The following is a 134,081-nucleotide window of genomic DNA, read 5'->3' as shown; positions in this document are numbered from 1 at the left end:
AATGCAGCCATAACCATGCGAGACTTTCCATAGAAGCATGGACTTATGTGGCTGTATCCTGCGCAGGAAATGCCATTCATGCGTATCCTCATAGTGTGTGATCTGAGGGACGCAGGAGAAGAGAAGGAGGAAGAAGAGGAGAACCAGAGAAATTCAGTTATGTATAGGGGTTATTTGTTGGGTTATTAGTATGGAAAGCTTACTTGTTATTTGAATATTTTATAAGTCACTTGAAACCTAAGCTCTGATTTTCTAGGAATTGGCCTTTGTAAGCTTTCTGATAGAGGTACTAAACCAAAGCCAGAATTTGTTCCACAGTAACAAGAAGCAACAAAAACTTTCAGTTTCACTTTTTGTAGATGTCTTCACTGTGTCCTGTGTGTGTGTTCAATTGAGCCTGGAATTCCCATGTGCTCCACATAGGATAAATACACAGGAGAGATTGTCCTTGGCCAGAAATATTCCCAATCTAGACAGATATGGCAGCTAAAAGGTGGATAAAGAACAGTTTTATTTTACCATAGGTGCACGTTGCTGAGAGGAAAAGGGATTCAGCCACAGATAGGAATTTTGCCTGCCTTGATAGGTTGTTCCTGCTCATGCTTCAGCCACAAGTCACGTTGCCCTTCCTGTTTGTGAAAGCAAACTTCTAATTATGATTTTCTTGACAGAATGAAGAAGTGAAAAGCAAAAAGATACCATTTCACCTAGGAATAGTAGTCCATTTCCATACCATGAGCAGTGACTATTCTTGTTCCAGCACAAGTCAGACCTCTTCATAACATACCTTATAACCTGTTAATTATAATTTCCTTCTCTAACGCTTGGATCACACTACTAAATATTTTTAAATATCTATATATGTGTTTTTTAAGCTGCTGGGTTTGGGTTACACCTTTTCCATATGCCCAACCCACACAATCCCATCAACGCTTTCACACACCAGTCAAACACTCTATATTTGTGTGAAACTCACTGAAGGAAAAAAATTCCTATTACTACTACTACTAATACAAATTCATTTCTCACAACTATTTGTGTTTTCCTGAGTGCCACTGAATGAATTCACTGCCATTGAATGTCTAACTTTTTTGTTGCATCGGTTTAGTGCAGGTTTTTTATTTATATTCATAATTACTCCAGCCCCACAACCACATACCCTATTATCTTTTAGTTGTTGCTGTTCCTTTTTACTTGACAAAGCTCTCTTTACAAAACTTAATCGCTTTTTGTATGAGCAATTTCCCCAGTACTTTTTATGTTCTGTTGTTAGTGTGAACGATGTTCTGAAAGTTGATACACATTACAACAGCAGGTGTTAAGACAGGCAAGGAGGGAACAAAAGCTCTCAGTGCATGAAAAAGTCTAATAATAGACAATTTGTTCACCTGGCACTGGCTGCATTAGCTTTTGAGATGAGCTCATTGTTATTTGGCAATGAGTTTTCTGCTGGTCACAGGGATGAAAATATGGAAAATCCAGGTTGTGGAAATAAAGGGTTGCTAATATTAGAACAGCATTAAATGGTGCATGATAGAACTGGAAAGGTTGCAGGTTGAGCTGGGGGATTGAAATAGTGAGACACTTCCGTAACTGGGAAAGTAATCAATAAAGACACTGTTGTGTATACACTTGCAATAAAATTACATGTGTAAACATTTTCAGTAACTGTACTTCTGGGCAAGCTGTTCAGAGCAGCTTTGCACTCAGAAGTGTAGTTCGTTTTTTTCTAGGCTCGATGAAAATGTGGCCATTAGTTAGGGAAGCTCACCATATAAAGCAACGTTAAGCAATCCAGTCAAAGCCAAACCACCAGTCCATAAAGACAACTTGCCGCAGGGCAGTGCTGAGGGCATTGGGATGCCCTGTTTGTGACCCACACACCAGGTACACAGGGTGCACTTCCAGATTAGCCAGTGTGAGAAAGAGCAAGTGATTCCTGGAAACATGTTGCATGCTCTCACTTGTAACCTTTGTGCCATGAGCATTTGGGAAGCTTTCTCCTTTAGAAGAGGAGCATGCCTGGTCTGGAAAAAGGGAGAGACGGAGGCTTCACTTGGCTGTGGTACCCATCCTTCCCCCAGAAGTTATAAGTGGAAGCAGTGCTTGAATTAAGATCACAAATAGTCAGTGTTTTAGAAATAAATTAAGGGGTCAGTATCTCACACTTTAAACAGTGAATACCTCGTAGAAGTTCACAAACATTTCACAGTCCATTCATATGCTGCTTGAGCAGTGTGCTGATGGCATTTATGCCAGCATGCAGCTCTGCTTGTGTCTAAAAGTTGGCCCATGGAAAAGCTGAAGCAAGAGAATTAATTTCTTCATATCAGTTGTTTTTGTCCTCCCCTTCATTTTTTTTTTTTTTTCCCCCTTTTAAAATGTCAGCTGGAATTTAGGATGTAAGTGTTTAGGTATCTGAAGGGAGGCCACAGCTCTGAGCACAGATCAGATTGCTTTTCCTTCCACAACTCCCTCTTTGCATTCCAGCCTGACATAGTTTTGTTGCAGTTACTTACTACATAGATAACAAAATGCTTTAGATGCTAATTAAAATAGATGATGTTTAACTGTTGGCCTATGCTATTTCTCTATGATGGAAGACAGCAGCAAACAGAATCATCTATTATCATTATCAGCAGTGTCTTTCTTTTCTTCTCCAGTCTTTCTCCAAGCAATACATACATCCAGGCACTGACTTGGTTCCCATAAACAGCCTTGTTTCCAGCAGAATTTCTTCCTCTGTCTTTCCACTTTCTTACCTTTCAATTCACCCCAAACCTACGTTAAAGCAATACATTGTAAGTTCCCTGGGGTGCTTATACTTGAAACTTTATATTGGAATTGTTTCAGGCCATAATACACGAAGCCTCATTCTCTGTATGCAGAAGTGCATTCCCATTAATCAAAGGAAGAGCTGAGTAAAGTGGTACAATCCACGTGCTCATTTTGCAAAATTAAAAGGCAGTATCGTTATTAAAAGGCAATTCGGCTAAATGTTTTCTGATGGAGGGAGAATTGGGACACACTACATTGTCCGGTGACTTTGCCAAAAATATGACACCAACAGGCACAATAAATGAATGTATAAATAGTAATTGTTCTGAAAGGAGTAGTCATAAATCAAAATGCGAGTTGCAGGACATTTCTTTCACGGTGATACTTGAAATGTGATCTACCTTGAATTAAAAGAAAATCAGATTTTCTCTTCTAATTGCACTGAAATGAGATAGATTCTGGAAACCCAATTTCCCTGAAGCAAAATCTTATGCAAAATATGAAGCTCTGCAATAAACATTAGACCAAATTTTGTAAAGAGAAGTTGGTTGCAGAGTGCAAACCAGCAATTTGTTGGAGCAGGAGGCTGTTAATCATACAGCACTTAGGGTTAGCAAAGTTCTGGCCTTGAATCAGTGATGCACTACAACAAATTGAATCACTCCAGTAGGAACAGATAAGGTGATCTGTGCAGTTCTGCAACAAATCTCAAAAGACCTTTTCCCTTGCAGAACAGCTTGTGTTATCATGAAATACAATCCCATTATTTGCTGTGACCATTTACCAGCAGAATTTGACCTTTTCTCATGATGTCTGTGTAGATATTCTTCCTAGGGTTCATCTACCCTGCCTTTGGGTGGAGAAAATACCTGCAGCCTACTTTGTCCCCTTTTAATCCCTGAACAGCTTCTCTGTTAATATGTTCAGCCTGGGCACCCATAGTAAAAATAGCTCACAATCTGAAGCCTGAAGTTTGTAGGGGATTGAGCACTGGGTCTTCCTAAGATTTGAGATCCTGTGAACTTGTCCCTACAGATGCAATCCTGCTCTGTTTCAGTTATTAGATCAGATAAAGGATTCATAGCACACTTTAAAGCCTGGGTGTACCTGTATTCCAGAAATCCTCTGGCCATTTCCCTCTTGTCTTCCAGAGTCTCTCTGTGACCAGTTTCTGCTATGCCTATAAGCAGTGGTGTGTAGGTTGGCATCACAGCTATAATTTGCTATAATTACATTTGAAAGTAGTCCCTTGATAAGATTTGGAAACAGGGACTGGCTCAATTATGTAGCTATGTGATCTAATTTAATTGCTTTTGTTTCACAGTCTCCCTCTTTCCCTGCTTGGTGTTTGTCACTCTTCCTTTTGCTCTGTTTTACATCATCTGTGCTTCCTGTTTGTGTAGCTTATGATACAAGGACGGCCTGGGCAAGAAGCATGGGGCCTTGAAACGCAGATGTTTGCTTGGAATATATCAGGTTTGGAAAGGCAGGGGAAGGAGTGGCTTGGCAGTCCTGGGGGTCAAGAGTGAAAAGGATGTAACTAGAACGTGTCATTGCATTGCAAGAAAAAATACAAAGGCTTTTGAGCAGGAACATTTGCCATCACCTGCTAGCCCACCTGGCTCTATTCAAGAAGTTTTGAATTTGTGGTATTCCTATAAATTTGTAGTGGTCAAAGGATGGTTTTTCACTGGGTACTTGAACACCAGCTCTGGGATGCAGGAAGCAGAAATGCTTGGATAGCCTTCCTATTCATACATTACTGATGCACTTTTTTGGTTTAATAACTCATATTCCTCCAACACAACCATTCCTCAGCAGCGGCTAAGAAACTAATCTGGTGTCCAGGCTGACCAATGCAAGACAGATTTCTGATGCTCGATAGCAGAAGTCAAAACTGTCGGTAATTTAGGAGTGAGACTAATGCATTTCTTCAGTATAGCCTGCAGGTCAGCCATTACCTGCTGATAAATAGGTAATAAATAATCACTAGCAGTGCCAGCTTCCTTCTGTTTTTTATCTCATGTAATATTCTGAGTCTATTTGTGTCACAGAAGAAATTACGTGGTCAGAAGGACAGACAACCTACAGCCAGATTTCCCTGCCAAATCCTGCCTCAGGCTGTCCCCAGCACTTGCAGTCTGCAGGTAACTGCTTCCACCAAGAGAATTTTCCTGGCCATCTTATCATGTCTCTTGTGTCATCAGTATTTGTGTGGCTGACTGGGTCCCCAGGCAGTGATCATTCTCCAGCTGAGAGCTTGGCTTTCCAGTAGCAGCTTGGTCACTTCCTGAGAGCAAGTGGCCAGACATGACTGCTTTCTTTCTCACTGCTTTCTCCTGTATTTCTCTGAGTTTATCCACCCTGCTAAATCTAAGAGGTGACTTCTAGATGATTGATGCAATGAATTTCATGCTGCATCTCCAGTAAGTGAAATATTTTCTCCCCATTTTTCACCTGGCTCCTGGGATCAGACTGATATGTTTTTATTACTAGAATATACATTAGAACCTAAACATTTTTCAAGCCAAATCTATTAATTTTCTATTATCTGCCTGGCTCTCCAAATAAATATATGGAAATCAGAGAAGACAGGCACATGACACGATCTGCTATGTAAATCCCTCTGTATATCCTAAACCATTTTCTAGCACATTGCTAACTGATTTATATCAGAACACACAATAGTTATTAATAAGTTACTGATATATTGATATAAAATTAATTCAGTAATGTTTCTCAGGTTAACAATATCTGACTCATGACTGAATCAGCCTCTTTATTTTTTGCAAAATATTTGGAAATATGATGTTATGGGCTCTTGCTAATGGTGCATGTAATGATCCAAATGCATTTCTCCTCCACCAGTGGTGGGTGGTACTATGGAAGTATCCATCTAAGGCCTACATGTGCAAACACACTTCTCTCCAGAGCCCACCAAAACATACATTTACCTAAAGTCTAACAATGATCTTATTTCATTTTGAAAATGCCAAAATACCACATTCTGTCTGTATTCTCTAATGCCTTTGTCTTTCCTCCTCGTTAAGTCAGTGGGTGACCATGTATCACCTTGCCTCACTTTGTTTTGCATGGAGCTTTCGGTTAACCAGGCTGGAACCAATAACTTTGGTATCACTTCCCCCTCCAGAAATCCAACTCTTATTGCACATCCACTTTTAAAAATGTGTTATTGATACTTCAGGGGGCTTCAGGAATCCGCTCTGTTGTGTCTACAGCCAAGGAAGGGAGGTTGCCTGTTGTCAGGATAAAGCTGCTTCTCATGGCCATCAGGTTGCGTGACTGCAGAGGTGCAGGCTCTTCCTGCTGCCCTCTGAGCCAAACCAGAAAATGGGGAATTTAAATGGGAGACTGGCTAGCATAAGACTTCAATTCAAGCACAGGGGATATTTTGGTGACAATTTAAAAAAGTGAAATAAAAATGCATGAATATTGGGTGGGCTCTCACATCTCCAACTTGGAGCCATTTCAAGCTTGCCAGCCCTCATGTCTTTCATTAGTCAAGGATATTTGCTTCGTTTTCCACCCATTTCTCTTCTTTTGTTGCCTTGAAGGAAACAGTGTATTACAGAGGGGCTGTTTTACCTACAGAAAGTATACAGCAGCTCATTTAACTCTGATGCTTCTCCTGACATTGTACCTGAAATTCATCTGTAATCCCACCTATTCTTCCTGCTCTGAGTTAACCCTGTATTAAGGGAATTACCTCTTATCTGTGACAGCATTGGTCACAGTGAAATTACACACAAATATGTCTGAAAGACACATGGTGAATTCTGCAGTAGTTTCTCCCAGGAGTTCAGCTTAACTTGCTGACCACAATTACCTGAAAATATTTGGAGCCTTTTATTCACTTAATTTAATTTAACCCCTTCCTAGTTGCATTCAAGGTTTTGATTTTACATTTCAGATGTAAAATCTGAGAAATATTCAGGTAAAGTTAAAATAACTTACAGAGGCTAAAGAGGTGGTAAACCTGGAAGAATTCTTGGTCTTTGAGGTGCATACTGGTCCCTCACCAAATGGAAACACTACCCACCAATTTGAGTGAGTTGCAACTGCCTGCATGGCAGGCAGAAAAGACCCTCACTGGAGAAGGAAGAGGGCTGCCAACAGCACATTTTGCCAGTGCCCACTGGCTATGGAGCCTGTCCCTAGCCCCAGTGGTGTGAAACAGCTCAAATATCTTTGACCCTTCCAGGCATGATGTAAAAAACCATCTGTACATAACAGCTTTGGAGGAGGCCTGATGGCATGGGATTTGAAGCTGGGTGGAATGGGGTATATTCTGCCACTTGATTTATTGGCTGGTCAGATTGATTTGCTTTTTCTGTGCAGGAAGATTATTATGTTGCCAGGTGTTTATTCCAATTGGACTGTGAATCTAGCTAATTGCCAGGGCACGTAGAACTTGTGAATAACCTTTTATGAGAGCAAACCAAAACTTAAATCTAAATATACAAAACCAAATGAGGATCATAGTAGACCAGCCTTCTTTTGCTATCAGTTGGATGTCGTAAAGCAGAACGCAAAAAGGGCACCAGGCAGCGGTCACAAGCCCTGTGCAGCCCAGTGGGTCCCAGGTTTTGTCATCAGCTCTTGCAGCAGATGGTCTGCATGGCCTTGTTCAGTATCTCCTCCTGCTCTCCCCAGGATGAGCCATGTGGGTTGGGACAAGAAGGCTGTGTATAGCTTGGGGTGAATGCCCTATATATCACAGAGCTGGGGACCTATCGGCTCAGCTGGTGCACATTGTGGCTTGACTAATACAGCTGCTTTTTCTTAAGTAACAGTTGTTATTCCTGCACGTGGTGTGCCTTTTTTCTCCCCACATTGCTGGTGCAGCCAGTAGATGTCTGCACTTGGGCACAGCACAGGGGTATGTCCTGCTGAGTCCCTTAGGACTTCATAGCTTTCCTTCAGCTTTTCAGTGATGATGCAATAAATTACTCAGCAATAGAATTTAATTACATGGCTGAATACATCATTTACAAGGCTTTTAGTGTCCCCTACTAAATTCTCCACTTCTTCATCTAATCTCTGTGGGCTTCTGTGACGTTTTCAGAGACCTGTACTGTTTTCATTCCTGGTAAATGCATCGATAAATCACAGCAGGAGAAAAAGCCCTGACATCTATCCAGAAGTTTTCACTGCAGCTCCCAGCCAGCACCATGTTCCACAGGTCAGCTGAGAGGCACTTTGCCATTGCTCTGTAATTACCATGGAACCTCTAATCCAGGCCACAAATTCCTCCCTGCCCATACTCCTTTTTATTTCAGAATGCGTATCTAATAGCAACCAAGGACTTTTCCTATTTTCTCACTTGGAATCTGTTTTGGGAGCTTGGAATTGCTATCTAACTCAATCAGTAACATCTGTGACTGCAGGGCAGCCTGAGTGGGAACGGTTAGGGGGTTAGACAGATTTCCTGCATTTTAAGGCTCTTTTCCTCTGAAGAGACTGCTTCAGGACAATCCAATTGCCTTTAATGCTGCTTCTTCCCTGCTTCATTTTAACCCCATCTTTTCTCCCCCTTTTTTCCTCCCACCTTATTCAAGTTGTTTGGGTTTCAGAAGTAAAAATGATTTTAAGGACGCATGCCAACATTTTGAAAAGTTTCGGTTTCAAACACACGAAAAGGAGAGTCTGAAGGGATTCCTAGAACTGTACTGCAGCTTGCAGGTATGGCTTTGATTTTCCTTTTGGCAGGCTTTCGCCATCCACTCTTTCATTGCCCTTCCAGGAAACACTGCTGGGTGCCTAAAGACCAACGCGCTTCTTACACTTGGCAAGAGAAGATAACAGTAATGCTACAGCTTGGGCTTTGAAAGATTAAAAGCAACATTTATTCCTTACAGTATTTTCAAACTTCTTCAAGTTAATTTAAAACCCATTTCAGAGAATGTTTAACTAGTAATGCTGATTTTTTTTAATTTTTTTTTTTTTTTAAATTCTGAATACACTGTACTTGTTATTTAAACCAAGTAAGAGGTAGATTGAAGTAAGTGCAATTCTTTAAAGTGCATTAAATGCTTTGAGCAATCCTTTCCCTGTGCTGAAAGAAACACCCCATGCTTCTGGGACTGGTCCCTTTATGATATCACTGTAAAAGCCCTGGCAAGAAAAGACCATGTTCTGAGAACAACTTTCAGTTCTTCAGAAACTTTTTGTACCCCTCCCTCTTTTTGGTGGTTGACCGACCTCACTGCTAGTCAGGTAGGAGCACAAGACCATCCCTTCCCTAGTTTGTGGGGTACTGATAAATTATTCATACTGCTAATGAGGATTGAGAATTTTCAGGCATTTTTAAAGGCTTGCATCACTTAGTCAACATTTCTCTCACACCTGCATGCTTCAGGCAGTCAGGTGTTTAAAATTACCGACACAGAGCTCTGCCCTTCTCCCCCTGAAAGTGCTTTGCTCAACAGTGGAGTCCTGTGGCTATTTTGTCTGTTTGTCTGCGTGAGGTTTTTTCTGTGCTAATTAGCGTGAGGGGAAAGGGGACTCTGAGAGGACTGTGTTAATTAGCAAAAGGGATCACATATCTCAGCTTATATTAATTTTGAAATGACAAGACACAGGTGCACATTTAGTGGCAGTGAACGCATGTTAGTATTTAAGGGCCTTTCTTTCCTTTTTTATTTTCTTTTTCTTTTCTTTTTTTTTTTTTTTTTTTTCCCTCTCCAATGGATGGATCTTCCTTTAGAGGGAGTTATCAGAAGAAACAATCTCAAAGTAAGGAAGCCCCTGCTGAAGCTAGGAACTACATGATATGAAAGGACTGATTATGTTTATATTATGTGGTCTCCTGTGAAAAAAATCAAGCCTCCCAGCTAGTAGAGAAAGGTCACTGGATCTGAGGAAACAACTGACTCAGTGTCTTAATTCTGAAGGAAATGAGCCCTTTGTAGATGAGAATGATTTTCTGGTCTAGTTTAGAGAAAGGCATAGAACTATGAAAACAAGTTTTTCATGTAGAGATGGAGAATAAAAAGGAGAATCAGAAGGACTGTGAATGGGAAGGTGAAGTGTCTTATATATATATAGTCTTATCTTTACCTTTAAATGTTCCACGGGTGACTAGAAGCACTGTATTAATCTCCCAGACTTGCCTCCAACTCACCTTTTGTGGAATTGAGTTTTCAGTGGCTTTGGCTGAATGCAAAGATAAGGGTTGGCATCACTGATGGCCCATTGTATCCTGGGGAGTGTCTTGGATGGTCTGGGCCTTTTCACTATACTTGGGCACTGTGTGTGCTGACAGGGGGTGGTCTCAAGTGTGCAAATCCTTACCATATATCACATAGCACAAAGAAAGGAGAGATAGGCAGGGTGAAGCAGGAATGGTTACACAACAGTGTGGGTTTCCACAGCAAAAATTTAAGGCAGTTGAATTTGGCTATAAACAGGAAACAGTGAAGTTAAATTTAGCTTGTTCCTTTACTTGGGAACATCATAAGGTTACCGTGGACATTTGTTTCTGTGGTCTTGTATAGGTACACAGGAATGCCTGTGTGCCAGTAGCCAAGCTGTTTTGGTGAAGTTCTGTGAGATGCCAAAAGGTGTAGGAATGAATTTAAATCCTCATATAAACTGCAATGGCATAATGAAGTACAAGCACTGTAAATCTTTACAGATACTGGTTACTTGAAACATATGCTTGTGAGCTTTGGTGTAAATGCCAGTCATTCAGTCATTCTTGGATAAGTTTTGCTCTGAAATAAGGCTAACTGACTAACTGGAGATAGCTTCATGCCCTAGCTGGAAGTGTAAAGCATGCTTAGTACTATGCTTACAATGAAAGTGACCACTTTGATAAAGCAGATCACTGGAGAAGCCGATCAGAAATGCAAATGCAACAGAAGATTGTTTTTAATGGCTTTTGGGGAGATATTAAGATTTATTCGCATAGAGACCTACTCAGCACGTTGCACAAATTCCTGTTAGCACACTAATAAGTCAATGTGCTACCAAATGTTTAGTCATTATAATTACAGCCACGTATTGTCCTTTTTACAAATAGGTCTGGCTTAATTGCACCATTTTTCAGCAGGATTTATGTGGTCCTGTTTAATCTAAAATTAGTACATGCACAAATGAAGTGCAAACTATTTTCCGTCACTGAACTGTGAAATATTCTCCAGAATAGAGATATACCAACGTGTTCTGAAAAAGACGCAATAAGCAGTCAGGCAAGTTTGTGATTTGTCTGCTCATACACAATTTGCCAGCGTTAAAAAAAAAATAAAGTACACTAAAACATACATTAACTGCCGGCTGTACAAAAACGTAAGTTATATGATCCAAATTGAGCAGTCCTTTTTGATCACCACCACTTAGACAGAGGATGGGGGAAATCATAAATCCACCTTGATGTTGTTAGCTTTCGGCATTTATTAAGTACAGTAAGAGATGGTGCGTTTAATATATCACATCCATCTATCACATATAAACGTAACACATTTCTAAGATGCTCTGTAGGCATTCTTTATTCCCCAAATTGCTCTCAGGGCCTAAAGATGTACTTAGGACATGGCAGACATATAAGTGGAAGCTGCTTGAACTTGGGACATGCGTAGCAATTGCAATACATGCGTAGTGATGTGATGTTTGGAGTATGTGTGACTTCCAAGAGTATTGACACTAAAATCTAAATGCATGGCTGAATCCTGCTTGGATCTAGAGGCCTGATGCTGTCTGAAATTACTGTTCAATTTGCATCTAACAGGAAAAAGTTTTTTTGTCTTCAGTAGAGCTTTGGTATTCCTGTGTAGAATAGAGACTGTATAACTACTGTGAGGAAATCTGATGGCTTCTAAGGCAAATCAGAAAGCCAACAAAAGTTCCCATATTACCTGAGTACTGTTATGATAGTGCTAAGGACTGCTCTGCCTCTAAACATGGGAGATTCTTCATGTTGTCTTCCTGTAGGTATTTGTAACTGTAGTGTAGATAAATGCAATTTTGTGCAGTATGAGTTCAATGTAGAAAGTAGGAGAATATCCCTAAGATTAAAAATATATGAGGATTGAATATAGCCAGTGGTTCAAATCTACTCTCCTGGATTTTATGGCTTGAAATTATCTCTTTGTATGCCTCAAAGGGCCAAAATTTTGGGACTTACTTGAAGTGGGGCACCCAGTGACCTGTGGCGTATGATCTTACCCATGAAACACATGCATTGTAGTGTGTATGAATGGGTTAATATGCTGACAAGCAGTAGCTTGCAGGTCACTGCCATTTCTCTCTGCTTCAGCATGTCACCACAGTAATTCACACTCTGAAACCTTAAGGCTATATCTGGTAACGTTCACTTCTTTGTGCTGCAAATAGAAGCTTCAGCAGAGCTGTCTCTTAAATAGCACCGGTCCTGAATGAGCACAGCAATCCTTGGGGATCAGAACCATCCTTGGGCAACCTCAGTGTGACTTACAGAGGTGTTTGTGAGGTGTATTATCCCAAAGCTGAAAGTACTGATACACCAGTGAGAGGCTCATCCTCTGCATCTCTTTGCCCCAAATGGTGCATGATGACAACAGAAGTGCTCCCAAATCAGGACCCAGGACTCCTCTGGTGCTTTGGGGTTGTGCTGAGGTTTGGACCAGGGTGTGGCATTGGTCCTGCCAGCCCTGACTGTCTCCCAGCCTCACTCTGCTCTTACCTAACATCTACTTCTCCTAAGAATTTTTGTAAATTAAAGCTGAATGCCCAGGATGAGGGTTTTGCTATCATCTGTAGGTGATATGCTGAATGCTAGAATGGTTTTTCTCATGAAAACTTTACCTACAGCACTTAATTGAAATCATTTAAGGACTGCTAGCTTTGTTTGATAAGAGCAAAACAAGGTGCAGGAGAAGGATGTGGGTGTCATAATCATACCTGGAGAAATCATATGCAGAAAATGATGTGACACTGAAATTTAAGGAACACTTTCCTAAGGAGTCACATTAGTTGTGGATGTGGTGCTGGTAGCCTGGGCTTCGGGTGAAGTCCTCTGTAGGTATAGAAATCCTCCATAGCACAGAAAATGTCAAGCACAGAGCTTGAGTTTTCTGAAATAATGGCACTCCTAAATGAATGTGAGGGAAGAAACATGTTTTGCTATCAATTACTCAAGTTACTTATTTAATAGGTTCTGTGATTTCGGTTCCTTCCACAACAAACTCGGCATTTCCAGTGCTATGTGTGTTTCTGAACAGCTTCAGGTAGGCAGCTTAGGACTGCCCTGATTTTCTTGTGGAGCATTGTTTCCTTTTAGCATGTTTTCCATATAGGGTGACCTATCTTAGCCTGCCTGCGTGCCAGGGGCTGATCTCCATCTGTTGGACACATGTAATGTGAGCTGCTGACCTGTGTTGCAGTAGCACCCTACAGCACCTGCAGAATGCTCTGCTGGCTGCTGTGTGGCATGGAGCAAGGAGAACTTGCAGCAGCCTGGAGGAAAATGGGTCGCTCTTGTAGGTACCTTAAGATACGAAGGAAAATTCCTCTTGAAAGCTGTGGAGCTAGAAGGAGTTATTTAAGCCTTTTTTAAGCAGAAGGGCTGTTCTTGCCTTAGTTCACAGAAGTTAATGCTGAAGACACCTGGACTCAAAAGATGGAAGCTCTGCTTGCTTTTCTTAAGTTGGATATTCAGATATTTCTGGTGCATCTTGAATATGTAGAAGCAGCAAAACTTGTCTCAAGGAATAAAGGCATCAGCACAGGAAGGGGACAGATGGTGCATGTTCCTGAAGCTGAACCACATCTCGATGTTCCCGAAGAAAGTGAATCCCATAAGGTAGACATGGTTTTAAATGAGCTGGTGACACTGACAGTTGAGAAAGTAAAGAATGCCTCAGGTGAGTGATTGTCCTGCAGGGTGTCGTACCCAGCCCTCCTTGGTCAAGATGGCCATGGGAAATCTCTCCCCAGGAGGGATGAGTTGCAGTGGGATGAAGAGGGGCTGGTGGTGGGGTTCTCTCAGCCTTCCAGCATTTCCACAGACTGTTTCATGGTTAAGTTACGTGCTGTTCATTTCACGTAAAGGACACTTTTAAAAGAAGAGCCTGAAGCTGTTTAGTGCTCACAGGATGCTCTCTGCTCTTTGCAGTCCTGAGGCCTTAAAACCCACTTCACTTGCCTGGGGGTGCTGAGGTGCTGTAAGACTGGCTTTCGTGAGCTGCTCCTCCAGCTGTGCAGTGTCTTGCGTTAAACTAATTTATTTTCTCCAAAGAGATTACTGGCATTTAAATAGTTATTAATTAAGAAGAATTTGTGATTTTCTCACCAGATTTTTTTTTACACGCTTGGAAATAGCTTTTATTCACTCAAGTTTCTGCTGAAAAAAAGACGTAGTAATTCACCTCAGCCCGTGGCCAGCAGTCTTTTGAAGCAAAAGTGCAAGGACTGGTGTAGATAAGTTACATGTGTTGCACAGGGAAGATGTTTTCCTGACTCACACTGATGGAGGATGACATTCTCTGAACTGTGAGAGTTCCTAAACCTTTCAGAAGATTTCTGCTTGTTTTTCAGGCTTTATTATGGTAAGTTGAGACTTTTTTTTTTTTTTTTCAATTTGTTCCTAGTGAGACTGATCTTGCAGTTGGAAAAAAAAACACAACAGATGAAATGATAATTAGAATTGTAAGCTTATCGCATTTCTGGAAATGCGCATCCATATTTTTCTTTCAAATTTCTGCACTGCAATAGATTTCTCTCTTCTTAATTCCAGAATGTATTTGCAGTGTTTCTTCATCTCTGATTACTGTAGGCTGTCTGCAACTACTTCAGGCTGAGGATGAGCCTGAAAAGAATACATATGTTCTCTTGGAATGTAAATTAATCCTTCTCCAAGTTAAATTGGTGATAACACTACTTATCTTCTCAGATACCAGTTAGTGTCACAAATAAACCCTGAGCTGTTGTGAAGGATCATCTGATTTCCTAGATCAATCCAAAAGATGCACTTCCAGACCTCGAACCTTAACCTCTGTTCCAAACATAGTTTGTGCTGAGATGAAGCAGAGACAAATACACAATAGAACCTAAATATTGCTGCCTAATAGGAACTTCTGAGGAATGTGTGCTATATCTTCTCATAGCAACCATAGGCCACATTTCAGATGTGGGGACTGAATGGATCCCATGCAATGGTTTCCATGGTTGCACAGGGCTTGGTGTATCCAGTAACATTAATATTCATGTCCTTAATAAAATAACTTGTACAAAGACAATTCTTCCCTGTTTATTATCTATCTTAGACGATTATTCTATAGATGTTTGAATGGATTTAAGACATAAAATTTACATTAAAATGTAAAAATTTTTTTAGTGTGGACTGAAGCCTTTCATACTTATGTAAGCAAAACTTCAGGTGCTTCTTCAGTCAGCCCTATATGATTTGGCTGATGAAATAATGATTCCTTTTCTTTACCAGCTTATTATTATCAATTATCATAACCTAAGTTAGATTGCCATTTTTTGTCTGGCAAAGACAAGTATGTTGATGATGGCTGACTGTTTTTGGAAGATGATGCGAGGCTGTAAGCTTATAGGTGGGACTGCAGTTGTGAACATGTCACTTACAATTTTAAGCCCAGTACAATGTGCTGGATCAATGAATGGTCCTTCGTAAGGGAATGCCCACTTATGTGTTTTAATAACAGGTTGATGATTTTTGCCTTTGTTGTCATCCAGAGTTCTCAGAAGCACTCCCTTGTTGGAGGCTGTCCATTACCTCATGTTTTATGTCCTGTAAAACCTCTCCTCTTTATTTTTGTAACCTCTGTGATAACAGCAGTCTTAAATTACACCTTAGCCAACAGTCACAGAGAAGTCCTCAGTAAGTGCTGGTGTGCTTGGATAGTTCCACTTGATCAGGACTTCCGTGTAAACTAAAATCACAAATGTTTGGGCTTTATGAAAGACTCCTTTTATAGTACTGGTAATTTGTGGATGCCCTCCTAGTTCTGAGATAACCCATGCCAAAATGAGGTGTAGGATCACAGGGAGTCATTGCTGTGGGGAAGAGGCGCTGTGCAATTGCTGATTTACTGGAGCAGTGCTCTGGCAGTTGTGTTTGACATTTCAAGTATCAGAGGGAATATCTAGCTGTACTTGAGCCTGGGGCTCATATATCCATCCCATAACCATAGACTGAAATATGCAGAGGTCTCAGAGAGCTCTTCAGAAATACAACAGGATGCTTTAAGAAACTGTCCACATTTGTGTGACTTCGATATCTATAATAGCTAGTAGCTACTGAGAAGTAATCAGTGCTGACTTCTGGCATCTGCTATATGGCTGAAAATCTGTGTGAGTGTGTGGAGCTCTGTAAACCTCCCACTGATTTATCTGAAGCATTTATTATCTGGCTCACAGATGTGTACCAAAGCACTGTTTACAGAGAAGCTCAACATGCAAGAAGTTGAATTTTTTAGCTTGTGTAAACTGTTGTTTTCCCCCCAAAGTCTACAAAGTTACCATTTGACGTACCCCAGCAGAGGATCTGGTCGCTAACAAACTTTCAATGTATTGTTCTTGGCTGCATCCATGAATATTTGAGTGTGCTGAAGCTGGGCTCTGAATGCATTCATTCATAAACCACTGTATAAATGATCAAACACAAGGCTTCTTGATCTCAGATGCAATAAATCCTCTGCTTTACTGGACTGGAGACTACCATAGGAATATTTCTTCCTCCCATACATATGAGCAAGCTGGATTCAAGTATTGCTCACTTTGGAAAAACACCCCTGAAAGCTCCTGAATTTCAGTCTTCATATGTAGTGGTGCTGGGCCAGGTACAGCCTGCCTACACGGGTCACATCTCCAGATACACTGCTTACTGCTTTGGGTAAAGTAGTGTCAGTGGAGAAGAAACATCTACCTGAATATCTTCAAAATGCAAGCAGAAGGAAAGGAGACTAATTTTAAAACCAGTATGTGCTCGGATAAACTTATTTTTGTATTTCAAACCTTTTGTTATAAAAACATTGCATAGATTATTAACAAAGGCTTATCACTGTTTGCATTTCTATCTGGGTTTGTTCTGCATTTTGCATAGTTCTTTACTGAGCAGTTGTAAAGCCTTAGAGCAAAGCTGATGTAAAATGGATTTTGAGTCACAAAACAAGTACATACTTCTCCTTGGACACATTAATTTTTTTGCCAGTGATCAAAGTAGTTATATTCACACAAGAACTGTTTGATGGCAATGTTTTCTAAAGGTGTTTATAACCTGGTGACATTGAAGAAACCTGCACAATGAAGACAAACAGCAAAAGTAAAGATCAGGACTTTTTCACCCTTTCTAGGATTCTTAAGTGTATGTTAATTCTTTCTGCGACAATGTATGATCCCATTTCATGGGTACAGCAATACTTAAATCTGAACTTAGTCAAAATGAACACTTAAAATATTATACAAGGGGGATTTGCTTAACTCACGTACATCACTGTGGATGTTTCCCATGTGGCATTGGCCAAAATTTTTCAAATAAAACCCATCTTCATCAAGTATTCCTGTGATGCATATCTCCCTTGCAAAGGGCAGACTAACAGTGACAGGTGGGAAATATAGTCTTGAGAGGCAATATTTCCTAGGAGCAACACTTCTATTCTAGGATAAAATATCTTAACTTCAAATTTCTTAACTCCTTTTAATTTCTTTCTCTGTGGAGTTGCTCATCACTTAATGCCAGCACTGGTGAGGTTTGGTAGACACCCTGTGCATATGCTTGAAGGTACAAGTCCACATGTTTTCAGGGACATGCTGCCAACTCCTACTTCTCCTTTCATTAGCAGGGTTATCTGCTGATTGTGGTGAGCAGAAGTTTCTTATCAGAGCAATCCATCAGAACTACTTTAGCAGTGATTGATAACTTATTCAAATGTGAATGAGCACAAGTATGGTGGCTTTTGAAGTTTTCAAGGGTTTATCATGCAGGCCATGCCTTCCTACACTTAAGTGGCATAACTATTTTTTACAAAAGCCCCAAATCTGGTGAATTATTGATTGGATTGTTCTGTGCATCTATGTCAACCTGTGTATCACCCTTCTTTGCATGGCTGCATAAAAGTTTAATGGACAGTCCTGCCTTTTTGAATAGGAATTTTGCCAGCAACAGCAACTAAGACAGGATTATAGACTGTCTGGGGCAGAGATCTGAAGATAATTGTTGTGTTTAACTGTTAATTCTGTAGTATTATCCCAGTAAGTTGTCGTTGCATCTAAGAATTTTTTGATGCCTATCCATACACGTTTGCACATGTGCACACACTTCCCTGTGGGAATCCACATGATACTGCTACGATGCATGCAAAAAGTTCGGTGTGTTTTCTTATTTGTAAACAGAAACCATTTTGATTTATGTCCTGATAAAGGGAGCTGTTCCAAACACATCACCAAGTTGTGTTTACGACTGTGTTTGTCTTACAAACTGCTCAGTACATCCTCATACACTTGCAGCTGCGGTTCAAGGTGCTGAACACAAGTTAACACTGCATGTTGCTAACCACCTGCTACAGGATACTTCACCCATTTGGAGAACTGTGCATAGAACACTACAACCTTCACTCAGCAGGATGTGTCTGATAGGAGAGCTGCTACCTGCCACCTGATGTGTCTCACCCTGGGAGACAGGACGATGAAGTAATGGAGCCTGGCTGTCTGCAGCCAGGCTGCTGTTCTACATCCAAAGCAAGCTTGCAGTCAGCAAGTGCTGCATTAATCTTTCTGGGAGTGTTTGTTTTGCTTGTTTTGTTAGGCTACATTTCAAGCAACTGATAATGTGTTCGTGAGCAGTTCTCCTGTTGCAGCCCATTTTTCAAAAGAAGTGTGAAGACCGATGCTCCAAAGGTTTGGTGGAACATGAGTGTGAAGGGTTATATATGATCATGCTTGAAATGTGTGAGCTGACAGTGCTTTCAAGTGCATGTTAATATGTCTGTGCAGGTACTTCTGGGATAGAGGAGTTATGGCTTTGTGTGAAGTCTGATGAGTGTTTTAAATAATACACCTTTGTCATGGTTCTTCTTTATGGATGCCAATTGTGCTAGTGCAGCTACCTCGCTGCGAGGGAGTTGTGTGCTTATTTACTTAGTAATAGTCAAGTCTTCTAACTACTCAAGGACTAACCTGAAGCCTTCTGAGGATCAAACGATAACTGCATTATTCTTTAAAGCTTTTTGAGCATTGAAATGCCTGAGATTTTGGGAGGTAAATGTCTGTGTATATGGCTTGACCCTACCTGAATTATCAGTGTCACTGCTCTGTCCAGTTCTGTTACTATTGTTGCAGTTCTATAGGTGCTTAAAGCCACATCCTCCAAAGGATCCTTGTGCATTTAGCTCCTACAGTCAGATAGGAATCCCCAAGAACTTTTGAGGATGTGGAGAATTCAGAGGTGATTCCAGATCCTCCCAGATGTGTTGAAAAGGAAAAATATATACAGGTTTCAGGACTCTTCTCTCTTTTCAAAAACCATGTGCTGATTTGAGGGGAAAAAAAAAAAGAAAAAAAAAGAAAAAAATAGCAACATTTCTTCAAGTCAAGAGAATTGTAACTCTGGAGTGAGGATACAAGGAGGTGTTACATCCCTGAGGTCTTTTAGGCTGTTTAAATACTCTGAAAGAATCTGTTATGTGGATGGGCTGTTGGTATTTATGACGCGGTGATCTCCCAGGATAACACAAATCCTTTCTTTTGTTTCTTTCTGGTTTTCAGCAACATTTCTACTCTGAAGTCAAATCATCCATTTAGCATCTTGCTCTGGAAGGACCCACAGCTGATGCAGCCAGGGTGTGCAGTGAGCAGGATGCCTAAATGGGGGAAGCTGGTGCTCATCCTTGCCTGCTGCAGCCATGAATGCTGTGAGAATTCCCTTGACACAGGAAAGTGCTGTGGTATCAGACTCCACGTTAATTGGTGTGATAACAGGAGGGTTCCCGCAGGCTCAAGAAACATTAAAAAACCTCCTTTCTCCAATTCAGCTGCTGAAATAGGATTGCAGGACTTCTCCTCCTAATTTTCTTGAGAAAGGATTGAGTCTTTTGTGCATTATATAGAAAGAATAACAGAAGTTCTTTGGAAAAACAAAATATATGCTCTGCAGTTTCTGAAGTGAGAGTACGCAGAGTTCAGGCAAGTTACTAAAAACAGTCCAATGTATAGCTGAGAGTGGGGGAATAACCACGTCACTTCTTTGGAACCTCATCTGACATTCACTGAAGTGAATGAAAAGGCTCCTGTTGGTTTTAAGTGGATCCAGCCTTTACACAGTGAACAGAAGACATGTGTCTTATCTGCTTAAACATGAAAATGTTATTGGTAATTTATTGTGATAGAAAGAGCACATGGTAACTTTCCCCCTACATTTATATAATAGGAGGCAAAAGCTTCAAGTGCACAGTTAAAAGCCATTGAGCATGCAGTTGCTTACTATTAGCACAATGATAGTGACACAGCCAGGGATTACACTGTGTTAATATCTGATGGAGGATAAAGCATTAGGCACAAGTTTCCCATTGCCATCCTGCATAAAGATGATGGCTTACCAGTCCTGGTGAATGGTGTAATCACTAACCATGCAGAAAGGAGATGGTTCCTCCTGAAACACCTATGCTGGTGTCTTCTGAGTCTGGTTCAAGTGATGTAACATTCAAATGATTTGAAGGCTGTGCAGAAGAATATTGCAGAGCAGGAGAGTAAGCAAAGATGAGATGGCTGAAGCCACTCGTCAGTAATAAAAGTGATATGATGCTTGATACACACAGTTCTTGTTTTACATCAATAACCTGATTAAAATTAGCAGAGCTGGTCTGGAATTTCACCAGTGTGAAATCATGTAGAAAATAAAAGCAAAAAAATAAAAAAATAAAAAAAAAAAATCCCTAAAAACTGCCCCACAACTAATTTTCCTTCTCTTTTCTTTAGGTATGCCAATTTTGTGTGCATGTTCCTTTGGAATGTTGAAATGAATATGGTAAATGAATAGTAAAGTCAAGACACTGCAAAAACAAAAAACATTGAAAGAGAATTTTCACGGACTGATGAACTGAGACCTGAAACGCAACTTATGGATCAGAACCAGTGGTGATCAGATACTGTATGCTGGATCTCCATCTTTGAGACTGATGTGTCTAAAGCAAAATACAAACTGCTGGGGGGTTCCTGGAACTACAGAACAACTTGCTGTCAGAGCAACTTGCACCATCACAAGGTATCACCTCTGCTTTCCAGACACTGAGTCTCCAGACAATTAATGTATGTCTTCAGTCACTATGTTGTTTCTCTCACACTTCTCCTGGATGAGAATGAAACTGCTGAGCTGAATTACACTTTATAAGGTGATAGGGAAAAGATCTAACATCTATTTTTTCCATCTTACAGGTTTTACAGTGTGAGTGATGCTAATTTTTCAGCCTAAAAACTAACCAAACATTGAAATCCTGCTACTTCTGAACTGACATCATCCAGGTAAACAAGAACACCTGACATCACTGATCAGTGACTTACATACCACATCACTGAGACCCACATCACATTAAGCCCTAGGAAATGAAAAGGGTGAGCCATACCTGACTCTAATGTGTCTGTTCCCTACTAGTGTGCTGGCATCCATCCTCAGAGAGTGCTGGGCCCTGACTCACTCCGTGTATGGTTTTCTGCTGGTGACCCAGAGATAGATGTGGTGGCTGCAATTGGTTTCTCCTTGAGTAGACTGAACTCTATAGGGATTAATCAGTGATCCTGCTTGGTTCTAACAAACACTCTCATCTTCTTGACTTTGAGCCATGGATACAGGTCACAAATAAAAACATTAGAAGAGCTTGACTCAGTGATAGAAAAATTCACTACATGAAGTGTTTTCCATTTTTGTGAGATCTTTTTATCACATTGCTTGAAGAGCTCAGGTTTGCCATTCCTCTTGCTGTGTGAGAGGCTAAACAGTTTGCTCCACATGCTTACTGCCTGACTAGCCATAAGGTAGAATGATACAAAGATGGTAACAGATATTCAAAATTAAAAGGTTACTTACGAGGAAAAATTCACCAATATGGATGCCTTCACTGGGAAATGCTGAGGCAATCTCCACCAGGGAGCAATCTCCAAGAGATGCTTCCTATGTGGTGGTCAGCCCTGAAATGAGGTCTAGAGGAGATGGAGTCAAGCTCCACCCCTTCTGGGAGCACAGCTAAATTACTCTCACCTTGCTCCCACAGCTGACCCAACACCTGCCTCAGCTGATTAATCAGAAGTTCAGGCTGTGATTATCAGTTTCCCATACATTAGCTTAGAGGTGTTCTTGCATTATATCAGTTGGTAAGCAAGTTCTTGTCAAAGCCAGAGTTCAAAGATTGTGTGGGGTTCTTGTTTTCCTTCAGTGTAGCTAGTCTGGTATTTTCTACATGAATGAAAATCATTCATTGAATTCTCAAAGCCACTCTTTAACTATGCACCTTTGGCTATTAACCCTGTAGGTTTCTTTTGTAGATGAGAAAGCTTCTTTCCAGCAACATAGCAGCCTGGAAAACCAGCCCTGCAGGGTAACACCCAGCCCCTGCTTTAAATGTCAAGGAGAAAAACATCTTTGTATTGCAGAGCAGTCACAGCAGCTTCGCTTCTGACCTGGTAGTCTTGGATGGAAGCAGGTAGCCCTTTTCTTCTCATGTAGGTTGTTGGGTTTTGGTTTGTTGTCTTTCTTTATTTATTGTTTTAGTCTATGTGTCAAACCAAGAGGCAAGACTACTTTCTCATTAGCTTGTGCCCCTGTGGATACTCTGTGGCTTCCTGAGGGCCCTGTGCTATGCTTGCATCTGACAGAAGATGGCAATGTAGGGATAGAGGCAAAAACCTTTCAGGAATGGGAAGATTAAGAAAGCGTTTTATTCCCACCAGTGTTAGAGGCCAAGAGAGATTAACATTATCTGCTTTGTGTTTTACCAGTGGAGAGAACTGTACTTTATGAGTACAGTGGGAAGAAATATTTAATCAAGCTGATTTTCTACTTGCTACTTAAATTCATGGTGACAGGTCAGAAACATTATGGCTCCTGTGCTAGTTAGAATGATCTTTCATCCAATTTCAGTCCTGCAAGTTTGACAAATAAGACATTACTCGTGCCAATTAGCTTCCAGGCAGTCCTGTTAAGCTGCAAAATAGGGACTTGTAGAGCCTTTGGATCTACTGAAATGCTTTTCAAGGTTTTGAATTTGTAGGACAGAAAATGGGAGGTGGGAGAATGCTCCTGTTTCAGGAGCCCAGATACACTGGCTTAACATCAGGGCATCTGTTCCAGCTCTGAGGATCCCACAGATTTAATGGCATGGTGGTAGGACCCTGGTAGGGTCCCTCTGGCTGCAATGGAGTACAACTCTGCTTAATGCTCTTGTGAGAATCTGAAATCTTTTTCTTATTAAAGAACTTCCTCTGCCCAAGTCCACTGAACTGCATGGACTTGCCACGGAGGAAAGAGCTTTGCTTAATCTTTAGGACAAGCAGGATTTAAAATCAGTTGCTGAATTTGGGTTCTTTCTAAAAAAAATAAAAATCCTCTGTTGCTGGTTACTACACAGGGTGAAAGAATAACTGCTCTGCTGTGGGATTTGGGGGAAAGTGAAGCCTACACCCTATCTGTAACTGCCTAATGGTATGTGATAGTTCAGATTTGAAAAAGAAACCTTTTAAATGGGAGCCTTCTGATTTAGTGAGCTGGAATCCTACTGAGGGGAGGGAAGGAGGTCAAAGGGAACAGAGATGAGGGAAGACTCTGTCATAAGCTTTTCCTTCTGTTACCTGCAGGCACATTTAAACCAGCTGTTGATGTATTAAAAAAAACCAAAAACTTTTAAGCATCCAAAATATATGCATTAAAACCTGACACATCTATTCTGTTAGTTTGTACCAAGTGTTTAGAAACAGCACCCTCTACTTTCAGTACTCTACAAAGGCAGTGATGTCTGGAGCTTTCCCCTTGCCATCCCACCTGGTAACATCCGTGGTACGCAGACCTAGTTCAGTGCTTGTTCCTCCTCCTGAGGGTGAGGACTTGACAAGGGTGGAGTCCTGCCCCATTGGAAACCTGGGCTGTGGGATGCACTCCTTAGGTTTCTGCTGCTTCCATACACTGACGTTGACACCTGCTGTCTTGCCTACATTCATCTCACAGAATTAACTGAGGGACTGGGTCCCCCAGGTCAGCACTGGGAAACATCAGTAAAACCAGTGGAACTGATGGTGCCAAGTCCAGTGTCCATAGCAATATTTTAAGTTGGAGGAGGCAAGACAATCAATTGTGAGAATGGGCAGTGCTGGCCCTCAGTCCTTCCCTTGCTCCCCTCCCCTCTTATTTATAGGTTTCTAATTTCCGCTGGATAATGAATATCACTCTTCATTATAATTATGTTAAAAGGTACCAGCATGATGATTCAGAAACCCTTGAAGATATAGTCATATTTTCAGCAACAGATGGATTTAACACTGCAGATGGAGTGTTAAGAGTGCAGGTAATAACAAACTCAGCAATGTACTGTACTGAAATATAATTGGAAAGTATTAATCATATATTGGTTACTTCAGCTTCACTAAGTAGATGTTTAATTTTCATCAATCTTTTTACAAGATTCCCGGAAAGGTTTCTTTGTAGACGAAGCGTGGCTTCTAGGTGAAAGGATTGCCCAAGTTATTAATGACCAAGGCCTTGATCTTGCAGGCTTGTGCCCATGGCTTACCCAGGCATGCAGAATAAAAATCATTTGTGTTAATAAGGCTGTCAGATGGGGCCCCATTCAAATGGCCTAAAGTTTCAGCTGGTGACGAGTCGGTAGTAAAACTGAGACCCCTCTGAACTCAGGGGCTGCTGGAGACCTGCCAACAGGAACTACTGGCTGCAGATTTGGGAAGAAAGCAGGCAGTTTGGAAAGTCTGATTTGCAGAGGTAAACTGTGACTTTAAGTCTTTGCAGGACTGGGATTTAATGTGCCAGTAACATTGGGAGAGACCACTTTGTTTGGTTTGTTGGTTTGTTTTGCTTTTGTTTTCTTTTTTTTTTTTTTTTTTTTTTTTTTTTTTTTTTTTTTTTTTGTCATTCTTTACTATTTTCTCTAAGCACAACCCTTTAGGAATAATCTGCATACAGGGAAATGTCTGCTACTGTTTCCATAAACCCTGTCATCTGACTGTTGTAGTTGTTTTTTTTTAATGTGGGAGTTGCATTTGAAGCCTGGGTGATGCAGGGAGATTTTTGCTCCCAGAAGGCCATGCAGGGCCAGCAGAATTAGTGCCACTTAGTTCCACACCGTGGCTCTGATTCTTTAATTGATGTTATTTAAGGGTTTATTTCTGGGGTCAGAAAGTGACCTGTGCTCTACTGTATCACCTGGAAATGGCAGGGAGTGCTATATGGCAGGTATCCAGCTCACATGGGGAAAATCTTCATCTGTTTTATGGCAAAATAGAAAATATGCTATTTTTGTGCAAACTGATTTATTTTCCTTTGCATTTCTGTGGATGCTTTACCTCTTATGGTTTGCATTCACGTTCTCTGTACGTTTTGGCATCTGGTGAAGCTGCATCACAGTGTCACAGACACCCAGATCAGAGTGCCCAGCCCCATGTCCTGGTGGCTTTTGAAGAACTCCAAGGAGGAGATTCCACCCTCTCTGGACAGCTTGTACTCCTCTGCACACCAGTGCATCTCCACTATCTTCCATAGGCACTTTCCTTCTTGGTGAGAGCCCACAACCGTGGTATGCCACGATGAACATGGGCTGACCAGGCTTATAGATAGCAATATAAATATGTAATACATACATTTTAAAGCATGTGAAATATCTTTAGTGGAAATATTTTGTTTTCTAATTGTCTGTGGACCCTGAGGACATCTTCAAAACCAGAATTCTCTCTGGTGTACTCTGAAAGGCATCTGTACCCCAGAGAGATACAAGCAGGTACTGATCAACTGACCATGACAATGAAAGGAAGGGCTGGGAGTGTTAGTGCTTCTAAATACAGCGTCCCTTTAAGGGTACCCAACAAGAAGAGTTGTCTGTAACAGTATCCCATGCTACTGTAATGTAGTAGCAGTAGCTTGTTTGTAGCATGTGGAAACAAATAGTAATTTCATTTTAACTGGCCCTTGGAAATCATCCATCCCTTGTCTTCCCACATTCTGGGTAGGCTACAGGATGAGCATGAGCCCCAGAGTCACAACAGCAGGTACTGCAGGCTGGGTTGAGTTCTGGGGGCAGCTGGAATCATCCCTGAGTTCTCTGTGTGGCATATGATGAAGGTGGTAGCACACAGCTGACGTACGTGACTGCCCAGGCTCCAGCACATGGGGTGATACAAAGGGCAAGAGTCATGGTGGATCAGTTTTCCTGGCTGGATGCAATCTGAAGATCATCTCCTGTGTACGTACTGGTAGGACAGACTTTTGATCTCTGTGGCAATGTTTGTACTTTCTTCCTCTCTCTCCCCCTTTTTTTCTTCTTTAATTATGAAAATTAATTGTATCAGAAGTGATTTGCACTGTCGGGCCTCTTAGTCTTGATTTAAATCAGGTGTTTTAAACCTCATTCTGCATTAGTAGTATGAAGACGTGCTCTTATGGGGGGTTTCAGTCCCACTGTTCACCAGAGGGACAAGGACATGGGTACTTGTTTGTGAGAAACAGGCCGATCATGCATTGCATATACCTGTAAATAACGTAGCTTAATACTCATTAAAAAGCTATCTAGCTCTGTACAGAAGATACTAAGAGGCAATAGATCTGCCTTAATAAATCATCTCATAGTTGGCTCTACAAGATTTAAGTTCAAGGAGTCTGAGCCTAGAAGGATGCTACTCACAGTGACTTCAATCACTGGGACTCATGAAAGCTGCAGGGCCTCTATCATCTTCCCATTAACACTGAGCCTTCTACCTGTCCCTGTTTGCCCTGCATCATCTTAGGATATGGGGTTTGATTTTTCCAATTACTGTGATGACGTTTTTCATTTGTGACAAACGGCTTTTGGATGAAAACTGCAATTCAAGCAAAATTACAAACTACTGCCTTAAGGAGGCATTTTATTTGCTAACTCAGGCTGTGTGAAACTTGTTCCATGTATCAAAAATGAAAGTAAAGCATATCTGATATTTTAAAACTTGATAAATTATTGACAATGGAAAAATGCCCTGAGTTAATCAGTCTGATGGTTTTCTCACCATTTGTCCCTTGAGGATTTAGAAGTAGTGGATCATGCTTTAATGTTGGTCTGCCCTCATCATTTGGAAGAGAAAAAACAAACATTCCTGTGCCTCAGCTCATCAGTGTCTGCAGCTGACTCAATCAGCTGTGGAACTGAAGAAAAGGAAACAGAAATTGACGTGAAGAAAATGTTCTACCTGCAGCTGCAGAAGTAGCAACGATTTGTCAAAAGCTGATCTTTATCCCTCCAAAGACCTGTAGTTAGGGTCACTGATCACATCATCTCATTCACTGGTTGGACTTCACATATATAACCTTTGGAAGAAAGGTACTACTTTAATATATTTACTTAATTTATTAAAAGAAGTTCATTGCAAGATTGTGTTAATAACAAATGTGACTTTTGGCACACATTTTGAAAGGAAAATCAGCATTATAGGCTTCTCTTTCTAAAGACTGCTACTGTTTCTTCTTTACTGTCACAACCACAAGCATATAATAGTCCCACAAAATGATTGTAAAATATAAAACTTTTTTCTTGCTTTGAGACTTGCAACTCAGTAGCCCTGCCTGGAGGTCAGACTGTTGCATTTACTCACCTTGGGTTTGCTGGGCTTGAGTGCATGATTATGCAATGACACAGTGCTGTAACTTATTGCCCAGGCTTCCTAAACAAATGCTAAGCAGCCTGCTTTGGGAGTGATTTCAGACCACTTAGATTCCCAGCACTGCGCCCTAGACCTCTCAGGCTGCTGCACTGAATTACCTGGAATAAATTCTTTGAACTCAGGCTGCCCTACCATCCTTGTTGTCTTAAGTGGGGCCATTATTTAAATGTTATATTTTTCTTGGCAGTTTCTTTGCCATGCAACTTTTCTGCCTTTACCTTGAAACTGCGCTTAACCACACAACAGATTACAATGCTGTTCCTTTTCTCAAGTATCTTTGAAGAAGTGAACATTAAAAGATATGATTTAATTAAAAAAAATAATAATACATTAATTACACAGCAGATTAAAAAAAAACAAGTTCCCTGTTGCTACTTTGAGTTTGTATTGTCTGGACCAGTTATCACTCACCTCTCTACCACAGCAACTGGTCACTGCTGCATAGATATCAGAGTTGGCAGATCTCCACTCAATCCATCAGCCATGAGAAAAGAACTACTTCAACACTTCAGTCTTTCTTTTAAGGTCAAAACCTGCTTCCATCTTTTGCTGCCTGCTTCTAATTTCCTCTTTCCACCTGTGATAGGAGCAGCTTCTGTATTAGGGTGGAGCTTTCCCTGTAGCTCTGCTCTCACTCACAACAGCACCATTACTCATCCCATGGGCAGAGTGGACTTTATCACTGCCCAGTTTTGTGCTACCCACTGGAATCCTGCTCCTGGTGGGTATTGTTTTGCTGAGCACATGCCTCCTAGTTCTATTAAATAACACATATCTGCCTTGAAATCAGCTGCATTGAGCATTTGTGGAAGTTTGGTCTTCTGCACCTTCTTGGATCCTAGGAAACACGTTCTAAGAGATCCCTCTCTGGTTCTCTTTGAGCCATTTCTGGATTTTCTTAAAGATGCAATTGAGTTTGGGCATGACAGAAAGTCACTTCAGCACAGCATTGAGACCTGAGTTCATGGGATTAAAAGCTACTTATAAGCTTATTTACTTACATAACTGATATTTCTTATTTTATTACAGCACACACTTTTTTAAAGCTGAACTTTGAAGCCAATCCCTCTGCAACACTTGGTGGAACTACCTGGCACAGATTGTACACTGTCACATGAACAGATGCTGGCATGCACCTGTAAATGGTCTCCACTGGGAGCCATACCATGTAGAAGTAGCTGGACAATTTATGAACTCACTCCATGATAAAAGAACAGGTTTTTATGTAAAAAGGCTTCAGTGAAAAGCATGTGCTTTGTGCGTCTAGATTTTTTTTTTTTCCTAGAACTAAAAATTGATCTACATCTTTTGACTTGAGAATTTCTGTTCAAAATATCAACTGTCTGTGGAAAAAGGAGATGGAGAAGATTTATCTGAGGACTTGTCAAAATTCTGTCCAGACATGGTGATGACAACTGCTGTGTTTTAGCTACTTATCATAATTTGTTGATGTTTTAGATACTCTTGTTTGATATTTGTATTCATGTGGCTTAAGTAGATGAGTTAGCTGGGGTTTCTCCTAATTCTACCATTGATTTCCTTTGCAACCCAGTGCATAATTTTTCCAGGATGTTGGCCAGTTTTGCCTGCTTTGTCTCAGGAACTGAGGGTGGAGTGAGACCATCAACCTAGAGAACCCTTAGCTTTAACTGAGGTGCTCAGTGCTCATGTCTCCATGAAGTCATGGATTCCCAGCATGAATTAACTACTAATGCTGCTGCAGAGCACTGGGTAGGCACCGTCTGGACATGCAAGCTCTAGAAAGACAAAGTCAGTCCAAAATTAGGATACAGAAATCAGGAGGATGGAGAGTCTATTGTCAGAGAGGCAGGACTTTGGTTCATTAAACTCAACCCAAAACTACACTATTTACACTAAGAAATAAATTTGACAAATAAAGCAAGCATGTAAGCTGCCATGGAAAAAAAAAGGTGGATTCTATCTAGCAGAGGGAAAAGATTTTGAACTGTTCACAAATGGAGACAAGAAACTTCAGAATTGGAGCGTAGAACATCTGTGAACAGGAGGTTGTGTTGACTTTATGGGTGAAAGGGGCAGAGGGTGGCAGCTTGAATCCAGGGCGCTCCCTCCAATCTCCAGCTGCGATTGACCCTACCTCCCACTTGATGAATCCTCCAACCCACAGGTTTCAGGCAGTTTACATCTGGTATCTGTAAAGTGACAATAATGAAAAGATGGTAGTTGTAAATACCCAAAAGGTTACTTACAGGAAAAACTCACCCATATGAAAGCCTTTGGTCTGCTGGGAAATGCTGAGGCAATCTCCACCAAGGAGCATTCTCCAAGAGGCACTGCCTTAGTGGTAGTCAGCCCTTAAATGAGATCTAGAGAAGGTGGAGTCAAGCTCCATCCCTTTCAGGAGCACAGCTAAATTACTCTCACCTGTGCTCCCACACCTGACCCAAAACTTGCCTCAGCTGATCAATCAGAGGTTCAGGCTGTGATTACCAATTTTCCATACAGGTACCTTATTAAGCATTGCAGTACTCTAAGGATCTTTATAGGAGATGTTGCTGCGGTGTTCATTCCTTTTGCTGCTTTGCCTGTTTTCCAAATCTTACTGCTCCTGTAATAGGGATCTCTGTTAGTTAATGGCACTGATTGCTGCTCTCTGAACTTGCCTGAAGCTGCAGAGGCTGTGCTCAAAACTGGTACTGAAATAGAGTAGCTAAATCTGTGCTTAAGAATTATTTTATTACAAATACTTGAGCTGTTCTCTGAGAGAAGCATTGCTCTCAGGTTGGTCTGCATGTTTCTTGTGAGTGTGGCTGCTGGACCAGAACCAGAACGGTTCTGTCTTGATGAAGCTCTTCATCCACCTCTTTGACCTCATGCTTCTCTCTCAGTTCTCCATCTGAATAGTTCATCTATGCCCACTGAATAACCAATGGCCCAAGACACGTGAGGTTATGTTGTCTAACATGATTTCACTTTACATACTTAACCTGAATGAACATTTTCCTACCAGGCTGTTTCTCCACCTGCACGTTCCTCTGTGAGCAGGCAGAGATTGTTGTACTGTCACAGACTGGGTTGCATGGGAGCAAGAAGCAGTGTTCTGCTTTTCCTGGCGATGAGTCGTGCTATTTCAAACTATTTGGCTAATCAATAAGCTGAGATCTGCAGCTTCACTGACAATATATAATATTTGCTTTGCCTCTCTGCTTTGCTTTACATTTTGGATCCTTTTCCATTAGGATCTGAAGCATATAGACTGCATCTAATCCAATTTATCCTGTTCATCTTGGCAATGCTGGCAATGCTGACAGCTCAGAGAAAACACTTAATTTGACTAAGTGTTTTCAGTTTGCTTCTCAAAATATTTGAAATCATTAAAGCCAGAGTACCTCTGTGCTGCGATATACAGTCCTGACCTACTTTAGCAAGTTAATTACAATTTGTAGATCCTGCGGTCTTTTCTTATGCTGCAGGCTGAATAGGAATTTACCAGGTGAAGACTGGGCTCAGTGTTTGAGAGTAATTTTACTGGTTTGATGCATTTTAATACAACTCTTGAAAAAGCACTTCAGATCTCAGAGGAAAGCCAGAGACTGTTGGGTGCACAGAGCTCTCTGTGCTGCACTGCCCAGGGCATCTACACAGAGTGCTGAGCTCTGTGCAGATGCTCCCCTGGCATACAGCTGCTTGAGAATGTGGTGTTCATGGCTGCTTGTGTTCATCACTGCATGCTCTGCCTGAAGTTTTGGGAGATGTCAGGAAGCTCTCAGCCTTCCTAGATGTTTTATGGCCTGGTTTGTCATTGGGATGCGTATTTACTGTAGAGTCGAATCAAAAATGATGAAATGGGTATCTAATCCCAAATTCTTATAGATTGCATGAAAAATGCAATCACGGAGTGGCTCAGGTTGTGCTGCTGGATAGGCCTGGCTGACTAGCTATGGTGGTTTGCTAGCAATGGAGCTTCTGTCTGGGACAATGAGGACATCTGAAACAGGCAGGCACTGGAGGGCAGGAGATCATGCTACACCAACACAGAGATTGCTTGCTTTGCAACATCGATGTGATGTCATTTTAATCTGATTTTATTTTATTTTTTTATTTTTTTATTTTTAAAGAGGTGTCTCATGAGGTTCCTGCTCAGAGATGCATGCTGGCGGGTTGCAATACCACTGAGAACGGAAGGTCCAAAGCTGCAGCAGGGATAAGGAACTTGGAAAATGCAACTGGTGCGGAAGAGCGAGCAAGGTCACTGGTGACAAGGCTCTGCTCCATCTGTGCAGGCACACTCTTGAGCAGAAGCATTCCAGCAACATGGCATTTTGTCACATTATTCCATTCCTTATAAATTTCAATAGCCAGCTACTTGCCTGCCTTTGGTTGGGAAACAAAGCCCCTCTTTGTTCAGCAACACAACGTGGCTATCTCATGTAATGGAGAAATGAAATGCAAATAACACAGGAATTGTGCTTGTCTGGGGAAGAAGGAAGCATTGTCTGGTGACAAGAGCAGAAGAAAGTGGTGTTGCCCAGAGCTTCTGACTGTCAGTACTAAAAGGTGGAAGAAACCACCATCCGTGGAGTCTTCTGATAACACTGACATTGAAACCTCCCATGTCCTCATTTCATCATTCCCAGAATGGGGACCAAAATTAATCTGCTCTTTTATGCAATTCAGCAAAGCATTTTAAACTGTGCTTTTTAAGTATACAAGATGTCCAACTGGCTACACAGAGCAACCTTCACACTGAGGTATGCAGCGGCACTGGGTCTGAATTATTTGAAAAGGACTTAGAGAATTCTAACTCTTTCAGCCATTTTTTTTCCCTTCTAATCCACTTTCTCAAGGAAGTGAGATTTTTATGTGAAATGTTAGTATTTTCTTTATCCTTTTTGTTCAGGCATAGTACAGAATAGGTGACTCCTTGAAAATCATGATGTAAAAGCAGTGAGGGGCTTTGTCCCTCTTTCAGCACACCCTCATATCCTGTTGGATCAGGGCATTAATTTAGCCTTTTTACATTGTGTGTACTGATACCACAGGTTTTTCTGTTTACACCTGCTTCTTTTCCATCTTATTTTCCTCTTCTTTCTCCAGTCTTTTCTGCACCATCCCACCTCTTTGCTGCTTCCGAGGTCAAATTCATAGGAGATGTTCTGCAGAGTGAGCAGAGAGTGAGGAAGATGCTCAGCAGAGAAGCAAGAGGTTACTTTGGCATCACTCCCCTCAAAGAGGAATGCTAACTTGCATTGTCCACATGAAGAGCTATTCAGAGCTCAAATGGGTGACAGTCAGGGGACAGCTTGACCTCTGGCACTAGCTGGAACTGGGCAGCAACATGAGCCGGTGCAGTCATGCTAATTAATGCACCCTGAGGGGACACAATGAGGCACTGGCTCTGTACACCTGAGACATACTGCTGGCAGTGCCAAGGTGCCAGCTAGAGTGTTCTCTCATAAAAGCAACCCATGCTTAAAAAAATAAAAAAGGCAAAATTCCAACTTATGTATATAGAACAAGACTTAGACATAAAATACAAAAGTGGACTTATTAATCACAGAATCTTTTGAGTTGGAAGGGACCTTTAAAGGTCATCTAGTTCCCTGCAGTGAACAGGGACACCCCCAGCTCCATCAGGTGCTCAGATCCCTGTCCAGCCTGACCTTGGGTGTCTCCAAGGACAAGGCTTCCACCACCTCTCTGGGCAGTCTGCTCCAGCACCTCACCAACCTCACTGTAAAAAAATCCTTCCTTATCTAAATAAGGAAGGATCTTCCTTAGATCCCATCTAAATCTCTTTTAGTTTGAAACCATTTCCCCTTGTCCTATTCTCTATCTATATCCCCTTGTTTTTATCCTACATGTTTCTATGACACAGTGATACAAGGCAGGACAAGCTCTGGTGTAATGGCTATTACTGAAGTACAGAAGCCATGTCCCTGGTGTGGACAGCAGCATCTTTGATAAACTGGCTCTCCTGCCTGGGCTGAAGGTACTCACACTCATTACCTTGGCATAGCCTCCCACTGGGAGCAAAGATGAGCATCTGAAGCCACAACCTCTGTAGCTCGCATGGGGATGTCTGGAAAAGGACACAGACTGGAAAGGACTGGTTCCAGAGACAAAATGAATCCCCCTCAAACTGAGAAAGAAGGAAGGGTTCCAGTCCCTCTTCTGCTTCTGGTTTAACTTTAATAGCACACTGTCTTTTGCAGGCTCTCCATTTCAAATTCTTCTATCACCAAATCTCAGTAGTCCTCAAGCTAATTACCACAGCACTGAAAATCAAGCTGTTCTTGGAGTACGGTGTGGTCTTGGCTTCATCTGATGGCCAGTTCCCGATAACTGAGGCAAGGCAGCACTTGGTTCAGAACAGCAAGACTCACATTAATCTGGTTTCTTCTTCAGTAGGTATGTTTGTGGTGGATGGTGGGATCTTAGGCATGCATTCATTTGAAATACTGGTGTATTTCTGATGAAGAAGTCCCAAAGGCACTTAACCCCAAGAACCATAGAGACAAAATCTTTCTACAGTATGTCCTTCCCTGAGCTAGCTATGAGAAGATCAATGCTGGGATTGATACACATGAGTATCTACCCTGCAGTATGTCACTATTCCTCTGAAATTTTACCAGAGTGTAATATGGTGAAAGTACATGGCTGTATGGAGCACGACTTTACAGCAGTCTGGATGGTAGGAGAGAAGAACCATTTGGCAAATCAGACCAGACCACATGGCATTCATTTGGTTAATCACCAGCTATTAAAATAGCATCAAATCATAGCAACCTATTTGTTTATCATTCAGTGCACAATTTTCTGCACAGTATATTCATAACTGCTGTACCCAAGCTAATTTTAAACGAGCCAACAAAGCCATTTTCCAGCACTCTCTTGAGAAATGGATCTGTAGACTGATCAATCTTGCTGCTTCTGGGGCTTAGCCCCAGAAAATCAGAGCTGATGACATTGGCGTTTAACTTTGAAATAAGCTGATGCTTATTTATTCCCATTTTAAAACTGTCCTTTAAATCTTTTGCATTACTGCAAGATTTGTTTGACTTCCAGTGTCTCCAAGCAGACCTTTGTGATTTCTATTAGAGACAACATTCAGCAGTTCCTTGATGGTTCCTCTCTTTTTCACCAGAAATTCATCAAGTGATGAAATCCTGTTAGGAACAGAACAGTAACTTTGATCCTGGTCTTCAAAGTGCTGATGTTTTATTTCTGAGGGTTGACACCTCACTGCTGGAGTAGGATCTCTCTGTAATTAAAGGAAGCAGAACACTAGAACTGTGGTTTGTGCAAATATTAAATTAATTTTATCGCTGAGGCAAAAAATGGATGAAGTGGTGACCTTTAGCATACCTGCAGAGAAATGAGGACAAATTTTGGCTTTGCTGGCAGACCTGTTGCAAAGATTCCCACAATGTTCATGCTCTTAGTGCCAGCGAAATAGGTGTGTGCTTATTTTTAGGGTGCAGTGGTATATGATGAGACCTCAGAGCCGCCTGAAGGCTAGCTGAATCGTTGGCTTGGCATTTCGTTCTGCACGTCAGTTGATTGGTCATTTTATCACCAGTTATGAAGTGAAATTAGATAATCTTGATGCCATATGGTATACAGTATTTATAGTTTAGTATGTTTTCCATACATGTGCGCTAAAGCCTGCTTCAGGGATTTGTTACGGTCCTTGTGTTTACAGGATTTGGGTCTTGGGTGAAAGAAGAAATTGACAGTTACTAATGTTTGATTTAAACTAACACATCGGAGGCCACATGGGCAATCCCTAATTAGAGTCAATTCACACTTCCCATCCTTCGCCAGGGAGGCTGTCAAGACTCCATGGGACCAGATCCCATGTCCACTCAGCTCTTCTACCTCCAGCAGCCATTGAGACTGAAAATCTGGTGGTTAATCTCCACCCCAGCTCCTCTCCCAAACAGCCACGGGCATGTGATGTCATCTCCAGGTCTCTGACACAGGTAGGTTTCAACCTGTAGGATTGCTATGAGGATTATTGTCAGCATTAGGCTTAAGTTCAGAAATTCTTCCTTCACACCGAAATGCTCAGTTCCCGCTGAAATCTTGATAAATAAGTAACTACAGGATCAATTATGTGGGACATTAGTCACTCAATGTGTGTCATTATTTTCTCGAAACAAGACTAAATGAAATCCACAGAAGGGTCTGATAAAGATCTGCATTTGGAGCTGACTCAAATGCAATAACATAGTAGTGTATTGTCAACCCCAAACATTATTTTCCTGATACAAGTACCTGTGCTGGGGACCTTGGTCAGTTACATGGTGTGAATACCTTCACCACAGATAATTTCTTGACTGTTTCTCAACAAAACAGATCCCCATGTGTATCTTCTGATCCAAGCTACAAGCACCAGCAAAGCTATGGCAGGCTTCAGAGCACACATTGGTTTGCTTCAGACCCAAGTCCCAGTCCTCATCTCTGTCTCTGCTGCCATGTCTTGCTTACTCAAAGCTGATGTAATAGCAAAGAAGCAGAACAGGAGCAGACTGAGGATGGACCATTCTTTTTTTCATTTTCTTTTTTTTTTTTTTTTTTTTTTTTGAAGTAGTAAATAGTAATAATAAACTACAAATCCTGAGAGAGGAAAAGGGATGTTCAATTGCCCCATAAGAACCCCGTGAGCACTGGAACAAAGAGGAGTTAATAAAAGTTGCAGTCAGGTTTTTTTGGATGGGATTCTTGCAGAATATGATTTCATAATCCGCTGTCTCTAGTGAACAACAAGACCTCTGTAAACACTCAATATTCAAATGGAAAATTGTTTCTTGTAGGCTTCCATGGCACAAAATAAAAGCACTGTAAATCTGGGCCTCCATATGTGGTTCTCAGCTGGTGTAAGTCCCTGAATGAATTACATGTGAACAGAGAAATTAATGCTACACACATGGTGGCCAAACTTAAAAGCAGAAATTGCAACTGAGAATATGCTGCAGTGGATTGTGAACTATTTGAAGATAAATGGGAGCTTGAGTCCTTGCTGATATAATGCATCATTGATGCATTTCAAGGGGTACACAACAAACACAGTGAGATATTACAACAGTGAGATCAACCTTAGGGGGAGTGCAAGGACCTACGTTTTACAATCAAGGACTGAACTTAATGAGAATATCAGAAGGTAAATACACAGCGTTGACTCTTTCTCAAGATTTTGAACAAAAAGCAATTGGGTGAAATACTTGCTCTTTTTAAAGAATCTCCAGATTTACTGTCACAGCAAGTGTGTATCCTATCTTGGTTTTGAAGTGATTGGGCTCTAAAGCTGTTTTTGTTAATCTGTAAATGCTGTTGACAAATTACCCAGGAGTTTTTCTACTTTTGAAGCTGTTGTGATCTTTTTGTTATTGTTTTTCCCCCTCTCCGGGCAGAGGAGGAGGAAAGAATGTGCATGTTGCAGTGAATTCTAAATGAGGGCTGTGCCTCCCGTTTGTAAAAAGACAAGCACAGCAGTAAAAATAATAAATAAAACAAATGAGACTCTCTTTAATCCATTCATGAGCTCAAGTGTTTCAAGTAGACCATAATATTAAGACAAAGAGTTCTGAGAGAGATGGATCAGAGGGAAGGGCTGTTGCTTAAACAATGTCAGCCTATTTAATTAAATTACGTGTTTGTCAGCGCTGTATTTTCCCATGTCCAGGATTCTTACTGTTGATTCAGGGCTTAAGGCCTAAATAGAAAGGGCAACAACTGCTGTGTATTTGATCCTGAACAAGCTGTGTCCTTTGAAATGCCAGCACTCAGTGGCTGAGAGAATGCTAGAGTGCTTTGCGATGACAAAGGGCACTGGCATAAGAATTGCTGAAAATATGTGTCTGACATTGCCACAGCATCCTGAGGGTGCACAGGGACTTTCTCTGACAACTTCTAAGCCTGCTGTTATTTCTGTAACAGTTTATTTGTATTTGTCACAAGGACAAATGGGACTGGGGTAGAGGACCAAGAGCAGGGCCAGAAGCCAGGAACTCCCAACTCTCCTTTGTCTGAAATGGTTTGGCAGGTTGTTTTCATATATAAAATCTATAGCTTAGTCATGGACAATTGCAAATGTTTGTTGCCTTATGGTCAGATTTTAAGCTGTTTTCATAGCCAGTTTGTTGCACTAAATAGATGCTTGGGTTTCCCTTTCCTGGATGGATCTCCTCTGCTTCAGCAGGGCTGGAGGGAGCCACAGGGACCTGCAGTACAACAGCTCAGGATGAAGAAGCAGTGTATCTACTCTGTGTATGTGGAGAGAGCACTCAAACACCCGGCCACTACTGCATTATAACAAGATCAAAGAGAGATGTGAGTATTTTTTTCTCTTCTGTCCACCCATACCACTTTTATTTAAAGAATTATTCTGAGACTGGATGTTTTACTCAAAGAAATGTCTCAGTCAAATACATGTTCATCAGAGAAATTCTGTCCTTCACGTCTATGCAGGGATCTGATTTCTAAGCTAACAGGTGACAGTGCTTCAAAGTCCTGCTAAGAAGTGCACCCACCTTGCTGCTGCTTGGATCAGCCTTCGACAATGAATTTTCCATCCCTACAAGAACTGTCTTTGTTTTGCATGATGTTAAAGGTGAGACAATTTCTCTTCCTCCAGTTCTCTCAAGAACTGCTGAGCATGTAATTTTAGCAGCATCCATAGCAGGCAATCCCCTAAGAAGTTCCATAAATAGGAACTTTGTGACCAGGGAAATGACTTTCTCAGGTGGAACGCTCTACCTTCCTACCAACACAGTGCAACCAAATTGCTCCAGAGTTTTCATCTGCCCATATGTAGACTTGTTTAATTTTGTGACTTCAGGCCAACAAAGAGTTGGACCACGCAGTCTGCTCATGGAGCTGCCTCAATTTACCTAAACAGCCTTTGAGGTCCCATTCCCTCTGCACTGCCATCTTCATTTCATTCTCCCATCCAGTGTGCAGGAAGGGAAGTGTCATCCTCCCCATTTCCAGAAAAAGAAGGTTGAGGAGAGGGTGCAGACCTGTGTGAGTTGGCTCAGGGAAGGATGCTGGGACTGAGTTTTCAAAGCACAAAGCTGATCACCAGCTCACCCCTCTGCAACAGAGCAAATGGGCTGAGAGGCGACTGAAAATCTGCTGCTGTTGTCTGTCAAACAGAAAAGTCAAAGTCAAAAGTGTTTCTGTGGGATCCAAATATTTATTTTGCCATCTTGCCTAGCTATTTCATGAAGGGCTCCATGTTTATAACAGCTGAAAAGCTTTCTTTTAACAATAATTATATATATATAAATAAGGATGAATATTCACTTTTCTTGGATTGGTTGGTTGTTTTTCTCCAAAGTGATTCTTTAATTGAAATTTTAAATCTTTAATGAGCTATATCTACCCAGAAAGAAGGGAAAAGAGAAGAAAGAAAATCCTGCACTTCATTCCCATGCAGAATGCGTGCTGGAGCTTGGTATGCCATCAGGGTGAGCTGGCAGCCCCAAACTAACAGGAATTGGTGTTGTGTTGGTCTGTGCCCCGAGCTCCATCCAGCCCTCAGCCCCTCACATGCAGCACTGTCCGATGCTTCAGTTAGAAACTGCCTCCAGATGTGGTTCGTTATAAAAGTCCTTGCCCCAGCAAGGCGTTAGGGTAAGCTTTGGTTCTGCTCACAGATAATCTGTAATCAAAACAAATGGTGTTTCTAATTGAGCAAGGCCCTCTTGGTAACGAAGGGCAGCAGTTGTATTGAGATCACTGCTTCATGTTTCTCTTCCTGTTCAGGAGACTGAACTAATTTATTTATGAAACCAAAGCAACATGCCAGATTAGCCATATAACCAGCTATCTGCGTTGTTCAGATGCGTTTGTTTGCTTTCCCGTGACATCCAAGTGAACAAGCTATATGTCAATGAAAGCGTTGGCGCTCTATCGTACATTATAGACTAGATTGAAGTGCAAAAATAAGATCCTGCAATGGGGCTACATGCAGTACTTTTTTTTCTCCCAGTGAGCATATGCTGCGAGTGGGAAAAAACCGTACATTGCGAATGAAGGTTTCGTTAATGATGATACAGAGCAGTCTGTGGGTGAAAGAAGGGAAAGCAAATCCAGGAGCAGTGGACACAATGAGGGCAGCAGCAGGAGCTGCTCTTCCCCTCTGCCTGTCTGAAGTTTGTTTGCTGGGTGAGTCTCTTTTTTGGCCTCCCAAAACCAGAAGGAAAGCATTCACTTCCATGGAAGCTTTAATATTTTTGTCAGAAAGTCAGAGCAGGTCTGCTGGGAAATAATTTTGCGCAAACGCCTCCTGCATCCCATGGCTCTGCTTGGAACAGTTCTGGTTTAACAGATCTCAGGCTGTGTACGTTTCTTTTTGGCAAGCAAGGGAAGGTGACCCGTGGGTAACAGCACCGTCCTGCAGACCGCGTGGTCGTGCTGAGCTCCTCCATCCTCAGCCTCTCTGATACAAAAGGCAATGGTGGTCCCAGAGTGTTGGTGGCCCAAGGTGCTGAGCAACAAACGTTAACTGCTGAGCTCTAGCAAGGTCTGAGGGAGGGAACTCGGGCTTTCCTTCATCACCTTCTATTCTTTGCTTTTCGTTGGTATATCACGGCGGGGCCGCCAGCATCCCGCGAGGAGCTTGGCGCAGCACCAGTCCTGCTGCCCGCCGGACGAGGCCGAGAGTCCGGTGCCGGGGGGCTCCGCGGGGCTGCGGGCAGCCGCTTGTGCAGGCTGCGGATGGCCTCTGCTGGGAGCCACGGCTCACTGCAGCCAGCCCCGGCCTCGGCAGCTTCCTCAGCCCCCCGCCAAGAGTGGCCAGCTGCCTCCCCGAAGGGAGGTGAGGCCCGGCACACGTGCGATGGTTTGTGCCCAAGCCAAAGCGCCAACAGCCCCTTTTCACCACCTCCCTTTAATTTTTTTAGCTTCTTTTCCTTCTCTCTTTCTTTCTTTTTTTCTTTCTTCTTTTCCATTCTGTTTCCTGCTTTTTCACCCCAAGAACTGCCAGTGCAACATGCACGCTGCCTTCATGCCCCATCTCAGAAGCAGCAGCATGGCAAGGCTGGAGCCCGGGAGCCACCCATGATGTGTGCCAGCTGCCAGCACCACTGCCTGCAGACCCTGTGCAGGAGCCAGATGCAGCAGGGGAAGAAAAATACATATATATATAAATAAAAAATAAAAAGAAGAAAAAAAATCCCTTCCGCAGCTTGGCATCTGGGCAGCACGCATGCCAAGTGGTGCAGGAGCAGGGAGAGGAAGCGGCTGTGGGCTGGGGGCGATTTGGCACCCCAACAGCCCACAAACGGTTTGGGTTTGAGCTGAGAAGTGAAAGGCTGGCGTTAATGCAAAGGGTGTGTTTGGTGAATTTGAAAAGCTGGTGCTGAAATGAATAAAAAACCTCCAGCCAGTCGATTCTGCAGGCTGAGCTCTGCAAGCCCCTCCGAAGAAGGTGAGGCTTTTTGGGGCTGGGGCTGCATGCAGGCTGTGGGATGCAGATGTGAAGAGGGCCCCCCACCTCCTCTCTGTTTTAGTTGTGATGCTGCAGGGTGCTCTGGTTGTGTCCTGGGTCTGCTCAGCACTGATGGTCAGGTCCTGCACACAGCTCGGTGTTCCAGGCTCTATGAGCAAGATAGAAAGCAGGTGTTAGAAACCTCTGGAAAGTTTGCTGTTCATTACTGCCATTTCCTCTCCTCAACAAAGACTTAGCAGCTGAATGGATCTTTTTAGTTATGTAAATGCATTTTCCATAAATACTTATTTTGCGGTAGAAACAAAAAATATCTGTCTGTGGGGGCTGGTGTGTCTTGCTGCTGGTTGGTGGAAGCCCACTTGTGTCCAGGCTGGTGGTGACAGAGGTCAGCTCTGAGCAGGGCCACTGGAGGATGGCACTGCATAATCCTAACATCCCCACATCCCAACATCCTGCACCTCGGGCACACTCTGCTCACTGGTATAATAAGACCAGGATGTGATTTCTCAATTTTGCAAAATCAGAATCAAATAGAAAGTATCTCACTGCTACTGATTTATCAGGAGAAAACTTTTACTGCAAATCTGAGGTTACATCTTCCCACATATAGCATATAACAGTAGATGGGGCTGGGAGGACTGGACTGGAGCTGGTGGGTGCCTGGTGGGTTCAGAAGTTGTGTATGAGATTTCTTGAAAATCTTTAGAGAAAAGAAAGTGGTGAAGATTTTATTTTTCCACATCTCTTGCCAGTTGTCCAGAATAACCTTTATTGGATGAAGCTAATTGTTTCTAGTAATATTTTTTCCTTTAATTCTTTTGCAATTAAACTTCAGAACACTTTCTCCCAGTGTGTTCAAGCAATGAAGGTTCAACAAACAACCCACTTCTAGTTAAGCCCCTCCTACAGACAACCTGATCCCACATTTCCTCATCACTTTGCCCTGATGGCTCAAAAAGGGCAGCCTTTACCCCTGTGGAGGGACCTGAGCTGCCACCTGGGGTGCCAAGGAAGAAAAACACCAAAATCTTCTCCTGAGATTCCTCAGCAATCAGTTTGTGTGACAGTGTTGGCTGTGGGTTGTGTGGGATCGCACAGGTCCTGCTGCAGCGCTGAGCATCCGCATTGCAGAAGCAGCAAGGGTTGATTTCAGTGGAAGAAGGCTGGGCTTTCTGGGACACCAGATCCATAGCGCTTAGAGATCACAACTAACATCTGAAATCCCAGGGAGAGCTGGGGTGCCTTTTTCATAAATAATATGAACGCTGAGTCCTGAGTTTTCAGAGGACTCAGGGTTTTCATTTTGATCTCCCCCTCTCTCCCTTAGGACGGATGCTGCCAAACATGCATGATGACACAGAAAGCCTAGAGGATAGTCTTACTGCACAGCTGACAGATGGCAAGCACACAGTCCAAGGGACGCTTTACATCTACATCATGCCAGTCAACGATGAAATCCCTCATCTTTCCAGGTTAGCTATCTAAGTGACATTCAGGGCATGAAGAGCTAGGAAGAAAAAATCAAATACATGAAAGCAACCCATCTCCCCAGCAGCATCTCCAAGCCTGCTCCCAGTGCAGAGACTGTGCTTCCTTCTCATCTGTTTTCTCCAAAAACTGGCTGGTAGCAAGCTAACACGCTGCCACATAGTGCAGGATGGCAAGGAGCCCCTCAGTACCACTCAGCAAAAGCTATTGTGCACAAATAGCTGTTTTGCAGTCACTGGGTGTAGGCTTGCTTGTCTGGTTGTCTTCAATGAGGCCAGGGCTGCTCTTTTTTTTTTTTTTTTGCTGTCTAGGACCCTCTCCTGTTTCCTTCTGTATTCCTTATTCCTTCTCCATTTCCTGTAATCTATTTCTAGCAGTGAATCATGTTGGAAATAACATGTTGTGCTTTTTATTTTTATTTTAATATTTAAGGTCCAAAGCCCATTGAAAGCAGTGTTAATGCTCACATTCCTTCCAAGAGAGCCAGAGCTCTTGGCCTGGGGTCCTGCTGTGAGGCTGGGATGTGGGAGATGTGATTTCACTCATTTCTTGACCGTAACACTCATTTTGGCCTAATTAAGGTCTCTCCTCTTAAGAATTCACAAGGTAAAAAAAAAATAATAAAAGCTGGTGGAGCTTCTGAAGCTCTTCAGTAATGTCAGACATGGCCTAAAAAAAAAACCCAACCAAGGCTTTTAAAAGATTCCCACAAGCCATAAAGGGGGGAAAGCATCAGTGAGACCAATACTTCAGTGCTTTCTCTGCATGGTGATGGTAACAACGTCTCCTTGACTCCCAGAAATACCTTGCAGAGCTAAAAATAAGTTCTCCTCTTGTCCCACAAGAACTTTGGGGACTTGAAAAATTAAGCTTTTGTCTCAAAGAGAAAGCAAACTTCTCAAACTTCTGCAGAATACAAAAATATTCCACTCACATCAATGTTAAATTTAGATTCAAATAGCTGCAATGTCGCGTTTATGTTTTTAATAGTTGTTGGTTGTTACTGTGGCTATTATTATTCTTTTTATTGTGTACTGCTTTCTCAAAATGAAAGCCATCTTTACTCCCCATATGAACTTTCTCCTTCTAGAAACTGGCAGAAGTAGTACTATTATAAATTCAAACTCTGACTTACTTTTCACTATTTTTCTCCTCTTTTGAAACAGAAATCATCTCCAGGTCTGACTCTAGCAGGGTCTGAATCCCCATTCTCAGAACACAGGAAGGCTGTTTGATCACAAAATACTTGGTGGACTCTAGTTGGAAAGGTTGGTGCAAGCCTTTATTTTGAGGCATAAATCAGTGCATGCATGCAGTAAGATATCTCTCTGCCTGCATTGCTGGGGCCCTTTGCTGGGCTCCCTTCTGCAGGGGAAAGCAGAAAACTCAGTGCAGGTTGGCTGTCTGGAGCTCTCGGTGCAGGGGCATCGAAGCTCACCCCTTTGAAAGGGCTTTGGCTTCATTCCCAGAGCGCTATGTGTGCATTGTGAAAAATTTCATACAAGTAGTAAACAAGGAGAAGCTGCAAAATGGGCACGTGTCCCTGCTCCTAGCAGCGTTTCCATAGGGCTTCCAGCCCCTCTGGGCTTGAGGAAACACTGCCAGCCCCCTCCTGCCCTCCTTGCAATAGCACACAGCTATATTTTCTTTACCCTTCTCAGCCTGCTCCCTTTGTTGTTGTTTTCCTTGCCTATCATGTCTTCCCTTACTTTCCCCCATTTCTTGCAGTTCCCTACCTCGAATGGCTGCAGTTTTATGGTCCTACCTACTGGAGCAACCCCATGGAGGCACCACTTGTTTAACCTTATGTAATTTCCATGTTATTTTTTTGAGGTGCTGGCACAGGCCACACAGAGAGGTTGTAGATGCCCCATCCCTGGTGGTATTCAGGGACTTGGGCACCTGATCTACTGCCTGATCTTGTGCATGGTAACCCTGCCCACAGCAGGAGGGTTGGAACTGGATGATTCCTTTGAGGTCCCTTCCAACCCAAGCCATTCCATGATTTTCTAATCCATCAGAGGAAGCTTCATCTCTCAAATGCTGTTCATGCCTTTCTTAGTTCATGGACCAAATGAAGCCCTTTTGTTGAGGGGCAGGAAAGGTGCTACATTCACCATTTCTTTCTTGGCCACGTTGCTGGGAATGTGCTCTTCTGCACAGAGCTGTGAAGCCAAAGGACATCATAAGAGAAAAATCTCCTGCTTGCAAGAGGCAAAGTTTTCTGTTCCAGTCCCACAGTAGCATATTTGTTGAAATGTTTTTAAAAATTTCTGTCTGCTTGATGCTAAGAAGAGCCTGTTCATGCTTAATAAATTGGAGAAGTTGCTCAGAAATGCTTCATCCATATGAAAGCACGAGCCCTGTACGGCTGCCAAGAGAAGTGAGACCCATGGTGTCATGCTGAGCAGGCGATGGTCACACAAACTACAGAATCTTAGGTACAGATCCCTCACTTCCACAGTTTTCTCTGAGATGTGAAAATGTAGCAGGGAAAATACTGAACAGCATTTGGTTTTTCCAGCCAGATCTGCCTCTTTTGGACACGTTCATGGGCCGAGCACCAAGCAGTGTAAAAGAAACCAAAATAACATCTTTAAATAATCATTCCTGCAGCACATGCATGTATTTTAATTATCCTTACTCAGCATTGTTATCACTATTCTCAGTGAATTCAGTGCAGCTGCTAACTGGGAAGTGACTGCCACTGTTTTGTTTTTTTTTTCACTAGTGTCTCCATTCCTTGTCTTGGTTTGTTTCAACTTCTTGGAAGCTGAAGCTGCTGAGCAAAGCCATTTCCAGTGCAAAGTCAGAAAAAACATCCTGCTCTGTTCAGGTAGGTCCTTTGCAGGATTTCCTTCTTGGGCTTCAGAGGTGCCCACAGGCTCCATGCCTGCCCCAGCTGGAGCTCACCCAGCACACCCACAGGACATCAGGACAAGGTAGAAGCCATACAGCATCCCTCAGCAACACACGGAGAAAGCTCAGCCCCCCAATCTCACTCCTACAACTGCTTCTTGCCACATCTCTTTCCACCACCCTTCTCTTCAGTGACACCTTTCAGCTGAATTTTACGTCGGTTCGCTAAGCCACTGTGCTGTCTTCTTCCTTTTATAATTAAGCAACTTGAGAAGTCCTCGGAGGGCAATAAATTCTGAGGAGGCTTACATAAAACAGAATGTAAAGTGGAGAGCCCTGCCATCAGAAGCCAGTAAAAGTCAGCCTCTTTGTGCGACACCTCCCCAAATGGCATTATGTCATTGCATAATATTAGTTAGAACCAGCACGATGATGTTTTTTGTTCAGAGTTATAAAAAGTAATGAGTCTCACATAATCTACTGAAGTGAAGGGGAAGGGGGGAGCACCAGAGGGGAGGGTGATGACTGTAAGAGTGAACTTCCATTTTTCTAGCACCCTGAGTGCATTTGGAAACCTAGCATGTAGCACCCAAATGACACCCTTTAATGTTCTCTCTTGTGTTTTGTTTTGCTTTTCTTGCTGGGATCACACACACAACCTTTCATGAGTCAGGTGATCTTGCCTGACAAATTTTGTTTCAGTAAATACAGCATAATGATCAGAAACTGGAAAATGCTGTGGGCTGCTGAGGACGGCTTCATTCCTCCTGGGCTGCCATGCAGTGCCACAGGTTTCTGGGAGGCTGCTGGTCCTGGTTTGGTATTATTCCAAGCCTTCACAAACAGAGTGATGCTGTAAGGGCAGTGAAGCACTGGTTGGCCCATGAGGTGATGGGTGCCCCATCCCTGCAGACACCCATGGTCAGGGGACAGAGCTCTGAGCACACAGTAAACTGTGGGTGTCCCTGTTCATTGCAGGGGAGTGGGACCAAGTGGCCTTTAAAGGTCCCTTCTAACAAACAGTTCTGTGGTGAACTGAACTTCCCAACTGAGAACCCCTTGGAGTTCTTCATGTTGGGTGAGAAATGAAGCAACGCTGTGAGGGAGGCTTTGTGGTGCAAACCTGAAAGCCCAGGTTGTACGGGTCAAATATGAAGGGTGCAAAGATCACGCTGTGCTTGCTAAACACCAGCGCTGTGTCTCACTCTGGGCCAAGAGAGAGAGATTTTAGCAGCGATTTTCTGCAGCCAAATGAGAGGATGGCTTCTTTTCACATACTGTGGCTGCTCACTAATGCATGCATGAACTAGCTGTCCTTTCTGTCAAACAGCTTCATTAGTATTCTTTTTCATTCTGTACTGGCTGAAAGAGAGATTATATTAAGAGTTTCCTGGCTATTCCTTGGTCCAATTTTCTGTGTTTTTAAATATGTGCTTTTTATATGACCAAAAATTGATCAAGAGTCCCTGTGTAGCAGCAGCCACCACAACTGGTGATATCTCTGCTCTGATCACCTTGTGTGCTGTAGGATGTTCATACCAAGTAAATGGCACAGTGAGTGCTGGGGTGGAAGTGAATCAGTATTAACAGGGGAGAGGGCAGATCCAAAAAGCAGCAGTGAGAGTGGCAGCCCTTAGAAGATGCTTCACTGGTGGTCTTTTGCTGGATCTGGGTTGGAAAAGATGCCCTGTGCCCTATCCACCTCTTCTTCTCCGTGCTGTAAGGATGGCACCAAGCTCTGTCCTTGAAGCACTGCAGACCTACACACCCTGTGTACTTCTCCAGTGATCCCTTTCTATGGGCTTCCATGAGATCCCTGCTGAGAACTCCTGGATTCACCCAGAGCAGCAAAATGGTGTGCTGGGGCCACAAGGCAGCTGTGGGTGTCACCAGAACCTGTAAGAATGCCGTCAAGGGCTGCTCAGCCTCCAGGAGCCCTGCCTGGGCCACAAGCTCTGTGTCATGCAGGACCTTATAGCACGCATTTGGCCTCTCCCCAGCTTTCTGGAGCGAGCCAGTGCTGCACACTTGCTCTCCACATGTGCTGAAGGTTTGGCGCATCCCGAAGCATCGTACGTGCAGCTCCAAACGCACCCGCTGCAGACAGCTGGGGAGCCCCGCCAGCCAGATGGTGGAGAGGCTCCCTGCACCTGAATCCTGAAAACCATTTGTTCTGCAAAATAATAATAATAATAAGGCTGAGGGGGGATTTTTGGTGTTGATGTCTATGCCTTCTTGCAGCGGTGAAGGGTTCGCCAAGGGGCTGGTCCATGCTGTGTCCCTTTGCCTGTCGTTGCTGTGTCACCTGGGGTGTGAGGCTGCTGCTCATGGTGTCTAGACGGGTGATTACTGAAAATTAATTAAACTGAAGGAAATTAGGCTGGAAGGAGTAGGCTCCTGGGAGGGGAAAAATGGAAGGGAAAATAGGATCCTGGTGTTAACCCTTTCCAGCTATTGAAACGCTCTCAGGTCAACTTGGCTGCATGCAGGCAGTGCTTTGCTGTGGTTTCAGGAGCTCCTTATGCAAACCCTCAGCTCAGGCATGGCCAAAACCCTTTGGCTCTCCCTTTGCCTGTGCCTATGTTTCTGGCCAGACCTGAAAAAAACTCACAGATCAGCAGTAGGTTTGAAACAAGATGTTCTGCTTGTGGGCAGGGTCAGAGGAGAGGAAATGCTGGGATGTAATCCGGTAATAAATCAAAGCTTTATGGGGACAGAAGGCTTTGACAGCATCGCATCCTGGAATACACTGCAGTCAAGAAAATATGGACAAGGCTTCTCTTGCTTTTGTACAGCCTCTTACCTGCTCTTCCCTCTCCTAAAGCCTCTCTTATATAGCCTTTCAGCATGGTATCCGAGTGCTTTGTGCCTTCCCCTTGGCATGAAGCCACCGTCTGGCTAGCGAGCAAGTACAAACTGTAACACCTGTGTGTCAGCTATGAACATTAGGGTGTGCTACAATGGACCCATCTGTAGTACTTGGCACATGCCGAAGATTTTTATATGTGGTTGGCTGAAAAGCAGGATCAGAGAGAGAGAGGAGGGAGAGCAGGAGAAGAGGGCTCCGCTGGGCACGCAGAGAACATCTTTTTGGCAAAGGTGCCAGCAGGTTTCCATGGGCTTGTCTGCTTTCTCGCTCAGCTCGTGCATTCAATAAAAATATCCAGGTTGCTTCTAAGAAAAGCAGGAGTAGATTTCCCCAAAGACGAGCTTAAAAGCTTCATCCTTTGTCTCAGGAGAACAAATCTAATGCCATAACTGGATTGAATAAGAATAGATTTAGTGGTAATAGATACAGTAAAAATTGATCTAATGCCGACTAGTTTTGCTGCTCTTCCTCATGCAGCAGGACTTGTAGAGAGGCCCCCACACCCTGGGGCTCAGGGGAGGGACCAGCAGTTCCACCTGGCTTTGAGGCTTGGATGATGATGCATCCCCAAATACATGCCATTCAGGAGGGCATGGGCAAGGGCTGCTGTGATATTTCCACACCGGTACTTTTAGCCCAAAGATTCGTGATGGTTTCCAGTTTTTTAACTGTTTGGGTGGAAATAAACATGCCCCCATATGCCAGTGTCTGTGTATATGGGAGAAACATGAGCAAAGGTAGGGAAGGAGCTTACAGCAGGGATAGGAGTGGTGGTTTATTGCTTCAGGTTCACTTAAGTGAGCGCTGCAGTGCTCTGAAAGGAGAGGAAATGTTGTTTTCCCCCCCTACGTGTCACTGATGTGTTTTAAAATGCATGGGCAAAGTTTGTAGTTTATTTCCTCCAAAGGGGCCAAGTCCTCCTGGCATTCTTCTGAACAAGCTCATTAGAATAAAATCCATTATGCGCATAACTAATGACACAAATTTACAAATCTGTTGACAATTATGACCACATCCCTCATGCATTTGCTTGCAGCTCGCTGGAGTGACCAGGAGAAGGAGTTCAATCCAGAAGTTTTACAGCTCACGAGCTCTGAGTGCAGTGATGTGAGATTATTTCCCAACTGGATTACAAAGCTGTCATTAGTCAGGGCAGTGCGGGAGGACCAGGGCACAAGACCGTAAACTGTCCTCGGGAGACCTGAAATCATTCTGAAGGCAGGGCGAGATATTCCTGGCTGCAGAGACCATTATTATTATTATTATTTTTGCCTTTAGCTGGGGGGGAAAACACAGGCGGGTGCACACAAACGACGTCTGTTCCAAGCAGCGCCTCGCGTCCTCTGGAAATGAATAGAAATCAAATTGAGACACTGGTGTCCTCAGAGTGTTAAATATTTCCAAGTTCTTGCCAGGCGGGTGTAATTTATTGAATGTAGGTTTTGTGAAATAGTGCTGCTGTCAGGGCGAGATTGGCACCAGAGAAATGAAGGCGGCTAATTCTCAGGGGGTCCTCCCTGGCAAAAACCCTCTATTGAGTCCTCATGCTACTTGTGCTCATAACTGCCGAAAAACCAGGAGTGCCATCTGCAAACTGTGATTCATAAACACTCTGTCAGTCTGCCATGTACCCTGACATCATAAAATAACAAGAAGCAGCATTGTAATAAAGAGAGGAGGTTTGCAGTCGACCAATTAAATGCATCTAATTTATTTCTGTTACAGCTGAGGCTTTATTTATTAGTAAACAGCTGCATTTGTTACACTTTTTTTTTCCCATTTTTTTTTTTTCTTTTTACTAGGAGCGTGCCAACTGGCACTTTTGATAATCCATTAATCCTAAATAATCATCTGGGTACTTCATGGTTGGTAGGAAGAGAAAAAAAATAGCGAGAAGGTTATTAAAAGTTAAAACGTCACCTTGCAAGGAGGCTGACAAGAGCTCCCCTGCCTTGCAGCTCAGTGGGACTCCCGATGAGCTCCACTTTGCTGGCAGAGCCATGCACTCCACTTCCATCTCCATGGATGTGGCCATCCATCCTGAGCAAGGCCTGGCCCTGCTGGATGGGGTTGGTTTTATGGGCAGCCCTAAAGCAGTGGTACGAGGGGAGCGCTTTGCGAGTTTGGTTTCCTTGCCTCCTACTTCCTCAGCTCTAACTTGAATCTCAGCAAAGCTAAAAATCTGCTAATTGGTTGTCAAAGTCTAATTAGCTGATATTACAAAAAAAAAAAAAAAAAAAAAAAAAAAAGAGAGAGATAAGTTTGCCTTTTATAATTGGAGCTGAAACCCCCCACTTCCCCTCCCCTCGGACCCCCTGGTGTGTGTTAATTGAGCTCCAGGACTTTTCAGTGTATTTTAATGCTCTCTCCTTTTCAGTGCCCTGGAAAGCTTTGCAGTTAATGAGACAATAATATGTACAATCAAGGAAAAATGTAGTAAAAACTCTGCAGAGCCTTATGGAATCGGGATGGTGTGAGCGTGTGCAGGTGCATGGAGGGAGGGAGCAGCCCCCACCTCCACAGGCAGCATCAAGCACCAGAACTGTCCTGTTGTTTGCTCTCTGCCTCCCTGGGCATCTCTTTCCCCTCTCAAGGAGGAATACTTCTTCCTGTAGAGCCAAATATTAGCAGTGAAGGGAAGAAGGCTGTACTCAGTGCAGAAACTGAGCAAATGCACTCCACCTGTGTATCTCCAGAGCTACATAAACCATTGCTCTTTGCTATGTTTGTGTATGTGTGTATGGACATATATATGCAACATCCCCTTATAGCCAGAAAATGAACCTATCTCAGTGTCTTTATGACCACTCCCCCCTGTGCCACCCATCCCATTGCACCCCAGTACCACCAGTGCTGAGCTGGATCAGTTGAGGAGCACCCACCCTGCAGATCTCCTTGCTGCATGTTGGGAGCTCAGTTTTAAAGCCCATCTCTTGCTGTGTATTAAAAAAGCAGTGTTCAAAAGAAGTGAGCACAGGTGGGTGCTCTATATATGGGTGCTCTTTTCAATATATTTAATAGCATTGCGTTTACTTACTCAGTCATGTTTTCCTCTTTCTCCTCCTCCTATCTTCCTCCTCCACACCTGCTTTCCATCAGTCCCCTCTGCCCTGCTTGTCATTTTATCCTCTCTGCCGCTTTTACCGCAAACCCACTAACTTTATATTTCAAGTCAGGCTCTCAAGCCCACGACGTGAAAGGAAGCAAATCCAAAGCCTGAGAGGCTCCAGGAGCCTGTGGGGGATGCTGGGGTGCTCAGGGCGCAGTGGGAAGCCTGGTTTTCCTTTAAATCAGAGAGACGTTCTTTTCTATCATCAAAAAAAAAAAAAAAGAACATATTAAGGCCAATCGTTGCTGCTAGATGAGCAGCTTCAGATCTACGTGTCCTATTGTTGTGTGCTGCATCCCCTTAGCAGTGCATATCCTCACTATTTTGAGTATCTGGCTGAGGAGAGGAAACAAATAGAAAAAAGAATTATAGAATCATAGAATATCTCGAGTTGGAAGGGACCCATAAGGACCATTGAGTCCAACTCCTGGCTCTGCACAGGACCATCCAAAAATCAGAATGTATATCAGAGTGTTGGAGGTGTAATCAGGAGGTCCTTCTCCATGTCTTGGGTTGTGGGACAGACTCCCATCATTGCACCTCTCTTCTCTGGAGCACATCTGGTGAGATAGCAAAGGTCAGACCTCCAGTTTTATAAAGCTCTTGGTGTGTTTAGGCTTGGTGGGCTTCTGGTTATCGGCATCAGTTGTGGGGCAGTGCAGCAATGTGACAGGCAGGAGTAGAGAGCCTTTCAACAAGGGACAGCCTGGGTGAATGTCATTGTCCCCTGCCAGGACTCAGAAAACAGTATCAAAATATTCCCAAGCTTGGAACTTGACCCTTTTCCATACGGGCAAAGAAATGATCTCAGGTTAATTGCATTTGCATTTTTCTGGTTTTTCCCTGCTTCATCTTGTTTGTTTGGATTTTCTACAAAAAAGTGAACACAAATCACTTTTTTCTGCTTATCTTGGGGATAAATGTCTGTAACCTTTGAGCAAAACATGCTGCAGGCTGATGTCCTGTGTCCCTGCCTGCTTCTGACACTTGTCCCATCCTTCTCTTTCTAAGTGCTCTCTTCTGCTTTCCTCCTTGGAGATGAAAATGATCTGACAGGACCCTGTTCATTGAGATCCCATACAGATTTATACTCCTTCACAGGTGCAACCAACATGTCAGAGCCCCCAGCTTTTCCAATACAGCATGAATTACTTTTCCAGTGCTAACTTCTCTGAACCTGGTGAGTTTTGCTGATACTTATTACGCTGGTGAAGGAGTAGACAATTTTTCTTTTGAAGGATTTTTCTCAAGCACAATTCGCTTTTTCTATATGAGGGCTAGCTAGCTAATTTATTGTGAATTACTATCATGTGCTTGGGAAAATTTCCTCTGCTATTTGTCACTGCTTGAGTGTATCAGGTTTCATTCATGGGTTTCATTTGCCACGTTAGCTGCAGAGAATTGGTATTAAAGGGGTTAATGTCAAAGGTTAACTATCAAACTGGGTGGAAAGCACCTAAATTAGTGCAGATTTTACTGGAGAAACTTTAAATTTTAAAAACCCTAAACTGACAGCCACAGTTCTCAGATGTTGTTTGTAACCTTCTATGTTTAATGGGAATCTGTTGTTTCGGGAAGCCAGTTGGCAATGCAACAAGAAGGCAAAAAAACAAAAAAAGGCTCCTGTGGAGTCCATGCTGCACGTGCCACTGCTGTGACTTGTTGTTGCAGGTTGGCCAACAGCAGCAGGAGCTGGTTGATGTTGTTCTCCTACTTTTGCGGCATTCTCAGACAAAACGTTTGTCCATGTCCCTGCCTTTGGCTGTTGTGCTGCAGTGGAAGCCGAGGTCTCCTGAACCCAGGCTGTTGTTTGGGGGACCCAAACTGTTTTCTTGCACCACATGACCAGCTGCTTTGTTGCCACTCCAATTCAGATGTTTTTAAAACCAAAGAGAGTTATAATAGAAATGGATGAAGTTAGGATGAGGTAAATCATCTCTACTCATCTTTGGAGAAGAGCAGTTGATCAATTTTCTAGCAGCTTTAATTTTCTGTGCCTGCTGCTTTGTAAAAGGGAAAATTGCACTGGTCCTTGGGTGATGCGATGGAGCTCTTCATAAATAAATCTAATGGAGCCAGAACCTCTGTTGCTGAGGTTACAGCATCACTATCGGCTTAAAACACAGTGCCCGTGCTTAATGCTTAGTTCATTAACGCATTCTGTCCATTGGCTCATTTGGATCTATTAACATAATTGTTCTTTCTAAACAACTGGGTCATTCTCTCTCCCCAAACAGAAAATCAAAGCTGGCTTCAATATTTTGGAGAAATCATGCAGCCAGATAAATACGTGTATTCCTCTATAAGCTCACCCAGCCTGGGATTAGTTAAAACTGTGATTTTGCTTTGTGAGACTCACAACAGGGCATATTGAAAAACAAATGTTGTAGCTCTGTTGCAAATGTCCTGGTTGTCTCTAAAGTATAAAATGAAAATATTTTCCTGAGGTATTTTGGCAATATTCTTTCTTTGCTTTTGCTCCCTCCTCTTCTTGTTCCCCTGAGGAAGAAAGCTGATGTCTGGGATGCAAAAAGGGATATTCCCCTTTTCCATTTCTCTCCCGTTGGTTTCCCTTTTACTCATTTCTTTCTTTATTTTATTTTATTATTTTTTTTTTAGGTGACATTGTTCTACTCGCCAAACCTGTAACTTTAACAGAGGGTGACAGGGTGACCTTGACGACAGATGTTCCTGTGGCAACAGATGGCACTAGCAAACCCGAGAAGCTGCTGTACGCCGTCTCCGTGCCACCTGTGCATGGTCAGATTGAGCACATCAATTATCCCGGCGTGCCCATTCCCAGACACAGCCGGTTGGATGTGGTGGCCCAGAAGGTCCCCTCTCTCCATGACAATAGCCGTGAGGCTGGGAAGGAGCCACTCAGGTGAGCAGACCTCCCCTTGGCACACTGGTGTTCTTGAAAGCCCTCTGCAAGCTAAGGGTTAAGCTTGCATTTCCCATGCAGTATTTAATGACCAGTTGTGTAAGAGACTGCTGCAAACGGGAACACAATGTAATTTTATCATTACAGTAATTACATACTTTATTAACTGCAATAGTGAAGTTATATGGCCAAAGGCAACGGGAGTCTTGCAAGCTCAGTGTTGGGGTGTACCCAGGTAGGCTTTTGTAATCGAATAGCAAGTGAAATCAAATGGTGTAGGTTCATATAAAGAGTGCACCGCGTTCGTCAAGGTTGCCGGCGGTGGAAAAGGAATAAGCAAAAATTCCCCATCTGCGACTGTGGTTGGTTTCTGGGCACTTCTTTGTCCTGAAGGGGAAAAAAAAATAATAATCGTAACATTGTCTGAAATGATCAGGAGAACTTAATCCAGATGGTGGTGTCATTTCTAAGAAAAAGCATATGTTGGCCATTATGATACTTAAATATAATGGTTTTACATTCCTCTAGTGGGCACAAAAGGCACACAACAGAGTTGGCGGGGTTTTTTAATCTTCCGAATGGTGGCAGTGGTGGTGGAGTGGTGGGAGATTTTATCTTCCAAATGGTGCATTTCCCAGAAGATAAGGCAAATTCAACTGATGAGAGCATGCTGTAAAAGCCGTGCTCCCGTGGAATGTAAATTCCTACATTACTCTACCCTGAAACAGTGATGAGGTTTCATTTAATGCCCCTTTGGATCATTATCATTTTATATACACTCTCATAGCTTTGTTTGCTTTTTCCTTTTTTTTTTTTTTTTTTTTTTTGTTATTTATGAGAACTTTTTTTTTTTTTTTTTTTTTTTTTTCTTTTGGCTTTTACCTGTTTTTCTTTTCGTTTTGTTTTAAAAAGTTATTTACACTCCCTTTGCAGCAAAGTGGGCACTATAACTAATTTTATTCTCACCATGATTAACTATGAATAATTTCCTAAGAAACGAGTCAAATTAACAAGGGGAAGAAGGAATCAATAAATCATGAAAGCAGCCTATTTCTAAGTGGGGTTAAAACCACCATTACATAAATCACAGCCTCTAAATGATGACCTGCTTGGATACAGGAAAGGGAAAAAAATGTCCATTTAAATTGTGGTGAAAGGAAAAACTGAAAAGAGTGAGCCAGTATCTGTGCCCCCCCATAACACTCTCCCCCTTCCCCCCCCCCCCACATACCATACAGAGAGGGGGGGCAGGGGAGGGGGAAGGACCCCAGGAAAGGCAGAGAAAAGATGTGGTTTCCTCGCACTGGTCCAGCTGTGCAGGCGCCGCAGGGCAGCTGCTGCAGCCAAGCAAAGAGCAGGAAAGCTCTGCTTTTCGGACACAGAGACATAAATGTTGTTTAATGGCACCTCCTGCCTCTGCGCGGGAGCAGAGGGAACTGGGGCTGACCCAGCATCACTCAAAAGGTCTGAAATGTTTCCATCCTGCTTTGATTTTTATACTTTCCACTGGTTTTCGTTGAGTTAGCCTCAATTTAAAGCCACTTGGAGAGGACTGCAGAATCAGAGCCACTGCGCTCCTTGGCTAGTTTGCATTATATCCTTCTAACTGTGCATTAAGGGTCAAAACTTGCTTGGCAACATGGTGAGTGCTGCAGTGCTACCTGGAGCTAGATTTTCATCTTTCTTCCTCTCTGAGACTCTAAATTTTATACAAGCTTTGCTGTTGCTTTTGCAGGAGAATTGCCCATCCATCTTTATACTGGGAGGTAAAGATCTCTCCAAATTGTGAATGCTGGGCAGACTTTTTCCTCAAGTTTTTGGTGGAAAAGGATGAATCAAAATGCATAAATGTGTTTTGTTGTTTGTTTGTTTGTTTGTTTTTTAAAGGCAAGAGAAAAGCAGTTTTCCTTGTAAGTTTCCATTTTCAATTCCTTTTTATGATCTTTTCTCCTCCCTGAACACATGTATGAAATTGAACCAATTCATTGCTTGCTGGGAAGGGGTTACTTCTTCTGTTGCATTATAGGCCAAAGACTGGCAGCTGGTTTAAATCAGTATATCTGCATTTGCTGAAAGGATGCTGCAGCCGTTTTTACTGGCCCTGTGGCTTATAAAGTTAGTTCATAGAGTTGCTGGGAAGTTCTCTTTCCTAATGATCTCAGTGGTCACGGGGGCTCATTTCTCCTTTTGGAGGACCAGTGAGTATCCCACCAGCTAGAGATGATGGGGAGCTTTGTCATCCCTTTCTTTTGTCCATCTTGCTTTGGGAAAGATTTGATGCTCTGTTATTATTGTTATTTTGCTGAAATTATTTATAGTATCAGGGTCACACAGCCAGCAGTTGCTCCGTGATCACAACACACCCCGTGGTTGGCCAGAGCACAGCTTCAGGGCATCCTCTGATGATGAACATGAAGGAATGAAGCCTCATGCCTTTTACTCTTTATCCAAGCCTACACTGCAGCAGGGGACATTTGTGAGCACAGAGCAGATAAGGAACAAGATGAAGGCTGAAAGATGTGGTGGCAATGGGCAGAGCAAGAAGTTGGAAGCCAGAGCCCAGCAGAGCCTCCAGCATTGACCATCATCTCAGCACAGTTCTCAATATAGCTCCCTTCTCTTTGTGTTTCTTTCCTAAAAGTGTGCTTATTGGCAGGTACAGGATCACTGAACCCAAGCACATCAACAGCCAATCTGGCACATATGACCACCTTGGCTATTTTCTGTAAGCAAGAGGGCCACTGCGCAAGCAGTTGTCATAGGAGGAAGCTGAAGGAGAGAGATCCAGTGCTTGTCTCTGCAGCGGGGATTTAATGCAGGTCCTTCAGGTCTGCAGGGCAGGGCTGGGGCTGGTGGAGAGAGGGCTTGTCTGCCAGGCATGAAGGAGTTAAAGCACAAGGATTACAAAAAAAAAGCCTTTAAAAAACACACAAACACACGCACAAACGCACACACTCACACGCTCTCACAAAACCCTGCACCCTAAATTAATTTCTGCTGGTAATCTATATCGGGTTAAATAACGCCTCATTATTCTGCAACACAGCTGAGGCTTCTCAAAATGTTTATCTTGTTTTGTAACTGGTACCTTCTGGCATATTCCAGTGCCAACTCTCCTAGCTCTTGCTATATTTCATTCTCACTATTTTTGGAATGGAGCTGCTGGTTCCAGGTGATTTAATAAATTGCTTTTTTTTGTGTTCCTTTTAACTTACCCATCTGCTCAACACATGCGTAACTTGCAATCTGTCGGCAGTTTGCAGAAAGACAAACTGTCAGAGCTGCATGCATTTGACAACTTTGTTCCCAATTAGATTAGTGGTAATTTTAACAGATTTCAGGGCAATCGAAAAAAGGGATGACATGTTATTAAAGCATCAATTTTGACAGACCCAAGCACATACAATTTCAGTGTAAATTATTTTAAATGCTTTAATTAAAGCTATGAAAGATTTACCCTTTTAAGCGGTAAGTGATTGCAAGACAAATATAAAGGGAAAGTGGATAACAGAGTTTCCTAAATGGTTTATGCTGCGCATGGCAGTCCACGAGTCACCACCACCATAATCTATGACTGTAATGTTGGAGGCATAGTTAATTATTCATAGCCTCATCTCTGGAGCAGACGTGATTAAGAACATGAGGAGCATTCAGAGATCTGAGCTGTACCTATGAAATTCAGAGATCAAGCCTCTCTGAGACCAGAAGCCAAAGGAAACAGAGTGGGGGTACCTTACACAGGAGATATTTTTATAAATATAGTTTTCTTTTTGCCCTAGTTCTGTGGTGGTGTAGAGGCCAAAGCCCAGTGGTCAGGGTGATTGTATGCTTAGGGCAATTGGGGATTTTCTATTCTTGAAGACCATTTGCAGGCTGCACAACCTCTGTTTAAAAAAAAAAAAAAAAAAAAAGCACAACAAAACAAAACACAAAAACAAAAAACCACAACTAAACAACAATAAAACAACACGCAACATTCATTATTTAAACCAGAATACAGCATTTTAAGTTCGTCACTCCAGGAGCACTGTGCCACATGTGCAGCCCATTTAACCGCTTTCAGGATTTTCTGAGCTGTGGCCCCTTTCCAGGCTGAGTCTGGCGGTTCCCCCATGGCAAGAGGCACAGGCTTGGCCCTGCTCCTCCAGCTCTGTGTCCTGGCTGAGGGATATCGGCCCCCCCACAGCCACACCTTCGCTGTGTGCTCAGCTGGGGTCTGACTCAGAGCTGAAAGCTTCCGGGAGGGCGGCTCCGAGGGGTTCATTTATTTTCTGTCTGGGTGGCTGTGCAGTGCAGAGCTGTCTTGTTTTCAAATTGTTAGATGTGCGGCATATCGCTTAAGCCTATAAAATGTTGTTCCCACAACTTGCACTGAAAGTTTAGGTTAGTTTCCTTTCCAACTCAGGGTCTGTAAGACTCCCTGATACTGCTTAGAATAATGAGCAACAGCCACACTGTTCCAACCCTTCCCTCTTTCTAATACCAAGTTTGTGTGCATCTGTTTGGGGATTTTCTTTTTTTCCATAGGGGATGGTTCTGACTTGTCTTGACCCTCTGAAAAGACCTGAAGTTTCTCTTTGAAGGCTGCTGACCCAAAGTGCTGTAGTACCAGGATGTAATGAAGAGAGAAAACACTCCAGCAAGTGCAGTGGATAGGAATGGCAGGAAGTTCCTCAAAGCCCTTGGTCTCGTGCCCTTCCCAGCAGAGAAGATAAAGTCCTGAAGGAAAGAAATCACTGCTTTTGGGACTGCTTCTGATTTGTGTCTGCATGCTGCCAGAGTGTCCTCTGCTTTGCATGTAAGAAAGAAAATGAAGAAAACTTTCTATGGAGTTTAGCCATTGGGGCAGCTCCTAAATCCACTCGGATCTCTTCCTCTATTGCTCTTTTTAGGTGGTGTGTATCATCGAGATTCCATGTAGCTTAATCAATCAGTTCAAATGCTGTCATAAGATCCACCTGATTGTGTTTCAGTTGATGAATGCAGGCCTCTCAGAATGTCCGAGTTCAGCATGAAAAATCACCTTTCTTCTTAAAAAGTGAAGGAGAACATACATCACAGATCAGAGTATAAGATTCCTCTGTTCTGCCCCAAAATCAATGACACTAATAGGATAGCAAGAGAACGGAGCCTACATGATGGGTGAAATTGGCAAGCAGATTAACATGGGCAGCTGCATTGGCTTATTTCAACATTAAACACAGACTACTTGTTCTAATGCACAGCAAAAAATGTTTGCATGGTATATCATGGCATGGATAACCTTCATGGATCTCCTTCGGCAGGAAGTCATGCACAGCCCATTGAAACACCTCTTGTGTATCCTTACACCTCTCTCTGGAATAACCATGAAATAGACTGTCATAAATAGAGGCCAGCTTAAGGTGAAAATGCTCTACTGGCACAATGGAAACGCTAGGAAAAATTGGAACATTTTATTTGACTAGAAGAGTCAATCACAGTTTTCTTGTTTACAGACAAAGTGAGGAGCAAGCAGAATCTATCATGCAGGTGAGTTACTGTGTCAAATGCTCTTATGCATGGCTCCTTACATGTTAGTGCTTCCCCTTCCATTAGAACATCAGTTGTTTTGTTTCAAAGCATGTCACTCTGGAGATTTTAGAGAGTTTGTCTTCAGAACAGATTAGAGTTGGTGATAAGGTCTCAAAAAGCTCAATGTCTTAAAAATCTCCCTATTTTTGGCAAACTTATCTTCGCAGCTTCTGAGATCAAATCCCTGGTGAAGCCAATCCTTGAAAACTAAGCAGAGACATGAAATTTAATCAAGTCACATACAAAACAGAGCAAAAAACCCTGCTTGCATACATATCAAGCTTTTCTGCTTAATCTAATTTATAGTGTTTTGCAATTAACAGGCCAATGTTCATCAGCTGATAAATAATTAACAGCTGTTGTTGTTTCTAGGGCATGACGTAAAAGGCTCACATAGGACAAAAACTAGCTCAAGTTGTTTGCCAAAACTCTGACCAAACACACATTTGTAGCTCACAAAAACAAATTTCTTTGAGAAAATTGCTCAGTGACATCTCTAAGGGAGTCCTCTTCATGGGGACGTATTCATGTGCTCTTGTCTTTGGCCAGGTATTAGCAGCTTCTCCTTTTTACTGGCATTATTCAGACAAATCAGGGAGTAGCAGAAAAACAAGCTTTCTGTGTTTCACCTTCAAGCCACTGGTATCTATAGTTTTCCTGCTATTGCAGACAGGATTCTTTGATCTCTGTTCAAAAGCCTCAAATCTGGGAGAAGTGAGATCTCACTTCTTTGGTGAGACACAACCACTCCTGGCGGACCTGAACAAATGTAGTGGTCTAGTTTTTACTCATCTAAAACAAACTAAACATTGACTTTCTGTTAACTCTGGCTATAAATGGGAGACACAAAGAACAGATCACTTGGGAATACTCTTCGTATGCTGTTCGCTGACTCTCTTGCAGGAGCTCACAACTTTTATTTGCTTACTTGCATATGCTTTGAGTGAAGGTGGGGTCTGCATGAGCCATGAATTCCAATGAGAGGAGTATCTACAACTGAATTCTAACTGAAGCTGTGCTGAGGGTCGTCTTCTGAAGTTTTTCTCATGTATTTAATTTAATGCTATGTGTTCATCAAGCAATTACAAGCACTCTTGACTGGATGGGATGACTTCTATTTACAGCACACACGGTCATCTATGATTAAACCAGTTTCTACCATGTCTACACAAATGCTATTGTAGACAGCTGAGGATAGATGGGATGTATTTGTGGCAGTGCATTTCACTGAGGAGGTTTTCTGTAACATCTTGTGCTATTTGAAGTTTCCAAAGCGTTGAAGGCCTTATACCCGGGTATATTGGCTTGCTGTAAAACAACCAAGTGACTAAAGTGTGAAGACTTTAAGGCCAGGTCAGTATCTGCCAGCACAGGATGCAGCCTTCCAGCCAACTGGAGGTGGCTGCAGGTGTTAATCACTGCTATGTGAGAGCTGAATGTGCTTGTGGATTCTTCACCTGTTTTTGAAATATGGCCTCAATCACAACTGTGTTCCTTAGCCATATAGCTTTCCTAATTCTCTCCTGCACATACTGACATCTGTCTCAGTTGAGTTCAGCTTCACCTGCCTGTTGTGTGTGTCTCAGCTTATCTTGTCTCAGCATTGGTACCTCATCCTGGTATTGGCATGACTGTGTAAGTTGAAAAATAGAGATGCATGTTTTCTGTGCTTTGCCAGCACAGAGAACACTTACACTTGCTTGCACGTAAATACTGAAAGAGCTGGAGGAGTGTCTTGGCTGATTTGATACCCCAGGGTAAAGATACAGGCTCAGACTTTGCTCTGGACTCATGTTGCCTCTTGCAGGTGAGACTGTCAGTGTGCAGTATAAGGAATGATATATAAATGCAGTGAGACCTCGAAGGATCTTCCTTCTCTCCATTTCCAGGAGAGGACCTCAAGCTTTTGGCAGCAGAGCTGATTCAGCTCTGGGTCTGGTGTGAGTCCAATTTGTGCTAGGCTTTCTGTGTCACACCTTGACTATTTGTTCAGCCCAGAGAAAAGAGGCTGAGTGGTGGCCCTACAGCTCCTCATGGCAGCCCTATAGCTCTTAATCACAGCCTGCCAATCCTCACAGGGAGCAGAGGAGCAGCGTTGAGCTCTGCTCTCTGGTGACAGACAGAACCCATGGGAACCTCAAGGAGCTGCATCACACTTCCCCAAAGCTGGATTGTGCATCACATTGCGAGAGCAGAGCTCTGTCTTTGAGGAAGGACAGATTTAAAAGAAGGAAGCTTTCCACCCCAAAAGAGTGTGTCCCATCCTGCTGGCAGTGGGGTCCCACTGCTCTTCCCAAACATTCCCCATCCCCCTGGTGCACACAGAGGCTCTCCAGCTCACCCAGCAAAGGAAGCGCTGTGCCTTTAACCACCCTCCCCATGACGGGTACACACTTTTCTGCTTATTCTGAGCTGACAGGTTTAACATGTCACCGGGTAAATCCGCCTGCGTGGTCACCGGAGAGAGGCACCTCTGGCAAAAGTTCAGAAGTCAGTGTTTTGGAAAGATTGGTTTGACCAGCTCTCAAGCGAGAGCAAATCCCAGACCAAGTGCAGGCAAATCTTCTACGACATTTAACCGCTGTTGTGCTGTAGTGTGCTGATATCCTTTTAAAGTGGAGGGGACTTTTTGTCATGTTTAAATCCCCAAATTCTATTTATTGTTTCTTTTCTGCTCTGTGGGCAGGGGGGACCTGGGCTGGAAACAGTTTGTTTTGACTCAGTTCCAACTAGTTGATTAGCTTGCCTATGTTTCTGGCCCCAAAATACAGGATACACCAGCAATTCTGGATGTTGCTTTGATACCCCGACTTCTGTAAAATATGGCATTGCAGTAAGGACAAATATTCCCTTATTGCCTTTTCAGGGTGTTTTATTAATCCAAGGCATTAAATTTACAGCATGTTGCTTTGAAAAACTGCCAATTCACGAACTTTTTCTCATCCTCTCATACTCACTTTCAAGAGAAACAATCTCTTTAAAAAAAAAAAAAAAAGGCAAGAAAAAAGAGCAAGCAAATAGTTAATAGTAAGTGGTGCCCAAATTACATATTTCTTAAACTCGTGGCCTACTTTACTAATCAGTTGTCATAAGATGTCAGATGGGGACCCATCACTGAAGAATTGCAGAATGCAGCCAGTGAAGCAACTAATTAGTTGGACAGTGGCATGAAGGTGTGTGTCCCAGAAGAGCTGAAATGATCAGAGCAGGTGAAGAAAGTTTGGTCAGAGCTGTATCCCCATAGCATAAAGCCCAACCGTTGGCTGAATCACTGTGATGCTGAGGGTGAGGGCAGCGTGGGTCCTCCAAGGGGACTTTGTGCTGCGTGGGACCGCAGTACTGCTGTTTTCAGAAAGAAGCACAAGTCAGCTGCATGCTTGAAGGAACATGACCTGAGACGTGCAGGGGCTGGAATAGCTGAGCAGCTTCTGGGTTTCAGCTGGGAGGGCTGTAGCTGGCTGTCTTGCTCACGGGTGGCTTGTTACTCTGCCTTGGCTCTCTGGCCACAGCAAGAACCAGCACTGGCTGTTCCCTTCAGGACCAGATGTACCTGAGCAGGTGAGTGATGTAGAGGATCCGGCAGCACCTGAAAAGGAAGCAGGAAGGGCCCCTCAGACCTCTGGGACAAATGTGAGAGCCTCTGTTGGGAGCTACAAGATATCAAAACTTATCAACTTCTATAGTTCACACATATACTCTTTTAATGCAGTTTAAATGGTGTTTTGTAAGTGCTGCGTGACTTTCTTCCCCTCATACCAACCCTATAGAGCGGCACCAGAAGGGTGTAGTGGCAAAACAAATCCTCCCAAGAGCAAACCCCTCACCATGCAGGACCTAAGAGAGGCTCAGCCTTGGATGCCAGCTTCCCTCTCATCAACAGTCACCTGTTTTCACAGCAGAGGTGAGGATCATCCTCTCTGAGCACGTGGAAAACTCCAAACCAGGTATTTGACTTGAGATCCTTAGTGCAATGACTCTGGTAAGAAAATCTCCACCTTTGGTGCTTTGATTTTCCAGTTGTTGCTGCACACAGGTCCTAGCTGAGAAACCAGACCCTTGGATGGAGGATGAAGTTCATCCCACAATGTGGCTGAATGGCACAGGCTGGCAGGTCACCCCACAGGACGCTTGGACAGGTAGCACACACCATACAGCACTGGCAGGAACACACTCAGCAAACCCACGTAAATGCTGTCTGAAGGTGTAAAAGTAAAAGGGCAGCGGTTCTTTTGATCCTGCTGAGTTCAGGCAAGATGCTTGCTCAAGGGACAGATTCTTGGTTCCAAAAAAGCTGCTTCGACCTTTGAGCTGCCAAATTCCTTCCCCCATTACCTCCCATCTTTCTCTCCAGTATAGCACAGCCACTCTGAGTCATTGTTTATCTAATTTAATTAACATTTGCCAGTGCCTGCAACCTAAAACACTGTCTTAAAACATTTGCTTGAAAAGCCTCCTTGTCCCAGAGCTGTCATTTTTTAGCATGATGGATAATGGATAGAAATAATTATCCTGAACAAGGTTAGACAGCTAAAATGATTTGAGTTTCAAGGAATTAGTAAGCTTAGCTAAACATCTTATTTTTCAAGACATATTAATAATAAAAACACAGTGATGACCATAATGTAAAATCTGCCTTCTGCTAAAACTTGCACTGTTTCTTTCAGGTAGTTCTGCCCACAGCGCCTTTGCTGAGGGTGGTTTATATCAGCACATGATCTGATGCATCACAAATCCCTATATTGAAAGGATTTTGGTAACTCTGTGTTCCAAGAAAAATGCTTACAGGGCTGTGAGTGCTGGTTTTCAGTTCAGCCCATCTGAGTGGGAGGGCAATGCATACATGGCACTACAGAGCAGGTTAAGATCATATCCATCAGCCACAAGTGTCTCCTCTTCCAGTATGTCAGCAGCCCAGGTGGGTTACAGAGATAACTGTCTGTCTGAGGATTCAGTCCTACTGCACAGGGTGGCTACAGCCCCTCGTGGGCTGTCTAGACCTACTCAGTCCATGGCTACCTGTCCTAAAGCCACATCACTTGCAACAGCCCTGGAAAAAGCCAGAAGAAATTAGAGGGCAGAGACTTCATGCAAATGGAGTGAGTTTCTTCAGGTTTGCAAAGGTTTAACTGAGGGCAGAATTGGGCTTGCTGCCTCTGCATTGTTTCCCCAGCCCATAATTTTGCGGAAAACTTAAGTTTTAAATTAATCACTGACCTTTAGCTTTGAAGCAAAACAGAACTTCTGCATGAAATTGCCAAAAATGAGAGTAACAATTTGTAATTGCTTCATTTTGCTCCTAGAAACGCAGGTGCAGCTGGGCCTCCAAGGTGCTCAGCATAGCAGGAGAGCGGGCTGTTCTCCAGGGAGCACTGATCCAAGGCAATAAGGCAAACAAAGGGAGCACAGAGAATACAGGCACTTAGTGGAGGACTGACAAGTGGCACACAATGGGACACAGAAGGCACTCACTCCCTGCCCTGTGCATTGCATCATGACACCTTGCAAATAACAGACGTCTTCCATACAATGGGATACCCAGACCTGGAGGTGTTACATGGAGCAGTGAGCCACATCCTGATGTCCATGGACTACAGTGAGTGGTGCTGGTGGAAGAGCAGAGCCAGCAGTTCTCTGCCCATGGGCATAGTTGGGAGTAGAGCAGTCTGAGGGCAGAAAAGCACCAAAATGGTGAATATTTCTACTTCTTTATTGTTATTTTTTTTAATCTCATTTGCCCAGTTTTGCATTTTTGGGGGCCTTTAGGCAAATTCAGTAAAAATCTTCATCAAAAACAGGATCCCATTTCTCCGCTGAAAGTGGATGAAAATTTCCTCTGCAAGGATGGAGAATTTGCAGACTCACTTAGTAAAGCCCAAAAGTTTCCCTTCAATCCTCACTTTTTATGCTTCTAAATTTGTTTTTTAAAGATCTCTGCATCAGTGTCGAACGATTTAAAATTCCTCTGGCAAAGTACAGTTTTATTGCTCCAGTGCTAGCATAAAGCTGAATGGGTGGCTGTATTTCATGCAAGGAGCTGTGGGAGAGTGCAGCTTGCAAATGGCAATAGAGCTCAGAAATTGAACTCTAGCCTTTCTGTTCTGCGCTCTTTTTATTATTAAGTCACAGAATAAGTAAAATGTTACAGGGACACTTTAAATCTGCACTTGTTTGTACAGCGTCCAATGAATATGTGATGGGGAAAGAAGATGAAATATGTGGGGATGCTGGAAGTAAGGAGAAGATTTGGGCGTTGAAGGATCAGGAATGGGAAATTACGGTGTAGAGCAAAACCCATAATGATGGCCTGGTGAGCTCTCTGGCTGTGGGGCACCTTTGGGGCAGGTGCCCTTTGTCTGGTGGCTCAGGGGATGGGAGGAGGCAGCAATAGCCAGGAGCTGCCTCCAGTGCAGTGAAAACTGTGTTGTTTTAAATCTGAAGATCCCTTTGTGTTCTGATACATATTTTGTTGGGTTTTTTCCCCCAGACTTGAAATAAAGTGGTAGAGGATTGATTTGCACAAAACTTCATCCTGTGCCCATGAAAATGTTGGGACAGCTGGCAAAGACAGGTGAGAGTGTGGAGCTATCATTTGTACAGGCATCGAGGTAGGACCTGAAATACGCTGGGGTGAAAGATGCCTGCAGGCTACCGTTAACACCTCCTAATGATAAGAAGACCAAATGTCTGGCTGATGCGTCTAAATTAGACTAATGAGGCTTTGTTTTGAAAGGCCAAGAAGTTTCAGCTAGCTCAGGTTCACTTGCAGGACTGCAGCTTAGTGCAGGTGGCTTCTGGTACAACAGTAATATCGCTGTGTTTCATTCTGGCTCTTTGAGCTGTCGTTTTAAGAAGCCATATATATCCTGAACACAGCTCTGAAGTCAGATTCATACATCCTGTGCTCCTGTACACAGGTTGGGCTGTGGGAAGGCTCCTCTCCGTGAAAAGCAGATCCCTGGGGAGCTTGCTTTTCCAGCACTTATACCCACCTGCTGCTTTGTCCTGGCCTTACAAATGTCCTTTGATTGCCCAGGTGGGAGGAGATGTACATCCCTCTGCCAAAAGTGCTGAAAAGGAGTGGAAAGGTCTGACCCCACTGCTGTACTTTTGAGCCTTGTTTTCAATGTATTTCAAATTTCACAAATTCATTATAACTACTTTTTGCCCTGCTACCTTGAGAAAATAGCACCAAGTTACATATGATTGCCTGAGCATTTTTACATGCAATAGCTCGAATAATGTGGCACTTTAAGGAGCTATTGCCTGTGCTTTTCCTTGCCCCAAATGAGGAGCAAATGACAAGCGAGTTGCCAGTTTCTGGTGTTGCAAAAACTCAGTTTTTGGTTTTTGTATGTCAGAGATGGATGGGTTGGAAATGTTACGTAGATGGAAGAAATCAGCAGTGCAGAGAGTCCCAAGAGAAAGAGATGTCCCCCACAGAGGCAGCTGTTTCTCTACCATGAAAGTGAGTTGGGTGAAGTGGGATTTGGATGGGGCACCCAGTCTGGGCAGTGGCTTAAGATACAGTGATGAAAAGATGACATATAGAGGCACTAAGGCTGGAGTCTACAGTGTAGAGGGAAACATGCCATGGATGAAATCCTGCTGCTTAAGAAGCATTAGCAGGCACTCAGTTATCATCAGGGGACTTTAGCTTTTGTGGCATCCAAGATAGTTGCAGCTGTGAATTCAGATGGTGGCTGGAGAGGAGCAATAAGGAAACCACATCCAAGGGGCAGAGGAAGCCCCTGGTACACCAGAGGTGCCCGTCCTTGACCTGTCCTGCTGAGCAAGAGCGAGCCAGCTCTACCCTGTGGCCAATAATCAGAAATAGGGAGAAATAAATCACAGTGTTCTGTGGGTATCTGCTCCATGGGTTCTCCTTTCAGTAGCATGGTTGGGTTTTGATGCAATTTGTTTCTTGTGCTTGTGGACGTGTAATGTTAGGCAGAGCTTTCATTATTGGGGAGCCACAAATGAGAGATGAATAATATGGTTAGGTGCCAATGTTAGCATTGGCCCTGAATAACGATCGTGTCAGTAACCTGCATTAATTGCTCATAGCAAAAACGGTGGGTTGGTTTTCCCTAGTTATTGTAATTACAGAGTGAGTCCAGTGGAAACAGCAGCAAAGTATAATTCACGTATGAGTAAGTATAATTATGTTGTTACTTGTTTTATAGTTAACGAGACATTGTTGGATATATATATATATATATATGCAATTTATATGTCACCATTGTGTGCTAGGTGGCTGGGAGAAGCCTGGCTTTGTGGTATGAGTAGCTACATCTTCCCCTAGTGATGGAGGTGTGACAGCCTCTGTTCATCCTTCTGGTTGGAGGGAGTGATGCTTTGTCTCCTGTCATTTGGTCCTTGGTGCTCTGGATAGTTCTTGGCATGCATCCTCCCTTCTATTGGCCTCTGCGTCTTCCTACCCCATGTTAAGGTGGCTGAAACATTTCTGGTAGTCCAGTGGAGTTTGTTAGCCAAACACTTTTTTTTGCAGCTGGATCCAGGTCTTGGCTGTGAGCTGAGCAGGAGGCAGTTCCCATAGACACACAAGGCTACTTTGAGGCTATCAGAGTTTTGGCTCTCAGAGCCTGATGTAGAGTTGGACTGGATGACCTTTAAAGGTCCCTTCCAACTCAACTCAGCTTCTGTGCAAATCCAGAGTGTTGCTGGTCCTCAAAGAACTGCTCCACTGCTTTATCAGGGTGGGTGTGATAGGACACTGCCACTGTGCCTGCTGTGTTTTCAGTGATTTTCAAGGGGCAGTTGACTTCTCCTAATTTTAAAATGTATTTCTATGGAAACTGTGAGGCTAGAAGAAAGATCTGAAAAAGTTTAGTACAACATTTAAGAGCAGCCAAGAGAATGGCAATAGATTGACATGCGATAGTGTGTGGGATGCTTAAGTATCTCAAATGGTGGACATACAGGCGGAGGTGAAGAGTGGCCGGGCACTGGCACAGGCTGCCCAGGGAGGTGGTGGAGTCACCGTCCCTGGAGGTGTTCACCACCTGTGGGGATGTGGCACTGAGGGACACAGTCAGTGGGCACAGAGGGTTGGGTTGGTGGTCGGACCTGGTCGTGTTAGCGGTCCTTTCCAACCATAATAATTCTATGAAGGTGATGGCAGGTGAAATGTAGAATACAGCCAGCCAGCCTGTGTGCCCATGGTGCCACAGCCACCTGTCCTGCAGTGCCCGTGACCATGGGCAGATTCTGATGCTGGAAAGCAGTTTGGACAAACTGGAATCAGGGAATCGAAATGGGATGAGATGTTCTCAGCTGAGTATGTTTGCCTTCCACACAGAATCTGTATTCACTCTAAGCTGTTGTAGTGAGTGCTTTGTTTTCTCTTCTGTGCAGGTCAGATTGTCTGGGGAAATATTCCAGAGGCTCAAAAGCATTTCTGTCCATTGGTAATTACAGCAAATCTCTCTGGTTCCTTTCAATATCCAGCATTGCCCACTGCAGAGAGCATTCAGTGCTTCTTCCAGCAGGTCCCTCAGAGCAGAGGGTGTTCTTGCCCAGCAGAACCTCTCCCTGGAGGGAAATTCCAGCACGTGGAGGAGCAAAGCTTGCACAGCTCCCTTGGTGCAAAGTGCAGCGTGCCCTTGTCTGGGCGCAGAGGTCGGCAGTGGTGCAGCAGTGCCTGCATGGAGGCTATTTCCGACTCCCATAAAAATCTTTATGTCTCTGTGATCAGGATTCAGTAATGCAAATTTGCTGTGTCAAAAGAAGATGCCTCTGTAAATGAATTAGTACGAGAAGAACTTCTTAAATAAGAAGTGCTGACTCTGCACTCTCCCCTGTGCCCTCGCTTTTAAAATTGAAGTCTGGGTTTGCTGCTTGCTATGATCTATATTTAGATACTTGTAAATGAAGTTTTGCAGTCACATGGCTGCATTCTTTTACGGCTTCACGAAGCTGCTTTTTTTCACATTACGGAGATTTATACTTTTGCGTTTACATATTGCAGGTGTTTCCATAAAAACTCGGGACAGCCACATTAAGGAAGATGGCCTGAAAGAAAATCATGCAAATTATACCAAGCACACCTAAAAACACTGTCCTGGGGCAAGACAGTGAGCTCACAGCAGGAACGAGGGAGCTGCAGACAGGTGAGATTAATGGATGTAGAGCTTTCGGGAGCACCTCCTCCAAGCAGAGTGGAGTCGTAAGAGGGGACAGCATCCCTTTTGGGGTGTATCTGTCTTGTGTGGTGCAAGCCCCCAGCAGAATATTTCAGACTGCCTGAGAGTGCTGCAGTGCTGAGCTCATGCTATGTAAATGTCTGATGAATTATGTGCTGTACACACTGCACACAAATCCTGTCCCAACCAGCCCTGGAAGAGGAGATCACATTCTTGCTGGTGTGTCCTCTGCTCCAGGAAACTTGCCAGGAGGTCACGCCATAATTCATGCTCTGCTGATGCTTTGTAAAAGTTGCAGCCTGTGCTGTGGCTGCTGTGCTGCTGACCCCAGCATCCATGTCCCCCCTTTGATCCCGGTGACTGACTCCATCCCCCTGCCTGGTCACAGAGAACCTGGTGTGTTCACTGCCCCTTCAGCTGGCACCCATCAGCTCAGCAGCAGATCAGGGCTCTCTGTTTTCAGGCTTCCCTGAGCTGGCTCAGCCCCTGCTCTGCCCTCCTGCCCGCAATAGCCTGCAGCTCAATAAAAAAAAGTAAGGTGATAATTAATAGGGTTTCTCCTTAACGAAAAAACCCATTCAACCAATCTGAAGAACCTGTTTCCAATAAGCAGTAACGATCTAAAGCTTATCAGCACTTAAATTAAGCTGTTTCAGGACTTGCCATGAAGCAGTACTGTTGCATCTTCCAGGATACAGGGCATGAGAACCAGGAGGTTTCCTAAGGTGAAAAGGTAGACTGATGGTATAGGAAGACGAGGAAATTCAAAATATACTAAAATAGGCCAAGGTGGAGTGGTAGATGTGGGGCAGAAGGGTGAAAAAGAGTTTGGTTGCAGAGGTTTCCTACCAGCTCCATACAGGAGTATCCCCAAACAAATCCTGTCCTTGAGAGTGGCCGAGGCGAGGTGCAGAGTGGGGCAGGAGGGCAGGTGGGGGTACAAGCTGCTCGCCTGGTAGTGCTGCTCTCGGTTTTGAAGGTTTCTGCTGCCTTGGAGGTTCATTTGGGGGACCGAAATCTCCAGTCTGTGTGACCCAAGTGTGGGTCAAGAGTGACACCCTGTGGACAAGTTCTTCTTTTCCTCATCTCCTCCAGGATTTCTCTACGGCTGCTGTACTTTATTTATTCACCTCCCTTATTCACCTTGGGGGCTTTCTTGCCCCCCAGCCTCCCTACTTGCACACCTTTGTTTGCACCCTGCTCATGCAGGGGTTGTTCCTGCTGCAAGCTCTGCCAGCCTCAGACAGTGCAGAGTGAGCAATGTTTCTCACTGCTGAAAAGTGAGGAGATGAAGGGAAAAATCCCCCAGTCCCCACTTGGTTCCATGTTGTTGTTTTTACTTTTAAATTTATTTTTCCCTATTCTGTAGTTGGTACTGTTGGATACAGTTGGTCTGTACACCTCTGAGCCCAGCTGGCCCTCCTGGCCCCCATTGGTGCCTCTGCTTTCTCTCAGTGTTTCAGCTAACCCTGGCTCCTCTGCCATGCAGCTCATCAGCTGGAGCGCAGTGTGCTCCCAGGGCTCGTAAATCGAGCTGCTGCTTTCAACATTTGGCAAGCATGAAGCCCAGGCTGTCTGTTGCCCTGGGAGAGAATCTGCGTGGGCTTCCCTGCAGTCACCCCATGCCCTGGGTGAGGATTCCTGTCAGAGCAGAAGAATTCATCTAAAGTAAAATACAATTCAGAAACTACTTCTCCTCTGGTCACCATAAAGAACCCTTCCCAATCCCAGGCCTGCTGTGGTTGGACCACACTTGTCCCAGTGTTCTTGTATCCTCCCCAGGGAGCAAAACCTTGTATCCCAGAACAGGCTGATTGACACCAGCTGACAACCTGGCCATGCTGCTTCCAAAAAAAACGAAAACAAAAAACCTAACAAAGGCACTGTTCTATTTTAAGCTGCAAATAATTCAGTTTTATATTGGTGAGAAATTCCTCATCACTCATTTAATTATGTGGGCCTAAAAGAAACCATAAGGTTTTGGCACAGCTGTGTGCTGGGAGTGGGAAAGAGGGGGGTGTCAGAGCCCTTCCAGAAGCTTTTGTCCTTTCTTACCCATGGTGGTTTCACCCTGCCAAATGAACACGGACTTATATATATCCAATAGCTACGGCTGGCTGGAGATTCCTTAATACCTGCAAAAAAAGGTGAATATAAAGGCAGTATTTTCTTTTTCCAATGATGTTTATATGTTGTTGTTAACTCTGCTTTAGCTGGTGTCATTCAGAGCTTTCAGAAAACATAGCTTCAGCAGCAGCAACTACCATATGCTTTTGCTGACAGGAGATTCAGGGTTTGCCTGGACAGTAGGTATTTTCTCTGCCTTTTCCATAGTATTCAAAAACTCAAAGAGGAGGAGGTCTCATAGAGCAAAAAAATCATTAGTGCTGTTTTTTGGCAACTGAGGCCTTAGCATAGCATCATAGAATCCTTAGAGTTGGAAGGGACCTCTGAAGGCCATCTAGTCCAGCACCCCTGCAAAACCATGCACCCTTGCCAGATTAAGAGCTGTATAGTTGTTGTCTTTTAGTCCAGTCACTGGGACTTTGTAGAACAATATTAGGTCAGAGTTAACAGAGCTCTGGGGATGAGTTGTTATTCTAACCACTCTCATGTCCCACCAAGTGTTGTGTCCCATCCTTTCAGATTAGGAGGATGCACCCTAGCAGTCATTTGAAACAGTCAGAAGGTACACAAGAAAAGAAAAAAAAAAGCTTCAAAACAGATTTGCATTGTCCCTGGCACTTGCCAGGCAAGAGTGGGCAGGTGATTGGGTTGAACTCAAATAAGCAAACAGCAATATAAAGGTTCTGGCAATGGAAACTGGAGGTGAGAGACCTCAATGTGAGCATGAGAAAGCTGTGCATCATCTCCAAGAGTGGCAAATCTGAAATTCCTTTTCTTTCAGGAGCAAAGATTGTGCTGTGCTGGGATGCGTTTCAAATGGTTCCTGACTCAGACCCTGCTCTGCTTGCAGAAAGGTGCCTTCATGTCTCCGCTTGCTTTTACATGGTGGGAGGATGCAGCTGTGTGCTACGGAGCAGGTGACATATTTCACCCCAGAGATGGCTGCAATTTGCAGGAAATCTATTGCTTGTAATCTTCATAATTGCATCGGATGTTCTTGCTAAAGATGTGCAGCCCTGGGTCAGCCTCACAACGAGGGCCTCGAGGGGAGCTTCGCAGTCATGCAGGGGCTCAGATATGACAGCTATTGGCAGAGCTAGAAAGAGAGTCAGACCATAATGGTCCATTTTGGAATTTAAATTTGGTGGATTTGAGGTAAGTAACGTAACCGAGCTGCCTGGTTTTCAAAGGATGGTTTACTTCTTTGGAAAGTACAGTGTGTTTTTGGAAAGCGTACAGGCATCTTTCAGGATGAAGGCCTCTGTGCAACAATCAAGTTTTTACCTTTTAATTAACAAAGCTTCATAAAGAATTTCAATTCAGAATTACTAAACAAAGAAACTATACAAGCCCCAGATGATATCTAAACAGTTTCCAAAAGACATTAAAAAAGAGAAAAATACCAGGCCACATGTTTTTTCTTACGTCTCTTGAGCCCATTTATTCCAGACATCTGACATGCAATTCAAATTTCCAATAGTTTTAGGTAACCATGTCCAATTTAGAAACCGCAGCCTTCAGCTAAGCCTACCTACCTACAAATCAGTCTAGAAAACCAGAGCACTTGCTGATACTATGCATTTTCAGATTTGCAGAGCTTTGTTATGTGTGTGCCATGTATACTTGAGTTTTCTGGCTCCGTGCAATCCATTTAGATGTATTTCATAGACCTGTAGTCAGTGGTCACAGTTGGATAAATTATAGTTCCTAATGGAGGGCTTGTTTGTGCTCTCAGAGAGTAAAACCGCTATAAAATTGATCTCCTCTTTTGAGCTGCCTTTGACGGGGTTTGTCGTATGGCAGTTTAGATGAGATGGAAGTGACGGGCTCCCTGTGGATGGAGGACTAATGAACTTTATTTCTGGCTTGGAGACTAGGATTGAATTCTTAACTTCCCTGCGCCTGAGCTTTCTTATCTCAAAAGTGGAGACTAAATAATGTCTTCATGGCAGACAAAAGCAAACTTCAGAGGAAATCTGAAGTTTGGGTATGGGTCCTGCCATGTGCCCTTCCCTAATTCCCTACAGCAAACAGCTGGGTGATTATTTCAGGGCATTAGAGATGAGGCAGGGAAGGCATGAGGCACAAGAGCTGCATTAGGCACTGGTTTCCACTTCAACCTGATCAACATCACCTGGAGAGGTTCCTGCAGAGGTCATGGTCAAACATCCACTCTTTCAGGGCCCTCAGGAAATACTACAAGGCCAGGTGTTACTTCCCAGAAAGTTCAGCTGAACAAAAATTATGGAGCAGTTTCTCTGCTGCTAAACCCCAAACTCAGCAGAGACTTTGTCAGCCTTGAACAGTGAATCTTATTCGGCTGGGAAGTGGCCATCACTTCATCCTGTAATCTTTCATTCATCTCATCTATTTTAATCTTTCCAGTTCTCTTTCCAGTGGGAGCTCTCATAGGCAGTCACAAACCCTGCTACTGAGGGAAAAATAGGATTTGAAACAAATTTGTCACTGTTAATTTCTTTCAAGTTGTTTCATGAGTCAGAGGATGCAGCTCTCGGTGGTGAAACATCTGTTCATCTGCAGCACAAAGACAGCCTCTGACACAGTGACTGGGAAGAGGCCAAGAGTGGAGTTGGGCTCTGGTAAGGAGAGGGGACTGAGAGGGCTAAGGGGAGAGCTGGAAAAGTCACCTGATCATTCTGATACCTCCCAATAGTTTTATCTGGGCATTCCCCCCAGTCTCCTGCTTGTGGATGTGACATGAGCAGAGGCAATAGCTTTTCTTAAAAATAATCATAGAATCATAGAATGGCCTGGGTTGAAAAGGACCACAGTGACCATCCAATTTCAACCCTGCTGCTTTGTGCAGGGTCACCAACCAGCAGACCAGGCTGCCCAGAGCCACATCCAGCCTGGCCTTGAATGCCCGCAGGGATGGGGCATCCACAGCCTCCTTGGGCAACCTGTTCCAGTGCATCACCACCCTCTGTGTGAAAAACTTCCTCCTAACATCTAACCAAAATCTCCCCTGTCTCAGTTTAAAACCGTTCCCCCTTGTTGCATAAAATAAAACAAAGCAGAGAATGGAGGAAAGAAAGGCTTTCCCATGTCATGGCTGCTTTCAGGAAGGCTGTGGACCAGCCAGCTAGCCAAGGGCATGTGGAAAGAAGGGCGATTTTGATGACCTTGGGAACTAGCAGCGCCAATTACCACTCATTGACTCCACTGACACCCAGACTCATTGACTGGGTGGGAGCTGTGCTGATTTTCATTAGCAGGCCCTTAAAGGCATGGTCTGCAGAATTAAATGCATTCTGAGCAGGCAACAAGTGGCCAGATTGTGGCTGGAGAGCAGGAACACAGCAGCATGCTGTTTTGCTGTATATGCAAGGACTGAGAAGTAAAAAGAGAAATGCTGAGTCTGCTAAGAACTGTTCAGATACTTGTGGGTGCTTGGAGAAACTGACTTACAATTATGAGGCCATTCTCTCTGCTGGCAAATTAACAACTTAGGAAAAGTTACAACATGGGAGAAAAAGAAAATGAAAAAAAAGACATGAAAATTCTGCTAATGAAACAGAACAATGAAAATCAAAGCTAAAGATGGAAGAAACTGAGTGGGCCCCATCCAATTCATTCCCTGCTAGGCTGGATTTCTGCCTATAGTAATTTATGCCATAGCCTTAGAAGTGAAAACAGATTTCATTTACTACTGAACACTACTACTCTGTGCAGACAGAGTTCATGGCCTTGCAGCGTTTCTGAGGAGGTACTGTGGGATTATTACTCCCACTTTGTAGATGGGCGAGGTAATGCCACACGAATTCTTTAATTTAGGCTCTGGTGATGGGAAAGCTGAATTAGGACAGGGGTTCCTGAGGGCCGTCCCCTTGTCTCCTGCTGTCACGTTTCCTGGCCACCTTGAAAAGCATGAAGATTGCAGAACTACGATTAAAACTGGTGTCTGTGTGCACGAAGCACTGCTTGAAGGTCATTCCCTCTGCAGGGTTTTGTCATTCAGTGGTATGACGGGATAGTCAGGTGGAAGATACTCCTCTGATAGATGGAAATCAACTTTCAGCTTTAATTATATCTTAAGACAAAAGAATACTCAAAGTTCGGGCTTGCTTTTCCTTTCCACTAATTTTACAAGCATCAAAGTAGAGCCCAAAGAATGTTGTCTTCTACCCTCTAGGACTGGGATGGTGTTGGTAAGCCTCTGCTCGCTCACAGCATCACCTCTGCCACAGTCACAAACTTTCCCCTGGGAGCTGAGCCTTGAGCAACACACACATTCTGTTGCACAAATGGCAAAAAGCAGGTAAAATTAGCATTTGGAGGAAAGTTCTTGTGGAAAAAAACTATATGTTCCCTTAGAGCCAAATGAAAAAAAAAAAAAAAAAGAAAAAAAAAAGCTCTCAAACCCAAGCTTGCAGAGTCTGCTGTAATTTATGATATACCATATGAATCTAACTATAGAACTTCATTTAAAAATTTTATAAAGACTGTAAATCTACAGTGAAATGTTCTAGGGACAATCTGCTGGCAGTAACGCGCACTCTACAGACTGACCTATGGGAGAAACTGTTTGTCAAGGGCTTGATCCAAAGCCCACTGAAGACAATGGAAGTACTCTCATTGACGTCAGTGGCCTTTAGATCAAAAAGCCCCAAAAGCCCAACACAGAAAAACGAGTAGTAAGGAGAAGCAAACCACTGTAATCAATAGACACTGCTGTACGAGGGTCTTTAACAATAGCTTAATGGGCTACAATGAGCTTCTTTGGACACTTTTATTTTGCATTGTATATAGCTTATAATCTTTATCCTGAAACTTCTAATGGAATTTATCTCACTGGAGAGTTTAGGAGAACATCTGCTGCAAATGATGGGTAAAGACATAAGCTGTTGTGGGTGGGGTGAGCCTCAGGAGGTTCGCAGTTTGGGTTTGGCTTCTGCTTCAGATTCTTATCTGAACTATACAGATCTCCTGTGGCTGCAAAAATTGGACTGGAAATCACAAGAGTACGAGACTTCTTGTGAGATTTCCAGCACTTTTCTTATGGTTTTGACTGAACACCAGATGTGGAAAAAATATTTAACAAAACTGGATACAGTGGGTTGGCTTTTTTTTTTTTTCATGTCTGGTTCTAAAAAGAGATGAAGGTTCAGGAATCTAATTTTATCCTTTCCAGTTTCACTCATTGGTTTGATTCAGTTCTAGGTTTTTTTGCAATTCAGACCCAAAATTTAACTATTGCAACCAGTCCCTGAAGAATCGTTCAAGCAGATGAAACTCTAAACATTATACTGATCATGAACGGAATTAAAACCATATGCATTTGTCAAGTGGTGGAGTGCAAAGAATGATCAGGGTGAATGGTGACCATTAGGAAACATCCACTAATATTCTTTCCCTTTAAAGATTATTTTTATTTGCTTTCCATGCAAATGCATTTGCATTTTTGACCCTTTCCTGCCCACTCCCACTAAACATCCACACTCTTAGGCTTTGCCTAACCCTGATATTTTAAAGACTTTTTGTGCAGTTAAGCTCATCCTGTGAAAATTTAAAATCTAACACCTGACCACAGAACTTACTTTTCATCAAAGAGACTTTGCAGGTTACTTTCACACTCCTACATTACTTTTTGGGGTGTAACACCAGTGTTAGAGCTCAGTAAGCAAAGACGAGTTCTTCTAAACCAAAGGCTTGATGTGTTTTTGTGGACAACTCACTAGCAGTGTGGTTTACTCTGATTTTACAACCTATTACATTTGCTTTCATACTGAGGGTCTCTCATCAGAGGTGACTTATTTATTCTTTTTAAGCCAAATAGTGAAGATGGGATTAGGAAGCTCTGAAGTCGCAGGAAGATTTCAGGCCGTGCACAGGCATTTTTGGGTGATGGAAAGTGGGCTGAAGGGAAGTGAACATCATATCTCAAAGGACTCTCACTGTGCTTGAATCGCAGATGTTGGAAGCAAAGCTGAACAGCAAAAACCAAACAGATCAAACCAGGACACAAACTGTTTAGAAGTGACAAGGCTGGTGATGACCCAATTCATTAGATTACTTTATCAGTCATGATTGCATCTGAAATCTTAGGTTTAAGCGGAGACACAGGAGTAAGTTTGTCCCTTTGGGGTACATAAAGGCCATGCTGAATGAAAACTAAGTTGTCATTTCTTTTAGGCTCCTAATTTGCTGTGTATTCTCACATATAAATCAAACACGACTGATGAAAAGGCCAGATATTATCCCATCCAAAAGCTACAGAGCAGTGAAACCTAACTCCAGTGCCTGAGGAGATTGCCTCGCGTTTGCCATGGCTTCCCATTGTGCTGAAATTATGGCAATGTTGGGTTGTATTCTTCAAAGATCTAAAGCCAAGCCTCCCGTGAGCCTCTCCCATCTTTTAGCAGCAAATAAAATAATTATTATGAGAAACAGCTTCAAAGTGTGGCCACCAATGCTGGAAAAGGATGGGAAATAACCCTTCTCCTGTCCTCCTCCTGCACTGGTGGTGTTTGTTTTTAATCTCATTAGTTTGGAAGGAAAGAAGGGCTCTGATGAGTTTGGAGAGATGTTTCCGCTGTCCTTCCAGGCCCTTGGAAGAAGCAGTTTGTGAAGAGGGATATGCCAAGGCACTGTCAGTGCCTCTGCTCCTGCCAGAGAAGGGGCTTGGCCTCCGTGAGGCTGGGGCAGGCCTGGAGCTGGGGGATGCAGCTTCTTCGGGAGCTGCTTCTCCCTAGAGACCTAGGAAATGCCCACCAGGCTCAACCCTCCAAGAAAAATACTCATTTTAGCAACACAACTTGTGGGGAGGCTGAAGAGAGTGGGTGAGGAGGGAGGCGAGGGCTCTTCCACTGCTCTTGGCGTGCTCCTCTCACCAAGCTGCACCTCCAGCCCATGTGGAAGCAGTTACGTCCAAATAACACATCCCGCGGGATTATTTCTAGTTATTTCACAGAAGCCTTATGAAAAAAATAGAGACTTTATTAACCTGAGATTCAGGGACTTGAAGTCATGATAGAGGCTGTAAACTCTCAGCTTACAGTTGGGTTTTACAAGGATGATTTGGGGGCTGGAGGAGGAAATCTTGTGGAGAGAGACTTAAGGAGCTCCACTCAGTTGTGTATAGCAAAAAGCAGATCACGCAGCGACGTGGCTGTGCAATAAATGCCTTTGCAGGAAAAAATACCGCATACAAAGGGCCTTTATAACCTAATGGAGAAAAACATAACGAGATGCAGTGAGTGGAAATTTAAGACAGGCAAAATGCAGAGATTGGAGAGAGAAAGGGGGCTGAGTGCTGGGACAGAGTGTTGAAGGGGGCAGGGGATTTGTCATCCTCGTACTGAAGAACTGGAGGCCAGCCCAGATGACTCTGGTGAAACGTACACTGGTTGGCTCAATTAGCAACTGTATGTGTGAAGTTTATATTGAGAATTAGACGAGATGATCTGAATTGTCCCTTTCAGTCTTAAAAACAAGGGAACAATGCCACAAAAGGAGCTAGATACCCATGCCCTACCAAAGTGCAATTTCTAGAATCTCCAGACCCCTCTGGAAATGCCATAAGTGAAAGTAGTTTATTGCGAGCTGTGGGCTCGAGGGGAGCAGACAGAATGATGCATGCCACCACAGGCTGCTAGCACAAACCAGTTTTCTTTCTTGCTCCCCCCAGCACGCTTTTCTTTTTTATATTTATTTTTTTGAAACTAAAAATACATCCTCAGAGGCATTAGTCACTCTGCCCACATATTAATAAATTGCATAATGATGCCACCAAGCATCCAAAAACCTTTCAAACTGTTATATATTATTTCTTCCAATAATATTCTAAAAGGCCAGTGAAGCTTAATGGAGCCACATGGTATTGTATTTAATCCAGAAATCTGGAACTGTCTAAAATCTCATATATAAATTAAGATAATATACAATATGTTTTTTCATTTAATTTGGTTCTCCCCATTTGAGAGGGCTATAACTGAAACTCCACAGGGCTGCGTCTTTTGCAAGAGATTTTCATCTCCCAGATCTTAGATTTGTAGATGCTGTTCTCACTTCTAATTGCTCAAGGCCGTTCTCCACAATAACTCAGTCAGTCCTTTGCCAGCCAAAGGAAAGTTTAATAGAGCACAGTTTATCTGGGCAAGGTTTGAAAACTGCAAGTTACAAGAGGTTTCCTGGGATTTTTTTCCTTCTGGCCTCCCAAAAAGGCTCCTTCTGCCTTGCTGCCAGGTATCTCCCTGCCTACAGAGGCCACAGTAAGCTGTGCACAGCATTTAACACTGTAGGTGCCTTCTTCTTGACCCTGTGCAAACTCAGCTGGGTATCTGGTATCTGTGCACAGGAATGTCTTGGAGATCAAGAGTTAAAATAACTAGCAGCTATTGAGGGAAGAACAGTGCAGAAATCCAAACCCAGATGCAGATGTTTTGCAGGTTGGAAAAACATAAGATTTAGATTTGAGTTCTGAGCATGAGGTTTGCTTTCACAAATATCATCTCTGAACAGATCTGCCTCTGCAGTGCAGTGTCTGCAGGAGGTGGCAGAGGGGTTTCACATAGTCCGGCAGATGATGGGAGATGTCACAGGCTAAGAACTGCAAAAAGGTCAATAAATACAAACTCTTCCTCCTCCTGTCTTCTCACCTGTAAGAAACTTCAGCTTTAAGAAACCATGGCTAGGGTGGAATAAGGCCGTGCAATAGGAGCTGTGTACATCAGGACCAGAATTCATGTCTCTTCTTTGTCAGCCTTTCTTATTAGTAAGCCCATAGACCCTGAAAATGCACATCCATTCACCAGATTGAGAGCCAAAGAGGGAGAGGGAAAAGGATATATATTCTTGGGTACGTTCTGCTCTGCGTTTTGACATCCTGCAGGAGAAGAAAGCCAGGTGTGGAAACAAACTGAATGATGATTTCTTACAGGGTCAGTGGAGTAGAAGCAGAGGAGGTGCCGAAATCTGGAGCATACCTTTCATTTGAGAGAATGTGTATGAGAATTAAACACGTTCTGGAAAGGAACAGCTCTGTGCATTATGAGCAAACAGCTTTGAAACTTACGTGCCCAGGTTTTGTTGATCACTTGAATAAGATCTCTTTCAGGCTTAAATAATTCTGCTGGTAATTTCTGTGCTTTATTATTATTATTATTATTTTCAACTTGCTTTGAATTCTCCTGGACTTCATCAGGGCTACACCTGTCCCTGGATTGCAATATCCTCAAGGCTGTTATCTGCTTTTGACAAACTTTTGGTAGGAGCAGTGTGCTCAGAGGACCTTTGCTTTTCCACGTCTACAGAACTGATCTGGTTTTGGAGAGTTGTGCAATAGATGCTTGCTGTATTTACACTTTTCCTTGTTTTATTGCACCCTCTTCGTGATGTCTCGCTCACCAGAAGTGCAATCTAAAGCTTTCATGTCTTTCTACACGGCACGGACAAAACTGCATTGCTTGAACTGGTTTGTGTGATCTCCAGTGCCTGAAGCCTCTCCAAACTGGGCTGTACATTTCTGCTGCTGTACCAGTAACAAATTATAATAATAACAAGCATCTCTAAGTGCTTTACTTAATACCAGATTCATTACCCTGAGAGTCTTCTCATAAAAATATCTGGGATATATAATCATATCTGTATTGGTCTTCTTACAAACCGCAGTGTGAAGGGCAGCTTGGCTCAGAGGAGCCTGCACTGCATGCAAAGGAGGGAAATTATCCAGAAAGCTAAGTAGTTTTCAGAAGCAATTTCATCTGCGAAGAAAAGAGCAAGCCCAAGTCCTCAAGGCCACCGCAGCCCCATCACTTCTGCCCTGAAGGCACTAGGCTGCTGCACACACCTTTCTCACCACCTCTGTCCTCTCCTATGTGCTTTGGGACCCACAGTGAAAGTCCAAGTTTGGAGTTGGGGCACTGCTCCATAAAATGCTGCACCATAAAATAGTATTGTAGGGAAGGAGTGAAAATTTACTCATTTTTGAGCAGGAGGGCAAGGTGATTTTCTCTTGGTCCAGTAATTCCCTCATTTTTACTGCTGATGTTATAGACCAGCTTCTCCAAGGTGCTTGGATTCTGCTTATATTGCATCCTTCTTCACATCCGCTTTCAACAGTAAAACCCGTGTGGTTTTGATCTCTTGCTTTCATGCTTGCTGCCACACTCTGGAAAATTCAAGAAGGGTGCAAGGAATGGGTTAGTCACACTTGTTAATATTTATCCCATTGCAGAGTGAGTAGGGCTGACCTCAGAGCTCGGGCTTTGGAGAGCAGTTATGAGAACAATTCCACCGCGCCGAAACAAAATCTGCATGCAAAGCTCGTTTGGTGCCTGGAAGGAGCTAGAAGGAAATAAAGGTCTTAAACGATAAATTTCCGCAGTTAATGTTTTGTCCTGTTTACAGAATCTCACTCGAATACTGGGGGTTTTGTTTAGTTCATGTGTTTTCCATAAGGATAAATAGCCATGCAGTTTAAACATTTTCATTAGGCTGAGACAAGAAGGAGGACGACACAGGGCTATTTTTTTCTTTAATTGTTAATGTATTTTTTTTTAATGGTTATTTCTTATAACGTCCTTTGGAAATAAGACGTCAGGTAAATCAAAGAGATGGGAAAAGTGACTCTCTTTAATTATTCCTGGAGCAATTTTGAGTAATGTAGGCTAAATTAAAAAAATATACAAGCAAGATATTTTGGCTGGGAAGTATGTGTAAAGTATGAACAGCAGGAAAAAAAGAAAAAAAAAAGCCTTCCTTTCTAAATAGAAAATCTTTGAAAGTAACAGGGGGAAACTGATGGGAAGGGCTGAAGTCCATATATTCCCACCTCCTCCGCCTTGTGCTCTCTTAAAGGTGAGCTGCAAAATGCAAAAGAGAAATGTGTTAAATTCAGATGACTCGCTTGGGTGTCAGGAAGTGGTTTGAACAAACACACCAAGTTAACTCACACATTCCCAGCTTTTTTGTTCGCCCCCTCCCCCCCCCCCAGTATCTTTTCCCCTCCTCTCCCCATCCAATCTCTTTTTGCTGTTGTGTTTCTGTCTCCGTGCACACTGTTTGTCCATGGGAGCAGCACCCCCGGGGCTCGTGGGCAGCCACAGCTTTCTGGGAGGATTTTCCAGGGAGAAAGAGGAGGGGAATTTAAGAAAATGTATTCTTGTGCTGTCTACCCTGTCTGCAGGAGAAACGAGACAGGCTGTGGGGACATATGTGGAGAGCTTTGGTGGCTATGCCATTTGTGTTTCATCCCAACTGTCCTTCTTGGTCCATCCACCTGCTCTGCCACAGGTCTTCAGCAGCAACATGGCTCCTGGCATCCGTAACGTTAAGTAATGTGGCCACAGAAACACCAAATTCGAGTGGAGCTGTGTTTGCCAGTGACTGCGTTCACTGGTAGGCACAGACAGAAGCAGTTGGATGTGGGGAATACTTTTTAAGCTGCCAGTGGCAGCGCTTGGTTTGCAGTTGGATGTGTGAGATAGAAGTAAGACTCACTTGAAACACTTTGAAACTGGAATAGGTCACTGAAATTAAATCCTAAAGCCAAGGCATCCAGCTCCACTGTCCACCATCCCAGGCACCAAGCAGGGTCCTGCTCCACCAAGCTGGCACACATTCAGGGCTGTTCCTCATTAACTTCCACATCTCCCTCTGGAAATCTTCCCCATGCCTTTCTCCCCCTGTTTGGCAGCAGGTGTGCAAGGGAGAACTTGTAAGTCTGAGTGAAATGGAGTTATCTGATTTACGGTAAGTAGATTTTCTATTTGGAATAGCAATGTGTAGCAGTGTGTGCATTACGTCGTAGCAATATAATATAAGCACGCACAAGCCCCATGCCTTTTTGCCTGGAATATAAAAAGGACTGTATTATCGCAACACCGTGTGCGTGTCTTCACAGAGCTAATTCATGTACTACAGCATGTTTGTCAAAGGACCCTCTGTAATTGCACTCCAGTACGTTTTAATTTGTGATCAAGCAGTAAGACTGGTATAAGTCTCCCTGCTGATTTATGTTTTCTTCAGCTACTGCATAAGTGCATTCTGCAGCAATTCCTGATTTTGATTTTCTGTCCTTTAATAACACAGGAGGCACTGAAATGTTTAGCTTTTGTGGGATCTGGGGGGTGGGAAGGAGGTTGTTGGGTTTTTTTGCTAGAACAAATCCAACTGCACACCTGAGACACTTCAGCTAAGGAGTAACCCAAAGTGGTTTGTGAAATCAACTGCTGCTCTCCTTTGTTAGGGCCATTTTGGTTCTGTTTCCCCCCCCACCCCCCCCCCCCCCCCCCCCCCCCCAACAACATTTTCTGAACTGTTTGCTTTCCATTATAGCCAGAGAAATAAACTGTGGGTTTGGAAACGTCTCTGCTTAGTCTCTGGAATAGAAATTAAGTACATTAAAAAAAAAAAAAAAGAGAGAGGGAGTGAGGGAGAGAACGTGAATATTAATTCACATTTCTCCTTGGGGAGAAAGATTTAATGAGTTTAAGAAAGAGGTTCTGCTCCTACTGAGTGCTGAATGTGACGAAGTTGCCCAAGTTATCGTGGTTTAGTGGAGGAGGCTCAGCTTTTGACAAAAACATAACAAGACAGAAATTCAGGAAGCAATCCCCTTGGAAGGAGGGGGTTATTCATGCAGAGGATCTCTGCTCCATCTGTTTTTTAGCTCTTTATTTTTCCTTCTGGTGTAAGCGGTTGTCAGCAATGGAGGAGGACAGAAGTGAATAAAGTGTGGAGACACTGGGACAAATATATCCTAGCCTTGAGGCTGTTTTGGACACCAGCTGTGCATCTCCTCCTTCTCCTGATGCAAAGCAGCAGTGGGACTCTGGCTTCACTCCTGGAGCTTCAGGTTGGTGACACCCAAAGGCCCCAGCTCTCAGATAGGGTGATGAAGTGGTGACAGCGTGGGTTTGACAAAGCCCAGCCATGAGGTCTGGGCTGATGTGCTGTGGTGTGTACACATGGTGGTGTTCATGGTACATTAAGCACTGTAAACTTGCCACCCCAAGCTCCCTGTTAAACAAGAGCTTTCTTTTTTTCCCTCCTCCTTTCTTTTTCAAGGTGTAGCAACAATTTTCCCCTTGTGTCCTGCTGTGGCCACCCAGCAGAAAGGCGATAATCTTGTACAGAAATATCTTTCCTCAACCCAGTAGGCAATAACTGGATGCTGCAGGAGATGAAAGGATTGCAATCCAGCTGAGCTAAAGAAGGTTTTGTTACAACGAGGCACTGGTAGCAATGGTTGTTCTGCCATAGAATGGCAGAGCTGGGACAATACAGCTGTCTGAGATTATGCATTATATCACAGAACCAAAGGATCATTGAGTCATAAAGACTGGAAAAGGTCTCTTAAGATCACCAAGTCAAACCCAACCCCACCATGCCTGTCAAGCCACGTCACTCACTCTGACATCTACTATTTCCTGATAACCTCCAGTGATGGTAACCTCGCCACCTCCCTGGGATGCAGCCCAAAGACCTGCATGCATCCTGAAAATCTTTCTTTCAGTGAAAGCCCTTAGTATCCGACATGGCCGTGCTGATGGCAACATGCCAGTACCATGACTGCTGCAAGTCCCTTTTTCAGCTTTGTTTTACCATCACCTCTCACCTTTCCCACACTGTCCACTTTTCAGGACTTGTGGTTGGTGCTGGTTCCTCTGTTTGTATTTATCCCTCCATTAATTCAGCACTACCGTGCCATGGTTCCCATCTGGCATGAGACACTGCACTGCAGGACTCATGTTTACAACACATCGTGGTACCGCAACCAGCTCCAAAGCACTAATTCACATTACAGCTGGTCACCTTGTCTTTGGCACCTTCCCATGCCACCAAATTCAGAACCCCAAAATTACTGGTTACTGGGAGTTTAAAAACTTGGTGAGATGCTGCGGCTCCATTTACGCAGCGAAGCTGTGTATTGAAATATGAATTAGTACCGTGCGTATCGGCAGGGAGGACCATCTGCTGTGCTCAGCACCCGGGTTGGAAGCTGGTTGGCTGGCAGGACAGCATGTGTTTACAGAAAACCCTAACAGTTGTAAAGGAGCCATTTAGGTTTATCGTGTCAATTCCTGTAAAACTCCACGAGGAGAGATTCCTTTCACAAACTTGCATAAAAAAGACAGACAGACTCGTTTTGACCTCCCTGAAAACATGTGACAGCTGAGCTTGCTGCAGGGGTAAAATATCTAGAACAGCAAAAAAAAATCTTGTTATTTCCCCCTCTTATACATTAGACTCCTTGAGTACAACATCCATTCATAGCTTGGTTCTTGCATTATAATTTTGCTGCCTTTTATTTTCCTTCTGAGATACAAACATGTACATGATTTTCATTCCGTATTATGTGAGCCATTGTGAAAAAGCTGTCCAGAGTAATGGCTCCATTTCAAAATGATGCATGTGCCAAGATACAGGGATCATTTATTCTTCTTAAAAATGAAATGAGGATGGGATTAAAAATGTTATGTTTTGCGTAGATGAGCAATATTCCTCTAATCAACCATTCCAAAGGTATTGCCTCCCTGTAGCTTCTCTGTCATACAAATTATCCAAGGGAAGGCATATCTGAGCTCACCAAAGGTGCTCATGGTGCTGCATAAACATCCATCTTACAAGGGCTGTGCAGCTTGCATTGCACCTGGGGTTGTCTCATTGCTGTGCTGAGGACAGAGTAAAAGCAAGTATCCCTAGGGATGTTTCTGCATTGGGCTTTCTGTTTCCTTTCCATGCAAGGAGGAATTATTAAAAAACAATCATTGTAGTGAAAGTGATGAAGTCCTGACTGTTGTGTAACTGCTGTATTACACAGTCCACGTGCATATGGATGCAGAATAAAAAGAGATTGTTCTCCAGTGTCAAGCTGAGGCTCATGGTGTCCCATGCATGGCTGTGGCTGCTGGAATGGGAGAACAGGCAGGTCTGGGAGCATCTCTGCATCAAATTGCAATGTGCACATAGAAAAAATAAGTAAATAAATGTTTGTAACTGATATCCTAAACCTGAACATAGTGTAGTGGTATTTCACAAAGGGCCCTATGGCTTACATTAGATAGCCAAGATTGGGTAGGGACATGAGACTGGCTGGAGGGAAGAAGAGAAAATGGTTCTTACCCTTACCCAGGCACTGTGCTCCTTAAAATCTTCTCTCTACGTCACCTGTGAAGGAACCTAAGGCTGCCTATTTTCAGGCTGTGCGCAGTGCCCTCCTGGGTCAGAGCTGAAAGGGAAGAGCATCACAAGCCAGAGTGTGGAAGATGATTCACCACGTTATTTTCCACATTTAAAATATAACCCTGCTTTCTTGCCAATGTATCAATAGAGTCAGGCTCTCTCTCCTGCAGCATCTCATGTGTTTATATTTGTATATACACTACGTAATGCCTCAGCCAATACATCCAGCCATCTTCTTTTTTAATCTTTTTTATTTTGTTTTCTATGTTTTTGCCCCCAAGTGTGCACTGAGAGACTGGAACTACAGCACATCCAATGCTGCTTATATTAGCACAAGGTATCAGCAGCTTGACAGCAATGTATTGGGAACCACGATCCCATTTCAGGACTGGTCAAAACTGGTTAAAAAAAAATGAGTGGCTGATCTAACCAGGCTAAAACCCAGCCCAGATGTCAATGAAACAGCTGGCAAAGCTGTAATGCGTGTTCATCTATGGAGATTTTCTCAACTTCCATGGGGCATTGGGGCATAGTGCATCCCCACCAGGGTTTAATGCTCCTTGCGGGATTGGGGTTGGGAGGTTTAGTTGAGACAGTTGTGCAGAGCTCACAGTAAGGAAATAGGGCTGATATCCCAGCAAAGACCTTCCCCCAAAAGCATCCTGACTCAGGGATCTCTTTTTTTCTCAGAAAGTGGGACATAAATACAGAGTTAATTGGGACCGGAATCTGTGGCAATAACCTGTTTATGGGAAACCTCCTTTCCTAGTCCAGAAGAGCTGCAATCAGGCTCTGCCATCTAAAATTTGCTGCTTTGTTAAGGTTACATTCTCTGCTGGAAAAAAAAAAAGGTGAATTAGTTTGATATGTTTATTGTCCATTGTCAGGGCAGCCGTATTTTTTTCCGCTTTGAAAATAGATGTTGCTTCTTCTATGGCTGTATATTTATCCTTTCTTTTAGCTTTTTCATTACCGTTCCCTTTAATCATTTAATGAGGAGCGTTCAGGTTCCTGATGATTTAGAATTATGACTCACAGAGACACTGGCAATATCTTTGCTGGAGTAACGCCGATCCTCTAACTTGAAGACTTTAGATTGAAACCACATGTTCCTGCCGCCAGCTCCCCAAACAACCCCTGGAGTTGTGTGACTGTCACCAGAATGTAAACCATGGCCACTCTGTAACCCTCTGCTAACAAAAGCCACAGTATTTAAATTGCAGTTACGCTCCGAAAAGTGACTATTTTAATCATTTACTCAGGAGATCTGCTCCCTCTGCACATTCCAAATATCTCTGCAGGTTTTTATAGACTGAAATGAGATTTTACTGCTTTCCACCGCTCGGCCCTACAGCCAGACAGCACGGGGTGGGTGCTCCAGATTTGTTCCAGACCCTCTGAACAGCATGAGCTGAATTCCAGCCCTGCAGGGAGGGTGATGTGCCAGCCTGCTCCTGTCCCCAGGGTGTGTGGCATTGGGCAAGAAAGAAGGAAAGCCAAAACACAGTGTTCTTTCTCACCAGCAAACCAGGTAGTTCTTTGCAAGGGGAAAAATCCCAGTGAGGCCCCACGGGCTGGAAGGGCTCTTGGTTTGCAGCTACCTGCTCTGGGGAAGGAAATCAGGTTAAAATAACTGGGATCAAATGAAGAAACTGAAAATAGGAGAGTGCCCCGTTTTTGTGCCGCATCAGTATAAATAATGTCCCGTTTAGAAGCTTGAACTCACTTTCTACATTTATGAAATGTAATATATGTATTTTCTCCTGCAAAAAAAAAACCCGACAAACTCGCATTACAGTGTTGGGAACGTTACTCTGATATATGTGTACTCAAAATAAATGTTGGTAGGATAGGACTTAATTCATTTTAGATGGTTTTATTAGGCGTCTCCTAACAAATCCCAGAGTATGTAAATGAAATATAACGGTACGTACATATTCATCAGTCTGTTCTTGGAATTAAATATGAGTGCTGTGACATTTGGTTTTCAGGAATGACTAATTAACATGTGTGCAGGATGTTCTCATCTTCCTGCTTTGGAGTCCCGGAGTCAGGGAAAAGCAGACAAAACATATTTCCACTCTTTCTGTTGTAGTTTGCAAAGCAGAAAGCCTTGCACCACAGCCAAGAACTCCTCCGGCTTTTTTGTACCTGTTTGGTGCTGACACGGGGCTCCTTCTTGTGCATCGCTGTTGTTAAATGTCACATCTTCTGTGCCAGTGCTGGAAGTGCATACAATATAACCCGCTTTGCGTCTGGTCACAGAGCAGGTGAGCAGCAGAACGGCCTCTGGAGTCAGTGCTGCTTTACCTCCAGGCTGCAGAATTGGGCTGCCCATGCTCTGTGGGGTGGGTGCTCTGGGGACGTTTGAGTTTAGTTGATTTGATGCTGTGTTGGGGAGCACCAGGATTAACCGGGCTGTTGTGAAAGCCCAGAGTAAAGCTCACTTTTGTTTGCAGCGGTGCTGGCCACCGTCACTTTTGTGCCAGAGCACTGTGTGTGTGGGGCAGTGCTTTGAATTGATCAAGCAGAATTGATTTCTTTTTGAAGCAGGGAGGGCCGGCACCACGCTGCCCTGTCTGAGCATCCTGGAGGAGCTGAGCAGAACAAATCCCAGCAGGAACACACAAACCCCTATTATAACCCTTATAAAGCTTCCCATTGAATGCAAGCAGGTAGGTGGGAAGGACCCTTTTATTTCTTTTTTGTTGTTTTTTTCTTTCCTTTCTCAAAGCTCCCTCCCTGCCTTTCATGGAGCTGGGATCAAAGGCGTGCCGAAGGCATCACTGCCCACCCCATAAAGTCCTCTGCATCCTTTCCCTCACCCCCCCCCAAGAAGAGCAGGGCTGCTCAGGAGCATGCAGGGAGACCTCAGTCCTCTGGGGACTTTCAGGGCTGTGGGTGGCAAATCCTCCACCTACTTGGAGGAAATGAGCTCCATCGGCTGGGGACAATTTTGGGGGTAGTTTGATGAGATTCTCACTGTGGGTTTGGTTTTTTTTTTTGACGATGGTTCATGGAGCAGTTGGTTGATATGTTTGTCAGCGTTTCAACTTAAAGCTTCCTTCCTCTTGCAATAGTCCTCCATCCTCACTCCCCAAAGGGTGAAATCCCCCTGTCCTGACCCTGTGCTGGGTTCCAGACAGTCTGCCCTCACTCTGCTGCTGCAAACACTTGGGCTGGAGCCATTTCGGTGTCAGGAGGGACACAACTGGAACAGAATCATCCTGCTTCTTTTTCAGTCATCTTCATTAACTCTTGCAAGCTGCAGCCAAGGATGCAGCACTCTGAAGTGATGCACGGGATGCTGATGCTGGGTGAAAGCACAGTCCTTGCTCCCTAGGAAGGAACCTTTTCCGGCAGTGCTGCTTTTCAGCTGCTACAAGTCAAAACTTAGTGGGCTGTGCTGTGGCAATTATTTTTCCCCCAAAAAAAGCCGTTTCCTATGTATTTTACTGACAAAAGCCCGAAGCTTCCTTTCTGTGCTTTATTTTCTTTCTCCTCCGAAACGATCGTTAGACAAAAGCAGTTTTGCTGCTGGTTAATCAAGAGAGTGATGTGGCCCTGCATTTTAATCCTAAACCAATTAGCAGGATTTGACATCATGCCATTAGACTGCTTGAAACAAAAATCAAGGACAGCATAATGCTGCTAGAAAAGAACAATAACCATCAGCGCTGCCCTGTCAAAGGGGAAGGAAGAAATTTGGCTGCGTGTGTAATTTCCAAGCGATCCCTCCAACCTGAGCATTCAAATGAGGGAGCTAAATAATAATGAGTGGGAAAACGTTGAATCTCTAATCACATTACTCCAAACCGGGCTGGTTCTAGAAGCAGAAATCACTGTTCCTGCTCCTGAGCTGACACAGATCGGTTGCCTTTTCTTCCATCCTGAGGTCTGTGCTGTGATTTATTCACCCGGAGTTCCGTGCATGGCTCTGTGGGGAGGTTGCACACATGGTGGCAGCGATGCAGATGCACAGTGAGCGACCCAACATTTGGCCTCCCCATGAAACAACTCCCTGGACACAAAAACCTTTCTCTTTGTCCAGCAATAATCAAAGAACAAAACACCTCTTAGCAACCGTACTTTGCCGCGGGGCTGATCCTACAGCGGCAGTGCCAGTGCCAAGGTTGGAGCCGGGCAGCAGTAAGCTGCCTGCAGGCAGGAATAAGCCTCAGGAAGATGCATGGGGAGAGGAGAACACATCCAGGCCCTGCAGCGAGCTCCTTCACCCCAGCACATTGGGGCACAGTGCCCACTGGGGCTGGCAGCAGAGAGCCAGAGCAGTGTGGAACCCGGCGCCTCGTAGAGCAGGCATATGGCCGGGCTGCAAATGGATGGGTTTATGTCCCATGCAGTGTTTTCGTTGATATTTATTTTGATTTAATTTGGCTAATGTGCAGGGGGGAAAAAACGAAAACGCCCCGTGCTCCTCAGCATCTGATGAGGAGCTGAATGCATTTGGAAATTAGTATTCACACATAGGCGGCGATCTGTGAGGTCTGCCCAGCAACTGTGCTTGAAAATCATGAGTCACCCCATGTAAATCATGGGATGACCCTCAAATCAGCAGGTTTTTATAAATGTTCCGTTCTTTCTATGAACATCAGAGTTTCTTGTGTTTCTTCTTCAGCCTTTTGTCCATTGTTTAATTTTCTTTGTAATAAAAGTGTAGCTTCCCACACCCTCAAAAAACCTCAAAGAGAGGGGGTTTGAAAAGCATATTCAAAGATAAGGAGATTTAGGATAAAATAGAGGAAGACAGTGGTTCCTTGCCCTGGCATGGAGAGGTGGGGGTGGAGCTGGGGAGGGCTGGCAGCAATGGTCACTGATGGCAGCTGGAGTTTAAGGGACCAAGTGGCAAATCTCTGCCAAATGCCTCCAAACTTGGGCAAGTGGTAGAGATTTTCCTCTCTTGCAGACACAAAATGGGGTAAAAACATTCCATTTACTGCATAGAAGTAAATGCCTTGAAAATACTGGGTGCCACAGAAATGGCAGAGTTGTGCATAGACTTTGCTGTCTTCAGAACACCTCAGATCTTCCTCACCTCACTTCTGGATGGAAGCACATTCTCACCACATTGCCCAGCCCCATCCCCCAACTCAGTTTGGCCACCAGGGCAGTGACAGGAGGTGCAGGGTGCAGATCTCCGGGGGCCTTTTGGCAGCAAAATGTTTGTCCTGGAAATTTGGACTGGATCCAGTGTATCCAAGCAGTGCTTTGGAGCAATGGTTTGGACAGTCCTGCAGGGAAATTGGGACCTAACAAACAAAACAGTTAAACAGAGAACAAGTAGCGGCAATGAGAGAAACTGTTTCTATTAAACCACTAAACCATTTATGTTAAAATAATCATATTGGCTTTTTTTTTTCCACATCTACTTTTATCAAGTATAAGTTTGGAGATCACATCTCTAAGAAAATAACTGCCTCAGAAAACAAAGTCTTTCTTTTGTTGTTGTTTTCTTTTCTAATAATGCAATTGTCCATTCTTGGTTTCCACCTCCTGAGTCAGTCTTCTCAGACTTGCTTTATTTTTATGTGCATTCCACCTTCATTTCAGCTGATTCCTTTTGATCTTGGCAGCATATCTATAAGCAAACAGGGATAGAACAGCATCCTGTGAGTTCCGCTGTCCTTGGAGGATCAGGGCATGACAGGAAACCCCAGGTCATCTCCTGGAGCCAGTTCTGAGCTGCAGCTCAGGCAACGCAACAGTCCTTGTGTGTGTGATAGCTTTTTTAATAGCCAAGCAGTTATCATAATTGTGTTTGTAATATCAAGGGTGCATTATCATACGAAGTGATGGTGACTGTTCAATAGTTACAAGAAGCACTAATTAAAAAGGAAGTTCTCCTGTCCTAGCAGTGTTCCCTAATCCCCATTATGGAAATTGGTTAAGCCAAGAGAATATTTCCTTTATAGTTTGAGCTCTTCAGAAAGCCTTTGATGTCCTAAGCCAAAGCAACGACCCATCAGTATCTAAGAAATGTACTTGGGTCCCCCATGCCAGCTTTTCACTTACTTCTGTCATTTAATTTCCCACATAATATGAGAAAAGTCTCAGCCAACATCTTCATTTTCATTCATTAGTGAAATAGTCGCAATAATACGACTCCGTGCTTAGCTCTCTCCAAGGGACTTGGGAGGTGTCTGTCACTGCTGGGTGTATATATGAACATCCCCCCCCGTACAAAAATGAATGGTTAGAAAAGTTCCTGAATATTGAAAAGGTCAAAGCACTACAGGACCATTATTACCACTCAGAGCTACATGAGGCTTAAAAATCACATGGGAAGGAAAGGTGGAAGAAGCAGCTGGGTCCCTGAGTAACGCTGGGGCTCCGTCTCTACCCAGGCTCAACAGTCACTCTTCTCCCTCCTCCCTGTTTGTTTTTCCCCTCAAGAAGAGGCTGTTTTGTGTTGTGCCTGAAGGCACTTTGTGCATCCGCTGTTATGCCATCCTCTGCAGCTTCAATCTGCATAGGTGAGCTGCATGCCTAAAGAGTTTAAAAGCCGACAGAATGAGAGCACAACAAAATTACCACAGCTCTTCGTTCTAGGAGGGGGGAAAAAAAATGTCCTGAAGAGCTCTCTTGATTAATATGAGATGGCAAATATTTTTTCCTGTTTATTAAATCATATGAAAGGTTAATTACGGTTAGCAACTGTGGGTAGAAAACAATTCTTGGAAGATGCTTTTGTAACAACAGGTTGGCAGTATGCAGAAGCCATCTGCTTCCTGCAAATGTTAAGGTACAATCTCAAACTTGTGAGGTTAAAAATTACAGATTGCATAGTAGTTTGGTAGAAGGAAAATCCATGTTGTGTTGATGTAAAGTTACTCGGTCTCCTTGACACGCAGACTGGAAGGAGTGCCAAGTTCCCAAAGGACTCTCCTTGGCTGGAGAGGACCTTCACGTGGGGCATTCTGTGCTCACGCCGGCGGTCTGCTGAGCTAATTTAGCCAGTTTTACACTGTGATTTGTTTTTCTAAAGTAGGAATAGGTTTCAAATCCCAGGCTGGGAAGAAGAGCGAATTGCGGATGTAATATGGGCTCCTTTTATGCAGGAAATACAGCTCCTTCCACAAAGGAGACTAAAACGTTGCTGTCGTTATCAAGGTGTTGTACTCCTGGAACTTGTTGCTTCAGTCTGCAATGTGAAAATGCAGCTGCAATGGGAAACTGTTTGCAGGAAGGATTATGTGTTTTAAAAGGAAGAGCGATCTCCCTCCTCTTCTACAGCGAGCTGGGCAGAAAGGCATCAGGCAATTTGTCCAAGAGCGCGTGGGAGGCTGTGGCTGATGGAATCAAACCCAGATTTTTTAGATCACATTTAAGTGCCTTAACCACAAAACCATTCTTCCTCTCTGTGGATCAGCTACTGTAACTTCAGCAATTGAGCTGGGTTTGCAAACATGTTGATCTTCTTCCAGGGGCTGAGTTTAATTGTGCTGAATTTTCCATTTCCGCAGTGAGCATCGTGTGGTTCTTCCTGCCTATAGCCAGCACTGCCTGAACTGAGCTGCCCACCAGCTCAGTGGCAGGAAGAGGGATGGGTCCTCTCCAGGTCCTTCTCAGCCAAACAGGGAGAAATTCTCCTTTTTCCACAAGCTGAACCTAGAGAAATGCCATCCCAATGCCAGCCCCTCTCTTGCTCTCCTAATTCACATACTAAGTTCACTTCCAATTCATGCAGGCAACTGAGACACCAAATTATTTACTACACCATAAAATGTTTCCGTGTCTCATTTCTAGACTCTCTACCCCAAGCAATGTTTGCAAGGATATGTTTGCATACATGGGCCTTTCCTCCAACATATTACTTTTTAACTCTTAACAGACAGACAGCAACTTTTTTTTAAAGCACATTGCAAAGTGTTTGCATCTTCCTTATTTGCAGTTGCACTGGTGTCCTGCTCTGTAATCTCCTATTTCTGAGCTGCTATCATTGATGGGGAGGAAGGAGCCAGCTCCACTCCTCTGCCTGCCATCCAACTCCATGCTCCATCCCGAAAGGGGGATGGGACCCTGGGCAGCCTCATTTGGTGGAGGGCAACTCTGCCTATGTCAGGGCTTGAAACCTCCAACCCAACCATTCTATGATACTGTGATTCTGTGCTCTGATCTCTTCAAGGAAAACAAGTGTGGGTAACACTTGCAACACTAGATTGGACTTCCTGGAGCTCTCTACAAGAGTTGGCTCAATATCGATTAGAATGAGCAACAATTCCCAGCCCTCATCAAATGGCCAGAGCCCAAATGGCTACATGAGCTTGAAACCATCTTGGTTAATGCATGGACACTTAAGCCTCAGCATCTGACTTCACTTATATTTTAATTCCAGAAAACTTGGTTGATAATATCCAATGAAATACCCACATCCCCTCCTCTCTGCACCCATTACAGCAGACTGGGATGGTGGTTGCCAGCTCGGCTATCAGGGGAAGGTGATGAAGGTACTTAATTTGTTTGCAAGTTGGTGAATGATGTAAAAGGTTCATCGTCCATCATCATAAAGACTCTCAAAAAAAAAGAGACAAATGGTCCTTCCTCTCATTTTGCCTGCGTTATACAGGGACATTTGAAACTGAGGGAAAGTTCAGCCCAGCCATATGTACAGAGGGCTGCACACAAATCACAGCTGCAGCTAATTGGATCCAGAGATCTAATTGGTCCCTGCTGGCCAGCCGGTGCTACATGCAGGGTCATTGCACTGGGGCAGCCCCAGCACCTTTTGCTGTCCCTGACCTATGGATGGCGAGAAGCTGCTCTGAGCAACAGCTGTGGGGCTGCAGTGGGGAGAGAGTAGGCATAAAATAGCATAAAATAATATTAAATAACTCAGAGTGATTCCTCCAATTAATACCTCTCCCTGAAAATTCCTTACACCTAACCACGGAGATACCCCCAGTTAAGAAGTTTCCCACATCCCATTCCTTCCAAAAGTGTGTTGCAAGTTCCTGGATTGTGTGAGAACATTGGCCCTTTTTAACCCTTTTTAACCCCTTTTGGATCATCACGCATGAGCCACACCAACCACTTGGAGCGTGGGTGCTCCCAAGGTACACAGAGAAAGGGGACCTGAGAAATATGGAAGAGACCGACTAAAAGTTCAGTCTAAATGATACTGAGCAGCCCTGAGAAGGTTCCAACTCTTACTTTATGCAAATCTCCTCTGCCAGTCCTAATTTTAATAAAGGTGATTAATTGTTGCACCGCGGACAAGGACAGTTATTCCCTGACTTATGCCACAGCGTTTATTGAAGCTGTATCCTTAAATGAATTACTATAGGGATCATTAAATTTTGACTTAAATTGGACATAGTAAGCTCATTTGAAAAATAAAAAGCTTAGCAAGTTATATATAAACTAGAGGAAAAATGAATCTCCACAAACTCCACCATCCCTTTTTCAAGCAGTAACTTAAAGGGCAGATTGGAGTTTTAATTCGTAAAGCCACTTTTGATGAGGGAAGTTTGATTGCATTTGGGCAAATCCTAATTGAATTTTTGCTCAACATTTGGTGCTTTTTATTCATCCAACTCAACAAAGAGGAATATAAATAACATGGAATCATGGAAGAATATCTTGAGTTGGAAGGGACCCATAGGAAACATGTGTAAGGATACATATTTTGTGCATTATTTGGGCTCTGCACAGCCATTGCTCCCCACGTTTGGGGCTGGCAGTCCCCTGTGCAGAGCTGTGGGACTCGGTGAGATGCCCTGTGATAGGTAAGGAAGGTAAGGATGGCTTTTGAGGACAAACAGGGCAAACTGGAAGGGCTGCTCCCAAACCCCCACTCCACATGCTGCTCCTTGAGACCCCATCCCTGGCTCTCCATTCTCCATGCCTCTCTGTATTTTAATTAAAAATCTTAATTAATTTTTCACTTGGTGTTAACATTTCTTTCAGCGCAGCTATCGGTGACTGACACATCTCTTGGGGTGTTTTGCTAGAGAAGGGAAGAAGGCTGGTTTTATACAACCATTATGCAGCAAACTCAAAAGGGCTGCAGTTTGCCCTGGATCTTTATAGAAATGCACAATAAATGTATGAACGTAGGTCCAAGGAAAAGGAAAAGGAGAGGGAGAAGGAGAAGGAGAAGGAGAAGGAGAGGTGGGGGGGAGGACTATAATGTAAAACTCCCACTGCTGTGCAAGTGCCTTTTACTTCACCTCAGCATGCAGGTCTTCCTCTTTATCCTTCACGCTCTTCCTCTCTATTTCTATTGCATCGCCACCTCGTGGCTTCTTGCAAAAACTGCCAGTTTTGCAGCATCACCGTGCAATGGTGAACATCGCACCCACTGACACAACGTGTTACTGTTATTTATTTGTTAAAGTTTTGTTTCCATATTTGTTTACAGACTTCGGGTGTTGGTTACATTATTGTCGTGTCACTAGCACTGTGTGGGGAATGGTTGTACTTCAACCCATTCTACTGTTTCTGTCTGAATAAAAGGCAGTTTTTGTGAAGCCTGTAAGCATGTTTAGACTTGTGGTTCTTGCACCAATGGTTTATAGAAGTTTATCAGAAACGGTGCTGTGAAATGCAGCTTAATGTGACTCAAAGGTGTCCATTCCCTGATGATCATAGGGATGTGTTTGCAAGGAGGGATCAGCAAGAGGGAGCCCCTGAAGCATCCACATTGCTGCAGCCTGTAGAGGATTTGACTTGCCTTTCTTGCCTGCAGGTGTGTTAAATTCCCATCTCCTGACACCTGGGTGGTAAGTGAAGTGACCTTGAATCTGGCCAGCCCCTTGGCTGGAAATCTTTGTTTCCTGTGTTCTACTTACAGCTCTTCTGTCCTATCCACCTCATGAGTATGGTTCTGGAGCCCCTTTTCCTGCTGCAGAGGGAGAAAGTTCTCATGTGAGGCTATGTGTGAGCTCTCAGTTTTCCTCAGCGTGGCAACGGATGCATCAGTACTGAAACTCAGGTAGGAAATTGCCTCTTCTAATACAAGCTGGAGCTGTGGAAACCCTGCAGGTCTTCAAAGCCCTTGACAATGCAATCAGGGTTTTGATGACAGAAAGCAGAATTAAGGTGAATGCTAAGAAAGTGAGTTTAAACAACCCCAGACAAGAAAGAGCAGGTTTTGAGGAAGAGAATGGAGTTGCTATGGACAGCATCAGCAATTTGAGTTGCTCTGGAAAAGGCTGGGGAACCATGGAAATCCCTCATGGTGAAGGTACCAGTTCCTTTGTAATTCCTAGGTCTGTCCATAGAACTATGGATGTAATCAGGGGGTCTGTCTAAACCTGGGACCTGTTGCCTGCAAAGAGCCCCAGGGAAGCTGGAGTTTTGCTCAGATTTGAATGCAGCTACCCCCTTTTTGGGGAATATTCCCCACTCCAAAGACATTGGCTGCTGGCATCCTGCTCCCCACTTCTAGGCCCCATCCCTGCTGGGTGTATTGTTATGCATTTAAAGTACTTGCAAGAGGCAGTTAGCAGCTTGCAGGTCATTCCATCATGGAGTAACTTTAGGAAGAAATGAGAAACCTGTTGCTAACTTGGATTTCGTTGAAATGAATGGCTTCCTTTATACCAGTCGCCTCTCAGAAATGTTGAGATTTAATTAATCCCTTGCTGGAAATAATGTACAGCATTAGCCCTAATCTCTAGTGCAGGATATCATTGCTAATGCTCAGCATAAAGAAGGAGGCTTGTTAAATGTACAGCTGGAAGCACGGCTGTGCCCAGCGTGGGCAGCACTGCCATCCACCGACAAGCCCCAGTGTGAGTGCTGCTGGGGTGGGGGAAATATTTGCATTTAGTTGTGTCTGAAATGATATTTTCATGCTGAAGCTTTGCTATAGGAGTTGCACAGCACTGCGAGTCCCAGCTTTCAGGCATCTAAATGCGGTTAGTAGCTCAGCAGAGGTGCTGGGGTGCTTTTCTGTGCTCAGCCAGCTTTATACTCTAAGAGGATCACCTCTCTTTCAGAACAATTAGCAGAGATGCTGGAGCACGTGTTGTCTCTTGGGTCATTTTGGTAGTGTTGAAGATTTGCAGCAGCACCCGTCCCTCCATCCTCCCATGCCTCCTCAACTACTGCTGTGGCTCTCCATCCGTTTTGCCTAGAAACTGCTTCTCTTCCTCACGCTTTGCCTTAGGCTGTATATCAAGGGCTAATTCCAACGCCAGCAGTGGCAGAGAGGGGGCTGCTATTGACTTCAGGAGGCTGCAAGGACATTCATTGTCCACTTCAGTGGGGGTTTTTAATATCTGATTAAATACTCAGATGAGAACAGCACCAGCACACCACTGAGACGTGTTCCATTCTCTAAGAAGAATCATAGCCTGGCTGTGATTTCTTTTCCCCAGGAGGATGAGAAATGTGAGGGGTTGGGACACACTGGTGCTCACTGTTGTCTTTTGATGGGGCTTGTACTCCATGTACAGTATTGTAGGTGAGACGTGAAATGCTGGTGGGGTTTCAAGGGGAAGCTGCAGCTCTTTCTGATTATTTCTGAGTGCAGAATATAAAGATGTGCTCTGGGTCTTTACTCACAGGATCCAACTGGAAAGGATCAAAGGAAAAGCGTCTATTTTTGGTTTTGCATCTACTAATTGCTCTGAACAAATGAGCAATGCTTCCGAGAAGTAATCTTTTTTCAGGTTTCCATCTGCTGAAAGTCTTGTAGGTGCTGTAACTTCAGAATGATTTCATGCCTGTACTTTTCACTGAAGACTCTGGAGTTGGAGTCAACTGGTGAGTAGAAGAATGCAGATTTCTTCTCCTGACACTCGTGTCCATTCAGAAAACTACTGAAACAACACATTTCAGGGCTGTGAACACCTACACCCGAAAATGCTGGAAACAGTGAGCTTTATAGGTTGTACAGCTCCTTTCAGTGTAAGGTAAACTGGTGATACTACTCTGCATCTTTCTAAGTCTTTGCCTTCTGAAGACCTCGAAGCCGATTTGGAAGGGATATAAGGGAGAGAGGTGTGAAGTCAGGCAGACAGGGCAGAACCTGAGCCCTCCATCCCACACATCACCTCTGCAGGCTTTGGTGTTGGTGCAGACAATGGCAAGTCAGAGAATGCAGATCAGGTAGATTGCTTTTGCAGAATGTATTTGATCTGTGTGTTTTTATGCACGGGAAAGAATGAAAGACAACTGAAAGAGTTGAAAATGAAACAAAACAGTGAGTGAAAGAATGTAGGTGAGAAAGAAAGATTAAAGGGGCTCAATTCAAAGATTTGTTTCCCATCCACAACATATGAAGTTATCCCTTTGCTCTACGTCGTGCTCTAAATCCTGATCTGCAGTGATAATGGAGTGGCACAGAGGGAATGGGATAAGCTGTGGGGTGGGGTAGCAGAAAAGTCAGAATTATTTACTGGGTTTACAGTGACTTGGTCTTTCCTAAAGGAAGCACCTTGCTGTATTATATGCAACCAGTATAACTGTGCTTAAAGAAATGTCTCCATCATTTCTGACAGCCACAGGCTCATTCCTTGGGAGGCCAGTGGTGATTCTTGGGTGAATTTCCCAGCTTTCAGTGAAAGTGAGGTTTCACACCAGTCGTGAGTTCCACCCACTGCGCCATCATGTCGCAGACCTGTGGAAAGGAGTGGGAGCAGAAAGGGAGACTTCAGAGCTGTTGCTTTTCAGACGCTGGTTATCACAGGGTATTCTGTGCATCGTTCTGAATTTGGGCTTGTTTTTGTGTGAAAGCCATTGGCTGGCAAGATTGCAGCAAGTATTCCTAGTAGTGCTGTTTTGAAGAAGAAAAAAAAGAATTGGAAAATTTTGACTTTTTAACTGAGAACTTGAAAACTTCAGCTGAAACCTTTTCAGCTGGAGAGCCTTCCCCAGTGCAGCTTCTTGTTTCTTTAAGCCAAGATGAAATAGCATAGAGGGAAATGGAAAATTTTCCATGCCCATGTAAAAGACAAGTTTCTTACCAGTGTGTGTTGCTGGTAGTTTCTGCCCTGATTGCCTGCTGGCTTCCAGCTCCACTGTGGCTCTGTGGATTGGTGTTCCCTGAGGTGCAGTGGAAGCTTTGCATAGTGGGAAACTGCCCGTGCTTGGCCACAGCTGTTTCAGAGCACGGAAAATTTCCCTTTGAAGTCTCTATGCCATGGGTATCCAGCATAGGCACCAATGGGATGAGATGCCTGTGACTATTAAAACTATGAATCAGTTACCAGGGTATAATCAGGATCTACAGTGAGAAATAATACATTAGATTGAGAAATGTTTCTGGGGATATTGACTCTTTGACCCTCTGTTGTTGAAAGATTTGTTGAGAAAGTGTGATTTGGGCGTTGGAGGCTGAATTCAGTGGGGTGGGAAAGCCAAAGGGGCCCCACACCACAGCATTGACCACCCATGTGTGGGGAGACCAAGGGCAAGGCCCCTCCAGTGACCTACAGAGAATAATTACGTTTGCATGGGATAAACTGTTCCCCACACATCCCACCCCTGGCCAAGGCCTAGCTTGTTAAATTAAACCCGTTTCATGAAGGTTTTAAATGCTGCTTGCCCATATGCAGAATTATGTCTTTAAAGATTAAAAAATCCAATATAAACAAAATAAATCCAGGGAGCTGAATGCATGAATCATTATTTTAGTACATATTGTCCATTCTAATCTGCAGTCCAATTGTGAAGTCATTCAAAATGCTGCTTCTCAGTAATTAGCAGGAATCTAACTTGGAGCCAATTTCTGATTAAATGTGCTTAAAATCAATAAAACATCATGAGTGATTAGAGTCACGTGTGATTAGCCCTGTCGAACAAAGCAGAATAAGTTATGGCCTCACTTTAACTTGTCAAAAAACAGAACTGGGGGTGGGAATGAGGAGGAACAGCTGATATTTCTATAAAGGGTTTTTCCAGTTCTCTGCCTTTCTCTTTGCTCCTTTGGAAGAAGTGAAAGGATTGGTTTGTTGTCTGAAAATTACAGGCTGAAGGGGAAAGTTTAGGGGCGGTTTGGCTTCTCTCGTGGGTTTGTTTAAGGATACCCTGAAAAAAGGACATTTTTAATTCTGCATCTCAGCTGCAGGAGAGTGACCTGCTCCTCCTGCAGTCACCTTTCCCTCTACTTGTTCCCAGCTATCTGCAGCAGGAATAGCTCACACCCACAGGATAACAGAATATTTTTTCACCTGGAAGAGAAAGGAGGTTGTCATAGAATCATTAAGGTTGGAAAAGACCTCTGAGATCAAGTCCAATACCAACTTATCACCACCATGCCTACTAGTTATGTCCTTTCCTTCCCTGTGGTCAAAGGCATGTGTTGTCACAAACCCTATTTCTAACAGAACAAGAGTCCAGCGTGAGATGCAGCTGCCAGCAAAGCATCTTTTTGGGCAGGCAGTGTTTTGCAGCATCCCCATCTGCAGCTCTGGGTGGAGGTGTGTGAGCACCCAGCGCATGGGAAGAAGCTGGCTGCGATCTCATGTTGAGTGCGTGGGGTGGGAGAGCTGCTCTGGAGCCCAGCGCTTGTCGAGAGATGGAGAACAACACTCATAGCTACAGCTTCTTCACAGACAGCTGTGTGAATGTACCCACAGCAGGAGGACATTTGGAGGAAAATCTATACAGACCTGTATTGCACCAGGATCAGGCTGCTGGGGCTGCTTTGGTCCTATCTCAGTAACCAGAGCAAACATAACACATCCATGACGTGCAGGCAGTGGTGGAAGAAGGGGGGTTTGAGAAACTCTGTCTCAAGTGTATTTCTGCTACCAGTTGCTATGTTAAATTGTATTGTTCTGTGGTTGATGGGAAAGTACATTGTTTATTTCAGTAGTATGGCCACATGCTTGTTTCCTGCTTGCAGCAAGGCTCAGGCTTCCACCACGTAAAGCTCAGGAATTTTTGGCAAAAGCTTATTTTTCTTTCTCTTGTGCGTTTAATCCTGATGTATTCCCTTCTGCAGATAAAAATTGTTTCTGGATTTGCTTGACATCACTCGTTCCAACGAGACTCTTCTTTCTCCTGTTCCCCAAGGTATGTTAGAAGCTTGCTACCACATTTTGCACCTGGTTGATGCAATAAGACAATGGGAAAGGCTGTCCTTTCTATAGGTGAAGGATCTGGAGGTGTCCTGACCCAACACAGAGACTTCTCCTATGAGTAGCCTGCAGTTGGCAGTGCCGCAGTCTCCAAGCACCATGCCAACCTTTGGGCTGGCATCGCTTTCAAATGAAAAGGTCTTGCAAGTTTCCAGCCAAAACACAAAGGCAAAGAAAGTCTAAAAAGGGTGCTCTGAATTCAAAAACAGCAACCCAGAGTCCTTCACTGTATGCCACTGGAGGGTGAGTGATGCCAGCACAGGGGTGCTGTGTTTCACTGTATGGCAGCACATGCCAATGGGGACAATGCACCTGTTTTACTATGTATATAAAGGTTTTAACTTCTACAGATTCCCTTACTGCTGTGCTAGCAAGCTGCTGATCTTGACAATCAAAAACAGTGCAGAAACCAAGAAATGGATCATCAGCAGATGTCCATGGTGGTAACTGGGTTGCCCTCAAATTATAGAATTGTAGCAGAGCCCTATGGTCTTGGGGCAGCAAGCTGTGTGGCATTAGGTCTGTCTGACAGGGGCTTTAAGTCAGTGCTCTGCACCTGGAAATAAAACGCGAGGCTGAATGTAGGAAACGCATGAATCAGCTAATTATTCCTCTCCCTGCAGTCCCCATGCATAGTTTGGTGTCTGAGTTGGATTTTTTTGCTTTTCTCCAAAGCAGCTGGAGATGAGATGTTGAACATGGTGTGTTATTGCTCTTAATGGTATTAAAGAAAAACATTTCAAGTGCTTGTTGGCATGTTTTGATTATATGCGAGGGTAAAATGAGTGCCAGATTTGAAATGAGAAAGGCTTTTTCCTTCAGTTCATATCATCAGGATTTGTTGGGGGAGCAAAGTGGGGAAACAAGACACTGGGGCTGGCGGGGGCACTGGGTATCGCATCTCTCTTAGAATTAATTTGGCATTTTCACTGCATGAATTCCTGCTGTGGAAGACCAGAGTCCTTGGTGGTTCCTTTTCTCTCTTCCTTTGGTGTTCCTATTTGTGGCTTTAATTATTTGTACTAAAAGCCTTAAGCTCGTTATGGCATTTTGCAAAGTGTTTCTGTGGCTTGTGTTGAGTGAGTGTGTGCAGAGCAGTTGTTCCCTGGACCACTTTGGATTTAATGTTTGTTGTATGATTGCCTGTGATTTCATGACCTCTATGGCTGAAGTGAGCCCTGTGCTGCTTTTTTATGTACGTGCAATTTAGCTTTTAATTAAGGCCTTGTTACCAAGGGAGTTGCAGTTCAGTTGGCTCACATGCCTCAAGGTTCTCCTGGCTTGATGCTGGAGAAAGGTAGCCCATATTTGGAAATGCTCAGCTCGTTTTTCTTGTTCCAGCCATCCAAGCTGTTTGAATTAATCTTCAGCCTCCTTTTCCAAAGTTTACTGAAGAACAGCATTTATTTTTTCTAACACTTCTTTTTATCACGCGGTGTGATCAGCTGAGCTCAGACAATGTGCCTTCATGCTGCAGTCTGGTGCTCATTTAGCAGTCTACAAAGTCCTAATGAAGTGCAGATGCACTGGGGAAGAGCCTCCCTCTGGCTGAGCCCTGGCTGTGTCACTGCAGCCCTGTGGACCAACGTGGCTCTGCTGGCACTGGTTGGTGGGATGATTTGATCCTGAGAGGTTTTGCATACTTCTGTCAGCCTCATAGACAAGCAAACTGGCCTGCATTTTTCTCTTCCTATTCTGTCCTAGTTTTCTATGCTAACAGGGTTCATCCTTCTGTTTGGCTCTTAAAATTTATATTATCCACAGGCCTAATGCCTTCCTTTTTCCAAGAAAATGAGTGATTTCTGTTGCCCCGTTTTTAGATGCTCAGGCTGTACCACGCATCCAATACTGATTTTTCAGAGCTGACTTCCTTCTCACACGTGTGTTCTCTCTCAGCTGTCTCTAGGATACCCATAGATTTTTGGGAGCCATAACAGACACCTGCCTGCAGATTAATGCCAGACAAGTGGAGCAGATAGGTACCAGACCTTCATTCTGCCACTCTGAATAGATCTGGTCCTCCCCTCCCCCAGCCCCTCCTCAAAGCAGGGACCGTAAATTTACTTGGCAGCAAGTTCCTGAGATGCCACCAGGCTCAGCTGCCTTTCTAAAGTAACCTGAAAAAGATTACTGCTGCTAAAAGGTTTTCACACATCTGTTTTGGAGAGGTTTAACAGAAGGTGAACTCGAGCTGTGTTTTAAGGCAGTAACTTGGGATATAATGCTGGATGATCATATGCTGTGTCTATGGGTAATTAATAGAGGTGGCTCAAACATCAGTACTTCAGAACCAAGCCAAGTCTGAAGAACCATTAATTCTTGGGAAGCTTATAGCCAGTGCTTTTGTTTATAAAGTGTGTGTTTGTGAAATTAGGATACACATTTGAGCTCAGATTTTGCACGTTTTAGAAGTTCCTTTTATGTTTGGTGTGTTCCATCCTGGTCCAGTTTTAATGACTTTGTGTTTTGTTCTTGGATAACGCTTCTTATTGCCGCCTTTGTTTTGAAGCTATCAGTTTTCCCTTCAGGTTTTTCCAAGCCCAGTAGTGAAATGTCAAGCTGGGTCACACAATAATTTTTAGGAGTCATTCTGGAGTGTTTAGTATTTATATAGTGGCCAAACTCTGAGTTCTGTCAGTTGTAATCATTGTGCTGGAGCATGGTCAAGGAGAGAAGTTTGGCCTGAACCCTGTGGCCATCTGGCCATGGGGAAACCAACTGCCTCCTGAGCTAGAAATATCCTTCATCCATCATGATCAATCTCTGTTTCTACAAACAAGCCCCCATTCTACAGCTCACCTCCCCATGCACAAAAGACCACGCTCTCCAAATAATATCATTAATGGTTGTTTAGGTTTTGAATGCAGAAAACTCAAGTCAACACTTTGGAAACAACCATAAGTAGATCATCAGGCTTTGCCAACTTCCACATCCTTGGTAGAGCCTCCTGGGAGAGAGGGTGCCTGGAGATAGTTTGACCCAACATGTGTAGAAAGGCACTCGAGAAGGCACAGCATCCTCCTAAAGGAAAGGCAGATGAGCAATATTTGAAGAACTGCTCTCAATGACACAGGAGTCTTCTCCTGATGTTCACTTCTCTGTTGCTTTCTGAGGGAAACAGATGTTTGTAGTCCAGAAACTGCATCCCACTAAGTCCAGCTGCCTCAGATTGGTCAGATAAACCATGCTTTGGCCACTTATTTCTATTCAGTGATGCCAAAGGGAATCCAGACCAGTGTAGACACCAACCCCAGGGACATACAACATCCAGGTAGATGTGAATCTCAGTTGGCTTGTTTCTGCATTAAAGGCTAAATCTAAGAAAAAAGAAAGCCAGGCTGGAGGCAGACACAGCAGTCAGAGGCACAAAACTGATAGAGAGAAAAGCTATGAGATGGCCAATTGTTCTGGGAAGTTAAGGGCATCTATCTGAAAACAAAACAGCACAATGAGAGAGCAGGAGAGGGAAAAAAAAAAAAAGCAGCATTGGACCAGTGCAGGAAAATGAAAATTTCCTTTCAACACTGAAAGTAACAGTTTCTAAAATCCACCTTCTCCGTCCCTCCCAAAATGTAAATTCTAGTGGTTACCCCCGTGAAAATCTGGAGCAGCTCAGTGGTAGTAAGTAGCAGATTCTTGGCTACTGGAGCCTCAGTGCGGCAGATGGTTTTTTTGGAAAATGACACTTGCAGGGCCCAGCTGGTAACCACAGCTGAGTTCTCCCTATCAGAAATCTTAGAAGTCAACTGCTGCATCGGCTTTGATTGCACTGGAAACAGCAGCTGGGCTGCTGGAGATCGCACCCAGGTGTGGTGTGAGGAGGTACATACCAGCCAATGGCTGACCTGCTTCAAGCAATTCCCCACCAGAGATGTCTGCATTAACTATGATGTTGCCAGATTGTTTAGTACATAATATTTCTATTATAGATATTCTGTTTAAAAATAATAATTCCTTTCCTAGGATCAGGTAGTATTTAGTTCCATTCTGGAACAGAGGTGATCACCACCTTCTGGCCCTGCCCTTGCTGCTGAAAGGCCAATCTGCTGCCAGCCCGCTGCAAAGCCAGGCCAGGAACAGGCGTTCCAGCAGGAAATGTTGGTGTCTAGAAACAGATCCCTCCTGAAAAACGTGAGTAACTTGGAATATTAGAAGATCTTACTGAATAAAAGGCTGGAAGAATGCCTCAACTTACACGCATCAAAATGGAAATCAGTCAACAATTTGCCTTAGAGGTAAACGGTGCAGAATATGGGGAACTCTGTTGTTGCTGCCGTTGTTATTGAAATCTTCATGCTCCCAGAAAATGTTGCAGAAGTGACATTATTTCTTGTACCAGATCTCTGTGTGCCTGGCAATAAGTGAAGGACCTCCAGATGTTTTCAGTGTCAGACTGTGATTGTATCTCAATGTTCCCTGACAGCAAGAAAATACAACTTTCTTTCTACCATCTGATCTGAATGTTATTTAACCCTCCTTTCCAATAGTTTCTGTGTCCTCAAACTTCATCTCTAAAACTTACTTTTTGCGCCTGTGCCATATGCACACCCACCTGGATGTGTTATGTGCTATGTTATGTTTTATGCTGTGTTAAGTGCTATGCGCACACACCTAACCATGATGTGTTATAAGTAGAGATAGCTGTGGATTTTCCATCCTGTCAATTTCCAACTGGAAAGAAAAAAAGTGCATTCAAAAACATCAAATTTTTCTGTGGAAAAAGCAGAAGTCCTTTTCCTCTGTTTGAACAGCTTCAAAATAAAGCCATTATGGTAAAACTGAAATATTTTAGTAGGGAATCAATTGTAATTAGGGCACACGTACTGTATGAACTTAGTGTTTTATTTTTTGTTGTTTCAGTCAAGTGTCAATCAATTGGTGCCTGTTGGTAAAAAATGGTCGATTCTGAAAGTCAAGAGATACAGGTTGTCCACCCAGCTCCATAGTGGTTGGATTGCATGATGTGGGCATGTAACTTCAGCTCCAGATGCCACGTTGCGTGCTGGCATGTGTACAGAAAGAGAGATTGGGCACTGGAATGGGCTGTTCGAAGAGCTGGTGGAGTCACTGTCCCTGAAGGTATTCAAGAGCCATGGGGATGTGGCACTGAGGGGAGTGGGCAGTAGGGACATTGCAGTAGGGTTTGGTGGCCTTAGAAGTCTCTCCCATGATTCTGTGGTCTTTTGTGTGATTCTACATTCTGTGGTGATACTGGTGATTCAGAGATGAGATTCCATCTATCCGGGGTCTTTCTGTGACATGGACTATTCCTTGATTGCTCCCTGTGTTTGTGCATTTGGTGCTCTTTAAAACCATCTCTGTCTTTCACCTGGCTTTGTAGTCCTCCAGATGAACCCAGAGCCAACAAAGATGTGCTAACACAAAGAGAGGATGATGATGATGGTGACTTGATATCACTCCTTTCACACCTCGTTTCCTTACTGGGTTTAGACATCACACCCAAACCAAGTCAAGAGTTATTTGAATTATTTAATATTTCATCAAATAACTCAGCTGATTGATTTGTGTGGTTTTTTTCCCCTCTATTTTTTTCTTTTTGCATTCAGGCATGCTAGAAAAGGAAAATTATCCATTCCATAACTCTAGGCTTATCTGCGCTCCAGCTCCGAGCCCCCTGAAAATTTGCCCCAGCTTTCTGAAACATCTGCTGTAGAGCAAACATACATCACAGCTGTTCTGTGGTGTTTAAAGGACAGAGGCACCTGAACTATTGCTCCCCTGCCATCAGTTTCCAATGAATGAAAAACCATCTTGCAGACACAATGTTGCTGATCACCAAACACAGGGCAGGATTGTTGCTTGTTTCCCATTCTCTAACAGGGGTGCACCAGAAATAGAAACAGCTGCATCTTTCAATTGGGTGAGATTTGAATAATGCTGCTGTGATTGAAATAAAATGGGAAAGCCGCGTGGAGTGGGGGGCTCGATCGGACAAGTGCAAATGAGACCACATTTCAGCATTCTATGGCAGATGTGATTCCAATTTCTCTGACCCTACACTCAAGAATATTTGAATCTGGGGTTGTAGTTTATTCTTATGAAGGCAGCAACACTGACACAAAGGATCTCAGCAGGCTGCTCGGAGAATGTCTCACAGCTGATGCTGGCAACGGACAGATGCAGCAGAGCAGTGATTGCCAGATGATCTCAATGAGATTTTTAAACCAAGAACAGAAGAGAGCTGTTTTTCTTCCTTATTTCCCCTACCTTTGGATGATTTTAATGGTTTTAATGAGCTTTACTGTAACGTAGAATTTTCCAGACTCCAAATTTTCAAGTTTCTCACTACCAGCCATTCAGAAAGATCTGTCAGCTGTAATTCTTAAGAATTATATGTATCTCTTGCAAAGTAGTAGAGAGTAGCCCCAAAATCCAGTCCCTTCTGTGATGCTGTCTCCTATTGTTCTTGCCTGTAAGACCAAACCTGCAGGTGTTCCTTAGCACAGGTGTTGAACCAGTGCACAGCAAAGCTGGTAATTAGGAGGATTCTTTGAAAGGGACAAACGGAAAGCAATTTCTGCACGTGAAAAGGATGAATGAAATCATCACAGTAATTTAGGTCTGGCAGTACCTACACACATATGAGGTCTTGATGTAGGATGGAGCTGAAGATAACACAGGATCACTGCTGGGGCTGTGCTCCATAGGAAGCAATGTGATGCAGGGCTGTGGTCCTGCTGCTGTGCTGGGGTATGTTTGTCCCTCCAGTTCTTCTGCTCGGCACTGGCTGAAAGGCTTTGGAGGACATTTCTGTCTCTGTTACCAACCCATGATGTTCCCAGGTACTGTACCTCTGCTACTCCCACCCTCCCCTCCTTCTGGGTGGGTCCCAGGGCTTCCTGTGGGCTGACCCTTTGCACTTGCATCCTTCAGATACTCAAGCTCATTTGTCACGTTCCCCCATTTACCCATCTCACAGTGATGCATATTTACTAATTCTAACATTTCCTCGTTAGTCATTCCCTCCAGGCCCATTAATCACTACAAATTCCCAAACGAGAGGCCGCGGTACATCGTTCCTTCCAACAGACAGCTGACACGTAGTAATTAGGCAGCTGAACATAAAAATAATGAGGCTGAGGCTCCCACAGATCTCCGTCCCCCCTCTTGGCACCTGGGAAGCTTCATGCACGGCCCCAGCAGCCACCACTGCACAAGCTGCTCCCTGCACAGACGTGCCTCTTTCTCTCTTTCTCCCCCAAAACTTGCTGTCTGGTCAATTGAAGGGGTGCTCAGACACTTAGCTTTGTGACTTCTGGCAGTGTTTTCCAATCAAGGCAATGAATTATTGAGTCTCTCTGTCTCTCCATCATGCAGGGACTAGTCCAGCTCCCATTGTTCATCCCTACCTCCAGGAAATCCTCATGCCAAGCTGCCCTGCCAGTTTGCTGCAGACTCTCTAACTCAAAGCACGCTCTTGGAAATGATGCATTTTTTCACAATGGATTTACACATCGAAATAAACAGAATGATTCAGGCACTGATTTGACTTCCATGTGCAATGCAAAGTGTCCTGAGACCAAAAAGCTGTTTGTGTCCATGCTGGTTTTCCAGTTTTCTTGTATTCTTCCTCTTTCTCTCTCCCCTGCTCTGCTAAAAAGCCATTCAGTTGATTTTACTCTTGCTTTTTTTTCTCTCTCTCTCTTTTCTTTTTCTTTTTTTCTTCTTTTTCTTTTTTTCTTCTTTTTCTTTTTTTCTTCTTTTTCTTTTCTTTTTCCTTTTTTTCTCTTTCCCTTTTCTTTTTTCTTTTTCTTTCCTTTTTTCTTTTTATTTTCCTTATTCTCACTCTTTTTTCTCTTTTTGTCTCTTCCTTTCTTCTTTTTCTTTTCCTTTTCATTTCTCTTTTTTTTCCCTTTCTCCTTTCCTTCTTTCTTTTTTTTTTCTTCCCATCTTTCTTTCCTTCCTCTTTTTCTTTCTCTTTCTTCTTTCTTCACCACTTTCTCTTTCTTTTTCTTTCTCTTTTCCTCTTACTTTTTCTTGGCTTTTGTGGCACTCACTTGCCTTTGCCAGAGAAATACCCTGGAAACCAAGTGCCCATGCACACACCCGGTCCAAATCACAGTGTCTGGCATCGCTGGAGTCACTGGCAGGTAGGAAGAAACTTCCCCCGCAGCTCTTTTTTTTCCCCTTCTGAAGCAATGTGTCTGGGCTGCATTTGGCTTAAACAGACCCTTGATCTGCTTTGTTTATGGTAATTTCTTTATTCCTGTGAGAGAGAGGGGGAAGCCAGCACTGAACGGATATTGTTATGGGACTGCAGATGGGCAGATGGCTTGAAAAAAATGATTGCAAGATTTTGCTTGCACTCTGGGCCCGTCTTTCACATTTGGGTGCAAAGACCAAGTTTGTCTTCTGTCACAGGGAGCCTCGATTAGATTCCCTATAACCAGAAATCACTTTGAAAGCAAATCCCTGAGGTCAATGGTGCCGCAGATTTGGAGGTGAGGGATTTGAGGTTAAGAGCTGACAACGAGGATGGCGAGGCAAGATTATGGAAATGAGGATCTGCAGCAAATTCTCTCTTGTTTCCCCCTTGTAACCTGCTAATGACATTAGTGTCCTCTTTGACAGTCCCTCCTCACAGGGGAACTTACTTCAGCACTAAAGATGCTTTTATGAGTCCCAGAGATACTGGCAGCAAAACATGTGGACAAAGCTGCTAAGACCCAGATATGGGACAGAGTCCTTAAAAGCCCAGCGCTGACTTAAAGGACCCAAAGTGAGGAGCAGAGCAGCTCTGGGTGAGCTCAGATCCATTCCTCTCCTCCAGTGGGGGGACAAAAAGCAAGGTGATCTTCCTCCTTTTCTACCCAGCGATAGTTAATGAAATGCTCTAAGTTATTTTTTAATCTTGAAGTGAGTAATGTCCTGTCAGTACAGCAAACCATCCGTGTGGATGAAGGCATTAAGTATGGAAAAATAACGAATGTGGCTGTTTGAGAAGCACCTTATTCACCTATCTAAAACACCTGCCATTCTATTGATCTCAGACGTACGAAGCTGTGGCCTTGTTACGAACATCCTGATGCCTCAGCTCTCTAGCATTGAAGCATTCATTGAAAGTAGCTATAGCTTTACAAATAGAATTTTTTTTTCAGAAATAGAATTTTTCCATCTGTTTGTTCCATTTTCCCATCTGTTCCTCCAGCCTCATAGTCTTGTTCAACCTGTTTATGAAGACTGCCTTTAAGTGAATATATATATATATATATATATATATTTATTTTTTTTCCCATTCCAGGACAATTGTTTGTGATTTGACTTGTTCTTACGCTGCCTCTCTGAGCCGCTCTGTGTGCTTCTGCCACTGACCTATTCAGCCTTCCAATACACGTTTTAATCCCTTGATGTGAACATACACTTTGAGGCCATGAGGTGTTATTGTTGGATACATGGTGATTACTGGTGGCCCTTTGGCCTGGTGAGAAACCTTGGATGCCCCATGGATGGCATTTGGAGGTCTATGTTGGTGCCATAGGCATGGGTGACACCAGGGCACTTCCAGCTGTACTGCAGTTGGCCAACATGGTGATGTATGTATGTATATAAGTGTGTGTGACATATATATATATGCATGTAAGTTGTGTTGCAAAAGAGGACACTTTGCTACCATAAGAAGCATGGCAGGATGCACCCTGCTGCAGTGGGTGCTCTCCACAGTGATGCCTTTCAGTCGCCAGCATTTTCTGCAAATACACACGTCCTACGTGCCCCAGATGTTGCTCATCTTTGAAAGAGTTACCAAGCAATGCAGAAACACCAGGACTGTGTGATAACCAGCAGATAGATACAGAGTGAAGGATAAATTGCCACTAAACAAATTCTTCTCATTGCTGGTCCCCACTGAAGATGGTCTCACTGTGCTTCCCGAGAGCTCCCTTACTGAAAAAGCTGTGCAAGCTTCTTGGTGATACCCAAGGCAGATCCCAGCTCATGTTTATAGAATCAAAGAATTATTTGAGTTGGGAGAGACCCTTAAAGGCCGTCTGGTCCAGCTCCTGTACAATGAACAGGGAGACTTACAGCTCCATTGTCTGCTCAGTGTCCCATCCAGCCTGACCTTGGAACAGAGCCCTTATCTGGGAGGAGTTCTCAGGAACATCCGGGCACTGTTCTATTGAAGCTCAACCAGAAGGTGCCCTGCGTTATTCTCTCTGTAAGTGTCTGAGAGATGCAGGGAAGGAAGCGCTCCTGGAGGAGCTGTCATTTCTGCCACACAGAGCACAGATTTGCGTCTCTCCAGGCCACCCAAAACTGGATCTTTGCTTTGTCAAAATAACCCTTTCTGCAGGGGAATGGAGAGCTTGGAGGATATCCAAAAATGTGCTAATCTACACGTTTTAAATTTCTCTTTTTATGTAAAGGGGAGTGGGGGGGAACTAATAATAAGCTTGTAAATCATGCGGTTAAGTTTAAAGAAAAATGCTTTGGGAAAGTTTTCCAGTCTTCTGCAAGAAATTTTGCTTTTATTCCTTCTGTCTCCACAAGACTTTTGCCTTCTACTGTTTGCCAGCAGGAGGAAGATTGGAAAAATTCTACTGATCCTGTTATCATAAGCAATAACTGCAGAGTGCTTTTATTGTTATCCTCCTCCTCCAGAAAGAACGAGGTCAAACCCTCTGTTTAGCTAAACTCAGACTTCTCTTTTGCTCCAGATGTGCTAAGCGGGAGAGCTACATGTAAACAGTGTGGGTTTTTTTCCTGTGCAAGTAGAAGCTGAGTGCTTCCTTGTGTGTACACAAGACCTTGAGGACTTCTGGACTTCACCTTCCAGATAAAAGGTCTCTTCCTGCTCACTTTCAGGAGGACTTCCTCAGTAGGACTCAGACCAAGCACTGGCCTTTCTTCCCCACTGCTGCCTTGGTTCTTGAGCTCTTAGGTACCAGAGGGCAGTCCTGCCTATCTGATAACAAGCTCAAATAATAATAAACCTTTAACAGTTTGATAAAATGTTACCTGTTAGCAATCTGAGTTTAGTTCTCTTTGTTCACAGAAAACAAAGGCTTTCTGTTCACAAATAAATGTTCCCCATGAGCAATGCCTTTAACCAAAGAGAAGCTTTCTAAAAAAGAACATTCTCCCTTTGGGTAATGATGCACTCCTCAATGCTCATGGTATGTGGCATTCCCCCGGCTCCCCCCCTTCACTTTGTTACTTTCTGCAGCTCAGCTTCCATACGCTGCTGCTCATGTGTGGTGCCAATGCTGTTGGTGATGAATTTCTTGCAGAGCTGACTTGAGTAATGTCACTCCGAAGTAATCGTTTTTTTTTCCTCCCCAGCATTTAGCTGAGCACAGAGTCTCCAAGACCTTTCACCGAGCATCCATCAGAAACAAGTTCAAGCTAAGCAAGAAACTGCTCTGTTCCAGAGGCTAAGCAAATCATGAGCCTACATTGTAACTAATTATTTCTATTGGCTGATTGCTTTTTAATGTGTCTGTTTTACAGGTAAACAGATTTATCTTAGAAAGGCAAACATCATAATGATACCGAGTTTTACTCGTTGCCTTCCTTCAGAGGCAGAAAGGCTGAACACTGAAATCAGTATGATTTAACCTTTTACAGAATTCAGCTGATGTTCAGACTTGTGCAGCACGTACATCCCAAGTTGGTGAGAAAGATCAGAAAAGCCTGAAAACAATTTTGGAGCCTCTGAGCTGATGATACCATCCAACCCCCAACTCTTCATGAATGTCCTCGTTTAAAATGGAACACTTTCTAACTGGTGAGTTGAAGGGAAAGTGGTTTCTTGAGACAACCATGCAGATTCCCATTCAGAGTTTTAAAGAACAGCAGCTATCAGAACACCAGGCTGAATGGGCTCTGAGCACCTGATGGAATGGTTGGTGTCCATGTTCATTGCAGGGGTGTTGGACCAGATGGCATTGAAAGGTCTCTTCCAACTCCAACCATATCCAGAGGGTAAAGAAATCCAAAAGCTTTGACCCCCCCTAGAGCTCATGACTAAAACTGCAGAGGGTGGGTGAAGGCATAAAGGGAGATGGTAAAGCACAGCTTTGTGGTTCTGAGAGGGCTCTTTCAGGCTGACAAAGTAAGGAAAGGGAAGAAACTCACCAAATTAATTAAAATTCTTCAAAGTAGATGTCACATGTATGCTGATTGTTCACCCCTACCTCCATGGGCTGGTGGCAATGTCTGGGTGGTGTCTTCACCCCAAAGTACTCCAGCATCTCTTTTACCTTCATTTCTAAAGAAAAGTGGATCTAGAAAATCTCTGGCTAGAGATACTCAGGAGTGACAGTAGTTGCCTTTCTCTTACCATGTGGCCAGCCCTGGAGACCCAAACCAGTCATCAGGTGCTCAGCGTGTCCCAGCCCTGCCCATGGTGACACTTTGGGTTCCCATTCCCAATGGGAGGACCCCTCGCCCCTTTCTTTCCACCAGTGCATAGACTGCTTTCAGTGGAAATTCCCCCATGGTTAAGTTTTTGTGTTTACCCTCCCTACTGCACTGGGCTGGGAGAGAGAAGACCTTTACCTGCTGCTGGTCTTGGGCAGGGGACGTGGTGGAAGAAGCAAGACTGAGGTGCCTGGCGGCAGCTTTGTGAACTGGATTTCAGTTTGCCTGCTGGGCAGGGGTTGCAGCTGGCTGGCCTGATCTCCTTCCCTCCCACTGGCTCTCACTGAGAGCAGAATATGCCTTCTCCCGCTGATTTCTGCTTGCCATATTGATTGCAGCAGGGTATAATGGAGACAAGTCAGGCAGAAAGCCAGCCACCCTTGGGAATGATTAAAGGGCAAGCAAGAAAGGATAGAAGTGAAGAAAAACAGGCTGACACTTAGGACGTGGTGGATTTGGGGCAAATTATGCCCCTTTCACCACCTCACCCCATGCTCGGGACCGTGCAGCAGAACCTCTTTTCAGCTCTGCCCAAAAAGAGGCATTGCACCGACCCCCGTGCACGCAGGGAACAAAATCCCCAGAACTCGTACAATATCCCCATTGTGCATGGATTTGCAGACTGATTATTCAGAGCGCAGCCAAGGAAAGGTAAGGCTATGACCCATTGTTTTCGTGCGATCAATTGAATACTGTCATTTGCATTTAAAACGCTCCGAATTCGCACTGTCAATATGCCAAACAGCTGCTCGGGCTTTTCAGCATTCCATGGTGACAATCACACTATCGTACATCATTGGCACCAGGATTTGCAATACTCTCAGTGTCAAAATTTTGTGGGTTTTTTTTTCTTAAGCCCCCCCCCCCCTCCTCCCCCTCCCCCTTCTCTCCCCCAAATACCCAAACCTGTGAAAAATCCTCTTTTAAAACGATGGCGTTCGGTGCTGCTAAGCAGGCCTTCGCAGATGCCAACATATCAAAATTCATCTCTTTTCTTCCTCTCCTACAATTAAAAGGTAGTTAAGAAAGAGGCTGTTCCTGATAGATCCACCTTCTGTTTTCTCCTTTGTATGCGTATTATTCATTAGCAGTCTAATAAGAGTTTCAAAATGCTCTGTGCCTCTGCCAGCAGGGCATATGTATGTAGACATGTGCTTGTGACAGATAAGTACATAAACAGCATATTGGCACCAGAAAGACATCTGTGCCTAGAAAAACGCTTGTGATATGTACATAAATGACATTTTAGCTCTAGTCAAGTCCTTGTGGCTTTGAGAGGAATATGTGACTGTACTCTTCTCTGTGAATACTGAAAAGGTGCATCTTAGGAAGGAGAGAATTTCAGAGGTTTACCGAGAGCCAAAGGAAGAGCTTTGGTGCGGGAACCCAGTGCTGTGCACAGACCAGCACCCCCAAATCTGACTCGATGTGGCCATGTGGGCACATCACATGGAGCTGGCAAAAGCAGTATAGCAAAGAGAACAAAATCTTGTCCTGAAGGCCAAAAAGTGGAGGTGTTTGCAGTGCCCATGTGTTTCCTGATACCTGCATGTAATTATCTGGCTGGGAAATGTGAATAAAAGCTCTTCACCACAACTGTCTTCTATGGCAGAAAAGGGAAATGGTGGTCTGCTATAGAAAGGAACCAAGTGTATCGTCCTCTGGAAACACTGCATTGCACCAGGGGCCACTTTATAGGTATACTCATATTGGTCAGCTTAGGCTTGAAACAGCTCAGTTTAACCATTCACAGAGACAGCCGCCTGTTTTACAGCTTTAATCCATTCTGGAAGCTCCTCTACAGCCAGAAGGTAATAAGTGAGAGGTATGTGGGAGAGTATTTGCATCTACTCCTAGGTAGGAAAAAAGGGAAGATGTAAAATTGGAGATGCTTGAGTATTTGCCATGCACACATAGCAGTAATGAGGGACTTTCTTCCCTGATTTTGGGACTTGGAGTCCGACTCCCTGAGATATTTGAGCCCTGAGCTCCCATGGGTGAGTTTTCATCCTGGTGAAGTCACCTCAAGTGTGGAACTTTGGCTTTTCCCCCTGTTAGCATTGGGTTCAAGCACATACTCCAGAGATTGCTCCAGGAGGACTGCAGGACTCACAGCTCCTCACTTTCTGCAATTACAAATCTCCCATAGGTTTCACCAGATCCAATAACACAAATCCTAAAAGGAAATGAATGTCCAAAGCCGCCATCGCCTCCGGGTCCATTTGGACTCACCTGGGTTGGATCTCAAAGTGGCAGCTGTGTGTGCACAAAGCCCTTTGGGATGCGAAGTGGTTGCTGCTGTTCACCAGAAAAACACTTTTTGGGGTCTGATATGAGAAAAAAGCAGCAAAATATTCCCTGATTCCTTTGACTTTTCTGTTGTTTGGCATGGCCAGGTGGGCATCCCACACCTCCCGCGTCGCAAGGAGGTCCTGCAGGCTGCAAGGGGAACCGCAGAGCTGTTACTTGACTGCAAAGAATTGTTCAGGGGGAAAATTGTCTCCAGTCATTCTCATTTTGCATGTGATTTTTCCTACATATGTTTCTAATCATTAAGAAATTCTGTAGCTTAAATAATGCTCTGGAAGTACGGTAACTGTTGGACTACATTCTGTTGTAACCTTATTGAATTTCACTTCTCTGGAAAAAATAATGGGATACTATATCTTGAAAAACAAATGGTAATTGAGTTTTTAACAGAATGTTTCTCTTTGTGTTTCAAAACCTTCTGCACACAGTTAGACATCTAGCCAGGGAAGAAGGTACAAAGCATATGGGCCAATTTCTGTCTGTTGGCTGATCAAGATGCCTTAATATTTAAGCAGTGATGGGTGTGTGTCCATGCAATATGGCACAGTGTATCTCTCTGCCTGATACCCACGAGCTCAGGTGAGGTGGCCAAAAATGTTATTCTGTGGTTAGAAGAGCATTCTAGGAGGAAGAGAGGAAGGTGGGCTTATATCCTGCTCCCTATTAGGTGTTGGTGTACCATCCTTATCCTGCATGAATTCACATTTTGGCTATTAGACAACAGAAGGTCTATACTCCTATGTTTGTGGTGCTGCCCAGGGACACAGGTTTACCTTCTGGGTGATAAGGGTTTGCAGAGACTGCAGAAATAAGAATTGTCCAATATTTCTTCTTTGCCCATACGCCATAGTGCTGTGACTTACCAAGTTCTCTGGGATTTACACATCATTGTGCTCTGCTTTGATTAAAAACTGGGACCCAAAACAGCACAGTTGCAATGTTAACTTACAGATGTTATTGCCTACCGAGATTAGGAGAGGTGTGGTAATGCTGGAGTGCTTTTCCCTAATTTTTAGCAAACCTATCAAGTTTGGGGCTTTGTGAAGAGATGCATTTTGGACATGGGAATCTTCAAGGCAAAGTAATAGGCATGAGGTTTCTGACTGACAAGACACATGTGAGTACATGCAAAATGTGCTCCTCCAGCTAAAAATAACATTTCTCCTGTCAACCACGATGCATCCACCCCCACAACACCACCCAGAAGAACACATTAACACCTTGGCTTTGCACGTAGCCCAATTCACAGCAGCCACAAGTGGTAGAGGGATCTGCACTCTGTGTGCATGCTGACAAATCATATGGCATAGCGAAGAACAGAGGAGTGAAACTGGGCTAGCAGAAGTTGACGCCTTATCATCACAGTCCCTTTGAGCATGCTGTAGGCTGACACCTCCACCAACCGAGTCATCTCCCTGATGCCAGGATGAAGAGAATAAGCCCACTATCCTGATTTAGCCTCTGAGGTTCAGCTCACCGTACTGAGAGGGTGCAGTGATGTAAAGAGACAAGGGAGCAACCTAGGTGCAGCAGCAAGGGGACAAGCAAAGAGTGCCCAAGCACCACTATAGCTATGCTGCAGTCATGGTACAATACAGAAGTTCTTCTACATGTCAGTATGGAACTTTGTATGTTCAAGTTTCTTTGTCCTATCACTACGTTCTACCAAGAGCCTGGCCTTACCCATTTGCCGCCCATCTCCCTTTAGATACTTATAAACATTTATCGGATCCCCTCACAGTGTTCTTTTCCACAGCTGAACAGACCCAGGTTCTACTAAAATTCTCACTGTAATTGCTAGGGCAGCCATTTTGAATTCATTATTGACAGTTTTGCATCAGTATAAATGTAGTTTGTGAAGTACAGTTCTTAAGTGGTGACATACATATAGATAAAGAGATCTGGAAACAAATCAAACCTAAAGTATTGGCAGCTGACACAAGGGTGGTTCACGGACATGGAGGTCACTGTCAGCCCATTGCAGCCTTCCCCTAGACAGCATGCAGCTTTATTCAGAGGAGCTTTGCAGAAACCAGGCAGATTAAAAGAAGTAAGTTCCAATCTCTCCTTTAGCCACCAAGCACATGAGCCTATGTTCTCACTCTCAAAATTAAGCTCCTTTAACTCTCATCTAAGTTGAGCCTAGAGCTCTCACAGTGCCCGAACTTCACCTGACTCCAGCAAAGCCAAGCAGGCTTTGGAGGGTGCTGAAGGCATCTAGCCCTTCACAGACAGTGCTTAGCGCTTAACAGGATCAGCCCCTTGGCAACTCGCATGCTGTCCATCACCTCAGATGCCTTACAGTTTTTAAATTATGCAATGCCCACCATATGTAATTAGCTAAGTAAGCTGCTTTCTCTTAACCTCAAATGTTTGTAATGCTTATAATCCCGGTTAGGTGTCTGTATAAAGGAGCTCCTTGTTAAGGGCAGAGGGGAGGAATTTTCTTCTATAAGGAAATTAGGCCCTTGACCAAGATGTAAAGCCAAAGGTTTGAAAGATTGCTTTTGTTTGGCAACTGTTTGAGGGGCTGTTTTTGAAGGTCTCAGTGTTTAAATTACTCAGCGAGTCGTCACTGGGCACAAGCTGTATATGGAAAGCCGCTTGTCCATGGTGAGTCCTGTCCCAGTGAGCTATGGGCATCCTTACTATTTTTATTCCGAGTCCCTCCTTACTCCTGTTTCAGCAAGTTTAAAACCAGCATCAAGTGCTTTCCTGGGATGAAAAACTGGGAGTTCATCAGCCAACATGGAGTTTCACTTTTGGCCCATTTCCCAGTTGGGAAAGCTGAATGTTTCGGTGCTCTTGGTGGTTCTTGTCGTGTTTCTTTTGATTATTGACTTTGTGAGAAAGAGGCGTCCCAAGAATTTCCCTCCTGGGCCACAGCTATTTCCTCTCGTGGGAACCGTGGTGGATTTAAGGCAACCTCTCCATCTTGAGATGCAGAAGGTAAGACCTTCCTGGACATTTCTCCTACTAATAATATTGTATCAGTGATTTTTGTCACTTATCAAAGGCAAATCAAGGGCAACTTCTGGTTTACAATCTATAATCTATAATATATATCTATTGTATAACAACAATGTAGACAACTATTGGGTTTCACCCTTACTGCCCCCCCCCCCCACAGGAGCTGGACAGCTTGATCAGAAGAGATTTTGTATCAGAAGAAGGTCTGCATATTCCTCCTTTTTCTTCCCATTTCATCACAATCATTTTGTGATCTTATGTGCTGTTTGCAAGTACCCTTCTGGTGACTGACTTTTAGTCTCTTGCTTTGATTTAAAAGAGGACCCCATCTCACCTATCTGAGCCGTTAGCAGGACTATCCCTTAGGGAACAGGGACAGTATGCTCAGGTCATTTTATCAACATGTATGATTATTACTAATAAAATTAATCACGTTCATTTACATGCAAGCATGGGGAGAGCTGCCCATTTGATCCCAGGCTCATTTCACTAGCCACCATGTCAGTTCAGGGTGACCATGCATGTCCCCTCCTGCAGAGTCACACTAAGGAGCGTGCACATTGAATTCCTTGGCAAATGAGGACCCAAGAGAAGATATAATTGTCCTCTGCCCTTATACATCAGGGAGCTAAATGCTGAAGAGGAGAGGCTAATGCTAGCAATGTCCATGCAAGGAAAATGGCTATAAATTGGCTATAAATGCATTCAGGCTTAAAATTAGAGGAAGTTTTCTGAGCATCAGCAGTTGGACCCACTTTCTAACTGTGACAGCTGGAGCAAGAAATCTCACTACTTTAAAGAAAGTTGGAGAAATGGACTCTGTTTTGTCTTGCTTTCAGCAGCAAGAGCCTGGTCTTGGTGACCCAGGTGGAGCCTTTACCTCCTGCACTCTTTCTTTGAGGAAGAGAGAAGGAGCAGATGTCTGTCAGCCACAAAGTCCTTGGATTCAAGTTAAATTGACACAACAGCCTGGTGAAAGCAACATGCAAACCATCCGTGCTACACCACAGCTCACTAATATTTCTTATGCCATCTCCAATCTGTGAAATAGTTTAGGTTGGGTTGGACTGTGGAAGACTTGGGTTTGGATTTGTCCTAAGCCCAAGCCAGTGCTCCAAGTGGAATTAACTCAAACTTAGATCCTGGGTCTCATCTAGGTTCATTTTGAAAATCTCCATCTTCTTGCTCTCAGAAAGTGATGGACTCTCTTTCAGCTTACTGCGAGGTATGGGAACATCTTCAGCGTGCAGTTCGGAGGTCTGACTTTTGTGGTAGTCAGTGGGTACCAGATGGTGAGAGAAGCTCTTGTCCATCAGGCTGAGATATTTGCAGATCGGCCACATATTCCACTTCTCCAAGAAATTTTTAGAGGCTTTGGTAAGTATAGCTTTCAAGATTTTGGCAGAAATTTTTCATCTATTTGCAATGATAACAATTAGAGTGAAGGAGGCTGAATTCAACCCTCAGTAACCGTGCCAATAAAAGCTTGTGTCTAGAGAAAGACTGAACTCAGCCTAATAATCTCACAGGTATATATTTGAATCTGTCTGGGATTTAGGGATGACATGGGGATCAACATGATGTGTTGAGTTGGGCGAAAGACAAGAAACAAATGCATGCTGCCCAGTGCCCTTTGGAGAGTGTTTCCCTTGGATTTATCTCCCCTTTGCTTTCTCTCCTTGGCTACATGTAGCTCCAGAGGCGGGTCCTGCTGCTCCTGCTGCAGCTCTGCCAGCAGCGTGATCGTACTCACAGTATTTTGGCTTACACCTTCTTTTCCCACGCAAAGTGACAAAGTAGAAAATCCATAAAGCTAGATATTTAGCATAAGCCAATTACTCTCAAATTTTAATTCCCAGGCGAAGCTACAGCTTCTCAGTATCTGCAATTCTTGTTTGCTTCAGTTTGAGGTTTTTAAGACCGATGGCCATTTCTGAATCCTGTCACTCATGCTCCACACAGAGATAGCTTTTGTTTGCCTGTTTTTCTACAGGACTCATATCCTCAAATGGGCACATATGGAGGCAACAAAGAAAGTTTGTTTCAGCAACACTGAAAAGCATTGCGGTCAGTTTTGAGTCAAAAGTGCAAGAGGAGAGCCGGTACCTCGTGGAGGCGATGGAGGAGGAGAAGGGTAGGCGGTCCATGGGCAGCACTGTGCCCAAAGCTTTCAGCCAACCCCTTACCAAATGAATTCACACCAGTGTGACTCCTAATATGCAGGGCAACTCTGCAGTAGCCCAGATCTCTATCTTAGTCTTCCAGATTGTGCTTTTTTTAGGTCTGCCATTTCAATTCTCCCTTTCTAATATTAAGCAAATATATTCTAGGTGCTTTTTAAAATCAGTATGTTTATGTGTCTAAGAAAGACCTTTCTATGGCCTGCAAAAGCAGAAATGCAGCTCTCATGATATTGAGCATGTTTGCTCGGAGGCTCAGTTAACCTCTGCTTGTCCTTGGTTTTGCAAAGTATTTTAAAACTTGTTTAGTCAGGCTTTCCTTTTGTATCATGCACAGATGAAGCGTGTGCTTTGCTCTTTTATGGTCCGGCTTTTAAGAAGTGCCAGAGAGATATTAGTAAGAATAATTTGTATGTTGGTATATGGGTGATGTTGCATTTCAGCTTTAAATAGAAGCAGATGGGGTTTAGCTAATTCTATGGAGCTATATATAGTAAACAAGAAAGATCTAAATAGGAATTGTGAAATTATATACTGAACTTGCTCCATTTTAATTGCTGTTGCTCTGAACAGGCCAAATACTTCACGTTGCCAATTGATTATAGTCCTTTATAGTCCTAATCAATAAACTAATTAAGCTGCAGTTTCAGGCCTTTCTTCCCATTAGTAATGACAAATAGTGATCTTGTCCATCACTCTGGTATCTGAGCACCAGCCCAGCTTAATTACTTTCTCAGAGAGTGGAGAGATGAGCAGTGCTATGCATGGTGCCTTGCATCTCAACACGATGCTCCCCACTGCGCCGGAACAGCTCAGGGCTGTGCTGGACTCATTACAGATATTACTCTCTCCTGTCATGGCAAGTAGTGATCTGGATTTTCTAAATGTGCCCTGGGAGATGGTGGCCTCTGCTCAATAGCTCTCATGAGGAAAGCAGATGTGATGAGCATCATGCCATGCTCTGCTCCTGCAGGGGCCGATGTGCACCATGTCTGTTGTCCATATTGCTGGATTTTCCTGCTTGAATTTTTCACGGTGCACGGCCAAAGGCCAGTACAATGACATATTTACAATGTGATTGGTCTTAAGCTTCCTGCCTCAGCTAAAGCTTTAAAGGGACCTTCTCTTGGTGTTTAAGATGGACACCAACCATCAGTTGGAGCAAACAAATCCAACAGCCATAACTGCTTGTTTCCACTGGGAAATGGCACAGATCCTTCTTCAGAAGCTCTGTGCTAACGCTGGGGTGTGCCACAGCCTAGATAAAAGGGGATGTCCCCCGAGAAAGGATGCTGGGGCACACAGCACACAGCTTTTAGAGGTGGTGGGGACCCTAAGGCACACGGTGAAACCTCAGCATCAGCATGAGTAGGTAGTAGGTGAGGCCTTACCCCATTTTCACATCTGTTGATCTGGAACAGAATGCTATGTCTGAGATTGAAAACCAAGCCTCACAGCTATCATTTTGTTCCCCTCAGGACAACCGTTTGACCCTCATTACAAAATTAATAGCGCTGTTTCAAACATTATCTGTTCCATAACTTTTGGGAACCGTTTCGACTACCATGACAGCAACTTCCAGGAATTACTGCATTTGCTTGCAGAAACACTGCTGCTGATAGGAAGCTTCTGGGGCCAGGTAAAACCAGTCTGCTGCTTTTTTGTAACTTCAGCTCCATCTAAGTGCTTGGAAATGAGTTTCTGAGGTACTGAAGGAATCTGCTTTTCCCTGTAGAAAAAGAGTCATGTTGTAAGAGAAATGACCACGGGTATTAATTTACATGAGGCTGGGTTAATCCATTAAATCCATCAGGAAAGCAAGCGAGTTAAAATGATTGAGGCACATGGAGAAAAAAACACTGTGGGATTGTAAAGTCAACCTTGTACCAAACAGAACAGAAGAGCAATGGAAAAAAAAAGGAAAAAACCACCTTATATAGACCTACTTTTCGTCAAAAAGAAGAGAAAATAGTAGCACTCAGTCAAAATTGCCATCTCCCCCCTTCTGCCCCTTTCCCAACCAGATTCTGCACTGCTTTTATTGTATGCCAAGATGAATGAGAGCCTAAGTTTGTTACGAAAACAGATGGCTCTGAGGGCTGCCATAGCTTCCATATTGCCACACACCTTGGACCAGACAACTTGGTCCCTCCCAACCCCAACATCAGTGGGCTCCTCCTCATTGACTTAGTTGACCTTTGTATCAAAACTGAATTATCCTTTGAGCAAGTGGAACTGATAATTTGCCTTACCATCTCAACTGTGAGATCTGACCTTTTTTCACCCCAGTTAGTGCTTTTATGCTCTGTTTGATTTCTCACCAGCTGTATAATGCCTTCCCCTTGATAATGAGATGGCTACCAGGGCCCTTCAGGAAAATCTTCAGACACTGGGATAAACTTCAGCGTTTTGTGAGGGGAGTGATTGCAAAACACAAGGAGGACTTGGACCAGTCTGACTTGGGAGATTACATTGACTGTTACTTAAAGGAAATAGAAAAGGTGAGAGGGAAATACCTATGGCCACCTAAAGCTTAACCCCCAAAATGAGCAGACAAGACTCAAGGCAACTTTGTTAGAAGAGCTTCTTTCTCCCTTTCCTCCTTCATGTCAGACTTGCACTGTCTTTTTTTCACTCAAGTTTAAGGGTGACACCAACTCCTATTTCCACGAGGAAAATCTGCTCTGCTCCACACTGGACCTCTTCTTGACTGGCACAGAGACAACAGCGACCGCCATCCGCTGGGCTCTGCTCTACATGGCCATGTACCCCAACATTCAGGGTAGGGCCACTGATGGGTCCTTCATCACATAGCCCAGAATCAGATAAGTGAAACAGAAAACTGAGAAACTGAGTTGGTTCCAGGCTCATCACATAGGATACATGCAATGGAAATGCTAAGCCACTGCTTGAAGCAGTGATTGAGCACCTGGTGGGAAGGCAGAGCCAACCCAGGGGAGCTCAGGTGCATGTAGTGAACCCGAGTGACTGGAAGGGGTGGAACCAGGATCCACCCTTTCCCAGATGTCATTTAAGGGTTGGCAGTGGTGGGTATTTTGTCTGAGATCTTTGCCTATCTGAGGACTGTATGAGCCTTCCTGAGGTGAGTGGTTTCTTTTTGCTTTTTCTGCACCTGCTGCTATTACATCTGAGCAGCCCACCCCTCACATTAGTATAAGACCTTGCTGTGTAACAGCTGTGTCCTTCTTGTAACAGGCAAACCTGTGGCCCAGCTTGATCATTCAGAACTTTTTGAGCACAGACTTATTTATTTATTTAATATATATTTCTGGTTTCTGTAGAGAAAGTGCAGCTTGAAATTGATGCTGTGATTGGCCAGTGCCGCCAGCCCACCATGGAGGACAAGGAGCGCATGCCCTACACCAACGCAGTGCTGAGCGAGGTGTTGCGAATGGGCAACATCGTGCCACTAGGAGTGCCCAGGATGTCCACCAATGACACCACCTTGGCTGGCTTCCACGTGCCCAAGGTGTGCCCAGGACACAGCCCTGCCCTCACCCTGCCAGCACAGGGTCTCCACAGCCCCTAACCCAAACCTCACCTGGAGGCACCAGCCTGCAGCATCTTATGGCATCTCTCATCTGAAGTGAACATGAATAGTCCTGATAGATGCTGTAGTGCTGTTTGGATCTTACCTCCTTATGGAAAAGTACTGTAAGATTCTATTTGGTCAGTCGTCACTTTCATTTTTTTAAGGCTTATCTCTCAAGTTTTACAGAAGATGACTTCCATGCAATTTGGGAGCAGAGGTCCAGGAAACACAGGAAAGCAAACAGTTTGCATTTGTTAATTCCACAGAGTATTAAAGAACATCTATTAAAAGTAGCCCTCAATAAATGCCAAGTAAATAGTTATTGATGTATGTGCACTGTTCTGACATTACGAAAGCAAATATGAGATTTGGATAGATTGAGTCTCTTGCACAGACGTGATCAGTTGCTTCTTGGCAAATTAAAAATTAAAAGTTCTGGGCAATTTTGCTGCATGTTGATTAGAACACTTCTTCTTTCTTCTAATGGAAGATAGGGAGGTAAACCAGATACAGTAAAGAAGTGAAGCAGGTTGGTTGACAATTACTTGGTTGTTTTCAAACCCTACGACAAGACAATGTGATTGAGTAAAAGTGGATTCATATTAACATCACTAGTGACAACAGCACAAGGTACAGATCAACAGCATGGAGGTAGACAGTGGCACATTGAAGTGAACAATCCTGCAGGCTTTTGCCCTCATTTAACAATGTTGGTTAGGAAAAACGTTTTGTGTCTTAAAAAATAAATCGAGTAGCTTACTTCATGTGTGTAGGAAAGAGCTAATAATAACCCAGTCTGGCAGCGTGTTGGTTCTTCATGCAACCTCTTGTTTCCCACACACTTGCAGGGTACCACGCTGATGACCAGCCTGACTTCCATAATGTTTGACAAAAACGTGTGGGAGACTCCAGATACCTTCAATCCTGAACATTTCCTGGAGAACGGCCAGTACAGGAGGCGGGAGGCTTTCCTGCCCTTCTCTGCAGGTAGGAAGATGGATGGGGAGATAGTTTTGCTTTTTGTAATGCTTTTTCTTCACCCCCACTGGAGTGGGGGAGAACTGTTCCCAATCTGATAGCAACCCATGGCTAGCATTTCCCACAGTGAAAATCCCCCAGCAGTTAATACTGACTGCTCTGGGCAGGAGGGAAATCGATTTGTTATTGCAGGATGAAAAATAAGGCTTTTTCCTCCTGTGTGAGCTGCATTAATGGGTGCTTGTTTTATTGGTTTGGGTGGTTTCTTTTGAGTGTTCCCCCTTTGCTGATATGAATGGTTGCATCTCTCTCTGCTGAGCTGGGAACTTCTGGGGATGCCTTGTGCACGATGTGTGGGTGAACATTGCCACCTAACCTTGCTAGGAAGAAAAGCTCCTGCAGCCTTTACAATGCAGAACGGGTGAGAGGAGTCTGGATGATGCAGAGACCCCCAGCCAGTGCCCTTCATCTGCAAGCATTGTCCTCCTCTATGTCCCATGGCACCACTGAACCCACCTATTCCCTTTCACAACACCCTCCCCTCTGTAAGAATAGCAATTCAGGATGAAGCTTAAACTCTGCTCTCAACTGAGTGTGGTTTTTCTTGCTCCTCTTCCAGGCAAGCGTGCCTGTCCTGGTGAGCAGCTGGCCAGGACTGAGCTCTTCATCTTCTTCACTGCCCTGCTGCAGAAGTTCACCTTCCAGGCTCCATCTGCCACCGTGCTGAGCTTTGCCTTCACGCTCAGCCTCACGCGCTGCCCCAAGCCCTTCCAGCTCTGTGCCCTGCCTCGCTGCTGAGAGCAAGATGGAAAGCATTCCTTTCTCAGCTGTCCCATTAGGTTACAGGCTGCAGTGCTGGGGCTCCACACAGCCAGCAGCTCTGCATGGTGTGTGGGCAGTGGGGAGGGCAGGAGGGCTGCATTCTGCATATCACAGTGAGGACTTCTCCTCTATCCCCCCAACCTTGCCCTCCTACTCCTTTCCCTGATCAGTTTGATAAAATACATGAATGAAAAAGCCTTATTACTTCATTTCCACCCTCAGCGGCTCAAGTGTCTGTCAGTTGTAAGCCATGAGCACACTTGTGCTGGCTGTGTCTCTTCTATAGTGGACACATTCATCACCCAGAGACCATTTTGCAGTCATTGTATCTCAATGCTACTGCACAGCAAATGGCCACAGGCTGCATGATCACAGGGGGTGGCTGTCTTTGCACGTTCAAGGCCTAGGCTCATACCCATCACTTTAATGGACATTAGCTGCCAGCACAGATCCTGACCTTGGGGCTGATGCAGTGCATGTTTCCCACCATACATTGTTGTTGCTTTGAAAAGGGAAGTCAATACCCAAGCAAACATCTTTGCAGAGGAAATATAATTTCCTTTTTTCCCCTTCCATATGCATATAGGAAGTTAAATAAGATGGTAGAAGCATCTTCTACTATAGGCTGACCCATGGATGTCCAACTTTGTCTCTGTTGTCAGGGGCCGACATAAGGCAGGAGGCACTACTTTTGGAGCAACCTCATAAAATATATAACATAGTTAATGTATATAAGTAACAAGAGTTATTCTAACTTTTTAATATTTTTTATTTAAACATTTTAAAAAAAGCAGTAAAACCCTAAAACCAAGGTGGGGTGGGGGGGATGTGTGGCCTCGTTGTGCCACCGATGCATCAGCCTGGTTCTATGGCAGGGCTGCAGCTCTCAAGGTGTTCACCACAGATTTTGGATGAGGTTTTACTCTTTCTGTACTTCACGCTTGAAAACAGTTATCAAGAAAGGCTGTGAGGTGGGAAGTCCCAAGTTCTGCCTCCAGCACAGGTCTGGGCCATGTGCACAGTGCTGGGCAGGTGGCCCTGGGACATGGCACAGCACTGTGATCTATGAATGTTCTGCTGCTGCCCACATGAGGGTCTCTCTAGAAGGTTATACCATGTCTGCAGCTTGAACTGAACACTTCTAAAGCCCATGCTGCCACCTACGTGCTTTTGTTTGCAACACATTTGCAAGAAAAATACGTTCTTTTTTTTTTCTTTTTATTTCTCCCTCTGATCTTTCGTAAGTGACTTTTCTACTCACGCTCTTGCAGGACAGTGGATAGTTAACAGGAAAACAGAATTACATCAGGCTTGAATTCCACCGGGCTCAGACGTCCCCCCCGGTAAGCGCTGCGCTGCTGCACAAGAGCTGTGTAGTGGCAGATCTGTGCCGCAGGGGAGAGTCCTCTGCACATCGCAGGCCGGCACGCGCTCCTAATTCACCTTATTGCATTTCTAAGTAATGTTTCTCTGTTAGAGGCACGTTTATTTCTTTTCCCGATAGAGAAGACATGAAGTATCTGTGGAGTTTTTTTCATGTATGGAATTTCTAAAGCCATTCAGGACTGGACAGTCAGTTCTCTCTGCTTCTAGTTTGACCTCTGGTGCGTGGGCACAGCTCTTTTATTTGCACTGCATGAGCAAACACGAGCTGATCTATTTCCACATATCGACTTTCCCTCTTACCTTAACGAAAACTTATATACTCACACTCCCTTCTGGGAGGGAAGAAGTGGTTGCAATCTTCCTTTTTCTTCATCTACACCAAAAAAAAGGTATAATTTAAAGACTTCCCAACAAAAAGGCAGAAGGCACAATGGTGCTTATCTTAATAGCGGAGCATCCCATGTGAGCGCAGGGGAACAATTCAGGTGCCATGATAAGCAGTGATTGAACTTTTTCAAGTTAATCACGGGACGGCAGCAGCTTCGCTCCCGTACTGCAATCAGACCCATTGGCCGCAGCTGACGTTCCCAAAACAGAAGCAGCCCGCACCGCCCACTGCATCACGAGTGGGGGCTGCGACCGCGCGGCGCGACGGGAACGGGGCAGTTCTCAGCCGGCAGCAAAACAGCGCGCACGGCAGCGTTAATCATCGCAGGGGAAGGGAAGGGAGAGGAAGGGAAGGGGGAAGGGGAAGGGGGAAGGGGAAAAGGGGAGGGGAAGGGGGAAGGGGAAGGGGAAGGGGAAGAGAGAAGGGAAGGGAGGAGGCCGGGACGGGGCCGGTGTCAGCGCGGGGCAGGACGCGCTCGTCCGTCGCCGGCGCTTCAGCGCCATCTGCGCCTCTGCCAGCAGCGCCCGTGGCACGCGGACCCGTCCCGTGAGTCAGAGGTCCTCGTGGCAGCTTCCGGCGCAGCTGATCTTATCTCTTGTCTCGCGTCCCTTCGGGCCCGGCTTGTCTGCGGCTTTGCGCGGCGGGGCCGTCACGGTGAGGACTTGCGGGAGCTGCCGGGCTGTTGGAAGGCAGCGCTGGGAGGATGGAGCGGAGCGGGGAGCTGCGGTGCGCTGCTGGTGGGCTGTTGTGATGGGATGAGAGATGCGTGGGTTGCATCGAGGAAGCCACAGGTGTGGCTGAGGAAGGAGCAGCCCAAAGGCAGCCCTGAGCCCCTGTCGTTTGTGCCCACAGCTGCAGCTGCACCATGCTGCGCTTCCTTCTGGGACAGCATCTCCCTGCAGATGCTTTTCGTCTCTCTTGTCTTCCTGCTACATTTTTGACTACATGAAGAAGAGAAAGCCAAGGACTTCCCCCCCGGTCCTTTTTCTTTCCCTTTCCTGGGAAACGTGGAGTTTCTGATGATTATCAATGACCCCATAGCCATGGTGCAAAAGGTAAGGGTGTTCACAACATGTGGCATGGGCTAACCCAACACAGTCTAATTCCAGTCACACCTGTGGCCCATAGAGAGCTCTCCACCAGTGGGTAGGAGATTAGCTTGTGATCATCAAAGTGAATGAGGTTTGCCCAGGACTACAGAGCCACATCCTTTGGGCAAAGGGCATGGGACAGAACCATGGGTTCCACTGCAACTGTAAGTGGGCCTGAGGAGAAGGGTAACTGGAAGGGTATTTAAACAACAGCTGAAAACCCTTGCTCAGCTCAGTATTACAAAGCCTCAAAAATGCAGCCTGGAGGGTTTTATCCCAATTTCAGAACAATGATAGAAGAAATTAGGAAAAGACTGCACGCAATCAAGCCAACACTTATGCAGCCACTCCACTGCCTCTCCAGATTCAGTTTGCCCTCTTTCCTTTGAAGTCTACTCATCCCTCTCTGAGGGTGCAGGATGCCAAGGCTTTCCCTTTCCCATTGCAAATGCAGCCTCACATACATCATTACCTCATCCCCAGCTTGCTGAAAAACATGGAGATATCTCAGCTTGCAAATAGCAGCCAGTCATTTTGTGATCGTAAATGGACTGCCACTGGTCAAGGAAGTCCTTGTGAGCCAGGGAGAGAACTTCATGGATCGCCCTGAAATTCCTATCGACACAGAGGCATTTGGCAATTTGGGTGAGTTATCAATAGAGTCAGATATATAAGATGCATTGACTCCTTTGAACCTACCATGAGAAAAGCTGGGGGGAAATGTCTTGGCTTGACATTCACTCTGGGCAGTGGGCACCAGCATGGCTGAGCCTCCTTTTAGATTCAAAGTGCAATTTCCTCCATCTTTTCCGCCTTGCTGAGCCATGCTCGTCTTGAGCTCACTGTAGAAGATGCTTCTGCCGGCTGGTTTTTCTATGGCACCTGTGAAAGCAGCAAGAGAAGTTCACCTGACCACACCTCCGCAAACTATTGGCCTGGGAAGAGGAGCCTGAGAGGAGCGCGGAAATCGCAGGAGGAGTTGGCCGATTCCTCACGGATGCGTTCAGGGATGAGCAGGGTGAGGAGCTGTTGTGCTGAAGGCAGAATCCAATATGGTTTTAATTAAACCTACACAAAAGCCTACCTCATCTCACAAGCAATGTTAGCAACCTGACAGCATCCCATATTCCTTCTTCAGGTGTTTTGCCCTCAGATTAACTAATAGATGCAGCTGTGTAACACTGAAATCAAATTCTTACCTCACCTTTGTCCTATTGCTGAATTAGAGACCTCTGGAAAATTCCATGCACCTGTTAACACCAATGTTCACAATTTATTTCTGTGATGTTTGCTCTTCTGCAACCATTTCTAATCTTTTTTTCCAAAGTAAACAACAGTCTCTAAGCAGGTGCTCACTGAATAGAGCCCCTTTCACTTCTTGAATAGTTTCCTTCTGATGATGGCACTTTCTTTTCCTTTCCTGTGGAGGCAAGGAGAGAACTGATTGTTTGCTTTTCCATCTCCAGGAAATCCTTTCGACCCTCACCTTAAAATCAACAATGCTGTTTCAAACATCATCTGCTCCGTCACCTTTGGCAACCGGTTTGAATACCATGATGAGAACTTCCAAAACTTGTTGAGGCTGATGGATGAGACTGTTACCCTCCAAGGGAAGATAATGAGCCAGGTAAGCCCTTCTGTCCCCAGCACAGACAGCGTGCACTTTTGCAAGGCCATCCTTTCTTCTCTGGAGTCAACTACAAAAGCTCAAGCACTTTTTAGATTCCAAGAATGTCCTGAGTGGGGGCTTTGTCCCCACTTGGTTTTCCTGTGCTTTGTGAAGGCAGACCCCTAGGGGAGGTAATGGGAAGGAGCAACAATAATGTTGCTAAGGACATTCATGCCATTACACAGAGTGCTTCTTCATGTAATTTCATTCAGCCATATTTTCAAGCTGTGCATTGGTCACATTGCTCTCCTTCACTCTGTGTCACCACCCCCACTGAGTGCCAGGCTCCCTACGGTGATTCTGAGGAATGAAGTAGTTTCTCTGAAAATGGAGATACCAATCCTTTCTCATGCTCTTCTAGAGATAAGTGAATTGTACCTACTCCCACAATGTAGGGCTGTGCCTTCACAGGCTTCTCAGGTCTTGAAAACAGAAGGGGTATTCTATCCTTTACTCAGTTCCCCTCTTTTTTTTCTGCCCAAAGCTGTACAATGCTTTCCCCTCCATAATGAAGTACCTACCTGGATCCCACCAAACAGTCTTTAAAAACTGGAAGCTCATGAAAAGCTTTGTGTGTGATGTCATCAGCAAACATAAGGAAGACCTGAACCCCTCAGAGAGCCGGGACTTCATCGACAGCTACCTGCAGGAGATGGCCAAGGTCAGCAATGTAGAGCAAACCCTTCCACAGTGGGGATTAGAGATCAGGAGGGCTGAGAAACAAACCAGATCCTACCTGAGCTGCTGGTGTGTCCATTTATGAGCTTAGTGTGGACATCAGTTTTGAGACATCCATTGGAGGGAAAAAAATATATGTTATGCCAAAACCCTTTGGGCAGAACTGTGTGGGGTACAGAGGTATTCCTTGGTGTTTGTGTGGCACTAACACTTGATTTTCTGAAGCCTGGTGGCAGTGATTTCTGTGAGGATAACCTGGTGGCGTGCACTCTTGACCTGTTTTTTGCTGGGACCGAGACCACCTCCACAACCATCCGCTGGGCCCTGCTGTATATGGCCATGTATCCAGA

The 134,081-nt window shown here is 44.0% G+C and overlaps 3 protein-coding genes and 1 long non-coding RNA gene across 7 annotated transcripts in view; all 4 read left to right on the top strand.

The window, feature by feature from the left end:
• Nucleotides 1-20,672: 20,672 nt before the first annotated feature.
• LOC107317780 lies at nt 20,673-74,915 on the top strand. Its single transcript, XR_004308208.1, has 21 exons — nt 20,673-21,001; nt 21,172-22,433; nt 23,358-24,287; nt 31,737-32,369; nt 32,716-32,823; nt 33,834-34,029; nt 35,446-35,603; nt 37,823-37,953; nt 38,092-38,233; nt 42,405-42,549; nt 43,732-43,833; nt 45,297-45,401; nt 54,022-54,286; nt 58,814-59,670; nt 59,764-59,797; nt 63,607-63,783; nt 63,873-63,975; nt 65,140-65,527; nt 66,324-66,407; nt 69,828-69,969; nt 72,911-74,915. It is a non-coding gene; the product is annotated as an uncharacterized LOC107317780 (long non-coding RNA).
• A 22,496-nt stretch (nt 74,916-97,411) lies between these two features.
• On the top strand, nt 97,412-129,205 carry LOC107317696 (cytochrome P450 2J2-like). 2 transcript variants are annotated; one of them, XM_032446180.1, is made up of 14 exons: nt 97,412-97,981; nt 98,087-98,227; nt 99,912-100,005; nt 103,190-103,260; nt 107,289-107,456; nt 114,912-120,965; nt 122,201-122,363; nt 122,980-123,120; nt 124,645-124,805; nt 125,491-125,667; nt 125,807-125,948; nt 126,469-126,656; nt 127,568-127,706; nt 128,317-129,205. In XM_032446180.1, the coding sequence occupies exons 6-14, from the start codon at nt 120,765-120,767 to the stop codon at nt 128,493-128,495; spliced, it is 1,491 nt and encodes a 496-aa protein (XP_032302071.1). In that variant the 5' UTR covers nt 97,412-97,981; nt 98,087-98,227; nt 99,912-100,005; nt 103,190-103,260; nt 107,289-107,456; nt 114,912-120,764; the 3' UTR covers nt 128,496-129,205. The 2 variants fall into 2 exon arrangements, with proteins under 2 accessions (XP_032302071.1, XP_015726138.1); XM_015870652.2 differs by lacking the exons at nt 97,412-97,981; nt 98,087-98,227; nt 99,912-100,005; nt 103,190-103,260; nt 107,289-107,456 and adding an exon at nt 111,284-111,436.
• A 1,369-nt stretch (nt 129,206-130,574) lies between these two features.
• The window catches only part of LOC107317691 (cytochrome P450 2J2-like), a 28,224-nt gene continuing 24,717 nt past the window's right edge, over nt 130,575-134,081 (top strand). Inside the window, exon 1 of one of the 3 annotated variants that reach the window (XM_032446178.1) lies at nt 130,575-130,620. The gene's annotated coding sequence lies outside the window, so the exon portion shown is untranslated. Of the gene's footprint in view, nt 130,621-131,081; nt 131,119-134,081 lie in introns of those variants that run through there. The other 2 variants (XM_015870646.2, XM_032446176.1) reach the window with 2 other exon arrangements.
• Nucleotides 131,198-134,081, top strand: part of LOC107317695 (cytochrome P450 2J2-like) — a 4,449-nt gene continuing 1,565 nt past the window's right edge. Inside the window, exons 1-5 of the mRNA XM_032446181.1 lie at nt 131,198-131,348; nt 131,868-132,029; nt 132,851-133,011; nt 133,538-133,714; nt 133,957-134,081. The exon at nt 133,957-134,081 is cut by the window's right edge and continues 8 nt beyond it. Of these exons, the coding sequence (XP_032302072.1) occupies nt 131,981-132,029; nt 132,851-133,011; nt 133,538-133,714; nt 133,957-134,081 (512 nt within the window). The 5' untranslated portion in view covers nt 131,198-131,348; nt 131,868-131,980. The remainder of the gene's footprint in view (nt 131,349-131,867; nt 132,030-132,850; nt 133,012-133,537; nt 133,715-133,956) is intronic.

This window comes from Coturnix japonica, chromosome 8, assembly GCF_001577835.2.
Source record: "Coturnix japonica isolate 7356 chromosome 8, Coturnix japonica 2.1, whole genome shotgun sequence".
In the NCBI taxonomy this organism is placed as follows: Eukaryota; Metazoa; Chordata; class Aves; order Galliformes; family Phasianidae; genus Coturnix; species Coturnix japonica.
Note: the sequence above shows the minus strand (reverse complement) of the source record. Positions and strands in the feature narration are given on the sequence as shown.

Excerpts from the sequence above, each read along its gene's own strand:
- LOC107317696 (XM_032446180.1), top strand. The coding sequence starts at position 120,765 with ATGGAGTTTCACTTTTGGCCCATTTCCCAGTTGGGAAAGCTGAATGTT. Across the intron at positions 124,806-125,490 it reads TAGGAAGCTTCTGGGGCCAG|CTGTATAATGCCTTCCCCTT; the intron begins GTAAAACCAGTC and ends ATTTCTCACCAG. Across the intron at positions 127,707-128,316 it reads TTTCCTGCCCTTCTCTGCAG|GCAAGCGTGCCTGTCCTGGT; the intron begins GTAGGAAGATGG and ends CTCCTCTTCCAG.